The sequence below is a fragment of the Anastrepha obliqua genome, chromosome 3, assembly GCF_027943255.1.
Source record: "Anastrepha obliqua isolate idAnaObli1 chromosome 3, idAnaObli1_1.0, whole genome shotgun sequence".
Lineage (NCBI taxonomy): Eukaryota > Metazoa > Arthropoda > Insecta > Diptera > Tephritidae > Anastrepha > Anastrepha obliqua.
The window spans coordinates 64,689,506-64,804,975 of NC_072894.1; the positions used below are offsets into that span (position 1 = coordinate 64,689,506).

At 36.3% G+C, this 115,470-nt stretch overlaps 4 protein-coding genes across 4 annotated transcripts; 3 read left to right on the forward strand and 1 right to left on the reverse strand.

Annotated features, from left to right (window-relative positions):
* Positions 1-23,218: 23,218 nt before the first annotated feature.
* On the reverse strand, positions 23,219-24,906 carry LOC129242037 (protein snail-like). The gene is made up of 2 exons (XM_054878597.1): positions 24,225-24,906; positions 23,219-24,120 (listed from the first exon to the last, which is right to left on the reverse strand). Exons 1-2 carry the CDS (start codon positions 24,904-24,906, stop codon positions 23,219-23,221), a joined length of 1,584 nt encoding a protein of 527 aa, XP_054734572.1.
* Positions 24,907-50,096: 25,190 nt separating this feature from the next.
* LOC129241695 (endocuticle structural glycoprotein SgAbd-8-like) lies at positions 50,097-51,097 on the forward strand. The gene is made up of 3 exons (XM_054878165.1): positions 50,097-50,169; positions 50,252-50,497; positions 50,562-51,097. The coding sequence occupies exons 1-3, from the start codon at positions 50,155-50,157 to the stop codon at positions 50,928-50,930; spliced, it is 630 nt and encodes a 209-aa protein (XP_054734140.1). The 5' UTR covers positions 50,097-50,154; the 3' UTR covers positions 50,931-51,097.
* Positions 51,098-58,395: 7,298 nt separating this feature from the next.
* Positions 58,396-65,623, forward strand: LOC129242707 (endocuticle structural protein SgAbd-6-like). The gene is made up of 3 exons (XM_054879504.1): positions 58,396-58,518; positions 64,701-64,792; positions 65,248-65,623. Exons 1-3 carry the CDS (start codon positions 58,498-58,500, stop codon positions 65,498-65,500), a joined length of 366 nt encoding a protein of 121 aa, XP_054735479.1. The 5' UTR covers positions 58,396-58,497; the 3' UTR covers positions 65,501-65,623.
* Positions 65,624-70,733: 5,110 nt separating this feature from the next.
* Positions 70,734-71,534, forward strand: LOC129241324 (probable serine/threonine-protein kinase irlF). The gene is made up of 3 exons (XM_054877582.1): positions 70,734-70,751; positions 70,946-71,217; positions 71,360-71,534. Exons 1-3 carry the CDS (start codon positions 70,734-70,736, stop codon positions 71,532-71,534), a joined length of 465 nt encoding a protein of 154 aa, XP_054733557.1.
* Positions 71,535-115,470: the final 43,936 nt, after the last annotated feature.

Genomic DNA, 115,470 nt, shown 5'->3' on the forward strand with positions numbered 1-115,470 from the left:
AAATTGTTGAATTTTCAATCGATATTTAAACAATTAAATATTCACAACCGTAAGAAATTGCGTCCAGAAACTAAGTCCATAATTTATTGAAATCTGAAAGCAAAAATTGCTTAAGTAAAATAAGTTCTGCTGTCAAAAGTCCTCAAATATGTTTATACTTTATTGAAGTGAGTGTAAAATATTAGTTTATATATTTTTATTTTCTTCTCAAATTCCTGCTGTAAACGCAAAGTGTTCCAAATACATATTACGTACTTTTGTAATTATAAATTAATACTTATCTACCTACATACATGAATGCCATGCACTATATGCAATGTGTTATACTCTCATACTCATAACTGTGTATTATTTGTTTGTATTCTAGAAAAAAAAGAAAAGCTATAACTATAATATGCACATTTGCGTTAAAAATACAAAAATTAATTGTATATACATACATAAGAACGTGTATATGTATTGTATATAAGACAGTTGTAGCAAAGTGTAATTGCTTGGAGTTTTATTTTGTTCACATCACACATCAAAAACAAATAAAAAACGATAAAAAATGTTTGCCTCAGTCGCATTCTACGTACAACTGCATACATACATACATACGATTTATTCTCTTTTAGTTTGTTTTAATCGTTGATGACTTGCAGTTGTTACAGCGACTCTAAAGCTTAGAATCTTAAGAATTTCATACAGACTGCAAGTATGAAAACTTCATGAAAGCAGATTTAATGAATCGTCTAATCGTTGTCATAATCTGCAAACTTATCATAATTTGCAACGTTCTCAAGTATGTATTTGTTTATTATGCAGCTATATGCGTTGAATTGTTAGCTTTTATATTAGCGACTGTTAAAATGATTAAGCAAAAGCAAAAAGAAAAAAAAAACAAAAAAAAAAAAAACGAAGGAAACAATTTAAGTTTATACCTGCATACAAAGGAAGTTATGTGACACAAATGTATGGGTTTGTAAAGGATTTCAATCAAAAGTTTTGTAACATAAACAACAAAAACGATTGTTTTATTTTTATTTACTTACACCAACGTTTACAATTTTACAATTTTTTTTTTGCCCAGTTATATTACAATAAATTTGCATTCGATATCCCATTCTCAGACACGTTTGTAGGAAATTGAATGAGCTCATCTGATAAAATAACGACAGTCATTAAAAGGACTTATGCCGATAATTGCTATACAAAGCGACGAGGATTTGTGAAGTATCCACAACAACAAAAACCACCACTCCAAAATCCTTCTCAAACTGTCTCGCTGTGCTGTTGCTTTGCTTTCTCGATAATCGCGAGCGGGTTTACCGATCTCATGAAGCGACCGACATACATAAATCTTGTGTTTGTTGCGGCCGGTGTAGCTGAGTGCGTGACTACTATGCGGTGGGTCCGGATTTGAAGCTTATTGTGGACATGAAACGTCAAATTATTGAAAATTTTTTCACACAAAAAAATATGAATTCTAAGTTTTGTATACACTGTGCATATCTTCTACATAAATAATATTTGATATCATTGACTATTTAGTATACATTTAAATGTTAAAATTACTATACATATACCTATATGTATGTATGAAGCAAAACAAGTCAAGTGAACCCTTCTAAGAACTTGGTTGTTTCACTTTCGATGAAATCTGATGTGAATTGAATTTTGGTGTCGTGAAAGCTTGGTTGGTTTTCAGTATGAATTAGTAAAACCCTTCAGGTGCAAAGCACAACTAGAATTCCCATCAATGAAATTGAAAAATTGTGTTTGATAACGACATAAAGTACTGATTACCGATTGATTATTAAAATAAATGCTCGTTTACTATAAAGATATTCGCACTCGAGATACACACTTCTCACCTAGTATCCCTTTGAATGGCTGATTAAAGGGATCGTTTGAGAATTACTAGTGTTTGAGCTTAAGGGGGTCTTCTGGTCTCGAGGCCCTGAAATGAAGGGTTTTTTAGGGATTGATTATGACAAATCCTGTGAATATTTAAAAAAAAAAATTTTTTATTTTAAAGGTACATGTCTTGGCTTTTAAAAAATGGTTTTGACTTTGAAAAAAATTAACACCCGCGACCTTGAAATGGCGCTGAAGACGTCCACCTCCAAACGAAACAGGTCTCCATTTTGGTCACGGTTTTTCCACCTGGGTAATCAGAAAGCAAAAATTAGATATGCGTTGTCTTCAGAGTTGCCCTGGTTAAGTTTTCTCGTGACAGATTTTTTTTTTAATTTTTTTCAAAAGTTATGCAACAATTTGCAAAAAAAATTTTTTTTTGCTCATTTTTTGAACTTTAAAAGGTTATAAAAATGGAATGAAAAAAAATTTCAAAAATCGTACACGGGGAAACTTAGCGGTAAGTTTTCCGAACCTTTTAAGACCAAAACCATTGAAATCGGAGTATAACTACTATGAAAAGTGTGACCAAAATGCTTAAAAAACACGATTTTCGGGGAAACGCGTTTAAAGATAAAGTTTATGATGAAAACGGCCGGAGGAGGGTACACTTCGGTGCCCAGAAAAATGTGAAAAAATGCGATTTTCAAAAAATCCTTTCTATGGCGTATTCTCGCATACACATACAACAAAATTATGCAAAAAAAAACAATCGATTTTTTTTTCGCTGGAGACCAGAAGACCCCCTTAATGCACAGCGTTTACACTTCATACAGAAGTTCGTATTCTTTGTCAAGAATAGAGAAATGAAACTGGAAGCGTGAAAGAAAATTGATGACATGATCCTGGATGTTGCGGATTGTCTCTAATAGTTCATTTGATCAAGACCCGCTAAAAAAAGTTATAAAGTTAGGAATAAATGAAGCTAGAATTGTTTAAATCCACATTAAGGATAATATAGAATCATAATACTCTTAAAGTAAACTGTGTTTTTTATTTAGCTTAGCACTACTGATACAATTCTCAGCAAGCTTATGAAATAATTTCTATATTGCGCTTTGGAAATGATTAGGAGACTCTTCTCCGCAGTAATGAGGTCTCTCAGGCATAGAGCTGTTAAACAATTGAGCTGATGTTTGGACTATCGATACTATCGAATAATAACACAATTCATTATTTTGACTGTGCATGCATATTTATTAATGTTATTGTATTTACTGTCAATCAAATCTCATTTAATTTTTGTAAGAAAAATTACCGCATCAACGGTTTTAGGCTTCAAGCAGCTTACTTATAATTAAGCCCGCCGGTCACTTATAGGCTATGTTCAGAAACGCATTATAATGCGCAGTATTTGCAGCGCTGGCAGCACTGTCAATGTGAAAATTCATGCAACTGATAGATTTGTTGAAAAATTGCAAATAGATTTGTTGCATTTATGAAAGCGGTGCAGGAAAATGGAATTGCTACTAAGTTTGGTCATGGACGATGTATGTGAGGAAAAAACCGATAGTCTCTTATTAAATTTAAGAAAAAAAAAAACGTGTAAAGCTTTAAAGAAGGACATATTTTGTCAAAAATTTAATATTAAAAGTTTAATATCTTTTTTTTATTCGCTTATATGTGATGAGTAAATTAGAACATTTTCGCTGGGCCATGTTTGTATCTATTTTTAAATCTTTATTAACTTTTTTTACTTCATCTACGACCTTAGCCCAGAGCACGCTCTTTTTCCTCCTTCCCGACGTGAACTCGTTCTCCATGCTCAGTCGGACTCTGAGCAATAATTTTATCTCCGATGTACTAAAGTAATCACTAAAATCAAGAAAAGTATAATAAAATAAAGTTTAAATATCGTATTTTTCATCAATTTTTGTATTAAAAGCTAAAATAAATAACTAATTACCCACTTTTCATCGGACATTGTACTAGCGTGTTTATTGGCAGTGTGAAAATTTTTGCTGCAAATAATGCACGACTTTTGATACAAAAATGACGTTTAAGAACACGTTGCATTTGCAGTACTGCCATATTTGGATTTTTGAACGCACTGCTCACTCTGAAATGGTATGTTGCGCATTATAATGCATTGTTGAACATACCCATAATTAAGCCCGCCTTATTTAAAATTCCCTCAAACTCAATTGCCTTGACAAAATCGGCAGTAGCTGTAATTGACTTCGCGTCATCTAGAATAACACTTTTTATTTATTTATAACATAATGTTATAATTTTAACAACGTGTATAACTTTCAATAAGGAAGAGGGTAATCATCTGGCCTGGGATGCATGTATTCGAAATTGATGTCAACTAAACAAATTTGGCATAATAGCAGCGGCAGTCACAAAAACCATCGATATAGCATGAAATAATAACTACTATCGGCGATAGTTTGACAGCTCTGATTAATAAAAGAGTAAAAGATCAGCAACTGATCGCGTCTGGCTAAAAACTAAACACCTTTAATAAAGTTTTCGCTATTTTTGAATATGGCTGAATAACTTTCAAAGCGCTCACTCTGCAGAAACCATGCCCTGATCCTGCTCACTCCAGATATTGTTACTGCAGATATTTAATTCGAAGCTTCGAAGAATTTGCAGTTACTCGTGCTTTCAGTTGATCCTACCATATATAGTTCTCAAGAATGATAGAATTCAAGACTTGCTGTTTTGAAGTAGAATTTGAGACTAATTTTCCCGTCATCTCATTTTAGATTTTCACAGGCCTCCTTAAAACCTTCTCATCTAACACTCCTCTCCCTCTGGACCCAACCTGTCGAAGCAGCAGATTCCTGGGCCTACCTTTAAAAGAGTTAGACGAAGACGACCTGTGATATACCTTGCACTGACGGGGCCTGTATTACTGCTACAATAACAACAACAGTAGAAAAAAAAGAATAGAGTAGCGGTACCGCAATATGCACGCAGAAGGTCTCTCAACTGCGAGCAAAACTAGATATTGCCTAAAATGTGTATATGTAAAAAATGTATTTGACCCGAAGAGCTCTACTGCATCCAGTAAAATTATCTTCTCTGATTGTCGAACCTCAGTGACGTATTTTTTTCAGATCCAATTGCCTTAACAAAATCGGCAGTAGCTGTAATTGACTTCTCGTCATCTTCAATAGAAAATGTAAACAAATAAGAAATAAGATATTTTACGGTTATAATCATCTTCTCTGTTCTTTTTGTATGCAAAAGCTAGTATGGCTTTTAACGCTGAAGTCTTTAGGTGGGTACACTTGACATTTATTTTGCTCAGTACGTATATAAAAACGATATTCACACATTTTCCTTGCCTTAAAATAATTTCTCATAATTTTCCTTTTCTTAAATTACATAAAATTATCTATTAAAACTGTGATATTAAGTGAAGTTGCAGGGTATTTCATAAATAAATTAAAATAAATGAATTAAAAAAAAAATTAATGAATGAAAACACGAAAATAAAATATTTTCCAACACATATAAGTGCATTACAAGAAAAAAGTAAAAATAAAACAATAACTTGACTTATTCTACGTCACATGCGTACTTACATATGTACATACATACATACATGCATGTGTGTGCGTGTTTCACAGGAAATTAATTTCGTAAAGGTAAATCAACGATTAAAAGCTCACTGGATACCCACCCAAAAGACATAGCAGAACTTACATAGCTCCAAACAAACGTATTGCTAATCTACCTTTTTGCCTTCAACTGAATTTGTAATGAGGCGCATAAACTACAAACAAACAATACTTATACATATACTGAAAAACACTACATAGGTACACATGCAATTATGGATGAAAAAAGATTTACCGGTACGTACACAAACAACCGCTAAAGAGGCCACATGAAAGAAAATACCAAGTTACTAATGTGAAATCTAAATATTTTCTGAAAAATTGATAAAAACATAAACGCAAACATCGCACCGAAAGCAGGTTAGAATAAAAAATCAAAAAGATAAATACGTACATATGTACATACATATGTATATTATACTTGCATACCACTTACAGTTGTACAAAGGTATAGCAAACAATAAAATTAGAAGCAATATATTTGCGATGCAATGAAAACGAAAGCTGAAAATCGCACTATTATTTAAAAATCATACACAATTCAAAAGCTCTTAAAACTGAAATCATGCACAAGTTGTAAAAAAACAACCAAAATAATAACTATAAACGATCACAACGCCAATACTTATGTACATTTAAAGGATATTGAAGATATGAAATTCAATATTGACAGTAAAAACTAAAATGGACTCAAACGTAATCAAGTCTTTAATTGACAACTAAATAGAAATTCTTAAACCAAGGTTTCCTTTAATTATATGCGTATTTGTGTGTTACATGAACTCGTAGTTGAAAACTTTAACTGAAGAAATATTTGTGCGTACGAGTGCAAATAAAATAAATTTCAATGGCAGGCTTTCAATCCACATGTGTATTTCTATAGATATTATAAAATATAATATTGAATAAACAAAAGTGAAAAATGAATTGAAACACCCATTGTATAACTTATAAGCACATTAAGGATTTAAATTTCTAGTTTTGAGTATCATTAAATTATCCCTTTGATTATCTTATCCAAGTTAGCTTGAAAAGCCAAAATGCGGAAATGTCTATACACAAATCAGAGAAAACCATTTCCGTTACACAAGTATATATATATTTAAAGAGATTTGTTTTCAAATCATTTGTATTGCTACGGATATTAGACTGGTGCATGCATCCTTGCAAGAATACTCCGACTAAGTTTCTCCAATTTGGGGGCTTCAATGTGTTGCACCAATCAACTTTGGCTATTCAGCTAATGTACTCGTATATATTCGTATTCAGGAAATTCAATGTCCAAGTTCATTCTTCAAAAGTACTCCCCATAAACTGCATCGCACTTATGCCAGTGTTTGATTCAGCTCTCGAAACATTTCTGAAACTCTATTTCCGGTATAGTCATCAAAGTCGCTTTCGATTTTTTAGTACTTCCTTTCGTAGTGTACCGTGAGCATCGCTTTCTTTTTTGACTGGAAAAGACGTATTTTTTTATGTTGGTTCATTCGGAGTATCGTACTTATAAACCCATTTCTCGTCTCCAGTCGGGTTGGGTCGGATTTCGCCTTCGAAATCATGTCTTTGGCGACATCAAAGCGATCCCTTTTTTGCATGAAATTCAGGATCTTCGGGACCAACTTTGCAGCAAGACAGCGTAAGCCTAAGTCATTAACTAGAATTTCCTGAACGGATCTAAAAGTAATGTTCAAGTGCTCTGCCAGCTCTCAAATGGTTATTTTGCGGTTGCTGAACAATTTTTCTTTCATTTAGAAATGTTAATCACAGATGTGAACTCCTAACAAGAGGAATTTCTTCAGGAAAATCGTTGACTCATGTGACTCAACTTCAAGCTTACACGCCTTTACTCGCAGGTCGTCATAACGTCAATTTTATTCAGAATTTCCTGTGTGCGGACATTAATTGGGTAACAAAAACGTTTGGTGCCACTTGGTACGATCGCACCGCCATGTTCATAATACTATTCCAGTCTTTCGGTTTGCGCGGTGCTAAAAAGACCAAATAATATCCTTCCGTAACTAGAACGACTTTCCCGGTAACTCTATACTCGTATATAAGACATTAAAATAATTTATAAGCGTCTTTCTGGACCACATTTAAAAGTTACTTGAAATGCACAGAGTATTAACTAGAAACAAAGAAATAAGTATATTAAGTTGTGGTGAATATGACAAGAATGGCAACAACTTTTAAAGGAACAATTTTTGTAGCGCTGTGACTGGAAAAAATTAGAACGGCTGCTTAATAGCCTTCAGCTGAAGTAGAACGTAGTGATGAGTTACTCAATGCACCCAAGTATTGGCAATTGAATCTGTGCTTTCTCTACATAGCTTCTGCCTAGTTTTAGAAGTTGCTGTTATTGCACCTTTGTGGCAGAACAAGATGAAGATTTCGTTAGCTAAACGCCAATCCTAAACAAGTCCAATACGAGCTATTCGGAAAATTTTCAGCCGCTTCAACTGATCAAGCGTCTTCCCTTTTCGAGCTAATTTGATATTGTACGAGTAAAATCCCACATATCTACGAAAAATTCTCTGTAATGTAGACTAAGAGACTCCAATGAATGACGTAGAGTTATCTATAATAATTTGGCTCTTTTTGGAGCACTTACGACTGCGAAATTGTCGATTTTTCGACTGGCGTGTGGTCTTACTAGCAATAGTGAATTTTTACTCAAATTTATACTTGTAAGTATATTGGAATCGCCATAGCACGTAATCCAAGAGACAACCATTTAATATTTACGAGTTATCGCGCTTTTCAAGAATTATGAGTTGTAAGACACTATCAACTGTGATTTCAAGTAAGAAAGTTATAGTTTTGCAAAATCTAAAGTAAAAGTAACGGTTAAAAGTGATTTACAATGTTTTACTATATCGTCAATTACGAGTAATATGAAGTAATATGAATAAAGACTATGAATGGTATAGTATTTTCGTCAGACTCGAACGAGTGGAGAAAAACTAACGAAGCTGTTTGGTAGAGAAAAAGTACCAGTTATCGAGGGGACCAAATTAGACACGTTTCGTACGAGTTATCCACGGAAGGACATCCCCATCAACTCAAGTTCACGTTACCGGACTACTGCAGTGTATTCCAAGCAGAGGTAGCGGCGATTAAAAAATCAGTTGATTGAGCTTACCTGTGTAATAACTGTCACGAAGGTTAATATCTACTCTGACAGCCAAGCGGCAATCAGGGCCCTGGCCTCGATAATGGTGCACTCGAAACGGGTTAGGAAATGCCTGACTTCACTTTCGACCGCATCCGACATTGCAGGAAACTGCGAGGCAGATGAGGCACACTAGATAGGGCTAGTTTACTGAGGCGGCATCCAAGAAGAGCTCCAACTTCCCCGAGAGTCCCGCGTAACCTTGGCACAATTACGTTCTGGATACTGTAGTAGGTTAAACTCCTAGCTATCCACAATCGACCCCGACATACTAAACACAGGTCCGGCATGTGAAGGCACCCCGCACGACACTAACCACCTTTTCATATGCCCCATCAAACCCACTCATCTAACACTCCGCTCCCTCTCGACCCAACCTGTCGAAACAGCAAGTTTCCTGGGCCTACAGTTAGATGAGCTAGACGAAGACGGCCGGTAATAACACTACACTGACAGGGCAAAGTTACTGCTACAACAACAACAACATTATGTTAATAGTCTAATAATAATTGTTTAAATGGCGTTTCTTTGATTTGTGGTTTGCCGTATTGAAGAAATAAAGAATAGATTTCTTTATAAATTAACTTACTTCTTCTTTTGATTTTATGATCCAATCACTTCCTCTGATTTTTATATACTCGTATCTATTATTCACTAAATTTTTCCGCAACAACTAATAAAAGCGCACAAAGTTTTAAATATGTTCTTTTTTTACAAAACCTATATAAATAATAAATCTATGTATAAATGTAAGTAGCTCACCATATAACACTGTGGAGATGCTTCCAAATATATTTGAGCATCGCATGATAACTTCCCGAAGCCCACAAACACCAACCCCAAAGTCTTCCCCATTAAGTTGCTATTTAACGGCATTCCAAAGGTAATGCCCAAAAAGTTTCAGCCAATTTAAAATTACATTGAAATGGTATACGTATGGAATGTAGAACTTGAAATATGCAAAATAAAAATCAGAATCTATTAACTAAAAAGGAAAGCAACAAAAAAAAATAATAATAATAATTAAGAGAAAGCTTTAATTTAAGCACAGAATAATAAACAATAGTGAGTCTACTGTAATGGTAATTATATTTACGCGTGTGTCTTGTAATTAATAAGCTCTAAAGTACACGAATATGTATAGTGTTCCCTCCCTACAACATAACTTTCCTTGCCACAGTCAACACATACCTATGCATACACAAGTATGTCCTTTTGTTGTTGGCTTTAGTAATAATAATTATAATTATAATAAGATTGAAAGCAAAAATAAAAATCGATGAAAAACTCAACAAAATAGGAAGAAGAGCTTATGTAAAAGCCGAATTTCCAGTGATGAAAATTTATTTGCCTCGATATTGGTTAGAAAATTGTTAACGAATATAATTAATACAAAATATTTGAATAAAAAATACAAAAAATTAATAAAGAAGACCTTCAATTAAATTAAACATTCAATCTTTGCTGATATTGATTGAAAAAAAAACTTAAAAATAAATACTTAAGCTTTAAAATTAATTTTTAAGTAAAGGTAAAAGACAATTTAGTTTGATTGAATTATTGTTCAATTGAAAAAAAGAAAAAAATATCTTACCGAAAACTGAGTAATAAGCAAGATTAAACCTAAAACGTCCAATTAGTTTGCATTATACTGAAAATCATAAGTGAGATTTAACAAGTAATAAATTTAAAGTATTTTTTACACTATAATTAAAAGTCGTAAAACGTACTTATTAAACAAAAAATCATTATATGGTTTAAAGAAAAAAACAAAAAACAAAAAAAAAATTAAAAGAGAAAAATCATTTTTGTCATCACATTATTTAAGTTTTGTTGACACATAAAAATTAATTCTAAACAAAAAGCGCGCTGTACAAATTAATTTAAAATTTTGCTGAAAATGAGTCTAAATCAATAATGGAAAAATGTACATATGCCTACATATATTAGAGAGTCTATTTAGTGAGTTAACGTTTTGTCTAGCGGGTTGTTGTACCTAAATGTCAAGGTAGAAAAATTGCGCTATTAATTTTTAGGAACGTTAACTTAGTTGGAATTATAAGTTAATATAAAAAAAGCCTGCACATTTACTAAACTACATATATACCGCGTATATGTATGTATGTGTACGCAATAAGGTCGTAGACATGAGTTCAAATGCAGACGGTGTTCAATTGCAGTATTTCAACTAAGCCAAAATAAAGAAAAAAAACAAAAACTATCAAATTGATTAATATTCATTTCATATGTGGGCGTTTGAAATGCCAAAACTGTTTGGTGACTTATAACAGTTTAATATTATAATGTAATTAAATAAAGTAGTTTTTTTGTAAACAATGGTTACACTTAAAGTTCTAACAAAAGAATACAAATTTAATTAATTGTTTTGGCGTCATTTGTGTTTTTTGCTTTAAAAAATTCTTAAAACATTTGCTGAAAAATTTTGTAGCCGGAATTTAACATCGTTTTGGATATCTTCGTTAGCAGTGAGCACTTCTAATAATTGGTGATGGAAAAAAGAATTTTATAAATTGGCGAACGTGCGCTTCATTTCAAAAAAATTTTCTTTAATTGCTCTTTTTTTAATTTAAACTGATTGGTTATGATATTCCTTAAAATAATTTTTGAGCATATTTGGAGGTAACGCTTTAGGCAGCTAATATACCTAGTCCTGCCATAAATTCTGTTACAAGTTAAGTCCGTTATGGATATGAAACTATAATATATTTTTTTAATGAAATTAGTTTTATTTAATTATTGTATTTAAATATTAAAGAAAAAATTTTAAATTTGCATTCGAAATGGTAATCATTTGCTTTTACATAAGCCTTCAAACGATTACGCCATTCAGCTATTGCAGCACGCACGGCTTCCAAAGATTGTTTGAGACTCTCCAAATTTCTGTGAGGTCTTCGATAGGTCATGTTCTTCATTTCTGACCACAAGCTGTAGTCCAAAGGACTCCGATCTGGACTTCCAGATGGCCAGTTCTCTGTTATGAAGTCCTATAAACCCAGGAATATTGATTTTTAGCCACTGCGGAATCTTAATGCAAGATTCAACGCTCTCCATTGATAAGAGTACTGTTCAACTGCTTCACCATGCCTTCTAAGACATTCTCCTGGTAAAATTTTGTCCCGGTCGTAGCCCCTTTTTCGCAGAAATGAAAAGATGTAACAAGACACTCCCCACGAAACCATTACGGAGGATGGATAGTGGCCACACTGAGCCCTTGGAACAACATTTTTTGCGGCTTTAGGTATTTCAGCATAGATTTTGTCGTTTTAGTTGTTGAAAGCTTTTTCAACAGTGAAAATTTGCTTATATGTAAAAAAAATATTTTTATGACCGTTGACCGCGCACCTGCTTGCATCTGTCGAGTATAATTTTCTTTCAGAGCTTCGTCAAAAGATGACCAGTTGAGCGACGGAAGTCTCTCATAAGGAGATCATCTCTAATTAATATTGTCATGGATCCGGTCGATATATTCATTTCCCTGGTCATGATTTTCTGCTTTCTAAGGGAATTGCTGCGAATTCTTTCTCGAACGTGTTTTATGGCTGCACTGGTTCGAACCACGCGAGGACGATTACTTCTTTTTCTGTCTGCCACTTCAGACGTTTTGGAAAAACGATTGATCGTGCGGTAAACAAACTTTCTCGAAATATTAAGTTTTTTCAGAAATTCGTAAATCTCACTCTCTCTCGCCGTATGCATAGTAAAATTTGTCACAGAATTTATGGCAAGACTACGTACATAGCATTTATATTCTCTCATACTTTTAACTTTTTCTTCGAATTAAAATACATCCTTTTGGCTCAGAACACTAACTTTCGCAATTTTTGCAATTTTGAAACTTCAAAAAACCATTTTTACAACAAAAACCTTTTTATCTCTGTCATATATGTACATAGGAGTATGTGACCATAATTATGAAAGTGGTGTAATGAATGAATTAATGAGCATTTAATAATTAAACTAATGAACATTTATTAATTATTTTATAGTTTCCATTTTATTTCGAGATTTTAAGATTCTTAAAATGTTTTTGAAAAACTAGAGGGATTTATGTTAGTAAACACATTTTTTTTCGGAGCAACTAGCAAGTACAGCATGAAGTCTATTGTACTACATCGACTGTTTGAGATGCCTACCTTTTCCATCTGCCTCACGCATCGAAAGTGGTCCGCTATCAGTCCAACCAGCTGTGGGGACCTTTCAGAGAAGGAGAACATTTTTTCTGTAAATGTGCTGGCTTGGCAGCTAGAGGACTAAGGTCACTGGGAGCTCCTTTCTTCGACAGCCTGGGGCAGTGCGCCCACCTAAATCTAATCAATCTTCTCCATTATATCAACAGCTCTGGTTGGCTGTTGGAGGTCTTATAATGGTATCAAAACGGTGCTTTGGTGCTACTTGAGGAGTGCCAGGTGCACTTCAAACATTTCACTTACCTACCTACCCACCAACCAGCTGCTTAATGATAAGAGGGTCGGCGACAGTCGGTCGGATATGACAGGTAACATCCATTGTCCATTTTATCCATCTGCGGCCTCTCTCAGCCTGCCAAGCTCGCTTGTGGGTTGCTAACGGTGGCTTTCATGGCTGCAGAAGGGAGTGGCAGAACGGACTTCGGGCCAAGAAATTGGCCTCATTACAAGATGTACACTACGGAGAAATTAGCTCCATATAGTTCCACTAAGTAACAATAGGTCTATGTGACAGATTCAGCAATTCATGTCAACATAACTTAACCTAATGTGCTGTGGAATAACTGATGAATAAACTTTTTTTTTATTTTGACAGAGACCGCCTTCATAATTATGGGCATATATGTATTTGTATATGTAGGTATGTCGGTTAGTTCGGTATTCGGAGTGATGGTTAGTTGCCGCGATCGTATAACGCTAAGACATCCTTCTTTCCGTCTTATTCAGAAAATCTGTTGGCCTTTTCCTTTAATAGTGTGATCAAAAATCTTTTATATATATATATATACTTAAATATATATGTATGTTTGGGGAAAAAGGAATTCATTAACATTTAACACTCAAACATTTTAAAGTTGATAATCGTGGCCAAGGTGAGAATTCGCACTACTAAACATTTTACGCAAAATAATGGATTTTTTTAGGTCTTTGGCCGAGTTCCTCCGAGTTTTAGGTGTACGCCTATGTAAATATTTTATGTAAAATTTGAATCACGTTGAAGTCTCTTGATGTTCATGCACATTCACTCGCGAACCTTCCATTGAGAGACCATCGATACCATATGGCCACGTGCACTGGTATGATCGTCATCCGAAAGCACCATTGTGCTTTTTAAACTTTTTATTGTTTCGCTTTATTTTTGTCGTTCAAAATAAATTTTTTTATGAGCACACGAAATTCATCCTTTTCCATTTTTACGAAAATATTCGTAGGCGTCTAATTCATTTAATTTGAGAGAAATCTTTCCAATATATTTGGAACTTTTGTGCCATGATTTTTTACCAAAAATTTCGAGTATATAAATTTTAAGAATTTAAATTTAAATACAACGATAAGGTGCATTTGATAAAAGTAGAATTTTCCATGTAATGTGTGCATGTTTGTGTAATGTGTTAAACGAAAAATGTATTTCAAAAACATTGAATAACGCAATGAAAACTGAAAACTACCTTATTGGGAGAAACAACGATTGTAATAGTCAAAACTGTAATATGAGATGTACACTTTTTGAAAAATAAAAACAAAAATAAAAAAAATAAAAATTTAATGAAAATATAAAACCATACATAAAATTAATTGTTAACAAAGAGGAAACATAGTGCATATTTTGTTCTACAGAAAACAGAAAAACTTGAAAAAAAAAAAAATTTGAGCAAATCCTGAAAACTATTAAATAAATGTAGTAGTAGACCAACCCAAGTGTGCTTCAAGTGGAATTTATGTTATATTGTATAAAAACTCATACATACATACAAACATATTAAAATCGAACTAAACATAGTAAGATGTCACAGACAATTCTAAGTTATGACTAAATTAGTTGTAAGCTTTTCAAAAATCAACATATGATTATTAATCTTGAAATGAAAATATTAACAACAATCAAAAATGTTAACTTTATTATTGGTGTCTATTTAAGCATCTAAAATTAATACATAAACATTAAATAAAATCGGGGGAAAAATTTAAAATTTTCTCATATAACTACCTTTAACAATTTATATGTGTACCAATTTTTAGATAATCCAGTTAGAGTATACATACATATATGCATAATTGCATACAAACGTACATATACATATGTATAACCAATGTGTTACTTGAAAGCCCACTTATATATTTAAGTAGTACTTACTTGTATAAAGAGGGGTAATGTTTTACAGCTCAAATGTATACTCGATTAAATGACTTAATGTTTATAGAACTTTGAAACAAATATGAAAGACTTTCACAAGAAAACGCGAATATCCATGAGTACATATTTTCCTCGAAGCAAAAATGAAAAATAATAAATAAAAAAAAAGAAAACGAAACAAATCTAGAGGTGAACAAAAACAGAAACATCAGTACAGCAAAAATTGTTGGAAAAATGTATGAGGAGAAGTACGGCGATTCCTGCATATATTTGTATGTACACAGTATGGAAGTTGCAAAATCTACCTGCAATTAAGTGTTATGTAACAGGAGTTTAGCATTTTTCCATCATCATTGAAAGTGTGAAATAAATATTTAGCTTTAAACCATTACAAAAGAAGACCACTTTTTTAAACAAATCAAAGACGAAAATTAGATCGGAGTATCCACATAACCACATACTCATGCAAGCATGATCCATACATACCTACATACTCGTACATATTATGTGGTTATACTAATATTATTAAACTATGTGTGTTAAGCTTTTAGGGAATATTTTCGAAGAAAAAAATATTATTCTATGAGTTTTTACATACACATGTATATATATCATTATGTACTTATATAATTATGAAAATAATGGCGTTTATTTTGTTGTTGATTAAGTTCGAACAATATAAAAGTTAAGATCAATAAGATATGCAATAAATATCGAAAGGAATTTTTTTAATGTTACAAATCTGCTTCATACTATAGAGTTAATAAGGGTGAGCAGCATTGTTTTGAGCTGTTCCTAAATAGGCAACTTTAATTAAAAACTGAGTTACATTGCTTGAAGATTTGCAATTATGTGCGCTGCTGGGAAATGAGTGGTTTTGGGCGAGTGATTTGAAAATTCATACGAAGTGCATCTCTTGTCTATAACTGCACATCTATATCTGCAATTGTCGATCGCATACGAACTGTCAGTTTTCTCGCATACGAAACAGTCAACTAAAGAGATAATCTTTTCGTGGGCATTTCATCACATACGATTTTATATTAAATATGTCGTGGAACAAAGCACTTCGCTTCCTTATTGCAATCAAACATTGCAAAATGTTCAGACGACGAGCTAAATAGAGGCATCTATTGTAGTGAAGGGCAAAATTAAGTATTGTATGTTCGGATTGCATATGTTGCAGAAAAAAATTAATTCGACAAGATTAAACAAATTTCACTTGAAAATTATTGTAAGTATTACAAAAAAAAAATCAAAAAAATATTGAATATCCAAATGTCGCTCTTCCAACAGAATGCCCGCTAAGAATGTCACTGTTTCCCGCTTCATCGACTTCAAAGTAAGTTTGATGAACTAGCTGTCAAACCCTGAATTTGATAGTGCATAGCATGCGATCATAAGCAAAGCGCACCAGTCATTTTTTTTCTCGTGCTAACCGGCGCCAGTTGGGCACACCAATTGAAGTCAAATCCTGCTCAACCTGATCTTTCCAAGGCCTTCTCTTATCCTCTGCTACACCGGCAACCTTTATTGACTTAGCACTTTCGCTCTTTGAAATATAATACTATCTGGTTAGGCGATGGAGACCAACACAGGTTAACTTTCAATCACTTGGGTACTCAGCAGCATAAACTCCGCCGATATTTGTATTGGCGAAGGCGAATTTATTATAATAAATAATAACAGTAAATCCACCTTGGCTTATTCTGTAATTGTATGTACTTCGAGTTGCTTCACGAACGAAGAGAAGCTTAAATCCTGTCAGATACAGAATTAATGCAATTACTTAGCAGATCCTGTAGCAATAAGTGTTGGGTGGCAGAGAGTAAAAGAGAGAGAGAGAGAGGGAGAGAGAGAGTGAGTGAGAGAAAGATGTTATGTATAGGTATATACATTCTGTCAAAAAAATATCGGGAATTGTTCATTTAAAAAGTGCGCGTTACGCATATGCCTACATTTTTTTTTGCTGGAATGTTGGTGCAACTGTCCTCTATAGTGTCGCAGAGTTTGAGCGTGATCTGTAAATAAGCTTGTTTTTGCCATTTAATTATATCAGTCAACCGCAGGTGCGCTCTGCCATTTTCACCATGGATAAAAATATCGAACAAAGAATTTGTCTTAAATTTTGTGTTTTGAACGAAATTTCGTATGCCCAAACGTGAAAATTTTGCAGAAAGCCTATGGGGAGTGTGCTTTATCAAAAACACGGCACACGGGCCTACGAGTGGTATAAGGCTTTTGCAGAGGGTCGAGAAGTCGTGGAAGATTGCCCCGATCTGGTCACCCATCAACGTCTTCAACGGATGAAAACGTCGACAAAGTCAAGGAAATGGTGCTGGAAAACCATCATTTAAGTTTGAAAGAAGTAGCGTATGACTTTAGCGTGTCTCACGAATTAATTTGCAACATTTTACACCTTTAATTGGGCATGACACGTCTGGCTGCTCGACTCGTTCCTTGAGAGTTGAATTTCTTTCAAAAAATTCATCGGATGAAGGTATCGGAAGATAATCTTGAGCAAGTGAACTCGGACCCAACGTTTATCCAGCGCATCATTGCATCATAACATGTGATGAGACGTGGGTATATGAGTTTGACATGCAAAACATTCAATTGGCGGATGATTGACGCTATCCACATGGCCCGAAACCCAACGTGCCGAAATCACGTCAAAGTCGGTCAAAAGTGAAAGTCATGCTACTCGTTTTCTTTGATTATCATGGTGTTGTGCACTCGAAATTCATTCAAAAGGGTTCTACTGTAAATGAAGAATATTTTTTAGAAGTTATGCGACGTTTGACAGAGAATGTGCGCAGGAAACCGCCCAATTTGTGGAAAGAAAACGCATGGATCTTGCACCATCATAACGCACCGTCTCACAAGACTCATATTGTGAACACCTTTTTGACGAAAAGCTCGACAAATATCATCAAACAACCATCTTATTCACCGGATTTAACCCCCTATGACTTTTTCATTTTCCCAAAACTTAAATTGCCACTCCGCGGACGCCGCGCTGAGTCAATAGAGGCCATTAAGAAGAATTCGCTGAAGGAGCTGAAGAAGATCTCTTCAAACGCGTTCAAAAGGTGCTTTGATGACTGAACTAATCGTTGGCATAAGTGTATATGTAGCTTCGATTGGAGCTTATTTTGAAGGCGACAATTTTTGATGATTACAAAAATTATTTTGCGTTTTATTGAACAATTCCCGGTACTTTTTTGACAGAATGTATATATAATTGGCTCTTACACCCTCTTTGGGTATTTGACCAAGCTCCTCCCCCTATTTGTGGAGTGCGTCTTGATGTTGTTTCACAAATGGAGGGATCTATAGCTTTAAGCCGACTCCGAACGGCAGATATTTTTTGTGAAGAGCTTTTTCGTGGCAGAAATGCACTCGGAGGTTCGTCATTGCCTGCCGAGAGTCAACCACTATTAGAAGAAAGTTTTTCTTCATTTTGTTGTTTCACGGATATTTGAAGCTACGTTCTTCGAACTCCGAATGGTAGTCACGCACCAATCCATCCGGCGACGGCCTGCAAAAAAAAAAAAAAAAAACATAAAAAAGTTATATTTTCGAATCGGTATGACCAGCGAACACGTGGCACCTTCTTTATTTTTGGCGAATTTAACAATTGAGCGATGTCAGTACAGAAAATAAACAAACCTTTTTGTGCAAATGAATGAAAATGCGGATGTATACGTGCATGATTTATTCTATGATTCTTGACTTTCCAATCACTGTTGCTTATTTTGCCCCATTCTTTTTGTTTGTTTATTTTCTGAACTGACGTCACGGCACTTGAGAATGTGCAATTTGGTATTCTATCTTACTAGACCCGAGAAGTATAAACTGGAAAACCACCTTTTGATCACAGTGTATGCGCAGCTGAGGTTTCCGCGCGGAACTGTTAAGTGAATTTTTTCATACTTAGGGCGAGTACGCACAGCTTTGCCAGTGAGTACTGTAAGTCATACAAGTCACTCTATATGGTATGCATTTTTTCCTGAATGCGAAGTGTCTGCCAATTACAATTATCTAACGGCATCCACTTCTAAATCTAGCCAAACTTCACGAAGGAGGTATTGAGGAAAATTGATTTATGGTTTATTAATACGCATATGCATACACATATGCAAGAAAATTGTGCAGGCGTATATATATGTATAAGTACATATGTATATATATACACAAACATACAAGCACATAAATATGAACAAATTTCTGAATAAAGTGCCTTATTCTGCAATACAAAAAACCGCAATCTAAATTTCAATTTCCTATAAATAATTACTACTACATACACATGCAAATACATACATAAACGTCTACATACATCTATACATATGCAATTAAACGAACAGAAAGGCTCACTGAACAACAAAAATACGTACACATTCGCATTTACATACATATATTCATACATTCATACATTCATACATATATATATTACAAACATACGTAGCTACTTGATACAACAGTTACTCAGCCATGCAGCTGAAATACTAAACTACCGTCTACTAAAGTTCTTTGTTAAAAAATGAGAAAATAACAAAAAAAGTCTTATATGCATATACATTTTTGTGAAGCGGCTAGAAATTCAGAATAAGTCACTATAAAAAAGTAAATAGTATGTACAATGGAGGTTAAAGTAATTGAAAATTAAGAATAGAATAAGATAACACAATCCTGAGAAATAATTTATCTTCTTGATTTTGAAAAAAAAAAATTTATTTCACGTAATAGCAAACTCATGCAAATATAATAAACGTATACAAACGCATTTATGCATACGGATGTATGTATGTATTGTATATTGCTGACATACTGATGTATTTAAATCAATTGTAATATGTAAGAAGTTAAGAAATACAAAAGAAAATCTGCAATTACTTATTACCGTACATGTTTCTAAATATCAGTGTTTCAAATATTTTTGCTCAATCTCTATTGAAAATCTACCTACTTCTTAATGAAAATATACATACATACATATTAAATGAATTACATAGAGATGCATTAAAAAATAAATAACTAAGAAACACCTTAACTACCTACCAGCCTCCCATTTAACTAAAGTACATAACTAAATAGTTACGAACGTACAATGTAACTGTAATCAACTGCAAAAATTTGCATACGTACAGACATATTCATAAGCTGTTTTTCAAGCTGCAGCCAATAAATTAGTAAGCACCGATAAATGAACAAAGGCCGTAACCAGCATTTTTTTAACAATTTTAGGCAATCCATTCTAAAATAAATTTTTACGAAAACAATTAAACTATAAAAGTCAGAACCAATAGAGCAATTCACAATTAAATGTAAGCCCGACATCAAGATATTTGGAAATTCTAGTGACATATACTCGTATATACATTAAACCGTTTGCACCTAATTCAGGACAGCCCTAATGATTTTCTAGTTAATACAAAAAAGCTAATAACAAATTGCTTTATTTTAATTTTTATAATAAAGATATTTAGGAAGAACTTTTGCACCTAGTATTTGTTTTTGTAAAACTGTACTATATTGTTCAATAAGTTTTGCGGTTCGATAAGTAAAACACAATTTTATGGTTTGAAATACACTTAATTATTCAGTGCAGTCTCCCCGAACATCAATACACTTGTTCCAACGCGACGGAATTTATGCATTCCATCTCTGTTGAGAGAATCTGGATGGGCTGAAAAATACGCTTTCACAGCTGTTATGACCTCATCATTTGATGAAAAACGCTATCCATGCATGCACTTTTTTAGGTCTGAAAGTTGCTAGGGGCCGAATCTCTGGAATGCAAGAACAATTCGAAATTTTATTCATGATTTTTAGCCATTGTTAAAATGCTTTTGTGGCATTGCCCTGATGAAAAATTATGTTTTTCTTTTGCAAACTGGGTCTTTTTGCACGAACTTTTTTCTTCAGCTAATTTAAAAGGAGCCGAAGAACTCAGTTTACACCGCTCTCTAGTCTCCTATTTTGATTTAGGATCATGGTGATATACCCAAGTCTCATCCATAGCGATTCTCTAAGTCCACTTTATCCTGTCGAAAACGCTTTAAATGTTGCTAAGAAAGTCCAATTCGAATGTGTTTTTGTTCGTTTCTTAGCGAATGCGGCACCCATTGTGCACACAGCTACTATCTGAAACTCAATAGTTCCGTAAAAATATTGCTTATACGGCCCAATGAGATGCCTAGGGCTTTTAATTCATTCAGTTACTCAACAATTTTCCAATACGATATCCTGTATGTTTTCCGATTTCTGGTGTTGTTACTGTTTTTGGTCGCGCTTGGTGTGCATCGTGGTTAAGGCTTGTACGACCATGTTTAAATTCAAGAAACCCATTTTTCTACTCTACTAATTGATGGTGAAAAGACCTTATACATTTTCAACATTCGTTCATAAATTTCCTTTGTTTTTAAACCTTCCAAAAATAAAAATTCAATCACTACACGGAACTTGATTTTTTCCACTGTAGAAAATACTGTGACACGTCAATACTAAATGGCTGGTAAACAAAGAATGAATTCGCAGATTGAAATGGAAGTTTATACACGTTCATTTGAAGAGTGTACCAACAAAAAAAAATTAAGCTAGTAGCAACTCCTAGTAGCTTTCTCTTATTGAACCGCAAAACTTATTGAACAACCTAGTATATTTAGTAAATTGCACTTATTTGAGAACTGCGCTAATGATTTCCTAGTTTTACCAAAAGGCTAATAAGAAATTGCTTTAGTTTAATTTTTATAATAAAGTTACTCAGACTGAACTTTTTCACTTAGTATTTGTTTTTGTAAAACTGCATCTTTACCGGTTTTCTGATTGGCCATGAAGCATTGAAAATCTAACAAGTCAACTGAAATTCTAGTTCATGACTGGTATTTAGATCGGTAGCAAGCTTGACAATTTTTATGGCAGTAGCTATACCGCAAACAACTTTCGGCCTGTATTTAATTGAAATTTTTTTGTAACTTATTTTAGTTTTCATTATTGACATCGTAATTTTTAGCTGCTTTTCACACCTTAAAATTAGTGAAATGTTTTTGAATACCTCTAATGTTTTTTGATACTTTTGCAAAATTTCTGAAATGTTGGTTAGGGTCTTTTGGCAATTTGGTAATGATTTTTTTTATATTTTTCCTTCAGCCATCTATTATTAACAAGTATTAGATACATATATACCTTGCCCAATGGGCCACGAAATTGCAAAAAATTAAATTAAATGAAAGATTTAGTTATTGTCTCTTGACTGTTTCGCAGAATTTATAACATAAGTTTGAATTTCCTAATGATTCTTGCTAAAAAAAAATAATTAAAGGGCGCAGATTGAAACAAAATGTGGTTTAAAGCTAATAAACTGAAAAGGTTATACATACATATGTTCATGAAGAAGAAAAACGATATACAATGCGATATTATTACTATACCTATAAAATATATGTGGAATTTGTATTAGAAATAATTATAAAGCAATGTAAATTACCTTCATACATATAACTAACTATTAATATAAATAAATTCAATTAATAAACATTTTTGGTTTGATTTGCGAAATCGGTTGTAAACCACCAAAACTGTCAAATGCCGAGTGAGCCGGAAAACTTCGTAATCCGATGTTGCTTTGCGTTCACCATAACTTTTCGTAAAATTGTTATATATATATATATATTTTCCCGTGGTTCCTAGGTGGAACAAAGGGCCTCAAATTGTTATAGCTCGCTCAATTTTGCCCCGATTAGCCTGAAATTTCGGCAGATCATTGCCAAAGCGTCAGGCTTTCTAGGCATGTAAAAATGATAAAAAATCTGTCGTAAACTACCAAAACTGCCAAATGCTGAGTGAGCCGGAACTCTTCCTAATCCGATGTTGCTTTGAGTTCACCATAACTTTTCGTAAAATTGCTATAACTCGCTTAATTTTGCCCCGATTAGCTTGAAATTGGGTGCCAATTCGTAGCGGGCTTGTTCTCTTTGTTTGCGTAAAAAAAATGTATGCCTTTCTTTTGAATATTTAACACAAAACAAAAAAAAACTCTGTCTAAAATTATAGATTCTCAATTTACACTTATAATATATTTTTACAGTTGTGTTGTTTTCCTTAATTATCTACAAACGTTTTTGTTTTATCAGTATTGTCTTCGACGTCTTATTTCTAATATCACAAAAATTCCCAGAGTGATAGGTAACATCTGATTCTAAAACCACTACTATAAAATGCTATATCAGGTGCTTCCCACATCACCCGCATGCCGCGATTCTATGTGACGTTGGAGGTCTCGCCGTCGAGCCAACGTCTTGTTGCACAGCGTACACTTATATCCTTCGATGGGAGTGCTGCCCACATTCGATTGCATATGTAGACGAACATGTTTATTTAGATTACTCGGGTCACCAAAAGGACGTAAGCAGAATTTACATTTAAGTGGTTTGAAGCCCGTGTGAGTGCGTATATGAATTTTCAGGCCATATTTCCTAGAGTATACTTTGCCACAGTAGATGCAGAGGTGTCCCTGCTTGGAGGCGCCCATATTGCTAACGATCGCTTCGATTTGAGCGGCAGCGTTGAGTGAATTTGCTGCATCAATACCTCCTACGCCAGTGGCCGGTTGTAATAAACGCATATGTGGCAAAGCGCCACTAACTGATGCGATAGGTGGCAGATATGAAAGTGCGGTGCTTGGAGTTACTGCAGTACTGGCGCTGTGCGCATTTGGATTGCTAAACGAGCTCGTTGTAACAGCGGCGGTGAAGGCTATGGAAGGTGAGACAGGTTTAAATGCAGAGAAGCGGTGTAGTTGTTGTAGGTGGTGGTGGTGGTGGTGGTGTTGTTGTGGTTGTGTGGATTGTTGTGTTGATGCGGCGGGTTGTGGTGATGAAGCAGGTGAAATTGAGGATGTGCTCGAAGGGGCTGCTGTTGGAGAAGGTAGCGCGGGTTGGGTTAATGTTGCTGTTGCTGCAAGCAGCTGTTGTTGTTGTGTGTAGCTGGAAGCTTTAAGTGCGTAGTGTAGACGAATCCAGAGAATATCCATGGAGTGACGTCCGCAGCCTAGAGCCAAATGGATTTTTAGCGGATTTGGTGTTTCGAAAGTTAGTTGACAGAGGTGACAAGTGTAACGTTTATTGCCTTAAGTAATTGAAGTAGGAGAAATTGTAGTTGTAGGTAATTATTTGTTTTTTCCTTTATTTACTATTTACAGAAAATTGGAAAAAAAACGTAATGACACTCACCTTGTATATTAAGTGGTGTGAGAAATGGTATGGCCATTAATAATGAAATCTCCTCACCAAACCACGCGACAAGCTCTTCATCGCGTCCTATATCACGCGCAGTTCGCACATGCACCATACCGCCTGCTTGCAACTCGAACAGTGCATTGTAACTGTGTATATCCTCTGAGAGCTTAATACGTCTAAATAGTTCTGGACTCATGCGCAGCACATTGTCAGAGAGTGTGCAGTAAGTAGTAATGGATTGCTCAGCGGCCGCCGACCTGTTGTTTGAGCTCATTAGTGCGTATGTTGGTATCGCTTCGGACACAATGTCTTTTGGTGTGAATTGAGACAAGAGTACGCCTGTACATGTGGCACGTATTTTTGAACGTTTAGCGGTTGTCGCAGTGGAAGTGGTACTACGGGTACTAGCGCTGGTCGCAATTGCAGGTGGAGGCGAGTGAGTGCCTTCCAAAATAGGGGCTGTTCTTGTTATTGGTGCTGTAGCCGTCGATCCTCTGCTCGTGCTCGGTAGGAGGTGTTCAATGCGAAATATCATGTTGGTGCTGCGTTTGATGGAGCGGTATTGCTGTTGTTGTTGGTGCTGGGAGTGCTGTAATGTCGGCTGTTGCTGCGTACTAATATTACTGTTATCCAAGTGTAGTTGATGTGTGCTGTTGCCCGATAACGTTGGCAACATTTTTATAAAATAACTTTCTTGTAAGTTCACCAAAATTATATTATTAAAAGCAAAAATTTGTTTACTTTAACCAATTTATCTGTGCACTTTCGTGCGTTCTATTTGCACTCTGATTTGATTCTGCGTTCCAATTGGGAATGTCCTTGGCTTTTATATCAACGTCAGCCTTCCTCAATACCGACTGCTCATTTTGCCCTGCAACCACGTGTTCATTGAGACTCATTGAGACACATTTGCGACCCTTCGTAGCAAACAATACAGAAAAGCTAAACGCTCGCCAATTGGCCTTATCCTGCGCGCCGCTGCTATCGAACATTTCTGCTTAGAATTATTGCTTCTAGGATTGTTGGTGGCAAATTCTAAAGAACACCAATTTCTGTTCTCTCAATCTGTGCTTCTGCTACGGCCAGCGCCAGCGCATCGTTTTAGTTCCGCAGTTGGTGACAAGTGCAAGAATTCCCAGCATTTGAATGCTTACTGCGGCATACCCAAACATTCATATACGACACTATATCCACATCTACATGCACAATAACAACAAAATCCGCCGCACCAAACAACACCAAACACCGAATGTCAGTCAGTGCGGCAATCGCTCAATCTGCACAACGACATGGTCCAGCGGTGGTTGTTTGGCAGCAAGCAGCAAGTGCAACATTATGTTGTGCCACACTCTAAGCCATACGTACAGCAAGTGTTGCACGCCTCTGCTCCAAGTTCACCACTTACTTTCACTATCTGCCCAACGCAATCATTTGTCGCTACTTATGTGTAGATGTTGTTGTTGTTGCACATACATTTTTTTGTTGGTTGAGCCTTTTTGGCTTTTCGCATTTGATACTATCGTTCCTCCCCTAGTTATCACTCCGTGAAACGCTTAGTTGCGAGCGTAAAAAGGTTTTTAATTGAAATTAAACGATCGAGTGTCAATGTTATTGCAGTTTTTGTTTTTGTAGTATATTATTGTATGCATGTATACAATTTTTTTGTTGTTTCTATAATATGCTTTACTATGCTATACAAATCGCGCTCTTAACACATAGGTATGCACATACATGCACACGCACAAACATTGACATGCAACCCCTCCCTGTACATAAACCATCTAATACCTTAATTTTCGCATTTGTTTGTGGTTAAGTTTAGGGTTGGTCGCGATTTTCAGGAGCGCTGACGAGCGAGAACGGTTTAAGGCGAAGGCCTCGAAAAAAGATTTAAAATAAAAAAAATTAATTTGAATTCAAGGAATTCCGCGGTTGTCGCAGTGGAAGTGGACTCAGTGTTTTGACTGTTAGCCAATTGCTAAGATTTTCTAAAACGGCTTGGCACTTTTAGGTCCAATTATCAAGAAGCAAAGTTGCTGTTGTTTAAAGCCATGATATGAATTGTATAATATAACTGTAAGTATAAAAACGTTTCCTTTGGTTGGCCCAATGCTGATGCTTCGTTATAATAATTAGCTGTCGAGATGTTAGGTGCTTATACGAGTACCGGCATGTTGAAGTTTTCAAGATTTGCCTTCGCGCAATTTTTGATGCCACAGTATTCTATAAACTTATTATTGTAGTTTTATTTTCTCAAATGCCAAAGCGCATTTTAAAAGTCTGAAACACTTTATAATTTAAAAAAGCCCATATAAATATAATTGGTGTCTATCTCCATAAAGCTTCATGCGAATCTTGCATTATTCGTGTGTGCTGTAGGTATCTTTCCGTAAGCTCCTTAAAGTTCTCAACTGTTCTTTTATAGCTTCAACAGAATTAAGGCTTGTTTTCAAAGTGAATTTCTATATTACGAAACATATAGAAGTCAAAAGGGACAAAGTACCAGCCGTTAAAATGTAAGGGAATACGGAGACACTGAGCATGGCTTAAAACCTCTTGACACACAATGGTGCGCATTGTCTTGGAGAAGCACTTATGGCTTGTTTTTTGTTTTTTGGGGCGCTTCGAACGACTCCTACTCTGGCGCGAGCTCGGCGAGCTTCTTAGGTTGACAAAATATCAGCTCTCGGAAGTGAGACTTGGAATTATCTCGAGTTATTTTTGCGTTGGATGTATGGAGGATGAGGTGGAACCATCTCGGTACCTTCTCCTTAGCTGCCCTGCTTTGGCGGGGTTAAGATCCAAGCATTGTGGCTCTTACTTCTTTGTTACGCCTGCTGATATCGCTGGCGTTGACATTAAAAATGTGATGAATTTCATCAGCAGCACAGATCGATTAACGCAAACGTAGCACAGTCATCGTTCATAATCCACACACTCTGACACCCATCCTCCTAACCATCCCACCGCCACCTCCCCCCGCCCTCTCCTTTCATCCCATCGGGGTTCTCTTTCACCTCACCTCCTTCACAATAGTATCACAAAGGACGAAACCGTTTATCTTCGCCCAAGTGTTCTCATTCCTTGGGCAACCATTCCAACTTGACCTAACTTAACTTAACTTATGGCTTGTCCTTTCACAATTCGGATCGGTTTTCATTATTCTTTCATGAAGTTTAGTAAGAAAGTGAACAGTTTCAGTAGCGGATTTCCAAGTCTTCGTTGCTGAATTGTTACATTAGACATTTTTCCAGCGAAATAACAACTTTAATGCGAGCCTATGCGCGGCTGTGCCATTAAGGAATTGTTTACAGAAGGAGATATATTGTATTCAGGAGAAAAGGTCTCACACTAAACAGATAAGGCCATACAAATTTCAGCCTCAACCGCCCCTGTACTACAAACAGATTTTGGCGTACTTTATTGCCAACACGTTTTCATAACACATCTAATAATGTAACGTCGCTATCGTCGTAAATGTTGTTGTATGCATGAACTATTTACTAGCTTTGCAAACTTTGCATTCAACTAGGATGAAGCACAAGCGCGAATGCAACCATTGCAACCGCAATGGTTATAAGTGCCAGTATCATTTGAAGACCGCGCGGCGATCAACATTCATTTACAGTATAGCAAAAAGAGCACAAGAATCATAAAGCGTTTACCTTCCAAATCACTGTATCATCGATGGCTCGTGCCCTTTTCCATCGTCGACACTGCGCTGCTGTTATTGTGGGTAAATCTGTAAATCTCGAAAAACATGTGTTTCAGGTCACACCGCATACGCCACTCGCTCACTTTCATCATATGCCTACTTGTGTGGCTCGTGCTAGTAGCGTTGGCAGGGATGAAGTGAGTTGGTTGTGATTGTTTTGGTGTTTGCTTGTTTTATAATATTTTTGTTGGGTAGAAATTGTTTTGGCATTACGAGTACATCTGGTTGGGTTTATTTAGATTTTTAATTAAGTGCTTAAGGGGCTTTTGAAGGTTTGCAGGTGGAAGATTGTGTGGTGCGCATCGTTGGTAGCGCTGGTGTATTCATTTAGGGGCGGTGATGGAGACCAATGTCTGCATATTGGTGTATGCATGCAAGGCAGCTGCATGCTGTAGGTGTAGGAAAGTGAATTTAGAAGAAAGCGTGTGAACCCACGTTGTTTTACAAATTGGTGCAATTTTAAAAAATTAAAATTCGATATAATTATTTATGTTCATTTAAATATACGAGTAGGAAATACCACCTTGATCAAAAATTGTTTCGGAACAACCGCCAGGTGACTCTCTAAACCAACCGATTTGAGTTCTGTTCTGCTACATCTGCGATCAACATTACTACCAAAAATTTACGGTCATTGCTTGGCATTTATAAAAGTAATATCGTCTTGAGAAAATCTACATCTTCACGTGTTTTCGATTTTTTACAGTGTTAAAAAGGCAATCACGGGCTTCAATTTCTGACATCGTCGTTTATTATAACGCGATAGCCTTCGCCATTCACTGTTACATTGGCTTCAGCCCATCTTTGAAGAAATATGGGCCGATGATTTCTCCAGCCCATAGGCCTCCCCAAACTGTTGTTTTCAATAGATGTAATGGCTGTTCTGGAATAGCTGCGGGTCCCCTCAAATACGGAAATATTGCTTATTGACGTAGCTATTAAGTCAAAAATGGGCCTCATAATTTTTTACACAGCGTCGATTTTCGAAATATAGTTGTACGATTTGTAAACGTTGTTGAGGCGTAAGTCTTTCTATGATGAAATGTGAACGAACACTGAAAAAATTATGTATTTAGTTTGACAGCAGTCACGCGGGGTCTGCCAAAAGAATCCTATTGGAAAAAGTACACTCCAATCTGATCACGCTTTATATTGAATAACTTTAACCAAATTCTTCTTGTGGATGATTTCTGGTACTATCTTAAAAATTTACTATATCAATATGTGCCTAAGGGCCTAAACCGGTTTTGAATTGTCCGCTTAAAATCGCTTTCAGTTTTAAATCTCACCAACTGTGTGGATTGCTCAGTCCCCCTGTTGAAATTAATGATATCCATGTATAAATAAATAAAAATTTCTACTCATCAAAATTCGGTAAATATCGCTCTGTAGGTAGGTAGGTAGGTAGGTAGGTAGGTAGGTAGGGTGGTTGTCGTAAGACACACTTAGACCTTCGGCAGGTCCATTGTGATACCACTGGAGCTTATCCTTACTCTACGTGTTCCTTTTCGAACCATCCGGTTGCTTTAATAAACGAGCAGAGCTTCGTTAGTTTTAGATGGGCTATGTCCGCTACATCGGTTAGAAATGCTGTATCGAGAGTGCGCAGCCTTCTCATAGCTAGGCTTTCACACTCACATAAAAGGTGTCTGACTGTTTCCTCTTCTTCTGTATTAAGACAGCTTCTACAGAAATCGAAGTAAGTGAGTCCTAACCTTTTAGCGTGGCTGCCTATTAAACAATGACCAGTTAAAACACCTATCATTTTTCTTATAGATTCTCTGTTGAATCTTAGCAAGATCTTCGATCGACCGCTGTTCCAGTTCGGCCATGTCTGTCTGCTTAGTTCGCATGTTGTGAGGTTTTGCCAGATTGTATTTACCTGTTTTCCCTGTCTATAAGTAATTTACAAGTGGCTATGGGCATGGGTATCAGCGCCTAACCGAAGTATTAAAAAAAGGCTCAGTGTCATCACTTCGAGACCTGAAACCAAATGTCTCCCTTCCTGCGAATACATTGGCTTCTCGACAATGATTTGTCGCTTTTCGATATCTGAATGTTTGTTTGTTAACATCCCATAATGTGCTTCGTTAGAAACTGCAAACTGCTATAGAGCCAATACCCAGAAGACATAAGAGGGGCCTCCAATTCGACTACGTAAGCGAATTATCTGAAATCTTAATTGTCCTATCTGATCGCCCGCTAATGATATGATTGTTTGAAATGCTATATATGTACATAATACTCACATATGTATATGTAATTCAATACATTAACTAACTGATGTACTTGAATAATACAAAGTTATAAAATAATTCAAGTAATTTATCAGTCAATGATATCAGTGGAAAATATATAAATCTATTTCGTATGCTAATCGCTTTTCGCTACTTGACACAAGTACTTTACGAGTATTTCTAAGCATTCAGTAGCTATACATTCGATTGCTATCAAGATGCTGGGCAAATATGCACAATATGTTGGTGCAGCACAGTTGTTGCTTTTCGCATGCTGCTGATGCAGATGTTGCAAGTATTACGATTCCATTCTACAATAATAGGTGAATAAAATCTATGCACGGCTGCTGTGTTATTTTTTTGTTTTTCGCTTTGCGCATATTGTGATTGCCAACATTTGTTTGAGGGGTGTCATCAAGCTAATTTATCATTTTTCGCATCTAATGGCTAGTGGCCATACACACATCCATTCATAAATGGTTTCAAATATGAGTGCGCCAAGTGCATTTGCTGGCTTTTGTTTATTTAACAACAACTTAATCTGTTCGCAACCACAATTACCAACATGAATACACCACACCCGTATAGCGCTCACCCTCAACCAATATGCAACAGCGCAATCTGAGCTATTTTAGCCACTCAGCGCTGTCTAGGCGGTGAAGCTGATACGCATCGAATTTGCTTTTACATTAAATGCGCGTACAAATACTTAATAATGGTCTTTCCGTAAAATTCCAACAAAATTAAAAAATATATATATATGAAGCAAAAGTAACAACAACAACAGGCTTTTATCAATACTAGCTGTAGATGTGCATAACGGAATATGACAGCTTGTGCGGCGTTGCAACGAGTGCGTGCAAAATTTCGAAAATGAATTTTTTTTGGGACCAACAATTGTTGGTTTCTCGGCCGGTGATGTTGGTATGTAGCAAGTGTACAAACACCGACTTTACCATTTTGCTGAGGGTGTTTACTTGTTTCGGCTTTCGTTTGGCATGACTTGTGCGCCGTTGATGTTGTTGTTAGTTGTTCGGCTGATGTTGGTGTTGCAGGGTACTTGCTGGGTGGTGTTTTAGATCTTAGACCTCGGTGTGGGGTTGGAAATTGATGTAAAGTGCGTAACAGAGTTTTGCACTGTCAGGGCAGCAGGACGTCAGTTGGGTGAATTCCCGTGACGATTAGTGTTTTAGGATAGCGTTGACATCATTTAGCACTGTTTCATTTAGCGAAGAAGGGAAGTGAGATAGGCAAGATATGAAAAACATTAGTTAATAATTTTAAAATGTAGTTAAATTAATGTAGTTAATTTCTGGGGGATAAGATCCTTCTCAATATTATTGGCAGTTATGTTTATTTGTTTCAGAGTCAACACAAAGCAATTTTCAGCAGAATCATCAAAAAAAGGTTTCAAGTACGGTGGCCCCCATGGCCATTTACTTGCTGTCCCCGTAGCTACTCCATTCGCTCTGATCACTTCACAACTACGTACCATACACCCGGAAAAGGAAACTTTCTATGATAGAGATAACTCTATGGAGTACAAAGATCAGTTTTCATAAAGGAGACAACATTTCCGGCTGTTTTGGTTGGTGCTTGACATAACCTTCCCTTGGAAAGTTTGCTTGGATTCTGTTACCATCTCTGGCGTCCTACCCACATCCGTTTTTTCATAAAACATGAGGCCTGTCCCTCCAAACGCCTTACTGCACATTTATTATTGCTATATAATATTCGCTTATGCTTAGAACACAGATGCTCAATGCACTTGTAGGAATATCTCTCTTCCATATCATGATAAAGATGGAGGCTCTCCTAGAATAACTAAGACTTAACAATATTTCTGACAACATAATCGAAAATTTCTCAGGACATATGGAAGTCGCAATGCATAATAAATCCTGTAGTGTAATTGCAAGATGCAATGATTCCTTCGCTAAAGATTTTTGTAAAATACAAGATACATATATTACAGTGTCCGATACTCGAAGTGTAACCAAAGATAAAAATTACTTTTATTCAATTCAAAGTAAAAAATGTGTGAAAATAATACAAAATTAAGAACCAATTTACTTTTGCTCGATATGATTATGGCCTTGAGACGGTCCAAAAACGAATTGCAAGCTGTCTGAATATGACTTGCAGGTATTTTGGCCCACTCGCGGACAATGGCTTTTTTCAGCGCCTCTAGACTGGTGAATCTTTTAGTTCGGACCTTGCTCTCCAAAATGGCTCAAAGAGAATAATCCATCGTATTCGCATCTGGTGTATTTGAGAGTCATTGAGTGGACATTATGAAGTTCGGAAAGTTGTTTTTTTAGCCATTCTTTAGCCATTTTACTCGAGCTTTGTGGGACGGTGCCCAGTCTTGTTGGAACATTCATAGTCTGCCACCGAAATGTTTGTCTGCCCACGACTTCAAGGCAACCTCCACAAAACTTTCCCGATAATATTTCACATTTACCTTGACGGCAGGCTCGATGAAAACGATTGGAGATCACCCATCTGCGGTTACAGCGGCCCAAACCAGGTACCGCCTCCTGGTGGCCAATCGATAACTCAAATTCTCGTATGAACAGTCGGTCAAATAAACCCTATCGTTTTGGGAGTTACGAAATATTCTGAATTTGACCGCATTCGGCCAAGCAAAGCAACTTCTTCGCTCTCTCAAGTTGTTGTTGTTGTTGTTGTAGCAGCATAAAAATTCCCTATACATATACTGGGAATGCTGCTGATGTGACAGTCAAGTGGCCGGATATATAATAAATCCGGGTCGTTCCGGTTACGTACAACCGACTGTAGTGGGAGCGACAAGTCTGACTTGTTGCTGCTTTGGTGTGAGATCATGCGTCTTTTGGATCTTGTAAGGCTTGGCTTAGTCAGTTCTTTCGCCATTTGATTTTTACTTCGTCGGGGATTTCGCTCAAGTCGCTTCTTCACTTTTGAACCATTTCACGTGATGTTGCAGCCTTTTGATGACCACCTCCATGACGTTTCGCGTTGCCACCAGCATCATTGTAACGAGTAATAGTGCGATAAATAAAAACTTTATTTACTTTAAGGTGCTAAGGTCACGAACAATCGTTGGTTGTGATTTTCCATCCAAATATAATGCAATCACACTATTACATTTGAAATCCATTACTGATTTCCTTTTTTCGCGTTTACTCTCGGAAAAATGCTTCCGTGCACTTGTAAACAATGCTCTGGACGGTCATTTCGCCAACTAACAGACAGCTGATGCCCGTGCATCCGTGCGGTCTGAAGTTGGTTACATTTCGAGTGCCGAACTCTGTAGATAGGCCGGTCTGGAAGCTGGTAATCCATATATTCAGCCTGAATCGGGAATTTTGTACACAGATGGGTAGCAGCCTACGGGCATCTTTTGAGCCGAACTTTAAAATACCAATATAAAGACCGCAAGCATTTCAAGCGGAGATCCATGACATAGAAAAATGTAATATAGTAGTAGTAATGTCTAGGAAAAGCAAAGACTTCGAAGCACATTTGTATTTTGGCAGACAGCCAGGCACCCCTTTGTGCACTGCATTCTGGCACAACAACATCTAAGCTCGTTGCGGAATGCTTCACTCTCTTCAATGCCTCGGAAGCATGTAACACCATTTTTTTGGCCTAGGTCCAGAATATGAAGTCCATGACAACAACGGACGGGCAGACTGTCTAGCGCAATTAGATGATGCATCAAAATTCAGTGAACCATGCGGGCTTACCGAAGTTCACTTAAAATAAATTATTAACAGATGGAAAAACACAAAATTCATACCACAACCGTTTGTCGTTTTTGCGAGCTGGGCGATGAAGCGCCAGAGCACATCTTTTGCAAATGTGTAGCGCTCGCAAGATAAATACTAACTCACCTAGGTAGAGTGACTCCAAATATGACACAAAAAACCCAAGGATAATAGATATACCAGATGTAGCAGTACTTCATAATCCAATAAAATAAAAATAGTATGATTACTAAAAGAAAGTTTCGGGTCTGGCTCTTTGATCTTTCATTTCGCAGTGTGTAGAACAATATTCAAAATGACATAAGATCTATTGCGAACATTCGAAGTCTTCGCTTACGTCGTCTTAATGCATTTGTTTATATTTAAAGATAGCCGGGATCTCAAGCGCTGCAAATGTAGGGCGTCAATATCACGTTGCATTCTAACCTCATCAAATAAGGCTTTGATAACAGCAAATACCTTATCTTCATAAAGAACAAATAGAGGATCTTGCAGGATCTCTGAAGAAGCCATATCATCTATCTACTAATGGAAACTACACAGCATTAGTTGGATAAGTAGGTTTTTATCCACCCCATAAAGCAAGAACGAAAACTAAAATAGGCAAGTTTTCCTTTTAGTATACTGTAAGGACTTTGTCCAAGGCTTTCACGAAGCAAAGACATGGTAAAAAAGGCAAATAATAGATTTATGGAGGTTGAATTAGTTTTAAAGGTGACACACATATGGCGCTATTTATCACTTTATCGCGTTGGCAATACTGAATATATATTCATGACAAAGCCTCATCCCTAGGCTTCTTTATCAGTATCTGTCATTTCGCTGAAGTATAAACAACGCAGTGTTTTCGTGCTCCGAGTATGACAACTTTCGTGCCGTCGAAACGCAATTTGCGGGAAGCTTTGCTTTTCTGCTTCAATTTGAAAAAAAAAAATACAGCCCAAGCCCGTGAATTGCTGCAGGAGGCCTACCCAGACCATATTCCGTCGATTTCAACATGTGAGTACTGGTTTCGACGATTCAAAAGTGGTGATTTTCACACCGAAGACAAGGAGCGTCTTGGCCAGCCCAAAAAGTTCGAGGACGCGGAATTGGGGGAATTGGTAAACGAGGACTCGTGCCAAACCCAAGAAGAGCTTGCTGAATCATTGGGCGTTGATAAATCAACCGTTTGCAAGCGTCTAAAAGCGATGGGAATGATCCAAAAGCAAGGACATTGGGTCCCGTACGAGTTGAAGCTGCGCGACGTCGAACGGCGATTTTTTACGTGCGAATTGCTGATCGAGCGACAAAATCGGAAGGGTTTTTTGCATCGGGTGGTGACTGGCGACGAAAAATGGATCCACTACGATAAGCCAAAACGCAAAAAATCATGGGGTTTGCCCGGCCACGCATCAACGTCGACGGCCAAGCAGAATATTCACGGCAAGAAAATCATGCTCTGCATTTGGTGGGATCAGGTCGGCGTCGTATATTTTGAGCTGCTCCAACCGGGCGAAACAATCACGGGGGATCGTTACCGACTGCAATTGATGCGTTTAAGCCGGGCATTGAAAGAAAAACGGCCGGAAACGGTAAAAAGGCACGACAAGGTTATTTTGCAACATGACAACGCTCGGCCGCATGATGCTCAACCTGTCAAAAAATACCTTGGAACGCTTGGCTGGGAAGTGTTACCCCACCCGCCGTATAGTCCAGACATAGCTCCCTCCGATTATCATTTGTGCCGGCATATGAGTCTCGATTTGGCGGACCAGCGGTTCTCCTCGTACGAGGCTACCAAAATATGGGTTGAGTCATGGATAGCCAAGCAGCGGCCAGAATTTTGGAGAAACGGCATCCGGAAATTGCCCGAAAGATGGGCGAAAGTTGTAGCTAGCGATGGCCAATACTTCGAATAAAATATTTTGTACCGTTTTTTCACAATAAAGCCCCAAATCTTCGAAAAAAACCTTTAAAACTAACTCAACCTCCATAGTATGAATGTTTCTTTTACTATGCACTAGAAAATATCAGAATTAGTTGAAAGCAAGGGCTTATGATTCCCATAATTCTTTTTCTTACCACTTTTAAGAATAGAAGTTATGGAAGTTACTTTCAATTCACCAATAAATGTACCTGACGCATGAGCCCATGTGTGCCCATCCGATCGTTGGCGCGCTGAATAATTTCAGCAAAAATGTATATTTGAATAAAACTTGGTAAGTACATATATAGTAATACTCTTATGTAAGTACATATAGTATTACTCTTTGTCCAAGGTAAGTTTCTATTTGCAACTGGCACAAGATATTTCGTTGCATGGTGAATTTAATTCTCCAATTCTCTAATTCAATAGAGTTCAATTAAGGCCACCTTTGTTTGTTGTTTTCCCAATTGCGCAATTTTTATCTTTTATGTTTTAATAAATCAGTTACTTCAGTGAAGGGTTCTCTGAGCGACTTGTGGAGCAGAAGGTATTTTATTAAAGTCGAGTAACTCACACCGCACAAAGGGGTATAATTTCTTGGCCGAAGTGTTTGTTGATTTCGACTTGAGTTGCTTAGAGCAAGAATGCAAACGGAGGTAAGTTTAGCTAGATGAGCTACTCGTACAAATATTATACCTAGGGACTCATTACGGTGCCCAGAGAGATAACAAATGCGCTGAAAAGTCCCGGACTTAACACATAGCTGCCACTATTTAAGTTTCATGGTATTCTATTTATTAGTTCCTGTGTTAAAAGTGGCTACTTTTGTTATTTTCAAAACAATGGATCAAAAAGAATTTTGTGTTTTAATTTTACACTGCCTTTTGATGGGGATAAATACCGTTGAAGGGAAGCAATGGCTTGAAAAAGTAATGGGAACTCCGCTCCATCAGAAACAACAATAAAACGATGGGTTGATCACTTAAAACATGATCGTAGAGACACCGATGATGTGGACGTCAAAATGAGGCGGTAACATTAGAAAACATCAAAAAAATCCACAAAATCGTTTTGAATGATCGAAAAGTGAGGTTGCGTGAGTTAGCTTACATCTTAAAGACATCAAAAGCACGTTTTGGCTTTATATTGCATGAGCATTTGGTTATAAGAAAGCTCTGTTCAAAGTTGGTGGCGCGTTTGTTCATTGTTGACCAAACACAAGAACGTGTTGATGATTCTGAGCAGCGTTTAGCCATGTTTGAATGTAATAAACTGGAATATTCGGGTCGATATGTGACAATGGATGAAACAGGCATCCATTAGTTCACTCCGGAATTAAAACGATACTCATCTGAGTGGCCGGCAACATGTGAACCTCGTCCAAAACGCCCGAAAGCGCAACAATCGGTAGGAAACGTTATGGCTTCGGTAATTTGGGATGTGCGTGGTGTAATATACACCGACTGTCTTGAGAATGGAAATACTATCAACAGTGAATATTAGACAACGCACCGTATCACAAGTCATTCAAAGCAATGACAAGACTACATGAATTGAACTTCGAATTACTCCCACATCCACCCTTTTCGCCAAATTTGGCTCCCAGCAACTACTGCCTGTTCGTAGAGCTAAAACAAAAGCTTGCTGGTAAGCAATTTCGCTCGAATAAAGAGGTTGTCGTCAAAAAAAAAATAGCCCAAATTATGTTGATGACTAAAACTTATTCTTAACAAGGCCTGGGACTTTTCAGCTCATGTGTTACATAATTAAGGAATATTTTAGAAACTGAATGACAGAAAAACAATTTCACGAACTTTGGATGTAATGTCGAACCAGCAAATGTAAAGCGAAGACGGTACAACTACCGCTTAGTAAAACGTATATTTCAAATTACTAATGTGGAGTGCTTTTGGGAAAACTTCATAGTCTAGGAAGCTGATTTAAATACCACGGTATTATTGAAATTTTATTATTTGTTAAAAAAAACGGAATTATTTGAGAATCATGAAGAAGGAAAATTTATGTAAGTAGCTCATCGTGACCTATAACACCTTCTAAACTATTTAGGTGATAGATGGTTTCCGGATTTTATGTAGAAATCCTGGTAAGATTTTTCACATGGAATAGTTCGATTTGTTTAAAAAATGCTGCATTTAAATAATTATGTACGTACATTCATGCGTCTGGCAATTTCACTTTTTTACACTAGCCTAATCTCAATATCTGCCTTGTGGTAATCTGGGAAAGAGTCAGCTGCTTTCTTGTGCTACAAGTAAGTAGGACAAGTTCGTCATGTCATCATTACTTATTTCGACTCACTGAGTTTCTTCTGCTATGTGCTTCATCTGCTTATACGATACCGCTTTGTGCGTTTACAGAAACAAACGAACAAATACGATTTCAAATTGGCCAGCTTAATGTGGAATCTACATAGAACCTTTGAAAAAACAAGAAGGAACTTGTAATACATAGTCAAGGACTCGACAACGCACGCTGTTATGCTGGCAAAAAGTTAATAGGCGTTCATTGGTTTACTGCACCCTTGTTCGATACTCGTACCTATAAGGCGCAGTGCAAGTGTGGAAATTACATTCATTGTGCATTAGCAGTGCGTACCGAGGATGATGAGTTAAACAATGGAGGGAGTGGTCTTGTTGCTTCCGTGGTGGTTATTCGGATCTACGCATAATACAATTAAGGACAGGAATAAGCACACACACAAATATATCCTTATATGTGTGTATGCACTCTGAAGGTTCTTGCGAGCAGTATAGTAGAACATGCTACGTTGCAGGTGTTGCCGATGTTTTGTTGTTGGTGGTTTGATTGCTTGATTCTTCAACTTCATTGAGAGTTGCCATATTGCTGCTCTATATACAGTGGATTTTTATTTGGAAACCTCAAACTATTTCGCTTATTGTGTTGAATCGAATGAAATGAAAATTCAGTTAGAAAAACATCGTCAAACTCAGCTATCCGTGAAAAATACATTCAAATCATCTTTGCAAACATTGCCTCAGATATGCCATGTATATTATAATCTTGATATTAAAAACTAAGATAATATGAATTTATAGAAGAATTTGAGGATTCATCTTTTCGCTTTTGATGCGAGTTTCGGTTGTGTTCTATTTTAGGATGGCATCGCTACGCCCGAAGAAGTTCGCTCAGGGATTTAATTCCCAGTACTTTGGGTGTTTAAACTATAAGAGGAGAAGCTAATTATAAGGTTAAAGATATTTCCTATGAATGTGATGGAATACATGAGCTCCTTATTTATGTGTTCATAATGAAACGCTGTTCCACTGTATCGAAACTTTATAGTAGAAATGACCAGTTTCGGAAATGTTGCAAGTTTTGCCAGAATTGATTAGTTTTTAGAAGATTTACTGCAATATAAATAAATCTCTGTTAGGTTACAGGTGTTAATTAACTAATGTAGCATTTGCCGAAATACCCATATTCAGATGTTGATATTTTCGGAGTGAATCTGTTATTTTCGGTGCTCGTCTAAAGTCATATTGATTTACTAGTTTCGCTTTTGATAAATCCCAAAGCTGTACTTTTCTCGGCGCGTATAACGAAGCAAGAACAGTGACCAGGTACCCATTTGAGTTATATCTGGTTCATAGATGGGATGTTTATTAATAGTTGAAGACAATTCCATATCAACTTGGACTTGTGCAGGACATGTGTTTGTTCAGCATCAAATGGGACGTTGTAAGAGCGTTTGCGATCTCAATCATGACGAAACTGCAATACATTGATTGGGAAAGTAAAGCTCAACGGCGACAATAGCAGCAGCATACCACGGGCGACGAACAGCTTCAGACAGGCAAACAATCGAACAGACGCTTGAGATAAGCACTCACTACAGTATCAGATAGATGACAAGAGCATATACCATTTACTCCAAAATCACTGGGGAAGAAATGGATATTATCGAAGGCGTAGGAGGAACCTGGGCGCAGGTATCTGTTATGTTAGCAGACATAAGCGTGGCACAACTCTGATGTAACCCGGAGTGGAATTTAGCCAAGGTGGAGGGTTGTTATAGCATTAGTGGAAGCATGCCCCACATACCACTGGTGCGACGGTGCCTTTGATGATGTTTCTGACATTTTGACTTAAACCTCTTTCCAAAAAAAAAAAGCAAAAAAAAGGCATATTTAGCAATCTACTCCAGCAGAGCAGAGATGTCCTGCTTCCGTGGACATCTGTTCCTTTGCGGTAAAATATATTATATTAAACTCTTATCAACAGCATCAAAACCAATTAATGGCTCAGAACCATATAAAGTATGGTATCAGGTTTTTTCTTAAAATAATTTAAAATTGTAAGAGTTAAACAATGCAGATTTATTTCCCAGCATATCCCAACTTTTGCAGCCATTTCTACTTTGTTTTTATTCCCTATATTTCAAATTGCAAATTGTGAGAAAAAATTTGAAAATTTTATTCTCTTGCAACCTGCAAAATCTTTACAAGGAATATTAAAGTTTCAGCAAATATTAATGAATGGACCTGATGAGACATATTAAACAAGCTTTTGCATAAGATGCAAATAAATAGTCGTGAAAGAAGTGACCTCCTAGAAATTTTAAGCGCATTCTTAAAAGAGTAGAGAATTCGCGCAGAAAGTGCCGAATGGATTCTGTTCCTTCTTGATTTCTTCAGACCCCATAGAAATCATTATGGGGGACCCTGAATATGGGAGTCATATGACCAATAAACCAATAAGAATTCTTTTGTTAATTTTGAAATATATCATGGCTCTTAAATTTTCAATCTGCGAATATCTAATTTTCTAATCAATAAATGCCCCACTTAATAACTTAATGCATTTCAAATATTGAAGCTGGCAGCACTTTTCGTTTTATCAACTAAATGCGCTATTTTAAATGATTTTTAATTAAAATTAGAGTTTACTTGTGGCCCAGCGGGTTTTGTTGTTTTAAGCGATTAAGTAAGGCGTCCTGTAGGTAAAAATTTAGGGTGAGTTTAGATGGAGTTGAAAAGGTAGGAGAATTTGTGTTGATATCTATTTATCAGTATTTTATCATTTGTTAGAATTAGTGAAAAGAGATTTCCTATTGCAATGAATAATCTTTGCTCAATTTATTCCACGATAATTTGTGCACTTTGAACTCGAAGTGAGTTGAGCTTCTTTAGAGTGGGCATGACGCGCACATTTTCACATAGTTTACAGTCTTTACTCGTATTTGAGTTGGGTTGCTTTTACGAATACTTTCAATTTGCTGTACGAGTATATGTTCATCATGGAAAAGGGTTGTTGTCGGGATGTATTCTAAAAATGTAAAATGTTTATTCCTCAAAATAGATATTATCGCCTTGAAAGTATTTCTAATCAACCGCAACGCTATATTTTTGAAACTTTATTTTCGGTATAGTTCAGAGCCGTCTTCGATTTTTCCATTATATTCATTCGGCTGTTAAAACGCGTTTCTCGTAATGGTTTTTTGACTCAATCAAACAAATAAAAATCACAGGAAGCCATATTAGCTGAATTTGAGGGCTGTTGGATGGTATTCGTTTCGTTCCTGGTCAGAAATTCACAGCACAAAATCCGTGAGTTTTTTTCCTACAAATCCTTTCGTTTTTGGCGAATTGCTTCACATAAACGTCTCATAATGGCCCAAATAATAGTCTTTATTAAGGGTCTGGCCTCCTGGATACATTTTTTTCTGTGAGCATCACTTTCTTTTTTGACTGAAAACGCCGTGATTGTTTTTTTTGGTCTTGGTTTATTCGGAACTCTTAAGATTTCGAGTCGTTCTCATAAACCCACGTCTCTTCTTCAATAATGATGCGTCTGATAAATATCGGGTTGGTTTCCATCTTGGAAATTATGTATTTGGCGATATCAACGCGGCCCCTTTTTTGCATGAAATTCAGGTCCTTTGGGACCAATTTTGCGGCAAGACGGCGCAAACCCAAATTATTAACTACAATGATGGATGACTCTTCCAGCTTTTGATGGTTTATTTGATGAATTTTGATACATTTTTCTTTCAATTTATTGATGTTTTCATCAGTTTCAGATGTTAACGGCTTGCCACTACGTTCATCTTACTCGCTGGATTCACAATCTCTTCTGAAGCGTTCATGACACTCGTAAACGGTTGTTTTCTGTAGAGTATCATTGCCAAAAACAGTTGCTTAATGTTTCATAAGTTTTCACACCATTGAATCCATTTTTAACAATACAAACTCGTTGTTGTAAATTCAAATCAATTTTTAAAATTGTAAAAAAACGAAAATACGTGCAGATCGTATCGTGCATGGGGTAACTTTTACGAATATGGCGATTCAATTTTGGTTAGAATGTTAATCACAGACCACAAACTAGCCTAACAAAAAAAAAAAAAAAAAAAAAAGAACAGAACTGAAATCAGTTGACTTAGAGCGTCACCTGGCGCTGGGAACTTTTAGGTAAGGTACGTACCCCGACGAGGTGGCCGAAGTGGCAAACGCATACACTGATGCTCTGAAGTCAGCTGAAAGAAACAACCCTGGTGAGTCGCGTGATCACTGGCCCGGTATTAAAAACATTTTTATAACTGCTGCTAACAACCACATTGGTTACATCAAAACAAACCGAAAAGAATGGATATCCGACGAAACTTGGAATCTTATTCAACAACGGAAAGCTGCCAAAGCCGCAATCAATACCGCTAGAACTCGAAGCGCGAAGCCTGATTCGCAGAGAAAACACAACTTACTAAATCGCATGGTTAAAAGAAGCGCGCGTTGCGACAAAAGAAGACGAATCGAAAACATTGCTAAAGAAGCACAGGCCGCAAGCGAGACACACCGCAGCAGGGACTTGTATAAAACAGTGAAGCAGCTAGCGAACCGCCCGTCTACCACTAGTAAGCCAATCCGAGACGAGAATGGTTCGCTTGCCAGCTCAAGTAACGACCAACTCAAAGTCTGGGAAAACTTTTACAAAAATCTACTCTCCAACACTGATGGAAGCAGCAATTTACAATGCAATTGCGCTAGACACGCTGATAACGATAGCGTTCGGACGCAATGCCCCTCCATGAAAGAAATTGCAGATGCAATAACAACATTAAAAGCCAATAAGGCGCCTGGCATTGATAACGTCGCACCAGAACTATTAAAGGCAGACCCAATTACTAGCGCTAAGCTCGTTCAACCTATCATCGAACGCTTCTGGTCAGACGGGCACCTTCCAGGCGAGCTTAAGGAAGGAGTTATAATAAAAATTCCAAAAAAAGGCGATCTCTCGCAATGTACTAATTGGAGAGGAATTACACTTATATGCAGCGTTAATAAAATCATTGCCCATATTATAAATAAACGAATCCACGAAGCTTACTCGACATCAATATTTCGTGAAGAACAAGCGGGCTTCAGGCCACGCCGATCATGTGTTGACCACGTAAACAGCCTCCGGGTAATAGTGGAGCAAAGCGTGGAATATCGGTCACCGCTTTATTTAATATTTATCGACTTTGCTAAGGCATTCGATACTCTTCGTCACGACGCTATTTGGGCCGCGCTCCGATGTAAAGGCATTCCCGAAAGAATGATTAATCTCATTATAAACTTATATACGGACGCACGCTGCCGAATCCTACATGAAGGACAGCTAAGCGAGCCAATAATTGTTAAAGCTGGAGTAAAACAAGGTTGCCCGCTCTCTCCAACTCTCTTTAACATTGTCCTTGACGCCATTTTAGGTCAGGCTCTTGCTAATCAGAGAGGCATCACATGGGGTCTTCGTGGATCCTTAAACGACCTCGATTACGCCGACGATATTTGCATCCTTGCGCACAACTACGACGACATGGCACGAAAACTCAAATCGATATCGACACTGGCATCGAAAGTGGGACTCAACATCAATGTTTCTAAAACCAAGGCCATGCGCATAAATGCAAACAACACGCGCCCATTCCTACTAAACTCAACACCTTTAGAGGAAGTTCAAAGTTTCTGCTACCTAGGATGCATTATCTCAACCTCTGGCGGCTGTGCGGAAGACATCGAAAACAGAATAAATAAGTCGCTGCAAGCATTCGGTCAATTGAAAAACATCTGGAGCTCCTCATTCTTGTCGCGTGGCACCAAACTAAAAATATTTAATTCCAACGTCATATCCGTTTTACTATACGGATGTGAAACATGGAATGCTGCGCCACGGCTAATACAACGCATGCAATCTTTTACAAATCGCTGCCTTAGGCGTATACTAAAGATAAGGTGGCCAGAAACTATAACCAACGACAGACTGTGGGAGCTGACGAACCATACGCTCATCAAAACAAATATTCTGAAAAGAAAGTGGAACTGGATCGGCCATACGCTCAGAAAACCCGCACAAGATATCACGAGGCAAGCCATTGAATGGAACCCACAGGGATCACGCAGAAGGGGACGCCCAGCGCATACTTGGAGAAGACAGCTAGAGAAGGAGATAACATTAAGTGAAATGAACTGGAATGAAATTAAAAGAATGTCATTGGACAGGGACAGATTTAAGAGTTTTGTTGTAGCCCTATGCTTCACTATGGAGTAAAAGGAATAAATATATATATATATACGTACCCCGACAAGTGAAATAGTAGCTTTAAACTTTCTAACGGGTAGGCCATATAGCGTTTGCTTTTTGAACCACCTATTTTTTTGAGAATGGTAACACAAATGACATGTCAAATGTGTTCATAATTTACTTAAAGGTTTAACATTTACGAAATGGGACGCTATACGCTTGAACAAAATTGGGAAATATTGAAAACCTATTTCCAAAGTGGTGAGTCTTCTTCTTCTTCCGCGGTTACAGTAAATGGCGAGCGTTACCATGACATTCTCAACGAGTTTTTGTTTCCAAAAATTGAAGAGGATGACATGGACGACATTTGGTTTCAACAGGACGGTGCAACTTTTCACACTGCCAAAGTTACACTCGAACTTTTGGCTACCGTTTTTAAATTCCGATATCAATTGGCCGCCTCGGAGCTGTGATTTAAGCCCGTTGGACTATTTTTTGTGGGGAGCCGTTTAGGACAAATGCTATGCGAACCATCCAGAGACGATTGATGCTTTAAAACACTAAATCGAAGTTGCTATTCATGAAATTGGAGCCCAAACAATCGAAAATGTGCTTAAAAATTGGGTTGATCGAATGGCCTACTGTAAAGCCAGTCGTGGCAGTTATTTGAACGATATTATTTTTTATTCATAAATGACAATGTTCAATCTTCAAAATAAAATAAAAGGTTTGAAAAAATATTGATTAGTTTTTTTTTTATAGCCGATTCAAAAAGCAAATTTTACACGGCCCACCATATACTTCTTTCTCGATTCTGCAGCTGCAGCAAGGGTCGTTGGATGCGCATAAGATAAGCCTCAAATTCTTATTCCAACTATTAATCGCAAGAGGATTCAATCCGGTTTACCAAAAGTATTTCTTTTCTCTTTTTTCCCGATTCAATTTTCTGGAATATTCTTATGGCCAAGAAACCATGAAATGCTCATTGTAGACCTAGTGACCAGTTCGTTTGTCTTCATATTGCTGTCTGCGAAGATGTAGTATTGCATTACACAGATGTACTGATAGTTGAACGGCCAGAGTAATTTTTGAATTAAAGATCGATTTATTTATTTTTACTTATTCGAGATGCTAAGATGCTTTCATTGAGTGTGGTATTCAATTCAGTCCATCATTTAGCTGTATACCTTCGGTTAAGACGTTCGGGAAATTTTACTTCTTACAATCTTCTGGAATTATAACGGGTAACTGAGCTATTGACACTCTAGCCAGTAGATTCGGTGTACCTCCCAATGACTTCTGCAGGAGCTGTGAAGGTTAAGAAAAAACTGAGTCGGTACAACACCTAATCTGTGAATGCCCTGCATTTCAAAGAAGCCGTGTCAGATATCTTGGCGATTATATCTTTGAAGACCTGGGAAATTTGAAAAATATCTAGGCATCTTTTTTAAAATATCCAAGTGGGTTAAGCAACTTAGTTAGGGGATGAAACTCAAATGCAGATATCAGAATGGGCCTTAGGGCCACCGAGTGTCTTGCCTTAGACAAGCAACCTGGGTACCTTAAACTAACTCTCTGGGATTATGGAAAACTTATTGTCAAAATCAAGTAAAGAAGTAATATGTTTATGTTTAAGCACCATTTAGTCCGCTTGATTTACAAATAGGCTATAGTTTCTTATAGAGCCTCTCTGGAAGAAGAACTCATATGTACATAGCAATAATAATATAATATAATATATTACATATATCCGATATCAGCCAAATCAAAAACAAATACAAGACATAATATCTTCGAAAATTTAACTCCAGTCTACTAAATATGGAGTCTCCCAACATCCAGTTTCGTATTAATGTAAAAAAAGGCCTATTTAATTAAAAAAAAGCCAAGAAGTGTATCCTTGGTTTATTTTCTAAAAGCATACAAACGATATAAATATATTTTGTGCAATTGCTAGTTCTATTTTCAAGGCAGACATCAACGTAATCAGCTAATGCATTTGAAGCATATCGTAGTAGGCCGCTGCATTGGACACGCATGCTCACTTTTATAAATATGAAGCACGAAGAAGGTGTCGATGAGTGTGCTTTGATAATCAGTGCATTACTTCATCTGGATATTTATACATATGTATTTGTATTGTTGTTGATATTCATACGTATATATATACAAATTTATTTCATCATAATGCATTGTACAATCATAATGGCTACACTGAAAGTTGATACTTTTAGAAATATTATTAGAGGGTTTTAAACTGAAGCGTTTCATTTAGTATAGCACGAATGCTAGTGTTTATTTTATAATAACAACATTTCTTATAACTTGTATATGCACTAGGTGTGCAAGTAGACAAACTGCATTTACGTTTAGATTTACCACTACGTATATATATGTGTAAAGAAGGGTCCAATCCACAAGAAGGGTGATACTGCAATGTGTACCAATTTCCGCAGGATTAGTCTTCCAAATATCGCGTATATGGTCCAGCACATTGTGTGAAAGGCTCAAGCCCACCAACTGGTTGCATCTTATGAGTGTGGCTTTAGTCCTGGAAATTCTACCATCGATCAGATATTGACAGTACGCCAAGTCTTGTAGATTTCAAACCTGTACTCGACAGCATGGAAAGAAGTTGCCTATATGCCGCGATGTCTGAATTTGTATCCCCGCAAAACTAATACGGCTATATAAAATGACGCTGGTCAATACCAGCAGCGTTGTCAGTATTGCGAAGGACTTCTTCGAGCAGTTTGATACCAAATGAGGTTCCAGACTGAGTGATTCGCTGTCGTATGACTTCTTTAACCTGATGGTGGAAAAGATCGTGCGAGCCGATTGTTGGCGTATGCCGATAATATTGATATCATTGTCCTTAACAACCGCTGTTAATTTGGCATTTCTAAATTGCATAAAGAAGCCAAGCGAATGGCTTTGGTGGTGAACGAGGACAAAACGAAGTACCTCCTGTCATCAAGAAATAGTCGGCGCACTCGCGTATATGCACCCACGCCACTGTTGACAGTTATGATTTCGAGGTTGTAAGAGACTTCCTTTATTTAAGAACCAGCATTAACTTCGATATTAATGTCAGCCTGGAAATCCAATGTAGAATCTCTCTTGCCAACAAATGCTTCTTTGAACTAATTAGGAAATTAAGTAGTAAAGTCCCCTCTCGACGAATAAAACTAACCCGTTCTATCGCATGGCGCAAAAGCTTGGACGATGACAATATCCGTTGAGGCATCCTTTGGAGTGTTTGAGAGAAAGATTCTGCGAAAGATTTTTGGACCTTTGACGTTGGTGGCGACGAATATCGCCGGCGATTGAACGAATAGCTGTATGAGCTTTACGACGACATAGACATACTGCAGTGAATAAAGATCCAGCGTCTGCGTTAGCTGGGTTATGACGCCCGAATGGTTGCAAACGCTCCGGCTCTGAAAGTATTCGATGCCGTATCAGCTGCTGGTAGTAGAGGAAGAAGAAGGCCTCTTCTGCGTTCCAAAGATCAGGTGGAGAAGGGCTTGGGTTCACTTGGTGTTTCCAACTGGCGCCGGTTAGCACGGAGAAGAAACGAGTGGCTTTGTTAAACTCGTTCAAAATCGCGTAAGCGGTTATTATACCTTCTGCAGTATTTTTCAAGTTAGCTGAATCAGATATTTTTATATTTACTATTGAGAGCGATATGCAGCAAAACTATGTTCTCAGGTTCATGCGCACACTATCGGCAACAGCAGCAATATTCCTGGTTGAGCGGACAATTTGTCGAATTTTCTTCACTGATGTACGAAGGCAAGGAATATTGTGGAAATAACTAGAGCACCGGCTATTAAGGCATTCGGCTCTCTACTTATAAGATATTTTACATCAAGTATGTGCAACTTGGTGACATGCCGGAAGAAAGGTAACAATAAATTTATATATTTATTTAAGACAAGATTTGAGATTTGAGAAAAGTGTTAATATCATACTAAATGAGTTTCCTTATTTCAGATGGCCAGGGTGCTTGCTGTTGCCAAAAACTGTTGTTCAAATCTGGCTTAGTCCAGGGCGTTCGTGCAGCAGATGTTGTACTGACAAATCTCTCAAGACTCCATTGAGTGCCCAATTTTTAGTCGTACAAAAGTTCTGATACCTCTGCAAGGAGAGTCTGATGGGAAAATTTAGGAAAGTTTAGTTATTCAATTTGTAGAAGTGTTGATAATGCAAATATAGCGAAATCTGTGTTATATTTGCACGCTCATCAGCGAGTTCAATGCCTTAGATACCAGCATGACCAGAAATAAAATTTTAATATTTCGCGAAGTGATGCAGGGGTAGAGAGGGCTTTAAAAACAAACCATTCTTTGTCACATTCTGTGCAATGACACATAATTTTGTAGGAATCATATTTGGAATTTCATATTCGTGTAGATATAGGACTTATTTCAACTTATCACCAGAGGCGAACAAAGCCCCCCAAAATAACATATGGGCTGCAAAGTCCCGGACGTAACAAAGAAAACACGTTTTTTTGTTCAAAATTAGCTTTATTCATCAACATAATTTTCATCAAGGACAATGCAATCATTCAGCGCCGCTCTAACAATTCGATACCACTTTGCCTGAAAATAAGCCTCAGTTTTTGTCTTAATTCAAGCAAAATTTCTTACCAGCGAGCATTTTTTTTACATCCGCGAACAGCTAGTAGCTAGCTGGGAGCTAAATCTGGCAAATACGAAGGATGTGGGAACAATTCGAAATTCAATTCATGTAGTTTTGTTTTGTTTTGATTAACTTGTGACATGGTTCGTTGTCTTCATGAGACAAAACAGTTAGCAAACGCGGCACCCACTTTAAACAGCGCTTTCTCATAGTCAAATGCTTAAGCATTAAAGCCAACTCGTTCTTTTGTCGTCCAAAACGATTTGGTGGCTTTTTTTATGTTTTCCGGAGTTACCGCCTCCTTTGGACGTTTTTCGATGTCTCTACGACCACGTTTGAAGTCATCAACCATAGTTTTATTGTCGTTTCTGATGAAGCGGAGTTCCCAAAACACTTTTCAAGGTATTTTTTTCCATCAAGAAGCAGTGTAATATTGAAACTCGAAATTCTTTTTGATCCATTGTTTTGAAAATAACCAAATTAGCCTTAGTCATCACTTATAGCACAATAACTCACGAACTAATAAATATACTATCATGAAATTTAAACAGCTGCCTTTTTAAGGTAAGTACTAACTGAAAAAGAGGTGAATACAGTATGCCATCTATGTGTGAGGCCCGGGACTTTTCAGCCCATTTATTAGAAAAGTACCTTTCTCTAATGATAAGCCAAATTTCTGCGATTCGATACATTATTGGAAATGATTTATTTGATTGAAAAATGATAAAACTTAAAGACTGCGATGTTACATTGGTCTATATAAGAGTTAGGGGAATGGCTAATTGTTGGTTACCTTCTTTAAACAGTTTTATACTAGGGCACTTTAGTTTTTTAAGAATATTCCCGAACCATTTTTCTCAGTGCTTGAATCTTTATCAGCTTTTGACTTTTTCGTCTGCTTTACCAGACTCTAACTGACCTTTGGTGCGTGAGGATCATTCAATCGTTTTACTACATCGTGTAATACATTGTTTTCCATCGATAATACATACATTGCCTCCCAGCCGTCAAAGTTTATAAAATCAAATCCATTGTAGCTTCTCAAGTTAGTGCAATTTCGGTAGTTGAGTGTAGTGTAGTTTATTTTTCATCCAAACACAGAGCGAGGAGCTCATCCATAAGCATGCAAAGCGTGCAGGTTGGTTGACCTAAATTAACAGTATTATGATTGACGAGGCTGTATTAAAAGAATAATATTTTTTTGTTTGCTTGTGTTATAGTTAATTTTTGTGATAGGTTGCATTTTCTTCGGCAACACTTTGGCGGTACCACGTGGTTACCCAAAAGGAGGACCACCACCACCGAAACCGCCATCGCCCCCTAGTGGGGGTTATTCATATCCACCACCCAACGGTGGCGGTTCTTTTGGTGGAGGCGGTGGTGGTGGTGGCGGTGCACCAGGTGCAGGCTCTGATATACCTATTATCAAGCTGGAATCTAAAGTCAATATTGATGGTTCATACCAAGTAATTAATTAAAAACTACCGCTGATCAAATAATGTGTAATTACATTTGAAACTATCTTGACAGTATGAATACGAAACTGGCAACGGTATCAATGCGCAGGAATCTGGTTATGTGAAAAACGCTGACGATCCATGTAATGCAGTTTTAACAGCCGAAGGATCCTTTTCATATACTAGCCCTGAGGGCCAGGCCTTCCTGGTGACCTATACTGCCGATGAGAATGGGTTTCAACCTCAGGGTGATCATTTGCCAACTCCTCCGCCAATACCGCCGGAGATACAAGATGCATTGGATAAGATTGCTGCTGGTGGCGGACATCCTGGAGATGGTGGCGATGGCGGTAGTGGTTGTCCTAATAATGGTGGTAACGTCTGCAATGGCGGAGGTGGAGGTGGTGGTGGAGGAGTACCAAATAATGGTTATCTTTATTAGGGGATGAAATGTTTAGGTGAATTGTAAAATTGGAATTTTAAGTAAATTTATTACTTAGGCAAAAACCATAGATTTTTTCCAAAAATTTGAGGATATTTTATGGAGATAAAAAAACAATTGTGGTTTCAAAAATATAGACCTAAAATACCAAAAATACCAAAAATAGAATATGCTGAATTTCGGCACTTACATTTACATATAAAAATGATTATAATAAAAAAACAGTTAACATATAATATAATTAAAATTAATCTTTTCATTCCTTAATCTTTAACATTGCTTACACATATGTGAATGGTGCAACACCTTTTTCACTTGGTACTTTCATTTTCTAGTTCTTTAGATAAATTTACATATCTCAATGCATCGAAATTCTATGTCTACATGTGTAGTGAGATGGTGATCATTAAAGAGCTTAAAATCTAAGCTGATACTCAACAGCGGACGAACGTTTTATGCCTTTATGATTAGAAATACTGAACGTAGCAGCCAACCTAACAAAATTAACACCGATGCGCATTTGCATGTAAGTACATATATTCTTAGTACAAAATATATTTGTGCCATATGCTGTGCCACATTTGTTTATACTCGTACACATGAAATATTTTCAGAGTTCGCAATTGATCCCAACAACCCAAGATTTCACGCATCAGTCTGGTACAAAATTTTGCGCAAAGACCTCGCCAACAAAGTTCAGTATTTAAGGTGACATCAATAGATCAGTTGGTTTGATTTTTTTCTTTGGTTCGTTCTAGTAACACCACCTTTAAAGAATTAGTCTTAAATTGACTCAGCAATTGTAGGCACACTACCTTTCGTTACCCTTTATACCAAAATAAGGTCTCTCGCTTCTTTTTTCTAAAAAACTTTTGAAAGGTTTTTGGATATACACCTGGGAAGATCATTGGAGAGTTATGCGCAACATGCGTGTCCTAAAGCCAAATCTACGGAGACAGCGCTTAACGCGGTTATTCCAGCAATAGAAGGCTCTCTAGGAAACAAACAGTATAACGTTAAGACTGATTCCATCCATCGGGGGTTGATAGACTTAGGGACAATTGCATTAGTAGTTCATCTCTTTGCTAGAATCCAGGATCATCAAAGCTAATGTGGGAAATATCACCATAACGAAGAGGTTCAATGGGGGAATTCCGCTGGGAGGGTTATTATTTCAACTTCTTTGGTTATATGTGATAAGCAAAATCTTGATTAAACTTAATAGAGTTGGAGTAAAAGTGGTGGTGTGTGCTGATGATGCTAATACAATCAGTGGGATCATTCAAAGGGCGCTAGGTAATCTCAACCCTTGGGCTACAGGCTGTGGCATAAGCCCACGTAAAACGGAACTCATATTTGGCAGAATACAAAGATCAGCCTTTGAAATAACGGTCGATGCCATTATATCATGTCCTAGGGAGGCTTTTAATACGCTGGTACATGTTATTCAGATATATTTGCATATCAAGAAGATGAATGCCTTTAAGTTAAATGAAGTGGGACGTTGGAAGAAAAAAACCTCATGGTCATGCCAGTCTATTGCTGCGACGAACTCAGTACACCTCGGGCAGGGCTGACTACATCGTCTCAACGGTGATATTTAATAAGAACTTTCATTCCATCTCGTGAGGAATGAAGAAAGGGACTTTCACTAAATAACTTCGCCACTAAGTCTATACAGATGGTTCAAAAATGGAATATGGTGTTGGAGACGATATGCATAATTAGCAGACCGTTAAGACTCAGCTATACTCAGAAACAAGTGTCAACATTGATAAATATGAAACGAAGGGATGTCTGCAGACTCATGACTGTGATAACTGGCTTCTGGCCCCTAGTAGAGCAAGCAGCCAAAATAGGTATCCTCAAAATATATGCATATTCTCACAGTTGTAAACAATCAGAGAAAAACGAAACTATCTTCCACTGCCTCTGTTAATCCTCTGCCCTTTGGAAGGCGAGACTGTTAATTATCGTTAGACTCTTTTGTGAGGTGTCGCGAAGGGCTAATACTATGCGAATAATTCCTTAACGATTCAGGCCTTTGAGGTGATTATCGAGCAAGTCATTTCGGAGATGGAGCCAGAAACCGTCACCAAGCTCATGTAAAACTGGGTTAACAGAATGCGCTACTCTAAAGGTAGCTGAGGCAGCCACATAACGAAATTGTGTTCCATATATAATGGGAATGTTTATACTTAATACTCCTCGTATATTATTGGCGCTGAGCTGAGTCATGCTGACAGGTGGACCTAACTTACAGTGGTATTATTTATAATATATGTATATATTTATAATTGGCGCTTGCACCGTTTTTGGTAGTTCGGCCGAGCTCCTCCTCGTATTAGTGGTGTGCTATAGGGTGAGTAATTTCCGATCATGCTCCTGAAATACATACAAATTTCCTCTTCGCTAATAGTATGTACGTACGTACGTAGTACGTTGATGGTCAGTCAAACTATGTCTTTAATTATGCAGCAGGTTACTGACCTTTGTCAAAATAAGCTTTATGTAAGTATATTAGCATACAGGAGGATGTTTGTTTTTGATAATACCCCAGTACTTTGCATACGTAAACATTTTAAAAATCTTAAATTCATTATTCATACGCCAAGTCACCAAACTTCGCTGTTTCATAGTTGGTAGAGGAAAGAAGTCAGTTTGGTAGAGAACCCAATTTATAAGCGAAAACCGAGAGGGTTCTTAGAAATACATATGTAGCATATAGGGCATATTTTAATTAAATTAAAAGTACCTATGCTGCTGGCTTCAGTTATATGACTCTATGCTGATTGATTATTGGAAAAATTAAGACTTACAAAACAATGGTGATATTTATAAATATTTAAAGTAAGTGCTTACAATAAGATAAATGAGGATGAGTTTATTCAAGAGGTCGTGACATTTTCCATGGACCCCATTATTTCTGTGGAACATAACTTTGTAACCATGAGTCAAATCAACATTATTAAACAACTCCGTTTTTAGGTCATAAATGAAAAATGTGCGAAATAATCTAAGATCAACAGATTTCGAGAGAAAAATCCCTGAAAGGAGAAGATAACCCAAACGTTTGATAAGCAATAACTAACAATAAAATTTAAATTTTGCGAAACTTTTTGGAATACTTGAAAACACACCAAATACAACCAAATTAACAAGCAGCAACAAAATCCGGAACTCCCCATGCATCTAAAAAAGTATATAATATAAGTGGCGCTTACAGCCGTTATTGGGTGTTGGGCCGAACTCATCCTCCTACTTGGGGCGTGCGTTTTGATGTTTTACGCAAATGGAGGGGCATAAGGAGGGGTTCAACACGACTCCGAACGACAGATTTTTTTATGAGGAGCTTTTTGATGGCAGAAATACAGTCGGAGGTTTGCCATTACCTGCTACGGCGACCCATATGACACCAAACGATCGCTATAGGAGAATTATTTAGATAAAGCATAATTTTGAAATTGGTAGTAAAATTAATTAAACTTAAAGTACCTTTCTGGTCTAGAGACGTAAAATTGAAGGCGTTGAAAATTAAAGAAAAACAATCGGTATCAATTGAAAATCGTTTTTATTCATTAAATCAATTCTTTAAAAAAATATTTTTTTCAATGACAATAATAAAAAAAAGTGCTTCTCCTGACGTAACACTTGTCAGTGGCGTAACTGATTGGGCTGCTCAGGTACGTCTGAAAAAAAATTCGGTCGATTATTCATCAGAAGATATATCGCTAAGGTGGGCAGCAGATTTACAAAAAAAAAAAAAATTTCTAGATATGTATTTTATCTGTTTATTGGAATAACAAAAAAGAAAAAGGACTTTTTTACGTTCTCGCTCCTAAAAAAAAAATACGAAAATTGATTACAAAATTATAATAAAAATTCAAATCAATCGGATCAGTAGTTTTTGAGAAATTACCAACGCCAACTCGGAAAAAATAGTTTCGAGAAAAACACGGTTAAAATTTCAAGGGCCTGGGCGTCGTACTCCAAACCGGTCTCGTTTTAAAGGACTGTAACGTCTAAACTACAACGAATTTCAATATAAAAATTTGCAAGTATATTTTTTCAAGTATAAACTATCATAACATGAAAAAAATCGATTTTTTCGAAATTCTAGACCAGAAAGGTGCCTTAATATTATATACATCATGAGCCAATAATGGAATGCGTGTATCTCGGTAAGAACTAAATTAAACTCATCCCAACTTAAAACACATTCCCACCCACCTCATTTATTTCGGACATAAATATTGCTGAGATTGGATAAAACCAAGCTCACATTTTTGAATGACAAGATTACATTTACCTCCTTCAGCCTATTATTACAAAAATAACTCTTGTTGTCTATAAGTTTGTTAGATTCTACAAACTAACAGCTCGCCAAAATTAAATTTTTCTAAAATGTGCGCGGCTATAAATGTTCAGTTCGGATCGAATTTAGTGCTTCTTTACTTGTTTTGTACAAAATTTCTTAAAAAAACCGAAATGTGTTATAATTAAATTCAGCACTTCAAAATAGATGAAATGAATTGACCTTCCTCACTTGAATTTCACACACTTTCAACGACAAGAGATTCATTAATTTCGTAGTGGAGTGTATGCACTGTCATGTTATTATAATTAATTGATGTTCTGACATTAAAAAAGATAAAAATACCATAAATAGCAATAGTTTCACGCAAACAATCAATCTACTGTATACAAATCCTCTCTGATTGTGCCATAAGTTAATCAGTAATAAATGCTTTCTCATATAAATTCGTTCAGTACCTAATAGGACATAAATTACGGGTATCAGCTTCAAAAAATAAACAGTACATTTTTACATAAATATATACCAGTAGTTAGATTTACATACATTCACAAATGTCAGAAATATTTGAAACGTTATCTGAGACTATGTGATCGCACTAGGGTGGTCCATATAAGGAAAAAGAAGTTTTAGTTTTACAAATAATGGCGTTAGATAAATGCTACCTTCCTTCACACTGACAGTTTTGCAGCTTGCTTTGTGTAGGAATGTATTGATTTTGCAAAGACGAACATCTAATAAATTACCAGCAATTTATTTAAATATGGTCATCACACTGCCACTTCATTCCTGCCTTTTTAATTTTTTACACAGTCACCATTTTCTTGCTATTTGGAAGTAAACTATCATACATTTTTGCAATTATTGAAATTTAAAAACATCGCGTTCTAATCGTTCGTAATCCCCAACACTTCGCCATATTTTTCCTTGTAAACTCATCTCTAAGTCCCGTTATACTGATCTGGTTTTTGGGTTATCTTTTGCAAATATTCGAAATAACCGAAAATTTATACTATACACATATTTTTTTTTTATTGTCGGGGTTCATTCACTATTAGTGCTTTTGCCTTTTAATAGCTCACCAAAACGCTGAATGGGCCACATTCTAGAAAAAAGTTTCCGTTGAAATTCTACGTGATGCTTGTCCAATGCCTTGGAGGAATCTGTGTGTATAGTATTCACTTGATAAACAAACTCAAACGAATTTAACAGGTACTGCGAAATGACGGGTAGATTGGTAACCGTAAACCGATCCGCAGCGAATTCATGTTGAAAATTACAAGTATCCCTGATAGCTAATTCAAAAAGCTATGTCATTGTAGTAAGTTTAGAGATTGATCTATAATTGTTGTCCATGTTGTTTTTGTACGCACTCTTATGAATAGAGGTAATAGACGCAATGTAAGGGGTTTATAAATGAGATTTATTAAAGAAAATGAAAAAGCTAATAATAAAAAATATTTGCCGTTCGAATTCTAATTTTTTTTCTGCGAGCCATTTCTTCACGTTAGGGAACAAGAAAAAATCGCAGGGGCAAGATCGGGTGAATACCGGGGGTGCGGCAGCAATTCATAACGCAATTCATGCAGTTTGGCGGCGAAAACTTGGGATGAATGTGCTGGTGTGTTATTGTGATGGAACAGCAAAGAAAGTGGTCCTATAAATCACTGTAGTATTGCCCAGTGATTGTTCTACCGTTTTATAAAAAATCTATGAGGATGACGTCGTTCGCATCCCAAAAAATCGTCGCCATAAACTTTCCGGCCGATGGGACTGTGTTCGCCATCTTTGGAACAGATTCACCAGGAGAAATCCATTATTTTGATTGTTGCTTAGTTTCTGGTATGTAATGATGAATCGAAGTTTCATCAGCGGTGACAGTTCGACGCAAAATTTTCTTCGAATCATGCTTAAATTACTCCAAACACTGCTTCGAAGTTAACAGCCATATCCGCTTATTGTTGCTCGTGGGCAATTGCGTCACCCATCGGTCCGACAATGTTTTCATCGCCAACTTATCATGTAAAATATTAATTGTCGTTCCGGTCGACATACCTATGGTTACTTCGCGTCCTTCATTCGTCGATCAGCAAAAATCATATTGTGGACTTTTTGAACGATTTCCTCACTCACCACCTCTGCCGGGCGTCCTGGTCACTCCTCATCAAAAACGGATGTTCTTTACCCACATTTAAAGTCGTTGAACCAATATCTACATAACTGTGGTAATAGATGGCAAAGCATCCTCATAGACAGCATCCAACTGTGCTTTTACCTTCTCGCATTTTGCTGCCCTTTTTTCATCCTGGCGAAACTCACGAAACACGTCTGTCAATTAGTCTGAAATTTGTTTTGCCGTCGTTTGATAAATGGCAGCACACGATGCTAACACCAACTTCCTTCAGGAATGCCCTCACAGGTACTTATTTGGATCGCCCTTGTATTTATACTAGGCATACAAAACTTTGTAACACAGGTTGTCACTCAGCATGCAATGTACATAAAAGCTCCGAATCTATTTCTAGTTTTTCCGAGTCTATAAAGTTTGTGATAAAAACTATCTACCATACGGAGGCGACATACTATGTATAAAGCAATGCGGTTTACCGTTGTAGGACAACAAAATGTTCTAATAGCTGAAAAGTTGGGCCACCCTCATGCACAATTGTTGGTGGCTATATGTAGCAAGTGTATTGGTACAATACAAATGGGAATCTTCGCAGTTCAATTGGATCTTTGCAAATCGTGCGGACCAGTTAATGTTGCTGAAAGATTTTTTATTTGTTTTGCAAATCTCTCCACTGCAATGCGTGTTCTCATGTAGTGCTTTCAGTTAAGAAAACTTGTCCAATAAATAATGACGTAATCTATTAATATTGTGATATGCCGGTCTAAAAGATCTTTCCACTGGTGACTTATGGATCGCTAATGCTTTTGCTCATTAGCATAAGCTCAAAGCAGAATCAAAACAAAAGAAACAAGAAATACTTTAGACAAAATGTACAAAGCATCCCATACGAAACATGGTAAAAATATTTAAGCGGTAATTCGATATAAAGAAAAAGCGATTGAGAATACAAATATACCTTGCTGATACCTTTCGTTTAACGAAACGGAACAGTTTAGTTGAATTTCAAAATTGAAGGCGAACACAACATTCTAACGGACTTACAGTCGCGACGTCATAAGAACAATAATCAAGCTGGTTTAGAACTTTGTATTGTATATTCTTAGTAGTGATTGATTTTTTATATGAAAATGAAGACGCAAATCGTAAGTAGTACATGAAAATATTTTGTAATTGTGTGAATATAGGTGATTAAGTGATTTTTGGAAATTTTACCTTTTTTAAATAAGACTTTTGTTATTGCCGTCAGGATTGGACATAGTGCACTAAATAATTACTGCAATAAGCGAATGGTTAAAACATTGAAAAACTGAAGATTTAGTGATAATGAAACCCTTATTTTAACTACCATTAAAAATAGTGGCAGTGCAATTTAGTGGTAGTGCGAAATTCCCAACCCTGATGGCCGTGAGCAAAATCCAAAAAGTATTCTATGGAGTTTTCTCTGCTTTTCAAAAGACATAAATTTTATCTAGCTGAAAGTTCCAGTTACTTATCTTCTGCGTATTGAAGGAGTTTGCTTTCAGTATTATTCAACTTTTATAACCATAAGTGGCATAAATTTGTGGCATTAGTGAAATATGTGGCAGAATAGTATAGTTTACTTGTTCCTGATGGAGTAGCCTTTAAAAGGCTGCCTTTTGAGATTAATAGGATAGTAAATGATATAAAAAGTTTTTTTCTAATATCTTCTCATAAAAAAATAATCTGCCATTCGGAGTCGACTGTGGGTACCTTTATTTTTGGAGCAAAATAAAGAGCAACACCATAAATAAGAGGAGGAGTTCGGCCAAACACAAAAAAGGCTGCGCCAATGATATATGCACACATAATATATGTATATGGCACAGTAGCTCATTTAATGGGTTGTCACCAGACACTACACTCTTCTCGTCAACAATTAAGCGAACTTTATGATGGGCAGGTGAAATTTGAAAAGGTCAAGATATTTGGTGGCTCCTAAAACATTCAGGCTAAAAAGCCCATTGTATTTAGAGTTCTGGAAAGAGGGTAGACAGTCAAGGAAGAAAGGTGAAAAGTATTGGAGAAAGAAAGGAAAGAATAGAGACAGAGATAAAGGTAGTTAGTCCCATGCGAATTTTCCAGATTCTTTGGCAAATCCGTAAATATCCTCTAGTTTTAGAGAACGAATATTACTCATTCTCACGACATCGGAACTTAAAATTCGTACCTTGCACTAGCAAAGGCAGGACATCCACAGAGAAAGTGCTCAGTGCTATCCGCCTCCTCCAAGCAAGACAGGCACATCGTGTCCTCAATGATTCCAATGGTGGGCAGATGCTGACCCCATGGGTTGTGTCTTGTAATAATAGCGACCATCAACCGAACGTCTTTTCTTTCAAGTTTTAGTAGAAAGTTTGACAGTTTTCTGTTTGGAGTTGGCCCAAAATACTTTGCAGTTCTGTAGCGTTCTAGACCGGACCATCGCTCTTTATGTAAAGTGCATACATAATCGCTGATCCAATTCGTGAATCCTGCTGAACTGGTTATTGGCCCTGGCCCCTGTAGGGGAACCGCAGATGGTGATGGGCAGGTAGTTGTGAGGTTGGGCCAAACCTCCACTCATCTACGTAACTCCAACAAAGCATACATCAGACATTGATTTGGTATTATGCTTCGTAGTAAGATGGAGAAAGGATCACGTTGTTTGAGCGTCTGAGACTGTTTTTCATCGAATTTACACTTTTCTTGTTATTTTGCGCCAGCATTACTTTGCAGTTTTGAAGGAGATCGCTGTGGACACAACACTTCCAGTGGATCTCAAGAAATGTTCGTTCAGAAATCTCGAACAATCGAGGAAGTGATGCTTGGTTCTAGAAACGATAATTAGTATTCTCACTTGTAAACCAGGAAGAGAGGGTTTGGTTTCCAAGGCGAAATTTTTGCCGAATGTTATCTATCTCATTTTTACTAGCGGATATCCTTTAGATAACAACGCAGGCAATATAGGAGCCAATACTACATTTGGATTAAGAGATTGTATAGGGCAACGTGGAAAGATATCGGTATTTTTTTAAGAATGAAAGTAAAATTAAAAAGAAACAATTGTACCTTGTCGATTTGTATGTGTTTACCCTGCGCGTTCGATTACCACTGAGGATATGAACAACTGTTATGTGATGAAGGCCGGCAGGCAAAGGCAAACTTCCGAGTGCTTTTATGGGTGAAAAAACTTTTCTTAAAAATAATCTGTCATCCTGAGTCGCTACAAAATTTTCCTGCGGGACAACAGAAAAACGAATGCTTGTTGACTATAGGAAAACTGTCATTATTGAAGTAGCTATGATTTTTCAGGTCGCAGTGGAAAATCCCGTCATGATAATAATACGTACATAGTTACATACATATATGCATATATTATATGAGGAATTAAATTGGAAATTAACAGTACGAAAAAAGAAGAAAAAATGTGAGTGCATCCTTTGGGAGTAGGGTTAACAAAATATTCGATTTGGAAAGTCAGATTCTAGCTTATAAAGAAGAAAATATTGTATAATAAAACTTAATAGAAAAGAAACTTAATAAAAAAATTTTAGTTTGCATAAAAGCCAAAAATTAAGCAAATTTTTACTTACGATGTTTGGGTTTTCCTTTCCAACTACAGAATAAAAAAAATTGCAAAGGAAAAATATTTGCACTATTTACATCAATCACATGAAATAGTCGACCCACTTTTATTATTTAAATTAATTTTAAACAACAAAACTCATATGTGAAATTTTAAGGAAGGGGACAGTTTATTCAGTTTATTGTTTCTGTTAACAAGTAATAAGCTACGTAACTTAAAACGCTGCTTAAAAATATTTGCTGAATAATTGATGCACTCACCAAGCATTTGATGGTCGAAAATACTTTATAAACATATCTACTCGGTTGGCAAGCAGAAATTTTAAGCAAATGTTTGCTCGGTACTCAGCGGTAAAATAATGTTCAACCATGCAGCCATAATTTCATTTGCCTAGTCCGACTCAATAATTCTATCAATACCATAAAAAAATAATATTATGTCATCAGACGCACTATTGAAAGACTAGCTCCACTCGGTTCTCGGTGAATTGAATAGAATCATTTGTTAAGAACTTTTTGTCCATAAAACAATTTTTTCTTCCTATTCATTCCCAAACATAACTTTACAAAAGTTGGCTATTGTGACACTTTCTTCAGTTCTCACTTCAAAATTACTCCAAAATACCATTTCGATCTGTATATAATTTTTGATCAAATGGAAGTTATCTTATACAATGTTATGTCTTGGTGTAGGTAAATCTATTGGCAGATCATTAGTCTTCATTCTTTTTGATGTAGCAGAAAAAAATTAACAAAATTAAAAATATATAAGATAAAAGAAAAGGAAACCAAAAAAAACAAAAAAGGGATAAGACAAAAGGAAACAGAATTTCGAATTTGGAAATCTAGAAGTCAAATTTTACTGTCATACATAATGGCATTAAAAAGTTATTATTATAAAACGTCTTTCAAAAGTGACGCCTAGATGGCAGTAGTGAATAATTCGTAGATGGTACATTTTTTTGCGCCATCTTTGACATTTTTCAAGCAGACAGATGTACAATTTTACACGATAGGATAACACGTTCAAATTATTGAAGCTTATTATGAAAATAGTTTATCTTTAAGTAAGACACGTCGCGAAATTCGTGATGGTTTGTTTTGTGGAAATAATCATCCGGATGACAATTCAAAGGTAGGTAAAAAATTTCAAGAAACTTATGCTGTCGAGGACTTTTCCTATCCTGACTATAACTGACAGACCAGTCTTGTCTTTCTGTTGTAGCGCAAAGTGTTGTTGAACAATCCTTAACATCTATATCTCGACGTTCGCAACAATTTAAATGATGCCATTTTTCACATATAATGGTTAAGAGCGTAGAGAAGGTTAAAACTAATCCCGGACTACAACGAGAAATGATGATAACGATGATGATGATGATGAATGTTTAATAGCAGTATTTTGAAATAATGAAACCTGAAAGAATCTAAATTTTTACATCTTTATTAAAACAACATCTAGGCGCGTCTTTTGAAATACTTTATGTATGTAAAGTAAAAATTATCATATCGCTACCTATAGAGGCTTTCGGCTGAGACGAGGCACATCTTGATATATTTTAATATTATCTTAAATATCATTTATCCTGTTTGCTCGAAGATAATGTTGGTTACTCTAGTTTCAACCAACAATCACATTTTAAGTCCCTTTAATAGGTGATATGTGACGGTTTTAAAAACTAATGGTAACTTTATAAATTTATTAATAAGTTTAATAATTTTTTTTTTGCCACCGTAGGGAATGGGTTGGTGCGTGGCTACCATTCGGAATTCGTTCATTAGAATCCGAGTGTATGTGTGCCATGAAAAAACTATTAATAAAAAATATCTGCAATTCGGAGTCGGCTTAAAACTGTAGGCCCCTCCATTTGTGCAACAACATCAAGATGCACACCACAAATAGGAGGACGAGCTTGGCTAAACACCAAAAAAGGGTGTAAGCGCCAATTGTACAGGGTGAACGATATGAAGTGTTACCTTTCAAAACACCATAACTTATATATTAGTTTTTATTGATTTCAAAGACAAATGATTACAATTTTAACATATGTATATTCACTTTAGCTCGATATGACCACCTTTTGCTTTGACTATAGCCTTCAAACGGTCAAAAAATCAGTTGAATGCTGCACGAATGTGATCTTGAGGTATTTTGGCCCATTCTCATATAATCGCTTTTTTCAGCGCATCCATACTGGCATATTTTTTAGTCTTCATCTTGCTCTCCAAAATGGACCCGATCGAATATTCTATCTGATTTGCACCTGGCGAATTCGAAAGCCATTGTGTGGACGAAATGAAGTGTGGAACATGATTTTTAACCATTCTTGGTTCACACGAGCTTTATGAGACGGTGCCGAGTCCTGTTGGAACGTCCATGGTCTACGACCGAAATGTTTGCGTGTCCACGGCTCTAAAGCAGCTTCTAAAACATTTTCCCGATAATAAGTCGCATTCACTTTGACACCAGGCTCGATAAAAACGATTGGAGAGCGTCCATCAGCGGTCACTGCGGCCCAAGCCATTATGTACTTACTATGGGAAATTGCTTCGAGTGGCCATACATAGGTAGGCTCAAATTCTCGTATGAGCGTTCGGTCAAGTAAACACGATCGTTTTGAGTGTTTATGAACTGCTCAATTGTGAAATTTTTTTCATCAGAAAACACAATGTTAAGAAATTCGCCACGTTCGTGCAAGCGCAACAACTCCTTTACTCTTTCGCACCGAACTTTTTTTTGCTGAGGTGAAAGATCGGGTGCTTTTTGGAACTTGTAAGCCTTGACCTTGAGCTCATTTTTCAATATGCCTCGAATGCTGTCTTGCGATATTTTCAGTTCTTTGGCCATTTTTCTTCCACTTCGACGTGGATTTCGTTCAAGTCGAGCCTTCACTTTCCGAACCATTTCTGGCGTTGTTGCGGTTTTTTTTGGTCCACCTCCATAGTGTTTTGCAATGCTACCAGTATCATTGTAACGTTTTATAGTGCGATACACAATCATTTTATTTACTTTGGGGTGACTGAGCTCAGGAACAATGGCTGGTTGTGACTTTCTAGCCAAATATAACGCAATCACACTATTACGTTTGAATTCCATCACAGAAAAAAAAATTAAACAAAATTGAGACGCAAATGCTTTTGATGGCTTATAAACAATATATTGAACTGTCATTAGAACAATTTTGACGTTGATGTCATGAGCAGCTTTACAGATGTATATGTATATGTATATATATATTTTTTTCCTTGTTCACTCCTTTCGGGAGCCTCGACAAGACTCTTCCATCGTACACGGTTCTGTGCTGTTGTTTTTGCACCGTCCCATGTGAGCCCGGCATCTCTTAAATCGCGCAACATCGACCTTCTCCGAATGTTTTTTGGTCAACCGCGACCTCTGCCTCCGAGCGGGTTCCAGTCCAGTGCCATTTTTGTGATGGTATCTGGTGGTTTTCTCAATATGTGACCTATCCATCGCCACTTTCTGCATTTATTATATACATATTATTATATTTAAATTTTTTGATTACGAAGCACATAAAAACAACCTTATACCGATACTGCGTTTTAAGTACTCAAAAGCTAATATTAGAATTACATAAGGCTTTAAATTTAAATTAACACGTAGTATAATATATCATATATTTACGTATTAGTTAATTACGTGTAAGCTCTAAAAATAGTTAATGTTAATTTAGCTACTCAATATTTGTTTTCAATACTATTTATATTATTCATACAGATTTACAGCTGCGCTTTAATTTTATTGGTGCAATCCATACACGCGATGGTCATAGAAAACCTTGACAATGGCGAGCAGTTGCTGCACTTCGGGTGAGTCAGATAAAATAAAGATAAAATAAAATACAATAAATAAATTGGAAAATAAGAACGAAGTCAATTCATTTTGTGCTCTTTCTGTTAATGATAAGCTACAGCTGGATACAAATTTCTTATTATGTAAATTATTTTCTCGCTCTTCTATTAATGACATATAAATAATTTTTTATATTTGGGCTATGATATCATTTCGTTGGCAAAAAGCAGGTGGTTGGTTCTTTTAGTTCGACATAACTATAGTTTTTATTCATAATCGTCAGCTAACCGAACTGTTCAAGTCTCTTATTGACACAAATGAGTATACAGTAAACAAAAAAAAACAGTAAACAATAAACAAAAAAAATTCCTGCGTTGCCTTTCATATTAAAATTAACTGCAAAATATTTAACAGAAAAAGTTCTTCTAAAACAAATTGCGAATATATTCATAATTTTCTCTCTCTTCAACAGCTTCAAAACAGAGAATGGTCAATCGCGTACAGAGGACATAAAATACAATAACACACACAATGAAGTAGTTCATGATGATGATGATGAGAAGAATGAGAAGGTTGCTGCAACAACTGTGACACCTGTGGAGTATCGAGGCGGCTATAGTTTCATTTCTGCCGATGGCTATGAATACACTGTACTTTATAAGGCAAACAAAAACGGATTTCAACCCTATGTAACAGCGCGCAAATTACGGAGTGATAAAATTTGAGCGAAAATCTATGCATGAAATCTAATAAAATGCCAATATCAACAAAACTAGATCGTATTATTCTTAACTTTATTATATTTATTGTAATCACTACCAGTATGCTAGTATATTTATGTATGTAGTTTTAAGTTGTGATAACGCAATATATTTAGATTGTTGTATTGTATGTATGCATGTATACAAATATATGTACTCGGTTAATACTTACGCCACTTTCGAAGGCAGCGTTCAAAAGTTTAGAAAATACAAAATCATAAATAATTTTTGTTGTTGTTGTTGTTCCTGTTGAAGTGGGTGAGTATTTCTACTGAAATAATTCTAATTAGAGACTTGTTTTTTGTGTTTTTTTGTTCGAATCTGCTCCGCTTCGTGAGATCCAAGTATAATAGCAAACTTCTTATTTCTATGTCTAACATTTCATTAATTCCATTTCCAATTTCTATTCGGGATTTGACTAAAAAGTGGAAAATATTGAGAATCGGCTCATTTAACGGCTAACTTCAGCAAACTTTGATACAATACTTTTGCTAGATCGTATATCGCATAGCGTATTCATATAAACGCTTCAGCTCTAAAAGTAATTGGTGTTTGGAGTTTTAAATGAGTCTTTAATTATGTTAGTTTAAGAATTTTAACTCGCTTTTGTCCATTGGCTAAAAATATATATAATGTTATAAGGTTTTTTTTGTAACTCTAAACTAAAGGGGCTAAGGATTAAAAAATGGGTTTAAAATTTATTGTTTTTCGCTAATGGACGAAACTTTTACAGGTCATTCAAAATAGTTATTTGTTAAAAAACATTGGTGCAGAAACTTATAATGAAAGATCGTCATGTGACAGTGTGTAAGACTAAGTCAATATTGGACAGTACCTCCACTAGCATACAGAAACTATTGATTAAATATTAGGAGGTTAGGTTAAGTTAGAATAACTGGCTGCTGTAACGGGGCCCTCTTGGACAAAGAATCAAATTTGTCCACTGCGATGCCATACAGTGGTTGGAAAAATAAAACAAAATCCGAAACGGGGAGAAGAAGTAAACCACTTCAATCTGTTGGTGCAATTCACCAGGTGCGTAAGGTTTAAACTTGCTATATCCGCAGGTATTGATTGATTACACAGGCCGACAAAATTTAACCAACATTCAGACCCAGAAACCAGACTATATATTTCCGAAGGTTTATGATGCGCTGAATCCAAATCTGGCCTCAGAATTGCTCTATCAGCTCTGGTTTTCGAGATATCCTAACCTAAAAGCCCATATTTGAGGTTATGTAGCCTTGCAGATGTTTTCTTTCACCAAAATTAAAGGATGGCATCTTTAAATACAATCCTTCTTTTTTCAAATGGCGTTTTGTTTGCTCAAATATCATTTTTTTTTCGCAGAGATATCGCATTTTGAAATTTTTATGTTTTTTTTGTATTTTTTGCACTTTTAGGTTAGGATATCTCGAAAACCAGAGCTGATAGAGCAGTTCTGAGGCCAGATTTGGATTCAGCGCATCATAAACCTTCGGAAATATATAGTCTGGTTTCTGGGTCTGAATGTTGATTAAATTTTGTCGGCCTAGTTCCATTAAACACGAAAGATACGATTATCGTAAAAACTCAAACTAATAAATTAATTTTAGTTATCAATCCGAATTTTGCATGGACAGAGAAGCAGATATTAGTTTAAATTATTTTGGATACTTTTCCTTGTAGACTAGTGTTATTAGTAGAGAAACATATCTGTTGCCATTAGACCCCATATAAATGCATAAAAGTTCAACATTTTACTTTCGTCATCGGTTGGTAAAAAAATCAATGTCTATAAGATCATAAACACCGACGAAAGAGTGAGCATTCGGTATTAGTCCGCCAATAAAAACAATTTGTTCGAAGCGAAACAAAGAATTGGTCACTAGAATACCTCCAACGTGTATCACTATTCATTTGCCCGAACTCAACACAAAACTGATTAAAATGCCATTTTCCAAACAAAAACAGAAGAAACTGAAGATGAGTTTTTAAAAACATTTTTTGGTGGTATCTCAATGATAATTAGAAAAAAATACTCGCATAAATGGTTTGCATATTTTGAGGAAGAATGAACATACATTTTAGCAAATTCAAGAAGAAATGCAAACTTAGCTTTATAATTTATAATATTTATATTCGACGTATAAATGATTGATTCATAATTATCATTTAGCCACAGAGCTTTAAATATAATAAAATTGAAGATATAAATACAAAAAGCTAGTCAATGAACATCTGTAAGCTTAAAAAGCTCATAACAGGTTTTTGTCTTAACTAACTGGAAAAGATCAAAGTTTAATTAAGTTCAGTCTGACAACTGAATGTATTGCTGAAGTCCATTTATATATACAAGTATATGTATGTAATTCAAAATATATACTTATATATGTGTGCGTGTAAGTGATATCAACTCAATCCTCAATCCCAGTAAACATTTAAGTAGGTATGAAATGTATTCGAGAATTGAAATGGACACTTTCCCAAATTTTAATTATTTGAAAACTTTTTAATACTGAATTGAAAAATAAAAAATAAAAAAATAGGGGGTATGCTTCGGTTCATATTTCTGAAATTATTAAATTACTTTAGAAAATATGAGTTCGCTGGGTAGATGTGTTCCCAAAAATTGTATTTAAGGTCTATGGAAGGTGTTACATACTCAGAATATATATAATATTAATTACATAAGAAGAAGTATTATCGTGTGATCAAAATATTTCAAGAAATCCCATCTATGCCCCGATGTGTTAAAGCTGAGGGTGTTTATTTGCAAGCTTGTTATAAAGTTCCCCGAATGCTCTGACGCCTTCGATATCACTCGAACTCAATATTGGATTTGAAAAGGTAGGTTTACGGATATATTCCGAGCTCGTAGAATTTGCTTCAACATGGTGCAACAAGTGGTTTTAGAAAAAGCTGAACTTTTCAACTGATTTATTCGTGCAAATGCAACAGGTAACTGCAAGAAAGATGCTGTCAGCGCAAAAACATCTTGGAACAGAAAGTCGCGGATAAAAACTAAAAACAGTATGTCTATTCACGAGCTATTTATGTTCTTGCTTTTTGAGAAATTGTTCACATTTATTCTAAAATCAATTGCAATCGTTTCATCGAATTCATACTCGGCATTAAATTAAAGGCTAAAGTGCGCTGGAAAATGAATGTGAAAGGAATGGCGAGAACTATGTAGATATAAAACATAACACGTTCGGTCCGAGCTTTATACATATTTCGGCGTATATTTTTGTAAAATTTAAATTAAACTGGTTTTTAATTTTTGGAATCAAGCAAACTCACAGGTTTCAATACCTTTTTTTAGCTTGTAACATCATACAGACGGACGGAAATGTAGTCATCATACGTAGTTATATGAAAAGTGGGCGTGGTTTTTATGCGATATCACTAGTATTTATGTTAGATCTAAATAAGGTGGTGAGCAGCACGTGTACCAAGTATTGGTGTATCACCGGACCATAAACACGATTTTACAAATATTTCGAATCCAGGGCCACCTGGCGGGTCTATTTTTTATAGAAATATTTTTTCTTATTCTTTGTATTGATTGGCGTGGCAACCGCTTACGCGATTTTGGCTGAGTTCAACAAAGCCCGTCAGTCGTTTCTTGTGCTAACCGACGCCAGTTGGATACATATAGTGAAACCAAGTCCTTCCCCACCTGATCTTTCCAACGCAGAGGAGGCCTTCCTCTTCCTCTGCTACCACCAGCTGGTACCGCATCGAATACTTTCAGAGCCGGATCGTGCGTATGAATTCGGACGACATGACCTAGCCAACGAAGCCGCTGTATTTTTATTTGCTGAGCTATGTGTATGTCGCCGTAAGCATTATACAGCTCATCGTTCAATCGCCTACGGTACTCGAAGCCGCAACGTGCAAAGTTCCAAAAATCTTCCACATAATCTTTATCTCAAATATTCCAAGGGACGCCTTATCGGAGATTGTCATCATTCATACGTTAGGACGGGCATGATGAGAGCCCACTCTATGTAGTTTTGTTTGTCGAGAGAGAATTTACGCCTCAATTGCCTACTTATTACAACAACTTCCTTTGGGCGAACATTATATAGTTATTTGAAAATATTACGAGAATGATATGTGACAGGCGCGCTTAGTAAAATGGATGCGTGTGGATGTGATATATTTAACGTGCTAGATCTTAGTATTGACCATTTCATTGACTATTTTATTAAGCCTTTTGTGTTTTGCTTAAAAAAATAGTCGTATCATAAAAAATTTCCGAAATTTTGGTGCTGCTTCCTATGCTAATAGATTTGCACTATTCCTATATAATTAAAGAATCAAGCGTTTATGACATTGAGCTGAATACTAAATGAATAAATGAAAGAAACTCATATGAAAATATTATTAGTCATTTTAAGTCGCTCAACGCACGTATTTGGAGAAGTAGAAAAGAAATTCCCCGGACGTGACGAACTTTCTTGAACCGCATTAAGTTATCTATATGTATTGTATTAAAATTAAGCAAATGTGTTGGAGTTTCGGCAGCTCTATAATTAATGGCGGCTTTAGTGATGGTCAAGATGGGTACGGAACAACGCACTCAGCAAATTGTACTGTTGCGACACATGTTCAAACAAATTGCTCACACTTACAAGCATTGGGGTATTAACACACATACATGCGTATATTTAGTGCACAAATTTAATGCCAAGAAAAAATAAACACTTGAACTACAGCAATAAAACTAAGTGGCGTCTGTCGATTGCATTGATATTTTTTTATTGATTGCCTATGAAAGATGAATTTAAGCCGGAAAACAAAAGACTGAAGCAACGAACTTGAATGTTCAATTAAGTTACAAACAGCAGCAGAAGTTACAATGCTTATAATACAACAACAACAACACATTGATCACAAATAAAGCTAAAAGTGCTCATGCGCGAGACTCTGCTAGGGTCTTCTTTGACTCAGTAGCAGCAGCAACTGTGGTAACAGTGAATATTGCTGTATATTCTATGGCTGCGGATTCGCTGAGTTATTGTCTGCATTTCTGGTGGTCATTTTTTGTTTTGATTATCTTCTGCGCCAACAAACAACGTACAAATTTAACCACTAAGACATGAATTGCGCTACGGCTGTTTGAATTTTTGGCTACAACACAAATTTGTGATTGTGTTTGCAATCACTTTGTTTGTAGCAGCGCAGAGGAACAGTTGCAATTGTTGGCATGATGATTGAAACAAAAATTGTAAGTGCAAACTAGGAAGTAAAGCGAGGAATGGGTTGTAATAATTTGATACGCCTTTTGTGGTATTATTTTAGGGCTCAGTGAAACTATATTTTGGGAATATAAATGTTTTAAATAAATTTTTTCAAGTACTTTTATTATTTAACTTGACTAAATTATGTTTATAATAAAATATTTTTTTACTCTCCCTTTAGTTGCAGTTCTTGGCGCTGGCCACATTCATGCTCATCTGTAGTGATGCGTATTATCCGTATGGACAACAACAACACCACAATCGCCATGGCAATTACAATTATCATAATGGCAACTTCGACAGATACAACAACATAAACAACAACAATAATAATAACAACATCAACAACAGACGCAACACAGACACCAGCCATCCGATGTTGGCAATAAATTTGCCAAAAGTCTACCTGGGTGACTTTGAGTATGTGCCTACGCGGGATGGTTACCGCTTCTCGTAAGTAATTGCTTCCATCAGCCATAACCCATTACATAATCTGTGCTGTCACTTCAGAGAATGAAAGGATTTTGGTTAACCCACACATACATACGTACACATACACATGTTGTTTAAATTAATTTTCGTTACGTTATTGCAGTTACGAACTGATCGACGGTACACGCCGTACTGAGGTCGGCTACATTCCAAACACTGTCCCCTATATGTCCGATAAACGTGCAACGGAGGAACGTACGGCTCTACGTATGCGTGCCAGAGCCAATGCAAAGAATCGTAAATTATCACCGAAATCATTGCAATCGTTGGCAGGCTGATCATTGTGTGGGGAATAGAAAGGCAGAAAAGTGAAAAGCAGAGGAGTAGCTAATGGGTGTATATGAGTATGTGTAAGCGTCCATAAATCATGACAGGCAGCCAAGCTGATAAACGCGCTGACCCCTTGGTATACTGACCTATTTTGTGTGCATTTTGTACAAAAGTTTTAAGGTATTTCTGTTTGTTATGATAAAAGTACTTATTTTATTTCACACAGGCGCTCATATGTAAGGCTGTACGTCTGTATTTATGTTATGTATGTATGAACTGAATTGAAGAGGTATGTGTTTTGTTGTGTTTTAGTATTTTAGTGGTATATTTTGTTGTTAACGGAGCATTTCGTGCAAATTATTATCATTGTGCTTTTATTGTTATTAAATTTGTAGTGAATTCAGAAATATATTAATTACTGTTAGGTTTGACTATAAATAAAAATCCGATGTATATATGTATGTATTTAAATCAAAGGAATATTTTTGAAAGTAATGGGTTTTTGTCTGGGGAATTTCAGCCGCTTTTGTGCTTACTTCGATCAATTCATTTCAAACTGAGTCATATTCTAAGAGTTTTTAATTCCGCATAAGGCGCAGCGAATGGCTTACGACTGACTGGTTTTTGTTTGGAAAATCGATGAATATACCCAAATATATTGATTACCTTAACACAAAACAAACAAAAGCAATTATTTAAAATATGGAAGGAGTCAAAACGAAATGAAAAAATTTGGGTATTTACTTTAACACAAAAAATAGTAGATGTAAAATATTTCACATGAACTAACATAATTCATATTTGTATATGATAACCTCGTGCTGTCAAACAATAATCAGACCTCTCATTATGTAAGTGGGACCAAAGCACATACGTATATACATATGTACATACTCGTCTGCGTATAAAGTTATTAAAAGCTCATTAAAAATATTTTTTGAAATGCATATTAATGCTAATGAGATACGATACAATGGCTGCTAGACAGTGAGGTAGTCCAAGCCAAAAAATGTCTTGTTCTCTTTCTTTAAACTTTATTATATCACTTTAAGTACTCAGTATATGAGTATATACGAGTATAAATGTGAAAGTTTGTTTGCAATTTTTACATTCCTATGCCATTCATCCAATTGCGCTTCATTATCGGTTGGGACCGAAATATTAAAGAAAATGTAGTTCAAAATATAAGATAAATTAAAAATTTCTAACTTTGCGTGAAGAAAATTGAATAGGTTCTTCAGTACCAGTATGACAAGGGAGAAAATGCGAAGTAGGTGGCCAAAAAAGTGTGCTAACACAAGACACACTTTAGAATGTCAATCGCCAAAATATCGAGAAAACCATGGAAATCGTTTAGATGGGCGGCATATGAAGGCTTATTCCATTACCTAGGAATTGATAAATAGCGATAATCGCGTTGGAGTGAGTGGTCAATTTTTAGAGTTTCATTGTTTTAGAGAAGGCATTGTACCGAATGTTGTTAAGTGCTAGTTTGGGCAAAAATAAATCAGTTTGTTAACAGTTCAGCACATTATTGAACTCCATGTGTATGCAACGCGAAGGCAGATCCCACATAAAATTTTCCCAGAGACTTAGTGCCAGTGGTTTATGCACAAAGTGAAGAAAAACCAGCAACAAGCGCTCCAAAGTTAAGGTCAAAGACTTGCCATCCAGAAATTCATCGAAAATACTGAGGGAAGCAAATTTAAATGACAGAATAGCCGGTAATAAACCTCTCATAAGTATAAGGAATAGAAGTAAGAGATTACAGTTTGCGCGTGACCATCTACATAGAACACCAGCATTTTGTAGGACCGTCCTTTACGCAGAGGAGGTGAAAATAAACTTATATGGACCAGATGGCAGACCAAAATTTGCGAGGTACTACAAAACACGACGATAGCAAATTTATGGTTTAGATATGCATGCCATCAAATAGAGTCGGAGATCAAACCTTAATCGAAGAAACAATGAACAAATATGCTTACTTAATCGAAAAAAAAAAAATAAAATTGGATTCAGGGAGCATATGCTCAGATGAAATTTATTATCTAAAGCACACAAAATTTGCTTTTCGTGTCTCGTACAGGCGGTGAAAGGCTTCAGAATGATTGCATAGTGAAGAAAGTTAAGCATAGTTGCCATGCTTAAGCTTCAAATGATTTGGGATTGTTTAACGTATCAAATTGTTTGCTCACTACACTGTATTAATGAGATGATGAATGCCTAAAAATATGTGAAGTAAAAATGTATACGAGTGCGTATTATCTGATAGTCTAGGATGGCGCGTGCATGCATTGTTGGTAAGTTGATGAGCTAGTAATTCTAAGAAAATGTACAAAATGATTAATGTGTTTGTTTTCAATTCACCACTACTTTTGGAAATTCACCCGACCTATGCTCAATCGAGTATCTATGGCACATTATGAAGTATGAAGTTGCTAAGCAGAAGCTAATAAATAAAAAAAATTAATTAAGTGGTTTCATCCGAAGCTTTATTGTTGTTCTTCACGTGAATCGGTGTTTTTATGTGGTGGGTCCCAAACTCTGCGCACAACCAGATATCCTGGGTTGCTTCACCTTCTCACTTTAGCTTGCTCTTAAACGGATGTTTGGAAGCTACCCAGAGAATACTTGGGAGGAGCGCCAAGTTGTGAGCGGCTTGGACCGTATACAGATGAATCGTCCTGGCCACTCCCAAGTGAATGGTGATTAGGGACTTGACCCACTTGCGTGGACTTCTGCACACGGAACCATCCTCCTCCTTTCAGCAGAGACCTCTCGCCCGGCAAAACTAACACTCTGCAAGACGCTTATCTTGCCCGTGCTACTCTATGGCGCTTAAGCATGGGTTGTGTTGCAGACTGATGCATCAGCTCTTGGGGTATTCGAGAGAAAGATACTTCCGAAAATCATCGCCGATAGGAAAAAGTTGCACACCAAAATTACTGCGATGCATCCACTCTTTTTATTCATCCCCATTTCCAAGAAAAGAGGGCTATCCAAAGCGAGCATTGGCTAATGCGTTTATCAAAATTGGAGGAAGTATACTTTAATTGACGGGATTCAATAATGTGGAAAGGGGAAAATTGTACCCTAGCTCTTCGAAAAACAATCATAGACTTGCAAAAACGGACTACTCAGCAGTGCTATTTCAAGACAATTAAACATTTCAAAAACGATGGTTTTTGATTGTCAGAACAGGATTCCACCCACCGAGAAAGTTTTTTTCACCCGGAAGAGCCAATAATGCAAAGAACAGTAACGCTTCGATTGGCAGAAGCAGGGCTTAATGGCCGACTGGCTCGGAAGAAGCATGCAACAGCACCGTAACGACAACGCCGAATTGAGTGTGGTCGGGAGAAGATACTCGTACCCTGGACTCAAAATCTGTGGTCTTTTATTATATTCAGCGATGAAACGTAAATAAATAGAGTTGGCCGAGATGATAGAAATTATGTGCGTTGGCCAACACGTGCAGCATGCTACCTCAAATTCGTCTCACCAGTCATGAAGCACGGGGAGGTTCAATGATGGTGTTTGGCTGCTTTTCGTGGAATGTTGTCGGGTCAATTCATCGTATTAAAGGTTATATGGATGTGATCAAGCAGGTTCAGATACCTCAAAATGGAGTGCCTCCTTTTGCGGAAGAGAATTTCCTGGTGATTTGGAATTTTCAATAAGTTTATGATCCGAAGCATACTTTTTGTGTTGCAAAAAATTTTTCGAAAACAATTTGATCTCTGTTCTGGATTGGGCATATGCGAGAGCTGACTTAAATCCAATAGAACCTCTCTGTAACGACGTAAAAAATTCACTCAGAACTCGGAATAACATAAATTTTGATAAGTTAATTGAAAAGGCCATGACAGCATTGGAATTCATTTCTGCTGAACATTGTTGAGGTTTAATAATACCGGTGCAAAGGCGCTGCGCAGCAGTAATAAAGCAAAAATACTGATACAGATTGAATTATTGATTGATTGATTTTAAATTTATAAAATAAATCTAGTATGCAAAAAATTTAAATGATTTCATTGATTGAAAAAATCTCGAATGGGAAGAACTGGGTGCGTCATAAAAATGTTTTTGATGGCGCCATGTTTTTAATGAGTTAGTGCGTTTGAAGTCACATTCCTAGCTGACTTCCAGTGAAAGCTTGGTGGCATTCGGTTCAGTGGAAGGGAAGTTGTTGCATCTAAAGTGTTAGTATGTTTGTGTCTTCGGTATAAAAATGAGTTTCGAACAAGGAGCTAATATCAAATTTCCTTTTTAAAATCGGTAATACGTTTTGGGCTTACGAAAGGTCTGTGCACGTTTCATTCCACTCAAGTTAACTAAGGACCCAAAATTGCTCAGAATTCAACATTCGAAAGACCGCATTAAAGAGGCGAGAAAAGGCGGGAGCTTCTTTACAACATTGTAATTGGTGATGAAATGATGGTGTTTCCAACATAAACCTGAAACTAAGCGTCAAAGTGCCGAATGGAAGGCCCCAGATGAGTCACCACCCAAAAAAGCGCGTTTCGAAAATGAAGTCGATGCTCATTTCTTTTTACGATTCCAAGGGAATTGTCCACAATTCGGAAAATTACATTTGGCTATGAAGGGAAAACATTTTGCGTCCATAAAGGCTTGTACCGACATATTGAAGGACATTCAGGTCAATGGCCTGAAACACTCTTTCGAAAAGCTTTTAGATCGCGCAAAACTGTGTAGCGAGGCCAGAGGAGACTATTTTGAATAAATAAACTCGAAGTTATCAGAAAAAGCTCCTGCTGTTTCTATGTTAGCTCAGCCTTGTTTATTGCAACTTGTTTGCAACATCTAAAAATATTAGTGAGTTTTTTTGTTTTTAAAAATTTTTTTAGAGAAAGTGATCGCATTTGTTTAATAAATTATGGTTACGTCCAGTTGCCAAAGCGAAGTAAGTCGATATATCTTTTAAACAAACGTCTCTACACTACCCCAAAACTTATCTGAATGTTGTTAAAAACTTTGTTGTCAAAACTTATCTAATGTTAATGTTATGCTTTTGTAAATTTAATGTTATTTGAATGCGTGTGATTAATAACAAGTTCTTAATTTGATTTTAGTGAACTGTTTTTTTATAAAGCTTAACTTACAGATTGTTTTAATTAAGAAAATATCAATGTTCTTACATTTTCGTGAGTCGGCTGATTTGTTTTTGTTTTATGTGAATTATGATTTAGTTGTGCAATTTAATGGGTTGAGCGATAGTTTAATGAGGTAATTGAACTAGTGAGCTAAAGATCTCAACTCTATAATAAATATAAAAATATAACAACAAACATATTTCTAACAATATGCTAATTTTTTTCCTTGTGTGCGAGAAGCTAAAGTAGAAACAACAATTCTATGGCGCGAGATTTCTTGAGGGGATAATATGAGGCAATTGCATTACTTGATTATTTTGATAAATTTCTCGATAACCTCAGCAAAGTATAAGGGTAGTGATTTCATAAATAAAAAAAATCACCCATTTTTATTATTTTATATTATTTTTAAATTCAGTGGACAAAAAATACCTAAATTTGACTAATAAAACCATGCCGCTTAACAAAATAACGCTTCGCTTTCAGAGCAACGGGTATACTTTACTTTTTTATGTTTTTATTTATTGAAAGCTATGCCTGAACTTTTAAACATATAGATATACAAAGAAAAAATTGCAGCTTTCAAATTAACTTTCTCATTTGAAGCTTTTGGTCTAACATTTTTGCTATGATCTTTAGCAACTAAATTAGGAAATAAATACGAAAGCTTTATACGAGGCAAGCTTTCGATTGTTAAGTGTTATTGAGCTTAAATATTTTTTATCTGTTAGTTTTTGTTGTTATATAAGCTTAACTCATTACATTTGAAAGCCAATCACTTTATATATATAAAACTCGCCTAAAAATATATATTATTACTAGGGCTTTTCGTTTTAGCAACCCACCGTACATAGTTACTTTTTATTAAATTTTTATAAAATTTTAGTTTACCAATAGTCGTAGATTCTCCATCAGGAGCCAAATCAAAAAAATTTTCTTTATTTGTTACGCGGGATAGAGCTACATGCAAAATTATTCATCCAGTTTTGTTTTTGGATTACTTTTTTACTAAATTAAAAAAAATATATTTTGAGTGATGGAAATCTTTATTTGGATCCTTACAAATTTTTCCGTTAAGTGGAAAGATGATAGCAGGCAAGTGGATGCCACCAGTGTTGATACACATTTCCACAAGATTTCCTGTGATAACTGTTTACATTCCTACCAAATATTATCTTTAAGAGCTGAGTTAGTCTGAAGTTTGTTGACAAAAGCCCTCGATGTCAAGTAACCCCAAAGAAATAAGTCTGGGATGTTAAGTCGGGCGATCTTCCTGGCTACGCTATCTCGGTAAAACAGGAAGATTACGTGACCAGGAAACACTTTCTTCTCAATATCCATTGTGGCTCGAGCTGTGGGTGCGGGTTTACCGTTTTAGTGAAACCTTATGTTCACCAAGTCCCGTTCATGCAGTTCCGGTAGTAAGAAGTCATTTATCATGTCGCTGTAGCGATGGCGTCCTTAAAAAAATAAGACCCAGTAACTCCTCACACGTGAACGTCACACCGCATAGTCTCTTTGAGTGGACGTAATGTCTCTTCGTATAGTTTGCTTATTGACGTAAATGCTTAAGTGAAAATGCGCCTCACCGGTTATGATGATTTTCGACACAAAATCCTCCTCTTCGTTGTTGAAATTGAGAATGGTTTGGCGATAATTCACACGCTCAGCAGGCATTAACTGATGCACTGCTTGCACTTTGTACGGGAGCTTGTGTAAATCTTTGACTAAACTTTGCTGTTAGGTCTGTTCGTTTGATGCTTTTTCGTTTTCAGCGCCATTTGCACTCGCAGCCGCGATATTCTCAGCCGAACAACCATTCCAGTGGTGGCCACTTCCGTGTGATTTCAGTCTGTTTTGATTAGGAAATCAATTCAATTAATATTTTTAAGCAAATAAATTTTTGTTTATATAATTTTTTTAAAGGGTCAAAATAACAACCAACAAAACAATTTTGCTTTTTCATCCGAAAAATTCCTCTGTTTTAATTGTATACAAGTATGTCATATATTTTTTCGAATGTCTTGGTGAATGTTGATTCGGATCTGCCAACAATAGTTTAAAAAAACTTATTTAGTTTTTTCCATATTTATTCTATAATTTCACCGATATTTTTTGAGTACTCGATACTTGTTTCGATGCCAGGAGTGAGTAAGTGTATCGATTTTAAAGAGATATCGAAAGATCACTACTTGCTGATCGACGATTGTCGAGACGGAAATTCAGCGGCAGAAACTGATAATTATTTTTTCGAAAATGTTGTTGGTTACAGACCCACAAACACCATTTTTAGTGGGTTGGAAATATGAAATGAAAAGGTATGATCCTGGGAGATTGTTGGTTTCACCAAGATGGCGTGCTACTATATATCTCCCGCCCTAATAAAAAAAAATTGGCTTTTGCGCACTAGATTAAGTAATCGTGTTCGGGGCTACAATTTGATCAGCTTAGACTTTTTTGTGAATTATTGTTTAAGATGGATGTTGTGTAGATAATCCAAAAACGGCTTAAGATTTTAAATCGAGTATCGTCAAATGTAAAATTAATATCGTTGTACTCGCCAATGGCAAAGAATCGAGTGTATAAAAGATTATGGCGCTCGCCACAAATAGGAGCAGGAGCTCGATCTCACAACCAAATACTGGAATCGCCAATTAATATTAATGCATATGAAATTCTAAATATATATATGCCCATAACTATGAAAGTGGTCTAACTCAAAATTAAAAAAAATAGTTTATCAGTTATTTTACACCATATTATTTTAAACTAAATTTATTCAGTGTTATGTTTACGATATTGTCAAAAATGAACCATTACATGGTGGTTGTAATTCATTATATTGTTTAATTTATTGTTAATTATGAAAGTGGTCTAGGTCAAAAATTAAAAAAAACTATATACATAACTTGAAAATGAGTGGCCCTCTTTGACACATTTCTGAATGTACGATAAATGACAATCAAATACGAGTATCATATCAAGAATAAGACAAGAATTCACTAGGGCTTTTCGGAATTAATTATTGGCAATTTACTAAAGGAAAAAATAGAAGCATGCAATAATGAGGAAGAGATATTACATCTTAGAATAAGTCATGATGTACATTAACAAAATGCCAAACGAGCTAGAAATTTGTCTTGCAGAGGACCAGAAAAAAGCAAAACAAAAGGAAATACTATGGATTTTCATTAGATTTGAAAAAACACTTCCGTTTTTTTCATGAGTTTGCGTAATTTCCATGATGACAATGTCAAGATGTATGTATGGGATGAAATTACAGCTTTAAGAGGTGCACAGGAAGTAGCATCATGCATTTTAGAGCGCATGAAGGATATAACTACTCAAAAACACGTAATAGCTCATAGGATGCTTGTTCAGGCCAAAATCGAGACATTAATGTAGCATTGACATGGATGAAAAATGCTCGGTCATCAAGTTATAATCAGGAAATAACAGACACACATTTCTAGTATCGGATCATTCCATTCTACCGAATGACCGTGATTTTTGGTTGATAGATATGAAAAGGAAATGTCCAAATAACTTAAGCCACCCTGGTTATTATATATGAATTGATAGACCCCAAAGTATTGAAGAAGAAATACTTTTTCGATAAAACGAATGTCGCAGTTGGACTTTATTTCAATGAAACCTACTAGGAGAGTCAACAATAAGAAGAGCAAAACATACCGCGGCCAAGTCTGTCTCGTGGCTGCAAATACAATCGATGAGATTCTTGGTAAATTAACCTTAAAAATGGTCTATAAAACTTCTTTAGATGATTCTAAATTCCACGTTTTGGATCTTCCACCTAAAAGAGGAAGACCAAAAGTATATGGAAATGTTAAGTTACTTCCATTATATAAGTACACTACCACTAGAGCAGTAACGGAAGAAAAATCGAATATCCCTTCAGTTTTTCAGAAACACTTCTTTATATATACATATATACACCCTTTTTGAGTGTTTAAGCGAGCTCATCCTCCTACTTGTGGCGTGCGTCTTGGTGTTGTTCCACAAATGGAAGAACCTACAGTTTCAAGCCGACTCCGAACGGCAGATATTTTTTTATGAGTACCTTTTTCATCGCAGAAATACACTCGGAGGTTTGCCATTGCCTGCCAAGAGAGAAACACTTTTTCTTCATTTTGATCTTTCATCGAAATTTGAACCTACGTTCTCTCTGAATTCCGAATGGTAGTCACGCGCCAACCCATTCGGCTACGGCGGCCGAAAACACTTTAAGAATCTTAAAAACTTTAAATGATAAAAATGGACTACTTTTTTTTAAATAATTAATATATGCCTATGAATTATTTTATTAATGTTATTGTTTCAAATAAAACTCATAGTTCTTTAGTGCTTTAAGTCATTTAAGGATATTCAGTTAATTTTGAAAATGGCTTAGGTCAATTCCAGGCGGAGGTGAATGCTGTTTCAAGAAGTGATAAACTTTGTTGTGGAAAACAGATGCCTCAGATCTGTATGTGTCTGTAGCGACAGCAAAACTGCGCTCATGTACTTAGAGCGCCCTTCAACCACTTCAAGGGTAGTCGAGTACTGTAAATCCAGGTTGAACTATGTCGGTAGACATAATATCCTGATGTTAACATGGGTCCGGGACACGTGGGTATCGTGGGTAACGAGATCTCTGACTCTTTAGCAAGATTGGGCTCTGAGGCCAACTTTCTTGGCCTGGAGCCCGTTCTACCACTCTCTTCTGCAGCCACGGTTAGCAAACGGGTTATTCAAATCCACAAGCAAGCTTGGCAGGCTGAGAGAGGCTGTAAATGGGCAAAACTGATGCTACTTGACCGACCATCTGGCGAAATTTTATACCGATACTACATTTCGGTTAATCAAGACTAATAAGTCGGCCGCCGTAGCCGAATGTGTTGGTGCGTGACTACCATTCGGAAAAATGGAGAACGTAGGTTCGAATCCAAAATTAAGAAAGGGTTCGTTCTAATAGCGGTTGACCCTTGGCAGGCAGTGTCAAACCTCCGAGTGTATTTCTGCCATGAAAAAGCTTCTCATGAAAAAGAATATCTGCTCTCGATTTGTGAAACAACATCAAGACGCACGGCACAAATAGGAGGAGGAGCTCGGCCAAACACCCAAAAAGAATATTAGCGATAAACACCCAAAAAGGGTGTAAGCGCCTATTATACAGGGTGAACGATATGAAGTGTTACCTATTCAAAAACACCATAACTTTTTTGTGTGAAATTAGTTTTTATTGATTTTGAAGACAAAATTGTTCAAAAATGGTTACAATTTTAACATATATTTATTTGCCACGTTCGTGCGAGCGCAACAACTCCTTTGCTCTTTCGCACCGAATTTTTTTTTGCTGTGGTGAAAGATCGTGTGCTTTTTGGAACTGGTAAGCCTTGACCTTGAGCTCGTTTTTCAAAATGCGTCGAATGCTGTCTTGCGATGTTTTCAGTTCTTTGGCCATTTTTCTTCCACTTCGATGTGGATCTCGTTCAAGTCGAGCCTTCACTTTCCGAACCATTTGTGGCGTTGTTGCGGTTTTTTTTGGTCCACCTGTACATATGTATATATATAAGACTAATAAGATTTGAAGTAAAAAGTTCGCATAAAGTAAACATATTTTTGAATTCATTCAAATGCAATACATTAAATATCTCGAAACAAGAAATATATGACAAAAACCACTTTCATAATTATGGGCAAATATGTACAATATATTATACATAAGTATATAATCCTAACATTTTTTTCGATTCAATGAACGTGTCTTATTGCCGTTATTTCAAATAAAGTTTACAGGGTCCGGCACTCGAAGTGTAACCAACTTCAGATAGCTCGCGCAGCTGATGCCCGTGCATGCGTCTATTAGTTGGCTAAATGACAGTTCAGAGCATTATCATCAAGCGCGCGGAAGCGAGTAAACGCGAAAAAAGAAAATCAGTAATGGATTTCTAACGTACACTATTGGAAAATCACAACCAGCAATTGTTCGTGAGCTCGAGCACCTTAAAGAAAATAAAGTTTTTGTTTATCGCACCATTACTCGTTACAATGACACTGGTAGCATAGCGAAACGTTATGGAGGTGTTCATCAAAAGACTGCAACGTCACGTGAAATTGTTCAAAAACTGAGCATGCGTCTTGAACGAAATCCCCGATGAAGTGCCAATCAAATGACGAAAGCACTGAAAATATCTGACCTTAGAAAAGACTTACAAAATCCAAAAGGCGCATGATATCACACCAAAGCAGCAACAAGTCAGACTTGAGACAATTTGTAAACTCCAAAAACGATAAGATTTGTTTGACCGATCGTTCATACGAGAATTTGAGTCATCGATTGCCCACCAGGAGACAGCACCCGGCACAGGTAATGATATGAACCGCTGTAACCGCAGATGGGCGCTCCCCAATCGTTTTCATCAAGCCTGGCGTCAAGGTAAATGCGAAATATTATCGGGAAAGTATTCTGGAGGGTGCTTTGAGGCCGCGGGCAGACAAACATTTCGTCCAGGACATGGACATTTCAACAGGCCTCGGCACCGTCTCACAAAGCTCGAGTGAATCAAGAATGGCTAAAAAACATCGTTCCAAACTTCATAACGTCCAGATTCATCAGTCTCGAGGCGCTGTAAAGGAGGCATTGTTCGTGTGTGGGCCAAAATACCTGCAAGTCACATTCAGGCAGCATGCAATTCGTTTCTGGACCGTCTCAAGGCCATAGTCAAGGTAAAGGTGGTCATATCGAGCAAAAGTAAATTGATTCTAAATTTTGTATTATTTTCACCAATTTTTTACTTTGAATTGAATAAAAGTAATTTTCCAAATCGCCTTTTTAATTGGTTACACTTCGAGTGGCGGACCCTGTAGTACCTTTCTTCAAATGACATACATACGATATTGCGAAATGAAATGTAATCCATCAATAAAAAAGTATGGGATACGTTTTTTGCTAAAGCTAAATTTTGACAAACCGTGAAGACTTGGAAGAGAAAGAGGTGAAGAGAGCATAAAAAAAAAATACAAATTAACGTTGCTTTATCGCATACCAATTTCGCAAATATTGATTAATATGTAAATGTTTATGTTAGGTATGAGTGTGTGTGTGCACAATTAATAAATCATATAAAACTATATTCATATAAATCTGCGATGGTGGTAAAAATTATAAAATTTGCAATTAGCATTGAATGGTTAATTTTGCCAAGCTCAGACCAACACTTCTACATATTCCAAACGGCAACACATTGTTTGAGCAGAGCTAAGTAAATGAGCTGAACATCTATCAGCAATTGTGAAAAAGTGGTAGATTAAGATGATGAAAGGGAAAGCAAAATTTAAAGGTAAATTTGATATGAAGAAAAAGGAGAATGAAACTGTTGTTGCAGCGAGTGAAGATGAAAGGTTTAAAGGTGCCGTGGAGTGACTGTCTGGCGACCTTGAAATCGTAAATGTTACACCAAGATTCGAATCAGCAATCACAACAACAATAACAGCAGTATATAATATTTATGTATATAAAAACTGAAATTTAAAAAAGTTGCCTCAGCAACAGTGAATACAATGCCAACTCAAACAGGCTTTTACGGTATGAGAAGAAGAAAATTCCATTAAAGTAGAAACAAGAAGATGTTGACACAAAAAATTAATGGCCAATTGCTGTAACCAGAAATGACCGGGCAGAAACCACAACGATAAATGCGAAAAAAGCTGGTTGGATATTTTTTTAATATAAAATCACAATCCAACCTGGCGTGTAAAGCCCAAAATTTATGACAGAAGCAGAAAATATGCCTGCACCAAATCGACCCCTGGTGGCTAAGAACTTATGCCGCAACAGAGGCCAAAATGACGGCACCGCCAATATCGTAGCGAGAGGTAGGCAAGCTCGCTATTGGTATTAGTATTGATAATATTATATTTATGCTGATATCGATGTTGCGGCTGTAGTTTCGCTGGCAGCGGCGTCTCACAAACGCACAAAGCGTGTTTGTGTTTGCTCATAATGTGTCTTTTGCAGTTACGTCATTACAGTGAGGAAGTTTATGGTTGAATGCCATCAACTAAAGCTGGTTCTACGAAATTAAAATAAGCGACACAAAAGAGAAAAAAAGAAGTTACTCACAAAAAATCAACAAATCTGAGCGAATGAAAATGAAAATGAAAATACAGAAAGACGGGGTATGATTAAGTTTAACGAGCAACAATCGAAAGTGCTGCGCATCTAGGCTTACATATTACTGTGGGCAAAAAGTAAGGTGAATTTGGTTGTAAAATGAAAAATCTTTATTTATTCTTGTAAATCAATTTCATCCCCTTCAAAATAATCCCCTCTCGATGAAATACACTTATGCCAACGATTTTTCCAATCCCCGAAACATGCCAAATAGTTAATTTCCGGTATAGCCATCAGCACCTTCTTCGATTCAGCTTTTATCTCCTCAACCGACTTGAAACGTGTTCTCCGGAGTAGTCTCTTGAGTTTTAGGAATAGCCAGAAGTCACACGGAGCCAAATCAGGCGAATACGGTGGTTGCGGAACGATATGCGTGGAATTTTTGGCGAAATGGTCACGAAGAACGAGTGCAGTGTGAGAAGGTGCATTATCGTGATGCAAAAACCAAGAGTTGTTGGCCCATAATTCTGGTCTTTTTAGACGAATTGCTTCACGTAAACGACGTATAACGCTCAAATAATATTCCTTATTAACAGTTTGGCCAGGTGGAAGGAATTCATAGTGCACCACACCACCAAAATCGAAAAAAACTTTCATCATGACCTTTATTTTTGAACGACTTTGACGTGCTCTTTTCGGTCTGGCCTCGCCTTTAGCACGATATTCTCTCATAAATCCGAGTCTCATCTCTCGTAATGAAAGCATTGTTTCACACACATCAACGCGACGACTTTTTTCCAAGAAATTGAGAGTTCTCGGTACCAAACGAGATTTGACTTTTCGTAGGCCCAAATGGTGTTTCAAAATGGTTTTCACAGATCCTTCTGGTATTCCGATCATATCAGTAAGGTCTTTAACAGTCAACCGACGATTTTTGAGCACTAACTCCTTCACTTTATTGACGTGTTGGTCATCTGTTGACGTCGATGGTCATCAGTCATCAACACGTTCTCGATCCTCTTTGAAGTCTTTGTACCACTTATAAACATTGGTCGAATCACCAAATGCCTTCTGCATGCTAAACGTTTCCGCAGCCAAAATTTCATTCCGCAAACAAAATTTGATGGCACTTCTTTGCTCAATCAAATCAGACATTGTAAAAATCGAAAAATGCACTCTTGGTCGTTTGGTAAACACAAGCGTAAATATATTACTGATAATGACATTCACATGAAAGTGGGCCCAGCTGTTATTAACAGTGCTGCCAATTCATGAAAAAAATAACTAGAGCGAAATTTTAATCCCGCGAACTTTGACAAATAAATTCACCTTACTTTTTGCCCACAGTAGTACACCTATACGAAACGGAGTTTATGTGTTTTTGTGTTAATCCAAGTTTTCAATTTTATTCCATTTTAATGTACAAAGTGCCGGTTAGAATACAATTTTGAAACAGGGTTGGCATTTTTGCTCTATCATTAAACATTTGGAGGGTTTTGAGCCGTCTCCGGCTCTTTTTCAAGGCAGAAGTACACTCGGATGTTGGTCATTGTCTGGCGAGGTGCTATTACAAAAAAATGTTTTCTAGCATTTGGTATTTTGTGCACGAAGATTTGAACCTACAGAGAAAATGGTAGTTTTTTTTTTTTTTAGTAGAAGGCAAAGTGAGCACTGATGGTTTAGAGAATCTTGGAGGACTTTTGAGTAGACCTGGCGTCAGAAATTAGTAAAACTGCTGCTCAAAAAAACGAGCAAGCTACCAAACAGGTTATGATTTGCGAAGAGGAACAATGCATATGCACATAAAATGATCTGATCATAAAATCCATTTTCAGGTAGCTTAATTAAAATAAAAAAATAAATAATTGGCGCGTACACTTCTGTTAGGTGTTTGGCCGAGCTCCTCCTCCTATTTGTGGTGTGCGTCTTGATGTTGTTGCACAAATGGAGGGACCTACAGTTTCAAGCCGACTCCGGACGGCAGATATTTTTATGAGGAGCTTTTTCATGGCAGAAATACACTCGGAAGTTTGCCATTGCCTGCCGAGGGGCGACCGCTTTTAGAAAAATGTTTTTATTAATTTTGCTTTCACCGAGATTCGAACCAACGACCTCTCTGAGAATTCCGAATGGTAATCACGCACCAACCCAGTCGGCTACGGCGGCCGCAGACAGCTTAATTATTCACTTCAAACTCCATAGAAGCACTAAGAAAACTGAATAGCTTAAACAAGAAAAATAAAGTTATAGTTTTGACGATGATTATACCAACTGCATTAAAAATTCGCACCGGTTAAGTTGGCTGGGTCATATAACAAGAATGGGTGGTACGAGCGTGCAGAAGAAAATTGTAGAAGCCAGAGCGTTCAAAACTAGAGCAAGAGGAAGACCGAGAATAAGATGGGCCGGCGAACTAGAGGAGAAAAATCGCAAGCGATCGAGATGTACAGAGGCTCCGCGTGCAGCAACAAAAACTCACTGTTGTGCCAAGAGATGATAATAGTGATTTTTTTCATCAATAGCTTTTTTTAATCTATTTAAAATAAGATCCATGAAGAAATAACGATTAAGCTCTTTCTTGAATCCATCGCACGTTAAATTTTTATAAACCCTACGAAACTCGTAGAGCGGCATGATCACAGCCACTCGCAGTGGCAAAGGAGTTGACTTAAGTACGAATTTTCTATGTTAATAACAAATATTAAAAAATCGAGAAATATACATAGTAAATACATATGAAATGATAAAATATAAGTTACAAATTTGCAGTAAAACATTTGTTGATTTGTATTTGTATGAACAAGACCTAAGATTCATATGAAACGCCAATACTCTTCTCTCAAATAAAAAATTTGCAAAGTGGAAGTAAGCAGTAAACCCAGTTCGTTTAAAACAGATCTTTGGTTAGGAGCATTCTTTTTAAAAATTTGATAAAGTTATTGTAAAGAGAACTCTAATTTAGCAACATCGTCAAAATTTGCGAAATAGAAGTGCATTTTGTTGTTAGTGTAGCAGTTTACAGTAGCACAGAAATGTGTTTTGAATTGTGTTTCACTTATTTGAGTATATATATACCAGAATCGGTCACAGCGTTGATTCGCAGGAGGAATTCTCAACTGAAAGATCACAAGGAAGCAATAAAATAGTCTAGGTTAGGTTAAGTTTGGCAGCTGCATCGCACCTAGGAACAGCGATGCCACTTAGTCAACGAAATGGATCCGTTGAGAACCGCAAGGGCTGGGCTACATTTCCCCTTCCATATTGTCCATCCTCAGCTTTTGTTGATACCTAAAGTGTATAGATTATCTATATTCATTAAGAAGCAGGATTTTAAATATCGCTTCTGGCTAGAGCCGGGCATGTGCAACAAAGGTGTTGAATTGTTTCCAACTCCTCCTTATTTCTGTAGCTTCGAAAGAAATCATGCATGTAAACACCTAATCTCCTTGCATGATTTCCTATGAGACAATGAGAGGGCCCCTACTGAGGTCGGAATTTGAAGTCTACTCAATTGCATAATATTCTTGGACAGACGTAGATTTCACCTGTGAAACTAACCTAACTAATCTTTGATTGCTACTAATCCATCTTTGATTTACAGAACTGATTAGTGAGTTCTTAATAAGATGCTTACAATAACATAGTATTATAAAATTAAATATAAAAGCAGCATATAAATATGTATATACATTTTTGCTTATTCAGATACGTCATAATATTATTGTATTTCTTCCAATAAATATGCTTCCTCAGAGACATTAGAATTGAGTTCCTTAAGTAAGAATAGAGGTCCCGCACCAACCGTCCATTCTGGTGAAAAAGAATAAGAAAATAATAAAAACGCACCGATTTGTATATGTATATATATTGACGCGGTTAGCACATCGAAAATTTAAATCTTGTGCAAATAAAATTATTCATCAATCAAAAAGCTTTGTTTCCATATATGCTTTTTTCTATACTTTATGTTATGTAGGCACGTAGGTACAGCATTAAATTTGTTTTCATTTAACTTTTTATTTTTTTGTTTGCTTTTTGCGCACCTCAACTCGAAGCACGTGTTGAATACCATGGTTTGGCTCGAGGTGGTTTAGTGATAAATCACCGTAGTTCAGCAGCAATATTAGAAACGATTTGTATTTGTTGTTCTTCAGTTAAATTTTTTTTTGCTTTAACTCTGGTTTCTAGACACTCGTCTTTGCCGGTTCTTGTTGCTGGTTCATCTTCAGGTTGCTCATATTTATTGCTGCAAAAGGTATTTCTTCGTATCGTGTGCTAAAGAATTGTTTAGTAGCAATTTGAAGTTTTCTTATAAAAACGAATTAAAAAAGTATGAATAAACTTGAATTTGCCTCACACCGTAAAAAGCATAAATATCAATTGTACTGAATTTTTAGTAGGTAAGTTAAATTCCCTTTGTTGTTGTGTTTGCTGCTGACCACATATTACAACATGTCTGAATTGTCCTAAGCTAACAAAAAAACCTATAACACATTTTTTTCGTAAAACAAAAATATACATTGTTTTTCAAAGACTTCTACAAACAATATATATAAACGCATTAATGTAGTACTGATGTATGTATGCCTGAAAATAAAATAATAAAACAAAACAAAATTGTTTAGATACTTCTTCTACAACAGAACAAGTTTGACTAGTATTTTTAATTCTGAAAATTAATCCCTCGCGGCAATATAAATTTAATATCATACTTTTTCCACCATTTAGTAATGGCTAGTTGGCATCGTCTTCGTTAGCGCTTCAAAAGCTTGCCATGAAAAATACTCATTATGGTACCTTTATGGCGATGTTAAATAACAAAAGAATTTGCTTGGCGCATGTTTCACTTTCTATATAGCGCCATAAACATTATATGAGCTATTTGAATGTACAAATTCTTAAAAGCAGTTATCAATGATCCATTCAAAAGACTTAAGCAAAGAACCTGAATTAAATGCTGTGATATGTTCGCAGGATTTTTGGTTTTTGATAAAACGAGAAACCTGCATCACCGGGACATACTTTTTATTCTTGTTCCTTATTTCTCCATATTTATTCCCTATTATGCATTGTATCATAATTCGGCACAAATTAGAAAATGGGCTATTGCAATTAATTTGGAATTAGTGTAGTACGTACCATCCCAACTTACTGAACTAAACTTACCATGCCAATTGATTCGCCTGGTCACTGTCATACTAAAAACCTTCCCACAAAATTTTAGATTAGACATAACTACGCTGTCCACAGTGTCAACAGAAAGACAAATCTATGCCTCAATTAAAACTGTTATGTTTCTACGTCACGCTTCCTCTCAGCTTTTCTTTTGTCAGAGTTTTAAAAAATAAAATAAAAAAGTAATAATTGACGCATGCACTTCTGTTAGGGTGTTTGGCCGAGCTCCTCCTGCTATTTGTGGCGTGCGCGTTGATATTATTCCACAAATAGAAGAATCTACAGTTTGCAGCCGCTTCTGAACGGTAAATGGTTTTTTTATGAGGATCTTTTTCATGGCAGAAACGCTCTCGGAGGGTTTCCATTGCCTGCTGAGGGGCGACCGGTATTAGAAAAAAACTCTTTCTGTTATTTTGCTGTTTCATCTAACTACGGCAGAGTTTTGTTGTTGGCTACAAACATATTCACTATTATATAGGGTATTTCAAGAAATATATGTTGTTTTAAAATAAAATATGTAAAAAATTAGGTTCTTGCGGGTTTTACTCAAGGATTCTCTCACTTATTATTGCATTAAATTCAGCACTTCCGATCCGAATGTTGTTCAGCTGTGAAATCATTGTTGGCTTATTCACAGGTACTCTAGTTTTCCAAATACCCCACCGTGGAGATATATCGCATGATCTGGGTGGCCAGTTTATGTCACAATTATATTTCTGGCTCCATTCTGTTGAGAATAAATATCGTCTATGCAAGCCGAGGCCACAAAAGACTTCAATTAGTTGCCTACCGCGATGTTCAATGACAGCTTTTTTGGGTAATGATGTAACGATTTTTCGGAAATTATACGAAGGTTTTCTTCTACCCAGAGGCGGAAATTTTGGCAATATTCACCCGTTTTTTCATATTCATCGGTTTTTCGTGAAAAAAAGAAAATTTTGGTCTGCCAGTCCTTTATCCTTCTTTGGCAGAACCAGTTTCTGGGAATTTTTTGCCAACCTTTGAATTGAAGAATTGTCAGTCAGACGATTATTTCCACAAAAACAAACACGAATTATATGATATATTGTTCTAAAAGATCGACCGTTTTCATAATAAGTTTTAATAATTTTAATGCGTTGTTCTATCGTGTAAAATTGTACATCTTTCTATTTGACGAATGTCAAAGATGACGAAAAAAGCCGTCTAAGAATTATTCCCTCCTGACATCTAGGCATCACTTCTTTAATACCCTTTACTCCCTATCAAGTCAAGCTCGACACATTTGAAAACCTCAGTAGAGAAAATAGTCTGCTCATTCACTCAGGGATCCTTCGAAAGTGCTTATATACCTCTGTCACTTACTACTTATAGTTTAAAAACTGTGATCAATAACAATATCTGTATGTAAATCAGAAAAAGCCATATGTACGAGTATAAAAGGTTCTACGGGCTACAGAGGAGCGACCGCTTTAGAAACAAGCTTTTTTTATTTCTTCAAATTCCACTTCTCTGATCTTTCCTTATTTACATAACCCGTATTTGAAGCACTTTATTATTGAAGATGCTGTTGTTGTTATAACAACATAAAACGCTGCTAAAGTGACTTTCCGTGGTCAGATATAAATCGGGAGGAAGCTATTTCGTTCTTATAAAAATGTAATGGCATAGCTCTGGCCTTATAAAGAGTCTCGCAAAAGGGACGTTAGATGTCAGTAGTGAATAATTTTTAGACGGATAGTAATTCAAAATAATGAAATTTACTGATACTTCCCTTTGTATATTACAACTTCAGAGTAAAACTAATTGGTTTTTATTTTGAGCAAAATTTAATGAAACTTCACGAATTTTTACACAACATTCATTTATTATATAACTATGAAACTTCTTATTCATATTGACCATAACGGCATTAGTTGCAGCCTTCAGAGAAGAAATGGCGTTATTGGTTTCACGCTCTACTGCACCCCATAAGCAGTAATCCAAGAGATTAAGGCATGGGGAGTTAGGCGGCTATAAGTTTGGCGTTAAGTGGTCAAGGAAATTTTCAGCCATCTTATCTTACGTCGTCGTCGCTTTGTGTGAAGGAGCAGATTCTTGCTGAAAGATGTATGAGTATCAATCCAGGGTTGCACCGATATATGCAACAGAACTCATTCGGAGTCCTTGAGTAAAGAAGTGCGGTGGTATATGATATATATATGATACTCACACCACCTAAACCCATAACTGTGGCTGGAAACTTCAAGTTTATGACAACTTTTTTAGTATTGGAACATAGCCATCTGCCATTCAGGTCATTTCTGCCGTTAGTCGTTTGGTCTTGGTACAATTTTTTTTGTTATAACATCTCAGGATGTTTAATTTTGTTTAGAAGGCATTTTGATCAAGTAACTCGCTGTTATCGTGTTGCTACGACTTAAACTGAATTTTGCGCATAATGTAGGATTTATCCCGGAGATTTTTATGAACAACTCGCAGATAAGACCCCCAGAAACATTAATTTCTCTCGCAAGGGCCTTAATTGGTTTTGATGGGACCTCATCTATGATTACTTGTACTTTTTTGCGTTTTGCAACAGATTCTGCATCACCGCCTGATGCTTCCCATTTATGATAAACCTTATAAACGACAATTATAGATTTCTGTCAAATGCATATGATTTGCGCATATAGCGACGATGACTGCCTGTCTCTGCATTTCCTGATTTATGTTGTAGTCCTCCATGTCTTATCTGAAAAAGGGAAAAAAGGAATGGTTTCGGGAAGTTATAGCCACATTTCCACAAATATGCCTGTCCTCAACTAGCGCATGGACCCCTAGGTAAAAATATGCATTTATTCGAATTTCTAATGGAGTTCATGAGTAGGAATACATTTGTTTAAGTAATCTTTGGACAATTTAATGTACACGAATTTAGTTATTTGTATATATTCGTGCACCGTTTTGTTTCAACTTTGCGGTTACCGGTGGTTTTGGAAACAAAATGAATTTATTCAAATAGTTTTGTTTTTAAATTGTCAAAAATAAATCATTTTTTGTGACATAGAATAGCTTAGACTCCTTTAAGAAAACTCTTAGCATGTTAATGAAGAATTCATTTCCTAGAGTTAAAAATTTGTGTAATTCTACTTTAACATCTTACTGGTACATCCATCATGAAGCTATTTATCACTGCTAAATTTGTCAAATAAAGTTGCTCGGTATAATTAATTTTACTCCGTTTAATCAAACAAGTTTTTAACAGCCTCGCTTGTCACACGAATCGCATAAACATATATATTTAAATATACTTCGCATTGTAGATTGTTCTTAGTAAAGGGTGATTTTTTAAGAGCTATAGGAAAGTTTTTCAAAAATACACATGTAAAATTCAGAAAAATGCATGCAATTTTTATTTAAATCGATAGTACAGTCCATATAATTTAATGTTTGAAGAGTATTTCATGCAAATGTTGACCGCGACTGCGCTTCAAATGGTCCATCCGCTTAGTCCACTTTTGGCATACTCTTTCCAATGTTTCGACCGGTATCTCACACATAAATGCTTTAATGTTGCCTTCCAATGCGTTAATTGAAGCAGGTTTGTCTGAATAGATATGTAAGAGCTTTAACATAGCCCCACAAAAATCATTTAAAGGCGTTATATCGCACGATCTGGGTGGCCAATTGGCAGGTCCCGAACGTGAAATAAAATGTTCACCGAACTCGCCTCTCAACAAGTCCATTGTTACGCGTGCTGTGTGGCATGTGGCACCGTCTTAATGGAACCACATGTCATGCAAGTCAAGCTCTTGCATTTTAGGCAAAAAAAAAAAATTGGATACATTTCACGGCAGCGCTCACCATTCACAGTTACGTTACGATTCGCAGCATCTTTGAAGAAGTACGGTCCAATGATACCTCCGGCCCATAAACCGTACCAAACTGTGACCTTTTCTGGGTACATTGGTAGCTCTTGCAATTCTTCTGGCTGATCTTCACTCCAAAATCGACAATTCTGCTTATTTACATACCCATTGATCCAAAAATGAACTTCGTCGCTGAACACAATATTTCGATTTTAAACTTTCTTAACAGAACACAGATTTTTATAATGAAATTCAATGGTTTGCAAGCGTTGTTCGTTTGTAAGACGATTCATGGTTAAATTATAGACCAAACTGAAGATGTTTGACAGTGAAACAAAACACGAAACGTGAGTCAGGTGTTTAAACCAACTGTTTAAAAAGATAATAGTTAAAAAATCACCCGTTATTTGATGAGTAATGGAATAAAAGACTTCTGCAACGAGCTTGTATCTAAGGCATAGAGGCGCTTATGCTTATACGTACATATAAATATTATAAAATCTCTGCACACCCAACATATCACATATTTCGCACCTTAAAAAATGTCTGTCGAAAACTCATGTAGAATATTATTTATGAAATACACTGGAAAACAGGAATTTTGACTAAAGGGTAATAGATATCAGAATATAATTGGTTTTGTCTAAGTAATTATAAGACAGATAAAGGCTGCTTTTGTTCTACCTGTATTTCATTGCGCTAAGAGCATATTAGGTGTTTTATCCCCTAAAAACTTCAGAGCTCACTTATCGGATCGAAATGGTGCCCATTGAAAAAAAAAATTAAATTTAAAAGAAAAAATTGGTTTTGTTGACCTGTGTATTTGTATGCATATTTAGTAAAGTAAACACTTTTCCAAGGTACGAATATACCATATTTATTTGAGTACAAGACTAAAAGATTGACTGTTAAATTGACTGTACGACCAAGTGCAACCTGATGCCGACGCCCTCGAAAAGAGCTAATTATAGCTAAGGTATTCGAGGCAATTTAATTAAAACAACAAATCAAGCCGATAGCTAAACAAATACTAAAAACTATGTTAAGTTACTAGAAATCTTCACCAAAACCAGATCCACCCAAGCCAAAACAAATCAAATCACAATGATGCTCATCAAAAAACGAATCACATTAAAACAACAGCAACGAAAAGCAAAATTCCGCAGAAAAACCAAAGAAAAAAGTCAAGGGCTACGCATACAGATACAGATTAGTTTGATTTGTTGGTACAAGTTAGTGAGTGAGTGAGTTAGTGGGCTAGTGAATTGGTGAGTTGATGAGTAAAATCGACAACGTACAAGCAGACTAAGTCTAAGACGATATTAGATGTAAAGTCGATAATCCAAAAACTAGTTGGATAGTGAGATAGAAAAATAGAAACAAAACACCAACAGCTAGTGGTGCACAAGACGTGCTTGAGACAACGAAACTGAAACAATGAATTGCAGCGTTATAGTGAATGTCAGGGGCAACGCGCACTAACTATGTTATATACTAAAGCAATAAGCAGCGGCCGGAGGCAACAAAATAGTAGCAGCGCCATCAGCAGTGGCATCATTGCATAGTTGCACGAGGCAGTAAGGTGGAGCAGTTGAGTTGATGAGTGGCGTACGACATTCTTTCAACAGCGCGAATGAGTAATTACTAATGTAATTTTTTTGTTATCCAAATAAAAAAAGAAAAACTATGAAACTTCGGTTTTATGATTGGTCTTGTTTTGTTTACTTTTCGTCTACAAGCCTTTTAGAAGTGTTGTTTAAGTGGTGATTGATAAATAGTAAAACAGCAGCTTTTGTGGGTGCTTATGTTTTTTTTGTTTTTTGTTTTTTTTTGTTTTTTTGAAAATTTTAAAGCGCTATGTTGGCGTTGACTACAAGTAAAAATTATGACAAATTTTTATGAAATGATGTTGCGGGAGGGGGTTGGAGGGCGGAATAATTGTTTTATAAACAATGAAATGAAAGTATTTTATTTTTCATCTTTGAAATTTGTGTACTTAATACTAGTACCAATAAGCTGAAGTAACGTGCAAGATATTCGTATTTCCGCAAAATTAATCACTACACTTGTCGAATGCAAATATTTTAAAGATTTAATAAAAACGCTGTTAAGGTCTAGACCGCATTGAACTAGTTTTGGGAAAGCTTTTTCTATAATTTCATATCCAAGCAAGCACATATGGGGTTTCATATCTTTTAAGCCAGAATGTTTTGCATGCTGCTCATGTCACCCGTTTGAGTGTTTTTATTAAGTTAAACACCGAAGTTAAAAACAGAGCACGCCTGTCGTTTATGCCCTCTGGTGCTACCTGATATCAATGTGGCTTTCCAGATGAAAATTGGCGTTTAACTATTTGTGCGTTTTAATTCAAAAGGGGGCCCCAGTCGGGGGTTTGGACGCAACATAATCTCTGTGAATTTTGTTGCTATGCTTTTTCTGCAGGACAGTAAGGTGTTCCTTCTGCAATTTAAATATACCCAGGACCTTGAAATATTTTGAAATCGGCCGAGCTTTCAATATCCCAAGTTCTTCATACTGACCTATTTCATAGTTTTAATTTTTTTTTAATTACATTTAATGAAACTAAAATTGAAAGGGCTTTATTCTAAAAATTCTGAGTTTGAAATTTTGGGGAGAATATGCAGAATTTCTATAATTTTGCACAAAGTTTGAAAAAATTAGCTATATGGTTTTTGTATAAAAAAGTAATAGACACTAAATAAACGAAAGGAAAATAGCCAAGGCTGGTCAAAATATCACACACCTCTTTAATTGTCCATATGCAACAGGCCGGCTATACATTAGAAATACAGATGATATTCTGAGAAAATGACGCTCTATATACAGTGTCTTTTATCTGTGTACTTACAGTTCGTTGGACAGAATGGCAGTCAAACCAGCAAATGTTGCTTGGTCTTCTTTGCTCTCTTTTCTTACTTTTAATTTTAGTCAATTAAAAACTTTTTAAAATTCGACTAAGCCCGATACTGCAGTACGGTTCGATAATAAGATTTACGCATGTAGTCAAGAATCCGTACAAAAATAGTATTTCTTTTTTGCCAAGAATATTCCTTTTGATTGTACAGATACCAGGGATATCAAGCACTAATGGTAAAACTACTCACAGTATACATTTTTAGTCCTCTAACTATTATGTCAATCATAAAGTTCCCTTTTGAGGATTCGTTTGTTTGCAACCGTGAGAAATAAATTGTGAATTAAGTGAAATACTTTTTACACCTTTGTCAATATTTAAACTCTCATTCCAGCCCTTTTAATGAAAAAGTCAGACACGATTTTCATTATGAAGAGAGCTATACTATCTTATTCCAATGATACACAACTAACTTTTTATTCAACTACTTCTGTAGCTAAAATTTTTAAAAGCTCTACGCTTAGTAAATTCTTGCCCTGAATGATAATAGTAACCCAAGGAATACAAAAATTTTTACTTTCAAGATAGTATTTTTTCCGTTATTTATGAATGATATTGGAGGATGCTTGTCCGTCTACCTGACCTTAAACATTTTGGCCTCAATAAGAAACTCAAAGGATGTGCTTAGAGCCTAGGCGGAGTAATTTGGGGTGTTTGAGAGAAAGGTTCTGCGCAAGATTTTTGAACCTTCGTACATTGGCGACGGCGAATATCGCAGCCGATGGAACGTTTGAGCTTTACGAGCGCAGCGAATAAAGATCCAGCGGCTACATTGACTGGGTCATGTCTTCCGAATGGATTCAAGTGCTCCAGCTTTGAAAGTAATCGATGCGGTACCAGCTGGTGGTAGTAGAGGAAGACGAAGGCCTCCTCTGCTTTGGAAAGATCAGGTGGAGAAGGATTTGGGTTCACGTGGTGTCCAACTGACGCCGGTAGCCACGCGAGAGAAATTACTGGCACGAATTGTTAACCTCGGTCAAAATCGCGTAAGCGGTTATCGCTCCAATTAAGAAGAAGAAGAAGATTAGTTCAAACTTCTCAGACCCTTACACGATTAAATTGTTGTTTATTGTGTTTTGTTTATTGTTTGTTGAAATATGCTTCAATTATTTGGAGGTCTTATCACCAATTTGCCATCAAAAGAATATAAGTGGTACAAAATATTTTTTTTTAAATTTGGTGTAGGATGTTTAAATTTTTCTGTCCCATTTCTCTCTTACAACTCACTAGCTATTAATTAGATTAAAATCGTTTTAGTGCAGAAGTCAATTATGTCGCTGTAGTTTATCTTTTTATCTCATGATATTCATAACAAATTTTGCGTCCAGTGCACCTATTGCTGGAACTCTTCGCGAATTTTATGAGATCTCAAATATCGCTAGATCTTTCCATAACTAAATATCATTTATCTTATTTGTTGAACGCATCATTTAGTTCGCTAATATTCGTAATTATTGGGTATGGGAATAAGTTTCTGCCCTCGTAAAAGAGGTATCGCTACTGATGTGTTCGCTCTGATAAAATACTGGTGATTTGAAGGTGTATATGTGAGGTCTCGATCGCAGTAGTTGAAAGCAGCCTTTGCGGGAAGTCATGCGTCATTATTACCTTTTAAAGAAAAGTGCAGCTAAAACGCGTCGTATATCAAATACAACTTGTAAAGATGGTTTCGACGCTTATAAAGTGGCAATTTCGACGTGAGTAATAAAGATCGCGAATGGGCACCAAAAAAAATTCGAAATTCGAAGATACTCAACTACAACAATTGTTGGATGAAAATGCATGTCGAACCGCATGTTGATGATGTTTACAGTTCGTCGGTAAACGTTTGCACGAATGGAAATGGTCCAGAAAGCAGGACCTTAAACAACCTGAAACCATAACTGGCGATCGCTTACGACTGCAGCTAATGCGTTTGAATCGAGATCTCAAAGAAAAGCGGCAAGAATGGGACGGTAGACATTACAAACTGATTTTGCAGTATGATAACGCCAGGTCACACGTTGCTACATTGGTCCAGAAATATTTAGAGGGACTGAATTGAGAAATCTTGCCCCTTCGGACTACCACCGGTTCACTTCTTACGAGAGCATCGCAAACTAGCTCAAATTATGGATCAAGTTAAAAGATTTCGTATTTTTTGTAGGAGGAATCCGTAAGCTGCCTGAAAGGTGGTCTGAAGTTGAAGCTTCCAGGAAGCTAAGGAAGGGCCGAGACTTATTCCCATACCAATAATCAAATAACCAAACAGTTACCGTTTCCATTATTTGTTTTAAGCACGAAGCTCATTTGATTACTCAAGTGTGTCCAAAATAAAAGTGAGAAGATGTAATGTAATACAGGACGAAAACCATTAATCATTGATTAAATATTGTAATCAGCAAAAACAATTGCAAATAAATGATACAGCCGATTCGAAGCGCACTGGTTTCATTACATATTCCAACAGTGTATGTGGGCATTTACCAGCATTTTGTCACTAAGTTGAAAATGGCAGCATCATTATAAAAATATTCATAAATTTAATAATAATTTCAAGAATAAAGTTGATTTTCAAAAGACCACTTACTGCAAACCACTTTGTCATAATGATGTTAGTTTTCCACAACTTTGCAGGTACAACAACATAACATAATGAATTGCAGTTGACCTTTCGCCAATTCTATGTCACATAGTAACATTTGCTCTCGAAGAGCAACAACACTTGTCCGTTTATTTTTTTTAGCAAAGTGCCCGGTTCGAGCTTGCTGGTATTGAGTGAAGCTTGTCAATCTGAAAATAAAAATAAGCATAAATATTATAATGGTAATCCTCATAAACGGTTACAGCAGCGCTCTCAGTAACTCTTGCACAAGTATATTAACATTTTCTACCACATACAATTTTTTTGCATTTTTCGTTGTTGCTTTTGCGTGTCTTGTACAGCAATCACGTTCACCGGCCATTTGATGCTGCTCGGCATACAAACTGTGCCAACAACTTTTGCAGTGGATTAAAAATAAATACAAATTGCCATGAATCAAGCAAATTTGCAAAAAAAAAAGAAACTGAGAAAAAATTTTATATTTTTTATAACCATTATAATTTTATTAGTTGTTTATATTTATTTTAAATAGTTACACGCATGTTATCCATCAATCTGAATCTGCAAAAAGTTACATTGCCTTTGCTCATCTACTTTTGCACATCGCGTATTAAAAGTGATGAGTAATGACGACCGCAAAATATGACAAGTTATTGCTTTCAAAGCAAAACGAAGACGGATTTTTAAAATTATACTATTTATAAAATTTACGAGATTTGCTATTTATAGACTTCTTCTTCTTGTTGAATGGCGCGATAACCGCTTACGAGATTTCGGCCGTGTTTAACAAAGGGCGCCAGTAGGACACACCAACCCAAGTCCTTCTCCACCTGATATTTTAACGCAGAGGTGCCCTTCCTCATCCTCATCAGCTGCTATCAGTTGGTGTCGCTTCGAATCCATTCAAATGCTTCGGCTGTAGCCATTCGGACGACAAGAGCCAACCAACGAAGCGCAATATCCTTATTCGCTGCGCTATGTCTAAGTCGTCGTAAACCTCATACAGCTCATTGTTCCATCGCCTACGATACTCGCCGTCATCAATATCGAACGTTCCAAAAATCTTCCGCATAAACTGTTTCAAACTATACCGCCGTACATTAGGGAAATGTGATGAGAACCTTACAGTATTTGTTTGTTCGTTGAGAGAAGACTTTACTACTCAATCGCCTACTTAGTCCAATGTAGCACCTGTTGGCAAGAGAGATTTATAAGACTTGGTACGTCAAAAAGGTTATCCACTCCGTAAACACAGAACCCTCCTTTGGCAAAGTATTGTATGTAGTATTTTTTGAAGATCATAGGAAATACGAGTACTTCACATATAAACAAAAATCCAAAGTTTTGATAACATCGAGCTTAAATATGAATTTTCTAAATTTTCCGACTCCAGAAAAAATATTTTTGCTTTTATAACTACAAACTAACTAAACTTGCGTAACTATTCAAGCTCAAGTTCAGGCTACCGGATCACTGTAATGTGTTTCAAGCAAAAACAGCCGCAATCAAAGAAGCAACTGATGGCTGTTAACTTGTGTATTAACTGTGACGAAATAATATATGGGTTCGATGATGGTTAGGAAAATTGCCAGGAAATGCCTGACTTCACTTTCGATCGCATCCGGATTCTTTTATTCCGGATTCAGGATACATGGTCAAAGTGACATTGCGGGAAACGAGGTAGATGAATTGGTTATACAAGGAACATGTGAGGTAGTTTCCCCGAGAAAGAAGAGAACTGGGATCCTCTTGATCACCTGCGGTGTAGTCGTGGAAGGCTGAGCTTCGCGTCAACTCAGCGAGCGCTTCTAGTCACGTGTGAATCGGAGGCGTTCGAGGGATCTTTCAATGTTGACAAAAACTTAGCTCCCGATTTTCGTGGATGTCCTTACAGAACACTAAATGCTGCGAGACTCGCCATCACTTCGAGTCCTTTTTGCGCCAGCTGTTTGAAGAATGATCAGGTGTCATCTCAGCACCTTCTGTTTAGCTGCCCTGCGCTCGCGGCGCTAAGATTTAGACATCTTTATACATTTTTTACACGAAATTTTCGTTCGTGCACGAATCTTAAAACAAAAAATGTTTTCCTAAACAAAACAATTCCTAAAAGGCTATGTTATTAAGTAAAATTTTTTCGTGTAAGAGCAATAAGTACATTTTTGAACTAGCCAAGTCCAATTGTGTATTAAAAAGTTTAGGTAATTTTTAGTTCGCGTCTATCTGGGCAACGGGTATTGTACAAAGTGTCGCAAAATTAATCGTTCAACTTTGTTTTTGAATCATTTTTTTACTGAATAAAAAAAATAATTTTGAATGATGGAAATCTTTATTTAACCTTCCCTCGCTCCATTGTCTGTTTGTATACTGCGAATCTCTTGTCCACAAGTGTCAAATATTATATGACTGACGTACATTGACGTCATTTGTAAAAATTATAAATTTCCTTTCATTTTTTGTATAAACAACTCGACAAAGTAAAAAACAATGGATTTGTTACAGCGAACAAACCAACAGAAGCAGTTATCATATTTACTGATGATGGCATTTTTGGTTCAGTCCGCAGCAAACGCGCGCGCTGGTTATCAATTAGGGGTGAACAGTTGCAAAATTGATTTTTTTTCCTAGTTTCAATTTCACAGTGCGACATCAAAAATCAAACCGCACCGGACCTTTTTTTTCTGAAAATATACCTATTCAATAGCAAAACCCTCGCTGGGTTTTTAAAAGTTAGCTCGATTTTTTTTTTTATTGCGTTTTGAAGTTTTCTATTTTCATGAGATTTTGGAGTTTTACCTGTACGCTAAATTTGACTTATAAATCGACCTTTGTTTGATTTAATCGATTTATTTTGTCATAGCTTGATGCAGAAATTTCGTACATGTTTTAGAAATTCGAAAATTTGTTCCCAACGATTTTACCTATTCTAAGATCGCAGCAGTACGGAACCGATACCAAAGAAACATTTGAAAAAATGGATCGCATTTTAAAATTGGTCGACTATCAAAATCACAATTGGCGTGTATGTTGTGACTTGAAGGTGATTGCTATGCTTACCGGTCTTCAAGTTGGCTACATTAAACACATGTGTTTTTTGTGTGATTGGGATAGTCGTTACAAAGGGGATCAATACCAAAAAAATGATTGGAAAATGAGAGATGAAAGTGAAAAGAAAGACGCCAATAGAATTCACAAGGAACTTGTATCATCCAAAAAAATAATTTTGCCACCACTTCACATCAAGCTAGGAATTGTGAAAAATGTCTTGATGGTTGTTGCTAAAAGGGATGAGGGGTTTTCCTGCCTACGTGACATTTTTCCGAAGATCAGTGATGCAAAATTGAAAAATGGTGAGATTCTGAGATACATTTATTTCCAGATGCACATATATATATCATTTATTTGTATATATATTTTTTCATATTTTTTTAAATTTCTTTAAGGCGCTTTAAATGGTCCTGACATTCGCAAATTGGTAAAGTCTGAATATTTTAACAGGGTCCTAATAAACAATGAAATCGTTGCGTGGGAATCGTTAAAAGAAATAATAGTTGGACTTTTAGGCAAACATCGTTCTCCAAATTACAAAGAATCTGTGCGACGAATGCTAGATGCTTTTTCCAAAATTGGGGTCCATATGTCGCTAAAAATTCACTTTCTTCACCAACATTTGGACTATTTTAGTCAACAATTGTCGACAGAATCAGATGAGCAAGGAGAGCGCTACCATCAAACTGCGATGCCATTTGAGTCAAGATACCGAGGAAAACAAGCTCCAGGTGCCATACTAGCCGAAATATGTTGGTGGAGTAAACATATTTTTCAATACGACCAGGAAGAAAATGAAGGAAAATGGAGTAACCAGGAGGAAAAAGAATATGAGGTAGAAGAAGAAGGGACAGGCATGGAATTCTTTACTGATGAATCTAATTACTCTGATAATGATGATGTTGAAATTCAATCATTGTCGAAAAGAGCTCGTCTCTAAGGTTTTAGTACGTAAAAATTCTTTATTTTAATAAAAAAAAAATTATAAGAATTCAAGTCTATATTCTTTTTACTTAATCTATTTAATATTTTTACCTACAGAGTTTTTAGATATTTAAAAAAAAATTTAAAGCAGAGTATAAAAAAATTATTTTTATGAAGAAAAATCTTGTTAAAAATTTATTTTTTTAGAAAATAACAAACTAAAAGTTCAGTTTTATGTTTTTATCTTATAAATGACTTTTTTAGTACAATTTGCAACATTTTTGCTAGAAGAAATAGTGAGAAATTTTAATTATTTTCATAATTACAGTAAAAAAATGGTAAAAACATACAATTTTTCGAAATTTTGGTATTCAAAATTGCGTACTGAGATATAGGTTCTTCTCAAAATAAGTTTATTTGTACATGTACGAAATTTCTGCATCAAGCTATGACAAAATAAATCGATTAAATCAAACAAAGGTCGATTTATAAGTCTAATTTAGCGTACAGGTAAAACTCCAAAATCTCATGAAAATAGAAAACTTCAAAACGCAATAAAAAAAAAATCGAGCTAACTTTTAAAAACCCAGCGAGGGTTTTCCTATTGAATAGGTATATTTTCAGAAAAAAAAGGTCCGGTGCGGTTTGATTTTGATGACCCCAAAATTGTCGCACAGTGTTTGTAAAAATTCCGTTGTTTAAACTGGATTTTTTTTTTTTTTTATGAAATATTCTAGTGTGTTCATAATTTTCCCCAATCACCAATACAAATTCTAATAAATCCCAATCGCCAAACACAAGTTCTAGTAAACTGAAATATAACATGAAGTTTTAAAGGTTAGGAGTAACGTTAAAAGCGCCAGTTGCAATGCAGAGACCAGCTACCGCTGTTCATCTAGCGTGGCAATACAAGATTGTGCTATGGTGAAATGCATTTGGAACGGCGAACCATCGCTCGCTACGTTCCTTGTGCACTTAACTTAATAAGTCCGCTTAATTCCAATCGTCAAACACAAGTGAACGATTACAAATGAAATGCTCGCTTTTATAGCCGACAGTGTATCCGGTAACATGTAGCTCGCACAAGAATTGAACAAATTTGGTAGTTTTCACACTTTAATAACAATACCCAAGTAAAAGATAATTCTGAGCGATTAATAAATTTGTTCCAAAATTTCAGGAATTTTATGCACCAGCGCGAGAGTTTTTTAGATAAAGGAATAATTCCTTGGACAAAAAGGCTTTCATTTAGAAGACACAATCCTCCTAAGATTATAAAATATGGATTGCTTGTACGGGCAATATATGAAAGCAAATCCGGATATCTAATAAATCTAGAAATATACAGTGCAAAAGGTAAAAAATTATAAAAGCCCATGTTATCTGTGTTGCAACAGGAATTAGGTAAATGTCATTACTTATACCAGGATAATTATTATAAAATTGTTAAAAATGCAGAGTTATTATTAAAATATAATAACTTATATATGCAAAAGAAAACAGAGGTTTACTGATAGATTTAAAAATAAGTTAAAAAAAATTAAATTGGTGACGTACTTAGTATTTCGCTGAAAAAGTGACTGTCTGTTGTTGATATTTAAGGGCAAAATATACATAAAAATGATAAGTTCAATTCATTCTGCTGAAGTAGTATTGACTGGGTTGCGAAACAACTATGTATAATAGAATACAACAAATTCATGAAAGGTTTTGATCGTGCAGATGCTTTTCCTATAACTTTCCTATTATTTTATCATACGAAAAGCAAAAAAATGGACCTTTTGGTCTATTGCATATAACAAATATTGCATTATTTAACAGCTTTGTAATATACAAAACGATAAATCCAAATAAAAAATTCTGTATAAAAAATATTTATTATCAGTTGCATTAATGAAATCCAGCCCACAACATGACGAGATAATGGCCCAATTTCTACACCATTTGGTAAATTGTCTGGTGACATGAAAAACACACCCTGGAGACAATAAAGCTAACAAAGAATAAAAAATATCTCACCCGAATATGTCTAGCATGCAAAACACATGGGGTAAGGAGCGAGACACGATATGCATGCCAAATTTCTGAAGTACCGGTACCGACTATCATACTACTGTAAAAAACTATTAATACTTTTATGTACAACCTTCGAAATTTTTTATAAAATATAATAGTTATATATATATAATAGGTGCGTACACCCTTTTTGGGTGTTTGGCCGAGCTCCTCCTCCTATTTGTGGCGTGCGTCTTGATGTTGTTCCACAAATGGAGGGACCTACAGTTTTAAGCCGACTCCGAACGGCAGATATTTTTATATTATGAGGAGCTTTTTCATGGCAGAAATACACTCGGAGGCTTGCCATTGCCTGCCGAGGGGAGACTGCTATTAGAAAAATGTTTTTCCTAATTTTGGTGTTTCACCGAGATTCGAACCGACGTTCTTTGTGTGAATTGCGAATGGTAGTCACACACCAACCCACTCGGCTACGGCGGCCGAATATAATAGTTACTAAAATAATTATCGCAGTTTTAATACATATATTTTTAAATATCTATACATTGCTAAAATACCCCGATTTCCATGAAAATTTAAGGAAAAATAGTCCGATGCGAATGGCTAAAAGTGTTACCAGACTTCACTTTACATTAAATGTTTTATACAGCAACAAGATGTTTAAACATAGTAATTATAGAAACAGTGCTCAGTTATGTAAAATTATAATAAAACCGCTACAAACTCGAATTTTTATATGTTTCGTACTTATGGATTGAATTTTCCGTACCATATGTCGCATTTTCAAAGACAATTTTTTCTTGGAACTAAATAGCTTTATTCTGTAATGTATTGCCCATTTTGATCAATGATCTTTTGCCATTTTTCAGACAGCATTATAATCCCACGTTCATAAAACTTCTGGTTTTTATTAGCAAAAACTGGACCAGGTACGATTTGACATCATCGTCATTATTGAAATTTTTACCATTCAAGGAGTTTTGTAAAGATAAAAAAAAGTAATCAGATGATGCAAGGTCAGGACTCTATGGTGGATGTGTGTGTGACTTTGCATTGTCGTGATGGAATACAATACTTTTTCAATTTGTCAATTTGGGCCGCTATTCTTCAACTGCATTGTTTAATTTCGTTAGTTGTTCAATGTAGACATCAGAATTGATCGTTCGGTTGGGTGGTAAGAGTTCAAAGTAGACAATTCCTTTGTAGTCCGACCTAACTGATAACAAAACTTTCTTTTGATGAATATCAGCTTTTGATGTTGTTTGAGTTGGTTCTTCTGGTCCACGACCTTTTCCACTTGATATTGTTGTAAACAACCCATTTTTCATCGTCAGTTATCAGTCGTTTTAAAAATGGATCATTTTCATTACGTTTCTTTAGCAAATTGCAGCTGTTAATGCGTTGCGTTAAATGCGTTTCTTTCAGTTCGTGAGGAATCCATGTATCGAGTTTGCAATGCATGTATAGTATGTGATACCTAAAGCTTCTCTGCAATCTCACGTGTTGTACTGTGATGATCCGGATCGATTATTGCTTTGATTATGGTGTCATCAACTTCAGCTGGACGACCAGAGCGTTTTTCATCTTTGAGTGAAAAATCACCAGATCGAAATTTGGCAAACCAATTCTGACACTGCCATTCTTTTAAGGCTTCGTTACCATAAACAGCACATAACTTTTTATGAGCTTGCGATGTGGTTTCCCTTTGCGAAAATAAAAAAGGAAAATATGACGAAAATGTTCCTTTTGATTTTCTATTTTTCAACGAACGCCAAACGAAAACTACGCGATCGATTAAAAAACTGTTTTTACTGATTGACAGCTGAGTTACCAATTATCAAATAACAAAATGTGTTTTACATTTGCACTACGTCGGCAAACCTAAAAATTCAACTGAAGCCATCTATGAGTGAAATCCGTAATTACTTATTTGCCAACCCAATATTTTTGTTTGCACGCTTTTCTAAGGAACGAATTTATCGTGTAAAAACAGAGTTAGATGTATGAACAAGAACGAGGAAGAGATGAGGATAACGAAATAGTGGTGGAAATGGTTGCCACATGTGTTCATTTCACAGAACAGAAATTAACATAATTATATTACAGAAGCAAACTAGAGCTGAGTTCCAAGTTCTGATCATCTTAGTAGCACTTTTAACCTTGGACACATAAAAAAGGATTACACGAAGAAGGATAAGAAACAGGCATTTGAAAAAAACATGTATGAACGAATTTGAATGAATGAATTTTCTAAAGTTTTTCCCCAATTGTGACTTATAAACAGCGATCACCATAGCATTGAAAAATCATGGTGATTAAAAAATCGCAATCGCTTAATTCACTAATAGCGAAAAATCACACCTATAAAAGCTTAGGAAATCGGCAGATTCAAACCAACATCATATAGGTTGGTAGGTTTATTCGCTATTGGAAGCAGCTTTTAAATGTATTTTTATCCACTATAAGTACTTTCATTACTTTAGACACCATCGGGGTGAATGGTGCGGGTGCATATCCCGGGATGCCGGAATATCGGTATTGCTTAAGTCCCGAAGATTTCGGTATTTTTGAAAAAATGTAATCTCTTATGAAGTATTATAAATGCAGGCAGAAAATCTTCTTTTATAGTATAAAAGCAGCAATAAAAAACACTGTGCGACAACACTTTTGTCGTAGAAATCAGTGGAGGGTTTTGAGTCCAATGTATAACTCTGGAAATTACAGAAATTAATAATTAAAAATGTCTTTGTAAATGACAGTAATTTATAAATACAGAAATAAATAAAGAATAAGGAAGAAAAAGAAATAAACCTGTCGAAAGCCTCTGCTGCTAGCGCTGCGTTTGCTTAAATCTACTAATAATTTTATTATTATGTAAGCTTAAAAAAAAAAAAAATAAATAAATAAAACTCAGTTCTGTAGACTTCTTTTCCACGTTTAAGTCTTTCGCAATCGACCTTTTTTCGCTATTAATTAAGTTACTTTATCAGATATGTACACGCCAAAGTATTACTAAATGAGCATAAATTTAATCTTCTGTTTTGTTGTTACTATTGCTATAATTTTCACTTTAAATGAAAAACTATTATCAAACCCCATTAATTTAGTACAGGGTGGCTGATGAAAGCTGCTACCAAAAAAAAATTGAATAACTTTTTTTCTTTTTAAGTTATCTGTTCCATTTTTGTTTTAATTTGCAGATTGATCTTTAAAATTTATTAAAATGGATAACTGGGACACGCAAACAAGAATTTGGATAGTCCGCCGCTATCACGCACTGGAGTCCATAGTTTTGGTACAGAGAGAGTACAGGCGGATGTTTGGCGGCGATCCCCCGAGCAGATGTACCATAATGAGACTGGTGAATAATTTTGCTGAGCAAGGAACAGTCGGAAGAAGGCCTTATCATCGAAACCCACCAGTTCGGACGGAGGAAACGATCGCTGCTGTAGCTGCAGCTATACAAAGCAATCCAAGGGTTTCAACAAGAAACTTATCTGCTCAACTTGGTGTCAGCCGACAGTCTTTGCAAACAATAATGCACAAAGATTTAGACTTATTTCCCTACAAAATTCAAATGGTTAACAAACTGAATGCAGCAGACTTGCCGATTCGCTTGGAATTTTGCCAGAAGATCCTGCAAATGGTGGAAGAAGACCAAAACATGTTAAACTGCCTTTTCATGTCTGATGAGGCCCATTTCGATTTAAACGGCAATGTGAACAAACAAAATTGTCGAATATGGAGTACTTCTAACCCACAGATACTCCACGAGACGGAATTGCATCCTCTTCGCGTGACAGTGTGGTGTGCGGTTTCTTCACGCAGTATTGTCGGGCCTTATTTTTTTGAAGAAAATGGTCCCACCGTTACGGTTACTGGAGACCGTTATTTGAAAATGCTGAAAGAATTTTTCTGTCCAGAACTACGCCGAAAGAGAATTCCTTTCAACTCTGTGTGGTTTCAACAAGATGGGGCAACGTCTCACATAGCCCAGACTGTTATGACAGAGTTGCGACGAAAATTTCCCAATAAACTGATTTCAAGAAACTCCGAATTTCGTTGGCCCCCCAGGTCGCCTGACCTTACTGCACCTGACTTTTTCTTGTGGGGTTTATGTAAACAAGAAGTTTATAAAACAAAGCCAACAAATTTGGATGAACTAAAACAATCCATTCGGGCAACAATTGCGGCTATTCCTGTCGCAACTCTCAAAGCAGCAATGAACAACTTTTTACCGCACTTGTGTCAACGAGCATGGGGGCATTTAAATTCAATTATTTTTAAAACTAGTTAAGCTACATTTAATAAAATTTAATGACCTTCAACTTGAAAAAAAAAATAAATGAGTTCCAAACACTAAAAAAAAAGTTATTTGAGTTTCTTAATGTAGCAAAATTCATCAGCCACCCTGTATTTGTTGCATAGTGGAAGGGCTACTCAAATACTATTGATGCAACTTAAAATTAAGTTGTTCCAAAACAATGAATATCTCAATCCCTGGATTTCGGGATTATTTTCCCGACATCCCAAAAATTAGGGTACCTTAACAATCGACAAAATTTACATCCCTAGTATGTACGCATTTCTCGAAATGAGAAATAAGAAAAAACTTGTCAAGACCATTCACCAAATTAGCTATGAAAATAACTACCAGTATTGTATTTTTGTGTACTCTCAGTTTTTCGTTTACTCATAAAATGTTTACAGTTGTAAAAAATTGTTCAGCACCCAAAAAAGAAATACCAACTAATCCAACATTGCCTACAAAGCAATTGTCAAAACCCATTCTCAACGCATCAACACAGCAGCGTTAATAAATCTTAAATTTTTTTATTAACGCTTTTTTATGTTTATGCATAAATTTAGTTGCGTTGTCTAGCGTACCACTCAGTGCTGCATTCATGCAAGTTTTTTTTTTATAGAATTCGTTGCAGTCGATAGACTCCTACTTTTGTGCTAATTACACAAATGGCCATTGACTTGATTAGCAGCCGAAAATAATTGCATATACATACATACATACATATGTACGAGTATATGTGTTTGCGCAAGTTTCTCACTATGACGAGATTCTACTTAAACTCGCACAACCAAAAACAAAAAAAAACAAAAACATTGTGACCGTTAAATGTTGTTACCGCTGCTTTATTGCGGGTGTCCGTGTTGCTTTTTCTGTGTGTTAGCTTTTAAGAGTTGATAAATTTTTTATTTCGTGGCGGATTCAATTTCAAGAATCACTATCTATGATATTTTGGGGTTCTGCGCATCACCTCAGACGAATGCAACTTACCCGAACGATTCGTGGAGCGGCTCAAACACTTTTTACTCGTACATATGGACATATAACAGAAATGATTTTCCTCAAGAAGTACGATTGCATGCAATAATTAAATATGCAGCAATTCATTTCATTATTGATAGCTGAAATCTTCGGTGCATTGTAAAATATGCACTCGCATAGCCAGCATCGAGTTGGTCACTTATCAAATAAATTCTTCGCATGCAGTTAGTTGTACCTTCAGTTAGCGGTAAAATCGCCGTAAATCACGCTTTGATTACGGTTACGTTGTCATTATTGATGCGGATGCCAATATTAGTGATCAATGTAAATCCCGATACTTCGGGATAATTTAAAATTATTAGCAAACAGCTTAATATATCTATTTAATTAAATTGAAATTTTAAGTAAGTGTGTAACCATCTGAGCGATTTTCAAGCCATAAGAAAGCCTTTCAAGTCTTTTTTTTTCTCATATTCAATAGATCCAAAAAAAAAAAGTAAATTCAAGCTCTTACCCACTTTGTAGAAAATAGTAAATAAATGGCGCGCACACTTTGCTCAGATGTTTAGCCAAGCTCCTCGTCCTATTTGTGGGGTGCGTCTTGAGGGACGTTCGACAAATGGAGGGACCTACGGTTTTAAACCGACTCCGAAGGGCAAATGGTTGTTTTATGAGGAGCTTTTTCATGGCAGAAATACACTCGTAGGTTTGCCATTGCATGCCGAGAGGCGACCGCTAAAAGAAACAACTTTTTCTATCAGATCGGTGTCTCATGCTCGGAGATTCGAACCTACGTACTCTTAAATGGTAGTCACGCACCAATCCATTCGGCTATGGCGGCAGGGTTAAGAAATAGTGTGTTAAAATGTTCCACAAAAATATGAGGCCAAAAAAGGAAACCTTCAATACGTTGCGAAAAAAATCGGGACGTTTTCTTTCTTTGGTATAATTGCTTGACCGTATTCTTGTCTTCATTTCATTGCATTTTGGTGCACTGTGCAATTGTAATGATTAATATGAGATATGCCTGAAGATCTATTATAAGAGAGTTCAATGCCTCCTCCAGACCCAATGAGCTTAGAAGTTATAAAAGGAATTTGGGAGCTCTTACTTTGCGCTCTGCAATGGTCCGTGTGGATATCTCACAGTGTATTCCTTCGGATGTTTATAAGGTGTTTAAACCGTTTGAGGTTGCAGCCTAACAGTAGGACTTTTGCCACTGTAGTCCCATATTGTGGTGTGAGTGTTCGCTAGTTATTTTTATTTTTTTTTTAGCTCCATTAATTGCCTATTGCTCCTAGCTAGGAGGAGCTGCGGTTCTTTTATTTTAGCCTCATCTGCTTTTCAATCAGTTTCCTTGCCCTTGTTAGTAACTCTTAGGTGCGGAAGCTGAAAGGGGTTACGGTTCCTTGAGAGATCAATTTTCTATACCTTGAATGCAGCTTAAATTTCACTTAAAATTATCGTGCGTTCATTGCAGTAGTTCCTCTGTAGGTAAAGCTCAGCTCACAGACTTTTGGCGTGGCGACTGAGTTCTACAGCTCATTGCAAGTAAATGGGAGTTTGTACCAAATGACTCGGAGATATGCTTCCAAATTTGTATGGTTATAGCCTAAAGGCCTGCTTGGCAGTCATAAAAGCTTTGCAGTAATATTAAAATCGTATTTTCGTACAGCCGAGAGCGGGTTTTTTACCATTTCCGAACTATTTTCAAGATTCAACGTTTAAGTATAGTGAATATCTGTTTGATGGTGCAATCAGTTCATGGACGATGAGTATTGAACCCAAAAATTCAGCTGGGAAACGCATTTTAAATTTTGTTGCTACAAAATGAAATGAACAGAATGGTGGAATTTGGAAGACGGTGTATTCCATTAATTACTGCTTTGTGAAGAGTACAGCTTGGAGTAGATATGAAGCTGTATTTTATCCGAACAAAACAAATTTGATCTAAAATTCTGTTCTTAACAGGGTGACCCAAGCAGGTATTTTCATCAATAGCCACTTTTTCTCGGCTAAAATTTTGATAAACAGTCAGCACCATAACTTCGAGAACGAAATGAGTTAAAAACGTTACCAAAGACTCGATTTTGGTCAATGGTAAGTGCTACAAACCCAAAGCTACTTTTTTGTGGGTTTAAATTAAAGATTTGAACTTGGATAGCCTTTGCTTTCAGCAGGATGGCGCACCATGCTAAATAATTCATCGATTAGTCGATCCTTCGCGCGATTAATAGCATGCAAGTTATCCAGAAACGATTAAAAGTCTTGTAGTAAATATCGTTTAAGTCACGTGATTACACGGCAGCACGACCTGCTGCAAACTCAACCGAGGCGGCTTAAAGAATGAAATTTATTCCATAAATTAAAGAAACTTTCACATTTATTTTAATTTTGTTAATTTTATTCCACCCTGTCTAATTTTTGATGATTTCAAATTAGAAAACAACTGGTTTTCGCCTACAAATCGCATTTGGACTTATCTTTAATTCATAATAAATCCGATTAGAATCTCTATTCAATATGCAGCTTTAATAGAAATGTCAATGCGAACCACCAAATTTTTTTGAATTTTATTCAACACAGAAAAACAATATCAGATAATCCTCTTCAATATTTGTAAATGCAACTGAAGTTCAACATTGCAATAAAAAACGCGTACGAAGTTTGGGCCAAAAATACAGGTGCAACAAAACAGTAGTTAAGATTCTTTACAAATTTATGACCCCAAACTTAAATCTTACGAAATTATATAGTTTTATAGAAGTTAGCGACGCAGTTTGATTTTTTTTTTGGAATTTAACTGCTAATGGTTGACCGTTAAATCGTATTCGCTGGCATACACAGTTTAAAGTTTTTTAACACCATGTTCGGTGAACAATTTTATGTGAATCTTTGTCTTTTTATACCCAATGCCTCCATATGCGTATTGGGCCTTTTGCTAGCTGGTTTAGTTAACATATATAATATAGTATAAGTATAAAAAAATATGCACCCAAATGTTAGTTTTTCGAAAAATGTGCTCAAAGTCCAGTAAGGGGATCGTACCTAGAATCTTTACTTATGCCTCCAAAGCTCTTTATGGGATCTCTTGGTCCAAGTGCTATGTTGTGGTAAATTGGTAGAGGGGAAGCTACTTAGCTACTTGGCTACGTACTATGCATTTTTCAGACAGTCAATCAGCTTTACAGTCATCTTTAACCAATTCACAAATTATCAGACAATGCAAAGAAGAACTTAATGCCTTAGCGCGCGCGATACACATCACACTCCTCTGGATACTTCGCTATAGGAACATAGAACGAATTAAGAAAGCTGATGAACTGGTAATACAGGGGAATCCTATAACGAAACCGAAGCAGTAGAAACAGGATGTCCCCAAGAAATGTGCAAAAGGCAAATCTTCTCGCTATTCCAGGAGCAGGCCGTTGACAGATGCAAAATAACTAAACGAACGTGGTCCAATTTCAACAAATCTAGAACTGGCAAGTTGCTAAGAAAGCTACGAGCAAACATATTACATAAAAGAAAATATACGACATAGGCAGATTTGTAGTCCAATCAAGATGATAGGACTAATAAGAAGCAGTGGTTCTACAAGTGGTGTATCAAAATTGTATCTTTGTGCTAATTGGGTCTGGGCTGTTCCAGTCAGACAACACCTCCATCACCACCAGCATTAGCTATATTAACAAAGTGTAGTGTAAGCCATTTTTTCCTCATTGTTAAATATATCAGTAAACATAAGCAACACAGCGGTTGGAGACCCCAGAGCCTGCGAGCTAATTAACCCAAAATGGGAGGAAATTGAAGAAAGTGGATCCGAGAAGGTGTTCATTTCACAAAAATTCCCAAAAATTCTCCGTAAGATTCATTGGCGCGTTCTATACTTGCTTACAGTAGACATTGACACTCAAGACGCGGATAGTCTCGTTCAGAAAAAAGCTCCTCAAAAAATTTAGAATAGTAGGATTGTCTTTTATATTTTGTGCTTTCGTGATGATGAGCTATAAATCGATATTTTTCTTTTCATTTCATCATTTCATAATTTTTCATTTATTATTTTCACTTTCGAACTTTATGTATTCCTTTTTCAGTGAATTTCCAAAAGATGGGAAACTCGCAAAAAATTTCGTGCGATAATTTATTTCGATTTCTGTCGTGGATTATCGAGGCATGAGTGCATTGGTCAATCTACTTCGACTTGTGGCATTCAAGCACCACACTTAGCCACTTAGCTGGTTGAAAGAGTTTCCACGTGACTGTCGCCCCTTGCAGGATGGACGAATTAATTAATTTGAGAACATGTCAGTTTTTTGAACATTTGCTATAAGAAGTACTTCTACTTGTAGCATTTATAGACTTTTATAACTAAGAGCTTTGTGAAGAGATGGGGTCATAAATTGTAGGGTGCGTGGGTTGTTTTGCCATATAGGTAAGTGATGGTGTAAGTGATGATGGGGGGGCCTATGCGTTGGGTTCAAACAATGCATTGCATATTCATTATTTGTCTTTTTATGTAATTTACATATTATAAATTTGTTAATTTACTTAAAACTCTTTTTGTAAGCTATTTGAAATTAGAAATTATTCGGCAATAACATTCTGAAGGCCACTAGCCGAGTGCCTAACATGGCGTCAGCGCGTTTTTTACTATTTATACAAACTGTGGTTGGTTTCTTGTAAATTATCGCCATTGGTACGCGCTACTCGCGAATGTTGTTTTTGCTTGCTTCTTTTAAGCTCCCTGAAACATACTCGTATGCATGTATTAGAATTGCAGAAAACTTGTATTTGGTTGCTGAAACGTGTTTCACGATGGTAACGCCAACGGCTTCATCGTCTGTGGCTTATTGCTGAAGCTACGTGCTTGACATCTCTGGCCATTGCAAAAAAATATGACAATATGGCGATAGTA

What these genes read in the sequence shown, in the direction of transcription:
- LOC129242037 (XM_054878597.1), bottom strand. Translation starts at nt 24,906, where the DNA reads ATGTTGCCAACGTTATCGGGCAACAGCACACATCAACTACACTTGGAT. An exon ending in CACACCACTTAATATACAAG is followed by an intron (nt 24,121 to 24,224) that starts GTGAGTGTCATT and finishes CAATTACTTAAG; the next exon opens with GCAATAAACGTTACACTTGT.
- LOC129241695 (XM_054878165.1), top strand. An exon ending in ATATTGATGGTTCATACCAA is followed by an intron (nt 50,498 to 50,561) that starts GTAATTAATTAA and finishes CTATCTTGACAG; the next exon opens with TATGAATACGAAACTGGCAA.
- LOC129242707 (XM_054879504.1), top strand. Translation starts at nt 58,498, where the DNA reads ATGAAAATGAAGACGCAAATC. An exon ending in TGAAAATGAAGACGCAAATC is followed by an intron (nt 58,519 to 64,700) that starts GTAAGTAGTACA and finishes TTATTCATACAG; the next exon opens with ATTTACAGCTGCGCTTTAAT. An exon ending in GAGCAGTTGCTGCACTTCGG is followed by an intron (nt 64,793 to 65,247) that starts GTGAGTCAGATA and finishes TCTCTTCAACAG; the next exon opens with CTTCAAAACAGAGAATGGTC.
- LOC129241324 (XM_054877582.1), top strand. An exon ending in CGGGATGGTTACCGCTTCTC is followed by an intron (nt 71,218 to 71,359) that starts GTAAGTAATTGC and finishes ACGTTATTGCAG; the next exon opens with TTACGAACTGATCGACGGTA.